Source organism: Pipistrellus kuhlii, unplaced genomic scaffold, assembly GCF_014108245.1.
Source record: "Pipistrellus kuhlii isolate mPipKuh1 unplaced genomic scaffold, mPipKuh1.p scaffold_m20_p_18, whole genome shotgun sequence".
Classification (NCBI taxonomy): domain Eukaryota; kingdom Metazoa; phylum Chordata; class Mammalia; order Chiroptera; family Vespertilionidae; genus Pipistrellus; species Pipistrellus kuhlii.
In genome coordinates, this window is record NW_023425493.1 from 5,572,325 (window position 1) to 5,694,220 (window position 121,896).

Consider the following 121,896-nt stretch of genomic DNA (forward strand, 5'->3'; position numbering starts at 1 on the left):
ATAAGAAGTCAAGAAAAAAATATATATATTTTTAAAAAGTCCAAGAATCTATTGACATCATTAGGTGAGGTCTAACTATCCTCTGGGCTCTGGAAATGAAGCGGAAATTAGAGCAGGCAAGGTCTTCCCTCACAGCCGACACACAGACTACAGGGGAGAGAGAAAAAGCACAAGAAAACAGAGGGAGTAAGTCCCAACTGCATGCTAAGTGCTGAAGGAAGCAGGGCCCGAGGAGGGTAAGAGGGGAGAGGATGATTGCGGGTGGGGAAGAGGACAGAGGAAGGGACACGTTTGCTGAGACCAGAGGGTGAAGAGGAGCCAGCTCTGGGAAGAGCAGGAGCGGGGGGGAGGAGGTGCTCCCCAGATAAACTGGTACTTACAGGGTCTGAAGCCTACTTTAAGGCACGTTTTCAGTATGGAAGATCTGATTGAGGCTGGGCAGAATCTGCGAGATAACAGTTTAGGATTGGAGGACATGGCGAGGGAAGGATCTCGAAAAATAAACAGTTGTTCGATAAGCTGGTGGTTTGCCGGGTTAAGCAAACTATTATCCCAGGGAGGGGGTTGTTGGGGCAGTCTATTGTTCAGATAAATGGATTTTCAGGAAATTTCGGAAGCAAATAATGAAGTTATTTACTGGTTTACAGTCTTATCTTCCCGGACGAGAAATCTCTGAGCCAAATATTGAAGTCACGTGGGCGGAAACAGCCTTCGCTCAATGATGCGCCTGCAGGTGGTCTCCGCTGAGAGGCAGGGAGGCTGTGGGAGTCCAGCTGAGAGGATGAAGGCCTGGGCCAGTGTGGGGGCAGCGAGGAAAGGGAAGGGGGATGGATTGGCACGTATTTTTGGAGATGGGTCAGCGGCACTGATTGGATTAGATGGAAAAGGAGGAATCCAGGATGAGTCTTAGGCCTCAGCCACTGGGGAGGTGGTGGACCTCTTCCTGAGATGGGCCAGATGGTGAAGGGTGTCAGCAGGCTTGGGAGTAGGGGATACAGGTTCACTTTTTTTTTTTTTTTTTAATATATTTTATTGATATTTCTCAGAGAGGAGGAAGGGAGAGAGAGAGAGAGCTAGGAACGTCGATGAGAGAAACATCGACCAGCTGCCTCTTACACACCTCCCACCAGGGATGTGCCCGCAACCAATGTACATGCCCTTGACTGGAATCGAACCTGGGACCTTTCAGTCCGCAGACCGACGCTCTACCACTGAGCCAAACCGGCTTCAGCTACAGGTTCACTTTTGAACATGTGATGTTTAGGGGGTATGTGTGAGATCCTTGGGTAGGAATGTCAAGTGTACAGTTGGATACATGCGTCTGAAGTACATGAAACAGATGTAATGATTTAAATAAAAAAAATGGAAAGGATAGCTGAAACCGGTTTGGCTCAGTGGATAGAGCATCGGCCTGCGGACTGAAAGGTCCTGGGTTTGATTCCAGTCAAGGACATTGTACCTTGGTTGTGGGCACATTCCCGGGGGGAGGGGGAGGGGCGTGAGCAAGAGGCAGCTGATCAATGATTCTCTGTCATTGATGTTTCTAACTCTCTATCCCTCACTCTTCCTCTCTGTGAAAAATCAATAAAATATATTTTTTAAAAATAGAAAGGATAATCAACATATAGTTGTCATTTAAACTATGGAAACTAATAAAATTTAACCTAGGGACAGAAGGTACAGAGAAAGGAAAAGGTGGCACAGGAAACACCCATTAGGAGACCAGGGTAGAGGAAGGGATATAGAAAAATGGGGGTTGGAGGGTGGGGGCTGAGGAAGGCAGCCAGGAGGCCAGAGGGAATTGAGGGGAGAGTGAAGTTGTGAAGTGAGTGTTTCAAGGAGGGAGTGGGCAGCTGGGTTAAATGGTGTAAATGTGATAGGTGTGCCTAGGAAATCCTATATAATAAAGAGGTGATATGCAAATTGACCACCACTCCAACACACAAAGATGGCCACCCTCATGTGGTCAAAGATGGCTGCCTCCATGTGGACACAAGATGGCCGCCACAAGATGGCCAGCAGGGAAGGGTAGTTGGGAGGGACCAGGCCTGTAAGGGAGGGCAGTTGGGGGCAATCAGGCCTGCAGAGGAGGACAGTTGGGAGTAAGCAGGCTTGCAGGGGAGGGCAGTTGCGAGTGACCAGGCCTTGCAGGGGAGAGCAGTTAGGGGCAAACAGGCTGGCAAGGGAGGACAGTAAGGGGTGACTGGGCCAGCAGGGGAGAGCATACTGTGCATGAAAGTAGCTCCACCCATAAAACATAGAAGGCAGGAACTAAAAATACCCCAAGTTAGTGGCAGCGCTAGGGAAGAGTGGACAACTATGAAGGGAAATACAATGGATGGGGGGGTTTTGGAGAGAGGACAGCTCACCTCCCATTTCCTACCTCCCTGCTCTTCCTCTCTCAGTTTGCAGTTGCTAAGGACAGCTACAGGTAGGAACCTATAACGAAGCTGCCCACTGAAGCTTGATCAGGAGCCAGAGAAAAACATCCGAGTATATGGCAAACACAGGCATGCTGGCTGGTGGCCCTGGCTAACTCCCCTGGTTTCCGAGATGGCTTCATCCACAGTCACCCAAAAGCCAGGCTGTGATGAGTGAATACCGATTCCTCTGACCTTCTTATCGTCACCTGTTCCCTTCTTTCTGTCTTCCCTACCCCCGCCTTAGCCCACGCCGGTCTCCGGTTATTGCCCTGGCCTCCGGCTAGGATGATCTCCGCAGAGGCCCTGCTTAGAATTCCTTACAGACTCCCCGTTCCCTTCAATCAACCAAATGATCAACAAGTACTTTTAAAAAATATATTCTTATTGATTTCAGAGAGGAAGGAGGGGGGAGGGGAGAAAGAGAGAGAGAAGCACGCATCAATGATGAATCATTGATTGGCTGCCTCCTGCATGCCTCCTACTGAGGATCGTGCCTGCAACCTGGGCATTGCCCTGAAATTGAACCATGACCTCCTAGTTCATAGGTGGATCATCAACCACTGAGCCATGCCGGCTGGGCAGCAAGTACTTTTCAAGGGCCTGCTCTTTGCCAACCCGAGGACACCCCCCCGCCCTAGTGGAGCTTACAGTCCAGTGTGGGGTGTGTGTGTGTGTGTGACAGACAAATGGACTGTTTTCACACTATCTGCGACTGGGGGCCTCTGGAGCCCTTATACAGACTGGGCGCCTGACCCGGATTGGCCTGTCAAGAGAGGCTCCAGGAGAGTTGATATCTACAGTGGGAAGGAAAAGTTGAATGGAAAGAGTCAGCAACGAAGGCGATGGGGGATGATGAAATCTCACGCCTTTAGTAGGTCTGTGTGGCCAGCTGACCATCAATTGCTGAGACCCTGGTCGCCTACACCGTGGGCACGTTGTTTGCAGATCCACCACTGCCACTCCTTTAACCTGCTCCACTCCCCCGGGTCCTTCCAAAGCTCACATGATACTTTCTTTCCCCAGGAATTTGCTGACCCCCCCTCCGGCCCAGGTGCTTAAGGGGGCGCCATGCCTCCTGAGCCCGCCTCGTCTCAGCACTCCTGCTCCACACTGTCATGATATGTTCCCTCATCTGTCTCCCTCACTAAGTGGGGATCCAGACAGGGCAAGGCACTCTCTCATTTATCCTGGCGTCCCCTGCACCCAGCTGGGCCAGGCGTATTCTAGTTTTTATTTTTTTATTTTTATTTATTTATTTATTTATTTTTTAAATACATTGAGCAGAGACCGGTTTGGTTCAGTGGATAGAGCGTCGGCCTGCGGACTGAAAGGTCCCAGGTTCGATTCCGGTCAAGGGCATGTACCTTGGTTGCAGGCACATCCCTAGTGGGGGGTGTGCAAGAGGCAGCTATCGATGATTCTCTCTCATCAATGTTTCTAACTCTCTGTCCCTCTCTCTTCCTCTCTGTAAAAAATCTACAAAATATATTTTTAAAAAATACATTGAATTAAACTCGCAGTGTTTCCCAAAGTGTGGTAGGGTACGGGAAGAGTTTGGTGGGGGTACACGTTGCACCAGAGTTTGGTGGGGATATGCACTGCACTGTGCTTAGCTGCGCCTAATTCTACGTTCTCATGAGTACGAGGGGTACTCAGCGTTACGAAAATTATAGAAGGGGTACATATGTCAAAAGTTTGGGAAACAGCCGAAACCGGTTTGGCTCAATGGATAGAGCGTCGGCTTGGGGACTGAAGGGACCCGGGTTCGATTCCGGTCAAAGGCATGTACCTTGGTTGCGAGCATATCCCCAGTGGGGGGTGTGCAAGAGGCAGCTGATCGATGACTCCCTCTCATCGATGTTTCTAACTTTCTATCTCTCTCCCTTCCTCTCTGTACAAACTCAATAAAATATATTAAAAAAAAAAAGTTTGGGAAACACTGAATTAAAGGAACCCACCCCTCCAGAACAGGTCAGGAAAAACTCACCAGGATGACAGGACTAGGGACTGGTTGGAAGCATCAGGGAGCTGTCTAGCTGCCGGAGGGATGAGGTTCCTAAGGGAGATTCTGAAATGGGGGTTTTAAAAACCCAACATCGAGTTTATTTGTCTGAAGGGGTTAGGACGCTGGGAGCTGGAGGAGGACAACTTCTTGGGGCTTGCCCTAAGGAGCTAAGAGTTTCTGTAGGACCCTCCTCCTTCCTGGGCCGTGGGAGAAGGCAGGATCCACGTCTCTTTAATATTCTCTCTGCCCCCACCCGCCCTCGCCTCTCGGGAGCCTCCGCTCTCCCCTTTGCACCCGAGGTCTGCGGCTCCCGACGCCAGGATGGACCTGGCTGCAGGGAGGAGGAGGGAACTCTCTGTCACTCCCTCCTCCTCCTTCATCTCCCCACCCTTCCTCCCTCCCTCCTCCTCCCCTTGCCCGCCGTGTCTCCCTCCCTCCCTCTTTCTCCTCGGAGGCTGTGGAGCCGCCGCGCCGCCGGCTCGCAGTCCCGCCGGGGAGCGAAGTGCGGGTGCGGGTGCCCCCACCACCCGGGGCGGCGGGCCGCGCGGAGGCTCGTCCGGGACGGAGCCCGGGCGCGGGGCCGGGGAGCCGGGGAGCCGGGCGGCGGGCCGGCGCCGCGTCCGGGCGAGTCCGGGGCAGGAAGGCGGCCGCAGCCGAGGGCAGAGGGCAGAGGGCGGAGAGCGGAGAGCGGAGAGCGGCCTGGCCGCCGGGAGCCCCGCCCGGGACGCCGCCGGCCGCTGGGCGCGCACCCGGGCGGCCCGGAGTCCGGAGCGAGGCGCTGGCCGCCGGCGGGGGGCGTGCCCCTCCCCGCCCCGCGCGGCCGCTGCGCCGGGCATGTGAGCGGGAAGCCGGCCGCGGCGCAGGACGGCGGCGGAGCAGCAGCGGCAGCAGCGGAGCCCGGAGCGCGGAGCCCGGCGGAGTAGTAAGTGCCCCCCTCGCGCCCCCTCCCGCCCTCGGAAGTTTGACACTCGCGCCCCCGCGGGTCTGGGCACACGGCGCCTCTCATCGCTGCGATTTCCATCCTTTGCAAAGTTTTCCCAGGAAGGATGGGTCCCCTCCCGGCCCCAGCAGCGCCGGTCGGCGGCAGGGTCGGCGCGGAGCGGGGTGGCCGCTGGCGAGGCCGCGGGCCGGTGCCGGTGCCCGTGCGCCCCGCGCGAAGCCCGCTCCCGGCGGCGCGGCGTCGGGTCTCGCACGGCGGCATCCCGTCCCCTCGCCCCGTTCAAGGACTTCCCGGCAGGAAGCCCCGGCGACCTGGGAGCGCCCCGAGCGGGTCTCCGAGGCCGGCGCCCAGACGGAGGTTCCCCCTCGCCCCGCCCTGTGTGTGGGGTGCGGGGCTCCCGCCAGAGCCACCCTGCCCGCCCTCCAGGCCGGTCCCCCCGCCGGCCAGCCGGGCGCTGCATCCTGTTTGTTTTCTGCGCCGCTGCTCCCGCCTCACCCCCTCCCGCCTCCACCTCCCACCTTCTCCCTGCGCCCCCCGCCTCCCGCCGGAGAATGCCGGAGGTGAGCCTTTCTTCCCGGTTTCACCGTCAGCGCACATCGCGCCCGGGGGTGGGAGGTGGGGGGGGCCAGTCCTGTTCCCAGCGGTTCGCCATTGTTTTCCCACCCGCGCGGCCGGTGCGTAAACACACACAGTCTCTCTCCTGCTCTCGATCTCTGACTGTCTCGGTGTCTCTGTGTCTCCCTCTGCTTCACACCCGCGTGCACACACTCTGCTCCGAGTCCCGAGACGCGCGGGGATGGCCGCGGGGTCTCCAGCTGCGGGACCAGCCGGCAGCTGCTGGGTGACTCCTCCGGAGCCGGGGCGGGGGGCGGGGGGCGGACCGGAGTGGCCGGGGCGGGGGGCCGGGGTGTCCGGAGAGCCCCGGGCTGTGCTCGGGCGGGAAGTGCATGTTGAACTTGAGCCCCGGACCTCTCCGGGGGGGACCCCAGCGCACAGCGGCGGCTCCGCCCGCGGGGTGGCCGGCAGCTGGGAGGACTCCAGTGGCGCTCTTGGCAGCCGCGGCCGGGCCCGGGCCCGGGCCCGGGCAGGGAGGAAGCCGGGGAGTCTTCCTGGGAAGTTTGCTGGGTTCTGTGGGAATTTCCGGGCGGGGCGCCCCGGCGCTGGGGAAGGGTCCGGCGAAAGCAGCCAGGGAAGATGCTGCTGCTCCCTCCGGGGGGCGTTTGCAGGGACCCTGGCTCCCGCGGGCTGCTCCCTGAGGAGGCGGCGTTCCAGATGCTGGGGTTCAGGACAGACACGGGGGACCGTTCTCCACCAACGTGTTCTTTTCTAGATTTCCCTCTTATGCAGAGTGGGCAAAGGTATGCACACATCTTTGGAATTGGCATCCAATAATTAGTTAAAGAATAGTGGTCTGAAAGAAAAATTAAACAAGAATAGTGGTTTGCAAGGCAGGAACTGCAGGAAGGCAGGGACCCCTCTCATTGTAGCTCTGAAAGTCAGCATAGCTTAGTGGTTGAGAGCCCAGGCTCTGGAGTAGATCCCCTCGGTATTGCCACTGGCAACAGGATCTTGAGCAGTTTGATCTGACTGCTCTGTGCCTCGCTTTGCTTGTCTGGGAAATGGGTTTAAATTCGAACAGTACCTTCTTCATAGGGTTGTCTTGAGGATCAAAAGGCTTATGAATAAAGCACACAGTGCCCAGCACAGAGTAAGTGCTGGGGAAATGTTAGCTGTTCTTGTCCTTATTGCTAACCTGACCTTGCCCAGAGCCCAGAGAACACTTCTGAACTGTGCTCACTTTATCAATTACAATAATAATTGTCCCCTTCTGAGAAGGGAGAAACCTCACACTTCCCACCCTTTCCTGTTTTCCGCTGGTTAAATCCTCCCTTACTCCTTTTTCTAGTTCCATCTTGTTAAGCCTTTTATCTTTTCTTTCGTGCCCCTTCCTTCCTCCCTCTCTTTCTTAACAATTTTTATGAAAGGTACTTCATTCCCTCCTTTAAAAAAAATCAATCTTGGCCCAACGGCAGTGTTCTCAGTGGAAATCAGGCCCCAGGAAGTGTCTCCACGGGGGGCCTGCCCCTGAGGACAGGGCACGGGCTGCTGGCTCTGGGATTGGATGTGCATTTGTGTCTCTGGGCTGGGTGAATTTCCAGAGAGCCGAGCCCAGGTGTCTGGGGCCCCGGGGAAGAGGCAGGTGGGCCGGGCCGGGCCTGGCGGGGCTGTTCCTGGGGAAGGCAGTGTCTGTTGCCTGCTGGCTGCGGCTCCCTTGGGAACCTGGAATATCCCAGCTGCCCTGGGTGGAATGGATATGGGATGTGGGGTACATGATGGGACCACAGTGTCCCCTCCCAACGCTCCACTTGTATACAGAGTATTTTCTAGGAATGTGGGTTTGTCCCAGCTCCTTGGATTCCGGACTCTGAGCGGGGGACAGGGGAAGAGCAGGCAGCTGCCGGCTACCCACGCTGCCTCTCTCTCACACAATGGGCTCTCTCTCCGTCCCCTGACCCTCTGACTCCCAGCCCACCAGGAGGGAGGATGGCCAGGTGATTGGGTCTTGGCGCTCGGAGGTCCTGCAGGTGGGCGTCCGGGGATGAGAACCAGCCAGTGCAGCCATCCCCAGCCATTCCTTTGACAGAAATTGGTTGAGCACCTACACGTGCCAGCAATGGGGTGACAGGATAGAGAACATACGTGTGGGGGGTGGGCAGGGGTGGCCCTCGTTTGGGAAGCCAGTGAGAGCCGCCCTGGGGAGGGGACAGCTCCGTGAGGCCTGAGGTAAGGAGCCAGTGGCACAAAAAGGAAGGAAGCAGATGAAAAATGGTCGAGGCCAGAACTGGAATTGCAACAGCCGTGTGGCCGGAGGGGGACCGGGGAGATCCGAGGGGTGCGGAGCCTGGGCACGGGGACCTGGTAGGACTGACTGGTTAGGAGCCTGGGTTTTACGGCCAGGGCGATGGAAGCCACTGGAGAGAGAGTGACGGGATCGGATCTGATTTACGGTTTTAAAAGGTTAGTTGGTACACAAGACGGGTAATCAGTTGCCCCAGGGGAGGGAGACGGCGGCTGAGGGATGGATGGAGAGATGGTGTTTTCACTGTAGAGACTCCTTTGTCCTTTCTGACTGCGGGACCATGTGCACGTATCAACCTTACCTCCTCTCGCCCAAGCCCAAACCCAAACCCAAACCCAAACCAAAAAGCATCTTTAGAAAAAGGTTAGTTTGTAAACTGGAAACTATATAATAAAGAGGGTAAAAATGGCATAACGCCATACTATAGTACCAACTTCACAAAGATAATTAGATGTCTGCACACGTGCAGGATGTACACAGAGAAAACTAGAAGGCTGATTTTTTACAGAGGTAAATTCTAGATCCTGGACATATGGTGGTTTTTACTTCCTTTTGTATCTTCTGTTGACTTTTCCAATCTGCTTTTATAAGGTGGAAAAACAATGTTAAAAAAAATTGCTTCAGCCGAAACCGGTTTGGCTCAGTGGATAGAGCATCGGCTTGGGGACTGAAGGGTCCCGGGTTCGATTCCGGTCAAGGGCATGTACCTTGGTTGCGGGCATATCCCCAGTAGGGGGTGTGCAAGAGGGAGCTGATCAATGACTCTCATCGATGTTTCTAACTCTCTATCTCTCTCCCTTCCTATCTGTACAAAATCAATAAAATAAATTTAAAAAATTTGCTTCAGCTGCTAGGAGGCTGACTCAGAGCTGGAGTGATGTCTTGGATGAGGGGGGCCGGCGGGACATGGTTCTGGAGGTCAAGCCAACAGGTCTCCCTAACACCCTTGACTGAAACAATGTTCTGTTGCCTGGAGATGTTGTAACCAGGAGTGTGGGGATCAGTGATGTGAGGGGCCATTTCCAGTGCTGCCCTGGCTTTGGAAATGACTCCGATTTCAGCCACATTCTTATCTCTGTTTTAACTCCTGGGGAGGGGAGGGGGGAGTGGGAGAGGACGACCTGGGGCCCCTCCTGAATATCTTGCTACTTTATTAGCAGATTCAGGGCAACGTGATGTGTAAAGGGCCGTGGGGTATGTGTAGTACATAACATCTCTGAGCCTCCGTTTTCCCGTCTGTGAAATGGGACGATAACAGTGAGACTCCCTATCTCTTAGAACATCTGATCAGGATCTGCAGTAGGAGGTCCGTGCATGGTGTGGGTCTGGAGCTTGCTGTTGCTGGACAAGTATTTGCTTGGGCTACCGTTGATTCTGCAAAGGTTTCGGCCTCTCTTGGGGTGCTTTGAGACTGTCCCTTTCTGGGAAGCTCCCTGAGTGAGTAGGTCACTAGGAAGCTGCAGCCGATGGGGATGCCTCTGGAAAAGGTGGAGTGAAATGCAGCTGTGCCCGCGCGCCCCTCCTCCAGCCACACTCAGGGGCAAAGCGGAGTGTTTGCAGAGGGCTCTGTGCTGGGAAGGCCTGGCCAGGCCCACAGCAGGTCGTGCTTTGACTGAGAATTATTTTTGTGCGTGGTGTTTGCGTAAGAGGGCTCCCTGCTGCCGGAACTTCTGCTGCTCCCCTCTCTGGAGCCGGATGTGCCAGCCAGGTCGGCTGTCCGTGCCTATGGCCAGGCGGGGAGCCTGGGCCCAGGAGGGTCACCGGAAGGGCCCTGACACCTTCCTGCTCCCACACAGGAAGGCGTGCCCGGGATGGGAGTCTGCCTGGGTGACCCCATTGTGAAAATTAAAAAAATTATTAATTGATTTTAGAGAGAGAGGAAGGGGGGGTTAGAGGAGGAGAGCAAGAGGAACACGGATTTGTTGTTCTGCTCACTTATGCATTCGTTGGTTGATTTTTTTTTTAAAATATATTTTTATTGATTTCAGAGAGGAAGGAAGAGGGAGAGAGAGAAACATCAGTGATGAGAGAGAATCGTTGATCTGCTGCCTCCTGCATGGCCCCCACTGGGGATCAAACCTGGGACCCTTCAGTCCGCAGGCAGACGCTCTATCCACTGCGCCAAACTGGCCAGGGTTCACTGATTCGTGTATGCGCCCTTACGGGAATTGAACCTGCAACCTTGGTGCATTTATCAGGACGATGCTCGAACCAACGGAGCTACCCTGTGAGGGCGAGGGCAGCCCCGTTTTGAGTGCCTCTTCTTTGGTCCTCCTTCCAGCTCCGGGGAAAGACGTGGTGGGGAGGTTTGTGACAGGCAGCTCAGCAGGGCCGCCTTCAGCCTCCTCTAGTTTCTGGGGTCACGCCCTGACAGGTAGCAGTTTCTTTAAAAAGTTTCTCTGAGCAGCGGGGGTGCGGTAGATCCCTCCTGAGGGTGGGGTGAAGTGGGGAGGAGTGCCTGCTGGTCGGCCTGAGTGCCACGGACCCCCCTTCCCCCCAGAAACCCACGGGACCATCTGTGCGCCAGCCTCCTGGTGCCGAGGCCCTTGGGCTCCCCCAGGAAAAGGTTTCGTCCACCTGTGGGGCCCATAGCTCGGACCCCCGCAGGGACCGGCGGCTCAGCTGCCCCTGACCACCCCCGGTGTGGTGACCTGCCGTAGTTGGGAGGGGCCGGGAGCCTGGGCCCCCTGGCTCTCGCCTGGGTGGCCCCAGAGAAGGGACAGCACCAGGGGTTAGACCCAGAGGCTGGGAGGTGAGTGGGAAGTGGCTGGGGCTTCCCCTGCCTCCTCCCAGGGTCACCTGTGGGCAAACGCAGGACGTGCCGTGTGCACATGGGGACCAGCTAGGGTAGGGGTGTCGAACTCAATCAGAGAAGGGGCCAAAATCTAAAATCCAGCCTAAATCGCGGGCCGAATGGTTTACTGAACAGTCATAAACTGTCATTGTGATGGAAACGCAGCGGAGTGCAGTGATGACAGCGCGGTGCGGGCCACATTGCAAGGCCTGGCGGGACGGATTTGGCCCGCGGGCCTTGTGTTTGACACATGTGAGCTAGGGGGATGGGGGCTGGGACTTGTACCCAGAGATTGAAGGTTCCAGCCAGAGATGTTTTATGGGGCTGGGGAGGGGGGCAGGGTGGGGGGAGAGGTGTGTATGGGATAGTACAGGAGAGGCAGGAAGATGGGGGGGCACAGTCTCTCTCCCCTTTTTCCTAAATAGCATCCCTGCCCAGGTGCTTTTGCCACGGGGAAGCCTGAGCAGGCCCTGAAATAGGAATTCGGTTCCCTCGTCCTTGATCCACCCCGGCATTCTGCTCCCCTCCCTGCAGAAGTGGCCTTAGCATTTAAATGGCCTTGGCAGAAAGCCCCATACACAGCCTGGGGGGTTGTGGCCCGGTTTGGGGGGCGGGGCTTAGAGTCCACACCCACCGTGTCCCTCCAATGTCTTCTGGGGAGATGTCCAAGGTTGGGTGCATGTCAGTAATTGAACTTGAGGAGCCTGGGAGGGGGCCACAGACTGAGCAGGAGCCCTCGGCCTCCTTCCCAGGTGGCTCAGCTCTGTGCTCCCTGCCAGGCCTGGAGCTCCCCAGGAGATCCGCCCCAGAGGAGGCCAGACCGGGCTCCGCCCCTGGCCCTGACTCCCCCATCCCCGCCCCTGCTTGACTCAGAATGGAATGTGCAGCCTGTGGAACTGGACGGAGTAAAAACTGGCTCCCCGAGGGCCTGACCCGGCCCCCTCCTGCCCTTCCGCCAGGGGGTGGGTGGGGGCCCCTGGGGCCAGGGCCAGGTCCTTAGCTGGGCTAGAGGTGCCCCTGGCTGCCCCAGACCCTGTGCGGAGCGGGGGCAGAGGTACATGCCACAGAGGCCCAGGGTCAGCCATTGGAAGGGGGTTAGTCCAAGAGGAGGGTGGGTGGCCACTTAGAGGCCAGGGTGAAACAGGCAAAACAGACCCCCTCCCCACCTCCGGTAGCTGGGGTGGCCTGCCCGGTCCCACAGCCTTTGGTGCCCCCCCCCCCTCTCTAAATATATTTTATTGATGTTTTTACAGAGAGGAAGGGAGAGGGAGAGAGAGTTAGAAACATCGATGAGAGAGAAATGTTGATCAGCCACCTCCTGCACACCTCCCCACTGGGAATGTGCCTGCAACCTGGGAGGGACCCTTCAGTCTGCAGGCTGGCGCTCTATCCGCTGAGTCAAACCGGTTAGAGAGGTGACTTTTCTTTTAAAAGCTGTGGCTCATACTTATTATTCCTATAGTTTCCAAAAGTAGTAAAACCATGTTATACTTTTGTCATCGGGATGGAAAGAATTTGAAATCTATCTATTGTAGAACTGACAGTGGGACAGAAAAAGCGGTCACCAGTGGACTCCCTGGAAGACCCAAAGGAGCCGGGGCTTGACCAGTGCTAGGATCTCCTGCAGAGAGAGGGCCCGGCGGAGAGGGGACGGGTAGGAGGAGAAGCCTGTAAGGCTGGCGGAGAGGGGACGGGGTAGGAGGAGAAGCCTGTAAGGCTGGCGGAGAGGGGACGGGTAGGAGGAGAAGCCTGTAAGGCTGGCGGAGAGGGGATGGGGTAGGAGGAGAAGCCTGTAAGGCCGGCGGAGAGGGGACGGGTAGGAGGAGAAGCCTGTAAGGCTGGCGGAGAGGGGACGGGTAGGAGGAGAAGCCTGTAAGGCCGGCGGAGAGGGGACAGGGGTAGGAGGAGAAGCCTGTAAGGCTGGCGGAGAGGGGACGGGTAGGAGGAGAAGCCTGTAAGGCTGGCGGAGAGGGGACGGGTAGGAGGAGAAGCCTGTAAGGCTGGCGGAGAGGGGATGGGGTAGGAGGAGAAGCCTGTAAGGCTGGCGGAGAGGGGACGGGTAGGAGGAGAAGCCTGTAAGGCTGGCGGAGAGGGGGACGGGTAGGGGGGAGAAGCCTGTAAGGCTGGCGGAGAGGGGATGGGTAGGAGGAGAAGCCTGTAGGCCGGCGGAGAGGGGATGGGGTAGGAGGAGAGCCTGTAGGCTGGTTGAGAGGGACAGGGGTAGGAGGAGAAGCCTGTAAGGCTGGCGGAGAGGGGATGGGGTAGGAGGAGAAGCCTGTAAGGCTGGCGGAGAGGGGACGGGGTAGAAGGAGAAGCCTGTAAGGAGGCGGAGAGGGACGGGTAGGAGGAGAAGCCTGTAAGGCCGGCGGAGAGGGACGGGGTAGGAGGAGAAGCCTGTAAGGCTGGCGGAGAGGGGACGGGTAGGAGGAGAAGCCTGTAAGGCTGGCGGAGAGGGGACAGGGGTAGGAGGAGAAGCCTGTAAGACCGGGCGGGTTCCTTCAGGTGACAGTTGAGTGGGCCCCAGAGTGGGCTCAGCTGGGGTGGGCGGCCCCGGTGCCCAGGCCCTGGAGACTCCTGCTTTGGCCCTGGCACCTGGGAGGAGTGAGGAAATGGAGAGAAGCCTGGGCTGAAGCTGACCTCATATGACTCCAAAGAATTAACTCTCGCCCGGGCCGGTCGGCTGAGTGTTGTCCTGGGCACCATAAGGTTGCCCTTTCGATTCCGGGTCAGGGTGCATGCCTGGGTTGGGGTGCGATCCCCAGTTGGGACACGTACAGAGGGCGCAATAGATGACTCTCACCTCTCTCTCTCTCTCTCTCTCTCTCTCTCTCTCTCTCTCTCTCTCTCTCAGCATGTCCTCCTGTGAGGATTAAATAAAAACAAACCCTTGCCTGCCACACGAGGCTGGCCCTGCGCCCTCCTTAGCGTGCAGAGCGAGGGAAGTTCTGTTTCGGGGTATGGGGTGGGGTGAAGCTCTCTGGAAACCTGGCCCCTCACCGCCCTGTAGAGCCTGAAGCCATCCATTCCCTCACCCTGGGAGGCCTCTGTCCTGGGCCTGTCCCTGAGGGTGCGGTGGGTGGGGAAGGAAGGGGAATAAAAGGTTAGTGGGAGGGGCTGGAAGGACACCCGGTGCAGGTACTACCAGGCCCTCCCTCCGAGGCAGGTGGGTGCGGGGAGTGGATAGGGAGTGAATAGAGCTGTTGAAAGCAGAAGGGAGTGGCCCCTCCAGCCGGCCCTGGCTTACCCAGGTCCCTGTTTCTCGGCTGGCGGAGAGGGTGTGCATGCGTGTGTGTGTGTGTGTGTGTGTGTGTGTGTGTGTGTGTGTGTGTGTAGGTAGCCGGTGGGGGCTCATTCAGCCCCCTCTGGTGCCTGGAGGTGGCCGTGGAGACCTTAGGCCAGGCAGCACAGGGGAGAGCGGACTGGGAGGAGAGCCAGGCAGTGGTGTGGGGCCTTGCTGAGGAGAGGCAGAGGGGGGACCCTCCTCTCCGAGTTCCAGTCCCCCGCAGCCTCTGGGCCCCACACAATTGGGGTTCCCGTCCCAGTCTATCTGGAGAGCAGCAGGCAGTGGGCAGCACCTCCTTCCCTCCCGTCTCTGAGCTCAGCCTCCTGCTGTCCTGGGAGTGTGGAACCACAGCCACCCTCACACCAGAGTGGGTGGGGCGGGAGTCTGGCCAGGTGAGGGGCCGGAGAAGGAGAGGGGTGGGAGGGAAAGGGTTAGTGGTGGGGGCTGTGGGCTCTGCTAGCTGGGGCTGGGGGCGGGGCAGAGAGGGAGGCCTCTCCCCTTGGTTCGGGAGATGGGCTCAGCTCAGCCTTCACTCACCCGGACCCTCGCCAGGAAACAGGTCAGAGGACAGAGGAAGAGGACTGTGCCCCAGCGGGCCTGGGCCAGAGTGTGTACGTAGCGGGAGAGCTCCCTCTTCGGAGGAAGTGAAGGGATGAACTTGACTGCTGTCTGCCAGAGCGTGACTGCAGCGAGGACATGAGTCCAGGTGCATGAGGCTCTGTGCCTTGTGCCAGGCCGTCTGCACAGCTGTTCCCGACGGCTCTGCTGGAACTGGCTCAGCATCGGGGGCCCATTGCTCTCATGCCACTGATGTTTGTTTCTTGTCGTTGATTTTTAATTTGTAAACATTACTTTTAATTATAGTTAGCACACAATAGTATATTAGATTCTGGTGTACGAGACAGGGAACCAACATCTGTATACCTTGCAGAGTGGTCCCCCACGGAGTGGAGTAACCATCCGTCGTCATACATGCTGATCAGGCTATTGATTCTGTGCCTTATGCGTTACATTGTAACTGGAAGTTTGTACTTCTTAATCCTCTTCCCCTTCCCTACCCAACCCCCCTCTCTCTGGCAACCAGGAGTTTGTTCTCTGTATCTGGGAGTTTCTGTTTCATTTGCTTATTCATTTATTTTGTTTTTTTAGAGTCTACATACGGGGTGGGCAAAAGTAGATTTACAGTTGTATGTGAAGCAGTTTATTTATTAATTGTATTATTTTCCATTTGAACAACTGTAACCCTACTTTTGCCCACTCCATATAAGTGAAAAGATAAGGTATTTGTCTTTTCTTTTTTTGTGTATGCAATTTTTATTTATTTGTTTTAAATGTGTGCATATGTATATTTTTAATTTCAGAGAGGAAGGGAGAGGGAGAGAGAAACATCAATGATCAGAGAATCATTGATTGGCTGCCTCCTGTATGACTGAAAAGATAAGGTATTTGTCTTTCATTGTTTTGTGTATGCAATTTTTATTTATTTATTTTAAATGTGTGTGTGTGTGTGTGTGTGTGTGTGTATATATATATATTTAATTTCAGAGAGGAAGGGAGAGGGAGAGAGAAACATCAATGACCAGAGAATCAATGATTGGCTGCCTCCTGTATGACCCCCTTTAGGGATTGAGCCTGCAACCCAGGTATGTGCCCTGACTGGGAATTGAACTGTGACCTCCTGGTTCGTAGGTCACGCTGAGCCAAACAGGCCGGGCAGGTATTTGTCTTTCTGTCTGACTTAGCTCACCTAGTAAAATGCCCTCTGGGTCCACTCATGCTGTAGCAAATGGAAAATTTCATGCTTTTTTATTGCTGAGTAATAGTCCATTGTTTGTATACCACATCTTTGTCCGTTCATCTATTGATGGACACACAGGTTGCTTCAGTAAAAAATGCTTGTAATAATGAACATTAGTGTGGGCATGTCCTTTTAAATGAGCACTTTTGCTTTTTTGGGGGGATAAATACCCAGAAGTGAAATTGCTGGCTCATACTGTAGTTCTGTTTTTAATTTTTTGAGGAACTTCCATATTGTTTTCCATAGTGGCTGCACTCATTTACATTCCCGCCGGCAGTGTGCGAGGGTTCTCTCTTCTCCGCGTCCTCGATAACACTCCTTATTTGTTGCCTTTTTTTGGTGAGAGCTGTCTGACCGGCGTGAGGTTGGGACCTATGGTTTTCATAATGTAAATCCCCTTCTCTCCCGCCACCCGGACTGAGAGCCACCCTCCCCCACAGGCCACCCCCAGTCCGGAGGTGGTTCTAGCCAGGTGTGGGCAACCTGCGGCTCCGGAGCCGCATGCGGCTCTTTTTGTTAAGTGAAAAAATCCTTTTTCTGCACGATCGGGTATATAGCGTTAAGGTAAGAAACAATATATGCAGTGTTATATTTGTTTTAAATGTCGCAAAGGTTTTGCGGCTCCCAGGTTTCTTTTTTCCTTCGAAAACAGGTCCAAGTGGCTCTTTATGTCTTAAAGGTTGCCGACCCCTGTTCTAGGCTATTGACGGACACAGCGTGGGGACCAGAATTGCGTGCAGGCGCGGGTGCGAGTGTGTTGGGCGGCTTAGAGAGGGTCTCGAGGTGGACTGTCTCCACCATCCGTGGCGTTGGGTAGGTGGCCACAGGTACAAAGGGCCCTGTGATTCCTAAGTTGAGGCGGCTGGGTTTAGGATAAGGTGACCAGACGTCCAGCTTTTGGCGGGACAGTCCCGATTTTAGGGACTGTCCTGCCAACAGCGGGACGTCTGGTCACCTTAGTTTAGGACGGGGTGGGAAAGACTGACGACAGGTCCTTTAGCCAGTCTCCAACCCAAGGGTCTCCGCTGCCTCCTTCCTTCTCCCTCTCCTGTCATCAAAGCTCACCCACCCCTTGCCCTTCAGGACCCTTGATCTCACCCATGGGGGTTTACCAACCTGAATTCACGTCCTGGTGACACATCAGCAGGTAACCCCTGAGCACCTGGGCCTCTTAAGCAGCCACGCGACTTCATAAGCCCAGAGCTGATTGACAGAGCGGGAAGGTGTGGGGCAGAGTGGATGTTGGGGTGTGCGTGGGCCTGCTCTGTTCACCCGAACACCCAGCATTCGGGCCCGCTCCCCCGGAGCTGTGAGAGCAGCCTCGCTGCTGCACAGTTTTGAGGAAGATAAAGAGGAGTCAATAATCAGCTGGGTCGAAACTGGTTTGGCTCAGTGGATAGAGCATTGGCCTGCGGACTGAAAGGACCCAGGTTCGATTCCGGTCAAGGGCATGTACCTTGGTTGCAGGCACATCCCCAGTGTGGGGTGTGCAGGAGGCAGCTGGTCGATGTTTCTCTCTCATTGATGTTTCTGGCTCTCTGTCTCTCTCTCTTCCTCTCTGTAAAAAAATCAATAAAATATATATTACAAAAAGAATAATTGGTTGGATCCTGACTGACAAAAGTGAAGGTAAGGAGGTGCGGGGGTTCAGGGCTTCCAGGAGCACCCAAGAGGGGGCACCACAACCAGATGTGGGCAGTCAGGGAAGGCTCCCTGTAAGAGGAAACCAGGACCTAGAGGAGGAGGAGGAGACAGCTTGGTGGGAACAAGTCACCCTGACTTTGGGGAGGGGGGTGAGTGTAGGGCGTTCAAAGACGGGGTGGCGAGCGGCCCCCGGCACCCAGAGGCTGTGCTCCGCTGTGAGCTGTGTGTGCCAGCCTGGGGGGAGCATAGGTTTTGTTTTGTTTTGTTTTTTATTTATTTAAAAAAATAGATTTTGTTGATTTTTTTTACAGAGAGGGATAGAGAGGGATAGAGAGCTAGAAACATCGGTGAGAGAGAAACATGCCCTTGACCGGAATCGAACCTAGGACCCTTCAGTCCGCAGACTGACACTCTTGTCCACTGAGGCAAACTGGTTTCGGCAGGGAGCATAGGGCTTTTTTTTTGGGTGGGGGGGGTGTTGGCTGCCTGTGGTTCAATGTGATGCTGCGGGTACAGTGGACTCGGGCGCAGTGTGGTGTGTGGCCGGAGTGGCCCGGGTATTGGTAGGAAAGGGTGCCGGGGTGGGAGGGTCGGTGGCAGGATTGCCAGGGCCAACTGCAAATGAGCCAGGCTGGCGTGAAATGCCTTCGCTGCTTCCCTCCTCCCCTCCCCTCTCCTCCCTGCCCGCCCCTCCCCTCCCCTCCCCAGAATCAACAACTGTGTCAACAGCAGGGTGATTGTGCTTGGCCAGCAGCCTCCGGGGCTGCCAGGACTGGGCAGGTGCTGGCAGGGGCTGGGCCTGGCTGCCAGGCTGCAGGATAAACACGGCCGCACACAGGCGGGCACACAGGCGGCCGGCGGGCTGCCGGGAGGCCGCAGGCAGCAGGGAGAACAGGTGTCTCAGGAGCGAGGCAGACACAAAGGGCCTCTTGTCTCCCCTCCCCTCGGCCCCGGGGAGCAGCCCCCTCCTCCAAGCCCACCACCCGGGGTCAGGTCAGCCAGGGGCTGCTGGGGGTGAGGGGGGGGCAGGTGCTGACCTCCAGACCCCCCCTGCCCCCTGCCCCTGGGTGCTTGTTTTTTCTTGCCCGAGATGAGGTGAAACCAGTGCTGACTGCGTGCAGGAAGGTGGAGGGGGAGGCGGCCCCACTAGCCACAGTGAGTCTGTCCCACCTGAAGGCCTACAGGACTCCTCAGCCCCTCGGGGTGCCCAAGGAGGGACAGGGTGGGGGGTGGGAAGGGCACTTGCTGCTCTGGAGAGGAAACATGAAGACCTGGAGATCGAGGAGGTAGTCAGGCAAGAACCATGGCGGTGGTGATGGAAGTGGGGCGAGAAGTAGGGCGGCTTGGGCCGAGGGGTTGCAGGTGGCTGGGCTGTGGCAACGCCCTCCTCCCTCTCCCTCCGTACCCCGTTAGGAGACAGACCTTCACTGAGCACCTGCCGTGTGTTCGGATTGGGGGAGGCAGGGACGCAGAACACAGGCCCAGCACAGACGGGCGGATTCCGGGGCCGGCTGCCTGTGTGGTCTTTTTTGGTAATAATTGCGACGCCTTGGTCTTCTCATCTGGAACGTGGGGGAGGGGACAGTCGCTGCCGGTGGGGCTGCTGAGGTGGTTCATTGTGGGAAGAGATGCCCGTTTCGCAGTGAGGACTGTGTAAGATAAGGCCGTTATTGTGCCTGACTCAGAGCAGCCTGAGCCTGGGAAGCAGACAGGTAAGAAATAATGGCATCGGGCCGAATACGAGAGACCAGGATGTCCGAGGGCCTCACTCTGCTGGGATGGTCAGAGAGGGGCTTGTGAAGGCGGGGAGCATTTGAACGGGGCGTGGAGGGATGGGTAGGAGTTTTCCAATCAGGAATGCAGGGTGGACCTTCTAGGCAGGGGCACCGGGTGAGCCAGCGCTCAGAGCGCATGGTCATGTCCACACGAGAGGCCCAGTGCACGAAATTCATGCGTGGGTAAGGGCGCTAGTGGCTGCCGGCCGCCGGCCTGGGCTTCCCTTCCCGAGGTTGGCTGGCCCTGCCCCCCGGCCGAACTCCCAGTGGAGGGGACAACTTGCATATTAGGCTTTTATTATATAGGATTATAGATTTGTGAGGACAACAGCTGGAAGGATGGGGGGGGGGGTGGGTGCGAGGCTGAGAAGGGGCTGCAGGGCAGGCAAAAAACGAGGCTCATCCCAGCTTCTGCAGGGTGAACTGCCAACTCGGTCGTCCCACAGAGTCTTTCCTCTGCCCCCCCACTCTGATCCATTCTGGAAAATTCCGTCTCGCTCGCTCTGGACGAGTCTTCAGTGTATAGAGAAGCAGGATTGTTTAGTGAAAACACCACTGAGCTTTAAGGTCAGAAAGTTCTGAATTTGGAAGCTTTTGAATTTTGAATCTCGATTTGGGGCCATTTACCTAATTTCTTGGAGCCGTGTAATCTGCTCTCCCCCGGGGCCGGGTGGCGGTGAGTGTGAGAGAGAAAGGTGTGCCACGTCTGCTGTGCACCGGGAGCTGTGAGGGCCCCTCCAGGTGGGCCTGCCCGCATCAGCACCCGGCTCTCTACTGGGGCCTCTGTCTCTCTGCTGGAGCCTCCGTCTCTCTGCTGGGGCCTCCGTCCCTCTATCGGGGCCTCGGTCTCTCTATCGGGGCCTCTCTCTATCTGTGATATGAAACAACTGTGCGTCTCCTTCCCTCCGGGATTCCGAACTGGCAGGGGACTATGGGCAATCAGTCAGCGGGAGGCCCAGTACCAGAGGGCCCGGCACTGGCCTCCCCGGGCAGCACTGGGCCTGAGGGACCGCGGTGGAGGGAGCTGGCCCCAGTGGCTGTGGCAGGGAGCCTGAGTGGGCAGTGGGCCCCCATCCTGCCTTTGCTCCGGGGTGAAGCTCTCCGGGGGCCTCGAACACCTTCCTGTGACTGCAGTGCTGGTGTCTGCGGCCTCCAGCTTGGGTGCCCTCAGGCCTGCCCCTTGGCCTCTTGGAACCCCGCTTTTCCCACCTGCCACTTGGGAAGGCCCAGCGGGACCCCACCCGGGCTGAGACGAGAATGCCGCCGCGCTGCTGAGGATGTGGATAGCCACCCTGGTCATTTCAAGCTCCAGATGTGTAGCCAGACCTTCGCGGCAGTCCCACATCTGCACTTGGCCCAGTGCCTCCGCTGGTGTGCCTCCCTCCCCGTGGCTGACCGCGGGCGCCTCCCAAAGCGGGTCAGGAAGGGCCGAGAGTATCTGCCCGTTTTGTGGATGAGGAGACTGAGGTTTGGAGACGAGGACTCGTCCAAGCGGTGGAGCTTCCTTGTCCCACGGGCTGTGGTGGCTGTGGGTGTGCAGGGCAGCTGTTCCGCGTGGTGTTTGACCCTGAGCAGAGCCGGTGGAACCACCCTGGGATTTGCCCCCCGGCCTCCTGCCATTGGTTTTGAGGACCCCGTGATGGGAAGGGCGAGGGGCCCTGGAGAATATCAGGAGCCCATTCCAGGGCGCCCGTCCCGACACCCGACCGGAGGTGTGTTTGCCTGGGCAGGGCCGCCGTTGTCTCCTCTCTCCTTTGCCGCTTTGGCTGTGCCCCGCACGGCGGCACCTCCGCTTTCTCCTCCTTCTCTGCACTCAGGTTTCTCCGGGGGCCATGAGGCAGGGTGCGGCCGAGAAGAGAACGGGGTGCAGAGGGGCTGCCGGGAGACGCGGAGGGGACAGTCCTCTGGGATGCCCCGGCAGCTGGGCAGACAGCTTCCTAGCTGCAGTGAGTGACCCTTGGATTTCCTTAAGGTCCATGGACACATTTACATGCAATTTGCATATAACCAGAACACCGAACCAACTTTATAGTCTATCTCCAGGCACATTCAGAGTTGCCTTTTATGCTCTTGTTCTTCGTGAAGGTGGCTGCTTCTGGCTGTGTGGTCTTGTTTTCGCCTTCTCCCTCCTGCCCCGTTTCTCCCCTGACCCTCACTCAGAGGGCAGGTGACTGGGGACAGAATCCGCTCAGGGTCACCCACCGAGGGCTGGGCCAGACACCGCTCCTCAGCAAGGACATCCAGGCCCACTGTCCCCCCGCCCAGAGGCAGCCCTCCTCCGTGCCTGGGGACCGGGGCACAGGGCTTGGCACTTGGCAGGTGTGCAGTGAATGTGAGGATGAGAAAACAGCGAAGCTGCTGCTTGGGGCCTGGTTTTGTGCCCAGGACTGGAGCGGCTGGTGGGGAGCAGGGAGCCCCTGGGGTGGTGGGGTCCATCTCCCTCTCCTTTCGACTGTGGCCAGAGGGGCATTGCTTTCTCTTCGGGCTTCGCAGGAAGTAGTGATGGGGGTCAGAGGAGCAGAAAGGAAGGGCCAGGCCCTCTGTGACTTTGTTTTCCAGACCGAGGATCTGTTATTAGCATAATTTATGGCATCCAGGTCTCCAGCCAAGCACATTCTGTTCCCCAGTGTCGGGGAGACACAGGGACCCAGGCGGGCGCGAGGCTGAGCAGGAAAGAAGACAAATCAACAATTCTGTGATGGACTGTGGTGTCTTGGCTTGGGCGTGGGGACCGTTTTAGTTTGGGGCCAGTTTGAGCCCAGTTTTTTTTTGTTTTTTGTTTTAATATACATTTTATCGATTTAAAAAAATATTTTTATTGATTTTTTACAGAGAGGAAGGGAGAGAGATAGAGAGCTAGAAACGTCGATGAGAGAAACCCCGACCAGCTGCCTCTTGCACACCCGCCACCGGGGATGTGCCCGCAACCAACGTACATGCCCCTGACCGGAATCGAACCTGGGACCCTTCAGTTCGCAAACCGATGCTCTACCCTGAGCCAAACCGGTTTCGGCCATTTTATTGATTTTTCACAGAGAGGGATAGAGAGTTAGAAACATCGATGAGAGAGAAACATCGATCAGCTGCCTCCTGCACACCCCGCACTGGGGATGTGCCTGCAACCAAGGTCCATGCCCTTGACCGGAATCAAACCCGGGACCTTTCAGTCCGCAGACTGACGCTCCACCACTGAGCCAAACCGGTCTCGGCTTGAGCCCAGTTCTGTGTGGGGGAGACACCCTTCGGGATGGCATGGCCTCCCCCGTGAACCCAGATGGCTCCTGTGAGCAGAGTGGCAGCTGTCCGCTCACACGCCTGGCCCCCCCCCCCCCCCCCCCCGGGCCCCGGGCCCCAGGTTTTTCTACGTGAAATGGAGTCAGGGCCCTGACATTCGGAACAGAGTCGCTGTAGAGTTTATTTCGGTGGCGGGGCCTGGGAAGACCCTACAGCTGTGCGTGAGAGCACCCCGGAAGGAGGGGGAGCGGGCCCGATGGACACCTCTGTGGAAAGAAGGGCGCACATGCCAAACGCCCCCTTGCCTGCAGAAGTGCTGAGCTGGTGGAACTCAGCCCCGCGGCCGCAGAGAGATGGGGGCAGCAGATAGAGCTGCGGTGCCCGGGCACTGTGTGTGTGTGTGTGTGTGTGTGTGTGTATGTGTGTGTGTGAGGCGGTATGTGGGGCTCCCGGAAGACGATGGAGGGCAGGAGCCGAACCCGCAGCGCCCCCTCCACCAGGCTGGCCTCCGCGCTTCCTCGGGGTTGTCACCAGTCCCCGTTCCTGGGATCAAGTCCCCTTTCCCCACCCGCCGCTCACGTAAGTTGGGTCTCGTTCTTTCCTCGTTTTCCCCTCCTTCTCTTCCGATGCAGCTACGTTAGCCTTTCTTTGGGGAAATGGGGGGATTTCTCAGGGTGAAGGCTGGTGGTGCCCGATCCCCTGGCTTCTGTCTCCAGGCGGGGAGGGTCCCCGGTTCCTGGGGAGGGTCCCCAGTCTCTAAGGAGCGTGCACCTCTTCCGCGGTCGAACCCTGCCATCCAGCGGGTTGCCTGGCTGGGAAGGGCAGGCTCGCTGGAGGAGATGAGGTGTCTTTGGGTCTGAGTTCCAGGGCAGAGGACGTTGCATGGGGTGGGAGGGTGGCTGGGGCAGTGAGTGGCCTGGCTGCCAGTGGCAGCCTGGGCGGGGACGTGCCCTCTGGCGTTGGCATCCTCCTCCCTGGCCGGCTCGAGGCTCTCGCCAGGGGTTATGGAAGAATGAACTTGGAGACGCAGTTCAGTAAAGCGTGTGTGTGGAGCACGCGTTCCGGGCCCAGCACCAGCCTCAGGGCTCGGGGCTCCCCTAGCACCCCCAGTCCTGGGGAGGCACACACTGGCTCCTCTGTAGCAGGTGCGGAGCGGGTCCCGCTGGGCACACCCAGGGCCGGGGCCTAGCTGCAGGGAGGCCGGGGCCGCCGGGAACGTGGGCCAGGAGGGACCCGAGAAAGTTTCAGAGCTCCCGGAACCGGGCCCCTTCCTTCGGACTGGACCTTCTCGCATTGCTCTAGGCCAGCGGTCGGCAAACTCATCAGTCCGCAGAGCCAAAGAGCAACAGTGCAACGATCGAGATTCCTTTGGAAAGCCACATTGTTTAAACTTAACCTCTTCTAACGCCACTTCTTCAACACAGACCCGCCCAGGCCGTGATGTTTTGTGGAAGAACCACACTCAAGGGGCCAAAGAGCCACGTGCGGCTCGAGAGCCGCAGTTTGCCGACCACGGTCCTAGGACATTCCCCATAGACCCTGCTCCCTTTCTTTCCGTTAAGACCTGTGTGCTGCCTTCAAATGGTGCCACACCAGCCGGGAGTGGGGATGGGTGTGGGCCGCGCGGGCACCCTGGGCAGTGGGATGGCTGTTCCTTCTCCCCCTGAGCCCTGCCGCCCGGGCTTCGGTCCTGGGCCCAGGTGAACGCGTGTGGCTGGCTCTCCTGGGGAATCGATGGGTGGGCAGATTTATGTGGTTCAGGATCGAGGAGTAGGAATTGATCTCTGGGTGTCTTTTTAAGAGGCGTTTTGGACCAATGAAATAAGGAATGGACAAGTCCTCATGTAAGTCCACTGGGTAAGGCCGGGCGAGGACCAGACCCTGTCCTCAGGGAAGCTGAAATCTGTCTGGGGAGGTGAAATCCTAGGAAACCGAGTTGCATTGTGGGAACAAAGCCTTTCACCCCACTTGGCCGGGGGCCCCGGGGCCGATGGTGGCAGCTCCGTCTCCGCAGCCTGGGGTGGAGGCTGGGGACGAGCCGGAGCCTCAGACCCAGGTTCGAGTTGCTGGTTATGCTTCTTCTAAGGTGCGTGCTTTCTGACAAACACCAGAACCTTCTGAGAGCCTAGTTTTCTCATTTACAGAGTGGGAAAAGGGTAATAATACCTGCCAAGGTTTTGCAGAGGATTCGGGAAGGTGCTGTGTATAGCACCTGTGTATTACAGGGCCTGGAGGAGGGGGGCCGCAGAGCGGGGAGCCGATACCAGAATCATGGCGGCTGGTGGCGGGTGCAGAGGGTGTGGCTCTCCTGGGGCTGCCTGGAATGGGGGGGAGGGGGCAGCCCTTCCCTGGGGTCAGGAGTATGGCCTCTGGATCTGGGAAAGGAGGAGGCGAAACCCTCCAGAGTGTGGTGGGGACAGACTGTCCGCCTCGCCCAGTATTCCTCCTCCACCCGCGGACGTGCTGTGTGGCCTTGGCCAAGTTACTCAGCCTCTCTGTGCTTCAGCTTCCTCAGCTGCGCCGTGCTGTGGACAGCCAGGCCTGCCTGTTGGGGAGGACTAAAGAGGATTCCGTGGGAGCTGGGAGCCTGGGTGGGGTGGGATTGGGGTGGGGGCAGCTGGAGGGGCCTTGCATGCTGGTGCTGGGGAGAAGCCCAGAAAAGGGAACACATTGCACTAGCTTCGGGCAGGGCGTGGCCAGGAGGAGCCCAAATGCCAGTGTGGCCCCTTCACCGACACCGGTCACGAAGGGGGGCCCCTCTACACCAGGCAGGATGGATTTTTGTAAAAAACCCCAAAGAAGTTCCCATGTCGTCGGGAATCGCTTTGAAGCCCGGAACGACCACAAGTCACAGCACCCAGCTGCCGGTGGGTTCTAATAATTCATCGTCGCCAGCAGCCTGTCTGATCTTTGGACTCTGGGCGCCCGGGAGCCGCCCGCGGGAGCCGGGCAGGAAGCGAAGGCCGCTGGTCGCACCCACATGCACAGCGCCAGGGCTCATGGGGCTCGATAAGGTGGCCAGACGTCCCGCTTTTTCACAATGTGTCCCGCGGCGTTTTAAAATCTTTTTTAAAATGCCGAGGGACGCGGGACACATTGTTAAAAATTGGGACATCTAGCCAAAACCTGTTTGGCTCAGTGGTAGAGCATCGGTCTGCAGACTCAAAGGTCCCGGGTTCGATTCCGGTCAAGGGCATGTGCCTTGGTTGGGGGCGCATCCCCGGTGGGGGGGTGTGCAGGAGGCAGCTGATGGATGATTCTCATCAATGGTTCTAACTCTTTATCCCTCTCTCTTCCTCTCTGTAAAAAAATCAATAAAATATATATATTAAAAAAAAAAAATCGGGACGTCTGGTCACCGTAGGCTTGGAGCGCCTGTGGGTAGCGGCCCCTTCCCCCAGGTCTGTGTGCTGTGTGTGGCTCCGAGCTCGGGGCCAGGCGGACCTGGAGTGGGACTCTGCCTCCTCTCCTGGCCTCGGTCACTGCGTCTATACAACGGGTTTTGTCGGTGCTGAAAGCGCCTGTGGTGATCATGGTGAGGCAGGGGCAGGTGCTGTCAGCATCCTTCTCCCGCTTGGCCGCATCCTGAGGTGCAGGCAGGGGCTCGGCAGCACCAGTATCCACTTCACAGCATCAGAGGCCGAGGCGCCTCCCCCGCGGACAGCCTTCTCCGGGGGAGAAGGAAGACCTCGTTCCACGTGCAGGTGCAGACACGGAAAGCTGGGAAGGCGGGGTGGTGGGGTGTCCCGGATCCATCCCCTCCTCGGGCATATGGGGTTTTGCAAACCAACCACCGAGGGCACCGAGTGCTCTGGTATTTAGAAAACCACTCAGCCAAGGCTCCCAGCAAGCTGGTGGTGGTCTGGCTCCCCATTTCCTGACGGGAGAGCCCAGGTTCAGAGAATTAAGACCGATGGCGATGGCGGCGGAGCCAGGGCGTATGCTCAGGCCCGCCTCCAGCTCCAGGGCTGATTTCCTTCCCCGTGCACGCAGAAGGAAGTCTCACCCCGCCGCCTAGATGCTCTGCACTTTCCCGCCCCCGTGCAGGTAGGCCTGTCGGGTGCATGGCCGTGAGCTGGCGGGAAGAGGGTTAAATTCCCCCGGAGCCACAGAGCTGGTTTCGAGCTGGCGCCTCCACTGACCCCATCACTGACCCCCATCCCCTGGGTCAGGCGGCAGGCTGTGGGGGGAAGGGCAGAGGGAGGGCCTGGGGAGGTAGGGGGGGAGGGGAAGGGACACTCATCCCTCTTCCTCTCTGGACAAAGATGCTGTGGCTGTTTGGTTTCCATAGGACCGTGGTCAGCAAACCGTGGCTCGCGAGCCACATGCGGCTCTTTGTCCCACGGCCTGGGCAAGTCTATTTTGAAGAAGTGGCGTTCGAAGAAGTTTAAAAAATTTGGCTCTCAGAAGAAATTTTAATCCTTGTACTGCTGGTTATTTGGCTCTGTGGACTAATGAGTTTGCTGACCTCTGCCTTAGGAAATCCCTAAGGGTCCCTGGTGGTGGCCTGCACTCATTCCCTTTTTTAATTTTTTCATTCACGTGTTCATAAGGAAGCATTACATCGAGTAGTGCCATGGAGCCCAGGCAGCTCTTAGCGACACGGGGAGTCCTACAATGGGTTCTGGGCGGGGAGGGGGATCACTCTTACCCATAAAGGCGCTAGACATAGAAAATGGAACTATCCGCCCTGACTGCTTTGGCTCAGCGGATAGACTAGAGCACATGTGTCAAACACAAGGCCCGCGGGCCAAATCCGTCCCGCCAGGCCTTGCAATGTGGCCCGCACCGCGCTGTCATCACTGCACTCCGCTGCGTTTCCATCACAATGACAGTTTATGACTGTTCAGTAAACCATTCGGCCCGCGATTTAGGCTGGATTTTAGATTTTGGCCCCTTCTCTGATTGAGTTTGACACCCCTAGACTAGAGCGTCGCCCAGTGGACTGAAAGGTTCCGGGTTCGATTCCGGTCAGGGGCATGTACCTTGGTTGCGGGCACATGCCCAGTAGGGAGTGTGCAGGAGGCAGCTGGTCGATGTTTCTCTCTCATCGATGTTTCTAACTCTCTGTCCCTCTCCCTTCCTCTCTGTAAGAAATGAATAAAATATATTTTTTTTATAAAAGAAAGAAAATGGAATGATCCAATGAACCTGGGCATAGGGAGACTTTGGCACCGGCTTGCCAGTCCCTGGAGGGGAGGGGGATTTGGTGGCCGACGGAAGCCAGCGGTAGTGAAACAGGGGGCTGTTTTCCTCCTTTTCTCCTCAGGCAGCTCCCACCCCGTCACCCCCTCTGTGAGCACAGACCTCTGGCCTAGCGCTTCCCTTTGGACCACTGTCACTGCGTCCTCTCCAGGCGGCGAGGACACCAGGAGTGACCCCCAGGGAGGAGGCCCGGGCAGGAGGGTACTGCACCCAGGTTGGCCTGCAAGTCAGGTGCACACCTGCCTGCTGTGGACCCAGGTGTCGGCCTTCAGCGCTGAGGAGGGCATTGGAAGACAGGGTATCCAGGAAAGCTGATTTTAAGGGAAGACCAAATCTTTCCCTCTGTCCCCATCTTACTGCCCCAGATCCCCTCCCCTCCCTACTGAAGACCCTAAGCACACCATCTCTCTCTGCGGGGCAGGTGGCAGCCTTCCGTGGTCCCTAGAGGGGAGGGAGGCTTCGGGGAAAGGCCTCACTGGTGGGGCAGGTCTGGCACTGTCTGGCTCTGGCCTTTTCTAGACGCTTCAATTAGCGCTGTTAATTACGGCTCTGAGAGCACGCCCCCCCTCTCCCCATGCCCAGTCTGACATTGTTCCCAGTCTGGAGGCCCTGTCTGGGCTCTCACCTCTGCCCATCTGCAAGATAAAAGGTGTGGGAAAGTGCAAGTGATTAGCAGTTCCCCGCTCCCCACCCTTTCCCTCTTTGTGGTAAATACGCATGACAAGATGTCTCTCGGTCACCATTCTTGAGTGAACCCAGCTCAGTGGCGTTAACACATCACCTGTCACCACAGGCCACGCCAGAGCTTAGCCTCATCCCAGACAGAAACTCGGTACCATTACACAGCAGCTCCCCTGTCCCTGCCCGCAGCCCCCGTGACCTCTGTTCTACAATACCTTCTGTCTCTGAAATGAGCCACCCCAAGTTCCTCTCAAAGTGGAATCCTGGATCGCCAGCCCTTTTGTGTCTGGCTTACTTCACTTAGCGCGGTGTTTTCAAGGCGCATCCAGGCTGTGGCATGTGTCACACTGCCTTCCTTTTTAAGGCTAACACCCCATCATACGCACGGGTCACGTCCGTGTCTCCGTTCATCCCTCCCTGGACGTGCTGGTTGTTGCTGCGTGTTGGCTGTTGTGCATGAGCGTCAGTGTGCAGGTCTCTCTTCAGGACTCCCGCTTTCCGTTCTTTGGGGTTCGCACCCAGAAGTGGAACCGCTGGGTCTTACGGTCCTTCTGTGTTTAACTTTTTGAGGGGCTGCCATATTGTCGTCCATGGTGACTGTACCACTTTACACGCCTCCTAGCAATTGTCCACATCTTTGCCAAGACTTCTTGGATTTAGTTTTGTCATGGTTGTGGGTGTCAAGCAGTACCTCCCTGTGGTTCTCCATCTTTTTAAGGTTAAGTCGAGGCCCCAAGACACGCTGAGACGGGCCCTCCCCGTTGCAGAGGCAGCTAGACCTGGACCCCGGCTTCCGGGCCCCCTCATGGCCTCCATACTCCACTCTGCGTACTCCCCACCCGTCCGCAGGAAGCAGGGCGGGGATGGGGGGGGGGTCCTTCTGCTGCCTCGCTCTCTCTGCTCACTCTCAGGCCCTTCCCTTCCCGTCTGTCACTGGGCAGAATGGCTGTGACGACGGGAGGTGGCGGCAGAGGAGGAGGAGGAGGAGGAGGAGGAGTCAGTAACACGGGCTTCATGAGTTGACCACTTCGACCGTGGGCACTGGTGAAGTCCAGTGCGCTGTAGCAGCCGTTACCCGTGGCTTTGCAAAGAGTGTTTTGTAATTTCCCATTTTTAGTGGCACGAAAACTCCCCTTCTATGTTCTGTTAAGTGTGTGTGTGGGGTGGGGTGGGGTGGGGGGAGGGATATAAAAACTCGCTTAAGCGCTCAGTGGGGAAAAAGAAAGCCACTTGTGGAAGAAAGGTCTGGAGACCAGCCACACTGTTATCAGCAGCCTCTTCCGGGCTGATGGGAAGTGGGTGGCTCGTTAATTTTTCTATTCTTTATGTTATAAATCTTGCAGGTTTTCTACAATGAGCACACGTTCCTTTTATATTTAGAAAAGTCTGGTAAGAAAACAAGAATGACGGCCGCCATTCATGAGGCCTGTGTGTCGCAGGGTCTGTGGAGGGCGTAGCTGCCCAGTGCCGTTGAGAGCCAGGCGTGAATGAGAAGCTGAGGGAGGGAGCTGCGGGGGTGGGGTGGGGACAGGTGGCACAGGGATGCCCAGGAAACACAGAAGTCATACATACCTGGGGGAGGTCAAGGGTGGGGCAGCCCTGTGACCTCCGGAGCCATGCGCCTGGGAGATGCCACGGCTGGGCCCTGGCTTCGAGTCCCTTTGTCTCTGCGTGGGGAGGGCAAGTGGTGCACTTTGGCCCCTCCCAGCTTTGAGCGTGTCTCCTGGTGTGGCTGGCAGGAGGGAGGCCTGCAGCCTGTGAGACCAGGGCTTTTGGGGCCCCAAGGTGGCCTTTGACTTTTCTCACATCAACTGAACTCGGGACCTGCCTGGGTCCCTTGAGCCCATGCAGAGGCCCGGCAGAGATCGGGGGTTGGGGGAGGCAATCCAGGCTCCAGAATGACTGTCCATGGCTCTTGAGACAGAGAAGCCAGACTAGTCCAGTGCTTAAAAGAAGGGAAGGGACTCACCCTAGCCAGTTTGGCTCGATGAGGACAGCGTCGGCCTGTGGACTGAAGGGTCCTGGGTTCGATTCCGGCCAAGAACACATGCCCGGTTTGTGGGCTCCATCCCCAGGGTAGGGCGTGCAGGAGGCAGTCAATCAACGATTCTCTCTCATCTCTGATGTTTCTATCTCTCCCTCTCCCTTCCTCTCTGAAATCAATAAAAATACTGTATATTAAAAAAAAAAAAAAAAAAAAAAAAGAAGAAGAAGAAGGGACTCAACAGCAGCCAGTCTCTTGGTTCAGGTCGCCACTCACTGGTTAAGACCTCGGGCGATTGCTAAGCCTCCTGAAGCCTCTGTGTCCTCATAGGCCAGTGGTCGTCAAACTCATTAGTCCACAGAGCCAAATATCAACAGTACGACGACTGACATTTCTTTGGAGAGCCACATTTTTTCAAACTCAAACTTCTAACACCACTTCTTCAAAATAGACTCGCCCAGGCCGTGGCCATTTTGTGGAAGAGCCACATTCAAGGAGCCAAAGAGCCGCATGTGGCTCGCGAGCTGCGGTTCGCCCACCACTGTCATAGGTAAACCGATGCTGATGGTGACTGCATCTCAGGGCTGCTGAAAGCATTAAGAGAACCAATTCCTCCAGGTGGCACTTAGCTTGGCGTGCGCACATTCCTGTGGGCTGGTTGAGCGCTAGACTCTGACACCAGGCTACTTGGGCTAGAGATTCCAATACCATCTACCTCAGCGATTATTGTAAAAATTAAACACATGAATGCTAGTCAGAGTGGTTCTAGCAGTGCTGGGTGCCAAGTAAATGCTTAGTAAACATTCGCTCTGACCCAGAGGGTGGGTCTTCAGCTGCTACACACCAGAGGGACCCGTTTGTTGGCAGCTGGCATCTGCCCACTCATCTGATCGTCCCAAGAGTCCCATCTACTGGATCAGCGTCCATTACTCACGTGTGAAATACGTTGAGGGTGCCGTTATTATCTTATTTTTATTATTAGCACCGTGGGCTCCGGAGGTTACAATCCCCTCCCCAGAATCCCCCTCACCCCACCCCTGGGCCAGCGCTGGCTCTTTTCTTGCTTAGGGTGCTCCAGCCTCAGTTTGGGGTGTTGGCGCTGGAAGGTCGGGCCCCAGGCAGACTGGGGTGCAGCTGGCTGCTTTGGGGGTTGTGTGCTGAGCGTTTGGATGGAATCGGCCCTGCTCTCCTCCCCTTGCGTCCCTGCCCTTTTGGAGAGGAGTCAAAGCCAAGAGAAAAAAAAACACACAAAAAACATAACCCATAAATAAAGGGGACCATGAAAATAACAAAAAGGAGAGATCTTGCTTTTGCGGCCGGCTTGGCTGTCGATGGGGCAGATAATGGGAGAGGAAACGCGGCATTTGCCGAGCAAAAGAACGGAACACTTTGTTCGCCTGAAGAATGAAGGCTGCTTGAGCCCCAGCAGCTGCGCCGGTTTCCGATGAGCGAGCTTGTCTGGGGGAGATGCTGGCGATTAGGCCTCCACAGGCGGGGGCGGCCACGCAGAACCCCTGCAGAGGGGAGGGGTGTGCGGGGGGAGCAGCAGACCTGAGTGGGGTGTCCGAAGGTGAGGCCAGCGAACCCAGGTCCAGCCCCGGGGGCTGCCGGTCACCTTGCTCCTCCATTGTCTGCTCAGGCTGTGGAGTTCAATGTTCAAGGATGTTGTTTATGGTCCGACCCTCTGGGAGCCCCAGGCCTTATCTGGAGGTCTAGCTTAGGTGGAGCCTTCCGGAAGCACACCCAGGGAGGAGGCTGGAGGTGTAGAGGGCTGAGGTGGATGTGCTGGTTATTTGCATGCTGACCTCAGGCTCAAGGCTGTGCTCTATCTACATTACTTGGTGGCCTAGCCTTTTCGGAGACCAGCGTTTACCTCTTTGTCTTGCACCACTCACCCGTCTTGATTGCGGGCCCATTTCCCCTGCCCTGCGGCGGGGGACTGAGGCAGGGAGAGGGAGAGGATCTAGGGGAGGAATCCGGTACCTTGGTGAGCTCCCAGGATGCAGTGGGGCGGTGCCCGCTTTGAGAGGGGCTGCGGGCTCACGGCTGTGTGGAGGCTGGCACTGGAAACGCCTTTAAGAAGGGTCTTGTGGACAGAAAGGGGCCACGTGCTGACCTGACAAGCTCAGGGGAGGCCTGCATGGCGGACTTGCAAACTCAGAGACCTAAAGTCACCTCAAAGGGCGGTCTGAAATGAAACTTTTTAGTTAAAAAGCAGTTTATGGTGGGTAGTCAGGTCTTAGGCCAGTGTCTTCCTTGACTAAGATCAACTTCGATCTTTACTGAGCCCATTGTCTCTTTGCATCTAAGATAACACACCTTTGGAATGTCAGCGTAAGTTGTAACTTCCCTTTCTCTGGTCCCCGAAGGCCACAACAAATGGGGGCCAGGAGCAGAACACAGATTGCCTCATTGTTATTGTTATCTGTTAATCGTTGTTGTTTTTAAAAACATTTTTATTGATTTCAGAAAGGGAGAGGGAGAGAGAGCTAGAAACATCAATGAATAGAGAGAATCATTGATTGGCTGCCTCCTGCATAGCGCCCAGTGGGGATTGAACCTGCAACCCAGGCATGTACCCTTGACCAGAATCAACCCAGAACCCTTCCGTCCACAGGCTGATGCTCTATCCACTGAGCCAGGGCTGTTAATTGTTGACTGTCAACTGTCCTGCACCCACTTAAGAAAAAATAAGTACGTGCCTATCATTTTACTTTTTATCCAATCCCAGAGGTTTCCCCACTTTGCTTTTTCCTGCCTCCCTAATCTATCACCAATGGAGTTCATGTAGCCCACTGATGGCTCCTTTGATTGTAATGTTTTATAAAACGAGGTGAAAAACTGCCATTCTCCGGAGCATTGTCTCAGTACACGTTGAGATTCTGCTTCCTGGCAGTTGTCGACAGTGTGGCTCAAATAAACTCACAAAGTCTGAACAGGTTTGAATGCTCTTACACTGACAGTCCCCACAGCATAACAGTGGCTTGGGACCAAATGCTCTGCTGACAGAGGTTCCTTAGAAGCACGATCATTCATTCATTCTTCGTTCACTCACTCATTCATTCATTTGACAGCAGCAGTACTCAGGGGCGGTCTCCTATGGGCCAGGCATTGTGCTAAGCATTATATTGCAAAAGGCTAATATGCTCAATGTCCGACCGTTCTTTGACCTTTTGACCAGTGGTTATGATATGCACTGACCATCACGGGGCAGACGCTTCGACCGATAGGTTAGCTTGCTGCCAGGGTCCGGCCGATCGATTGGGGCTGGGTGAGAGACTGCCTGGACATGCCTGGAGCCCTCCTGTGGTCCCTCCCTGGGACCCCTGGGGGAATGTCGGAGAGCCCATTACAGCCCCATCCCTGCAGGCCAGGCTGAGGGACCCCACCACCGGATCTCTAGTTTTATAGACGACACTTACTCTGAGAATCCGTGGCATAAAGAGGCTAGGTCTCCAGGGCTCCCTGGCTCCTGCTTAGAGCAGCATGGAACGGGGGACCCTCACTTCTCCCGCCTCCTCGGTCACGTTGGCAGCATCCATCACAGATGCTGCACGTGGCCGTGTGCCGGGCGCTGCCTTTGCCTGCACGGTGCTGCTTCTCCTTCACAGCCACACTGTTGGGCATATCTTACCGGTCCCGCCTGGAGGCAGCGTGGTGGGCTGAGAGAGGAAGTGGGTTGTCTGTGCTGCTAGGGAGAGGGTCTGGGGTTTAGACAACTGGAATGTCTCAGAGCCTCAGGGTCACTCTCTCCTTGAGACTTGAGCCAGCCTGGTTCCCCCTGGAGCCTTCCCCTCTGCGGACCTTCCTCTGGCTCCACAGGGGACCCTGCAGGGGCTGGCTGGGGGCTCCGGAGGCGATGCGGGGGGCTGATTGGCTCAGAGGTTCTGCAAAGCTTTTGGGCGTCCGCTGGGAAGGGCAGGCACGTGGGCTCGGCGGGATGAGCCAGGGCACTGGTATGCGGGGTTCCCTGGCCAGTGCTGGCCCTCTCAGCCAGCCTGCTGCACGTGGGGCCTGGACCCCTGACCCTGGCGTAGGCACCTGCCGGGGAGATCCGAGGATGATTGGGAACGGTGACGGGGTTGAGAGGGTAACGGAGGAGACCTACAGGGGGTGGTGGAGAAGGACGAGGGCGACAGGCCCTCGCTGGGGCGGGGGAGCCTTCCCCAGAGCGTGGTGGGGAGGCACCAGGGAGCCTGCTTTGCTTTTGCTTTCGGCAAACATCACGTTCGATGCTCCTAACACTCCCGCTAAATTTTCAAGATGGTCATCGTTTAGCTGGTTTTGGAGTTGGAGAAGTGGACACTTCGTCCTGTTTACACAGGGAGCCTGCGGTGAGCCCGGCTTCAGTCAGGTCTGCTGACAACAAAGCCCATTGTCTGTTAGCCTCGCGGGACGCCTCCCACCCAGCCAGCCGCGCGGAGGGTCACACCTGCCCGCCTCCGGCTCCGGAGAGCCAGGGCGCCTGCCTGCTGCCGGGAGCTCTGGGCAGCGAGACAAACGGCCTTCTCTGCTTTACGTCTGTCTCCCTCTTTCCTTCCCTGAACACATCTTCTGCACCAGATTCTTGAATTGTGTGTTACCAGCTAATCGTTCACAGGGAGAAGCGAGGTTTTGAGAGGCGAGGCTTCTCCGTAAGTTCCCACAGCGGCCCTGGGTTCTCTGGACTAATTCTTCCTTGGCTGCGACCAAGAACAACTGGATCCTGTACCCAGCGACAGTGGCAGATCTGCCTGCTGGACCGGATCCTGCTCCCTGGGCCGGGGGAGAAGGGGGGCTGGGGCCTGGGCGGGACGGGGAGTGAGTGGCGAGCCCCCCACTCAGTAGTGAGTCCGAGGGAGTGGCACACTTTTATTTACTTATTTTTATTTTTTTAAGAACATGTGTTTTTATGGATTTCAGAGAGAAAAGGAGTGGGGGGGAGAGATAGAAACATCAATGGGACAGAGAATCACACGAGGCATTGAGCTGCAGCCTGGCTTGTGCCCTGACCTGGGAATCGAACCTTGACCTCCCTGTTCATAGGCTGATGCTCAACCACCGCGCCACGCCGGCCAGGCTGTTTGTTTGTTTGCCTCCCTTCCTTCGTTCGGTATTCAGAGCTCTCCCAGAGCCAGTCAGCCCCAGCAGCGGTGTTTCTGTGGTGCGGGCCCCTGGTTGGCCGCTGCTCACGCCGAAGACCAGACACACTCCCCTGTCCAGGCTGCAGGCGTGGCCGGCCCCTGGGAGACGGGAACAGGCCCCCCGGCTGCCTGCTGGGGGCGTGGGAAGGGCTGGAGACAGCATCAGGCCCCGAGGGCAGAGAGGACACTGTTGGGCGTCCCCTCTGTCCCTTTTCTCTCCCTGGGCTCTCCCTCTGGGCTGGGAGCAGGCCCGGGTGCCTCAGGGGCCTGACCACCAGATGGGGCTGTGGATGGGAACCTCACAGCTCCTGCCTCTCCCACCTCCTCCAATCCTACATGCCCTTGCCGGGTGGATGGGGTGGGGGGTGGGGGTGTGAAGGTCAGGTACAAAGAAGCTCTGTCTGGAGCTGGTTCTGCACCAGAGGGAGGGTGGTGGGGGGACGCTGCCTCCTCTTGCAGGCGCGGGCATTCAGGGAGCCTCCGTTGGCTGGTGTTGGCGACTCTGCCACCTTGGCCAGCCCAGAGCAGCCCGGGGACTGGGAGTGTTGGCTGTGGCCCCCTCCTGAGCTGGGCTAACCAGATGGGCACACGCCATGGGCCCACAGAGGCTGGGCAAGGTGAGGGGCCTCTCGGAAAAGCTTTGTCTCAAGTCTGCAGCCCGCCCAGCCCCCAGCTCCCAGTAAACATCGGAGATAGGATCGGGCGGGGCCAGGAAGGGTGGCAGGGTGCGGCCTGGGAGAAGAATGGCAGGATGTGGCACCGGGGCACCGTTCTGGGCACCCACGCCTCGGGCTATTGTTCGGGGCTGCCTGAGGCGCTCCGCTCTCTGGAGCTTTGAGAGGAAGTGCCCTTCCCCTGGGACTCAGGCCCTGCCCCACCCCTGCGGCCTGGCCCTCTCCCTGGCAATGCCGGGGGCACCACCCACGCACTCAGGGCCAGCCTGGGGCTGGGAGCCTGCGGCTGGGAGCCGGCCTGGGGGGACTCGGTGTGTGCCCAGGGGTAGGAGGAGGGTCTGCGGGTCTGTCTGTCCAGGCGGTCTTCTTCCTGTTCCCGGGGGCCTGAGTCACCCGTCATGCTTCTGTGACTGGAATTTATCTCTGTCTTTATCTGCATCTAGATTTGCGGGGGGCGGGGGGGGGGGTGTCGGGGCCCTCCCTGAGGAGGGAGGAAGGGCTGAGTGAACGCACACTCCTTTGATTCCAGGCCAGCCGGGCTGCTCGTTGGCTGCTGGGGAGAGGAAGTGGCTGGTGATTTGTTTGGGGTGGAAGGGGCTCCGTGTGTGCGTGCCTGTGGGTGGGTGGGCCGGGCGTGGGGAGGAGGAAAGGGAGTCGGCACCTGTAGTGCTCGGAGCCACTGGCCCCCCCATGCCGGGCAGGCGCCTCTGTGCCTCGTCCTGGGCGCTGGATTGGGGCCCCAGGGCCCCTCGGGCACCAGCGGAGACTCCAGGTTCTGCAGCATCCAGGGCCAGGATCGCCGGAGCCCCCTCCCCTTAGGGGCCTTTACCTGCGATGCTCAGGTGAGAGGAGGCCGAGGAGGAGGCTGCAGTGGAGGAGGCAGTGAGGGCCTGGGGTGGGTGGGTGCCTGTGGAGGGAAGGAGGGAAGGAGGGGAGAGCTGGGATGCTGTTCGGTCCCCGCTGGTTCTGCTTCTCCCACTCTTGAGTTCTGAAGCAGCACTGCCCCAGGAGTGCCCCCAGAGCCATGTGGATTTGACCTCCCCGGCCTCAGTTTCTCATTTGTGAAATACAGAGTACGTCTGGGCTAGAGGGAGGGCAGGTCCACAGGAGTGCTTCCTCCAGAATGGGCGGCCACTGGAGTGATCTTGTGGCCACTGACCCGGGCCCGGCGGGACCTGGGGGAGCCCCATAATGCACATCTCCTGTGGGCTGAGCCCCTTGGCTCCTGGGTGGCTGGGGAGACGGGTGTGTGGCTGCTGAGCTTACAACCTCCTGTGGAACCACGTGGATGGGTGAAGCGGGGCGCACGCTTGGTAAGAAAGCGGTGAAGGGCCCTAACTGGTTTGGCTCAGTGGATAGAGCGTCGGCCTGCGGACTGAAGGGTCCCGGGTTCGATTCCGGTCAAGGGCGTGTACCTTGGTTGCAGGCACATCCCCAGTAGGGAGTGTGCGGGAGGCAGCTGATGGATGTTTCTCTCTCATCGATGTTTCTAACTCTCTATCCCTGTCCCTTCCTCTCTGTTAAAAAAATAATAATAATTAATTAAAAAATATATTTTTTAAAAGAAAGGGGTGAAGGAATTTGAGGGGGTTTTTAGCCTCTGTAGGAAAGACTCCCACCGGGTTTTTAAATCTGAAAGTTACGAGAGTTGTTCTCACCTGTCCCAAGGTAAAAACAATAGGAACAGGACTCGCTCTGCGGCTGGGGGATTCAGGTCACTCGCAGGAAGATCTCAGATGCAAGGCAAAGGCAGCTGAGGATAACGGTGTGGGCGGTGGGGCCGTGGGAGGGAAGCCGCCCGGAGCGGCATCTGCCTGGTAATGAGGGTAATTGTGGCTGTCACTTGTGAGGCATCCAGGTCTGCCTCGCTATGCTGCTGAGCTGTAGGATACGTTCCGATGGCTGCGCGCATACTTACTGAGCACCTCCTCTCTGCTCCAGGCACCGTGCTAGATCCCGGGGCCCCAGGGATGAGCAGAAGCAGGCCCCTGAGTGGGGGTGAGTGGGTGAGGCAGAAATAAATTAGGCATGGAAGTACGTTGAACACCAAATTCAGGGTGCCGTGAGAGTGTAAAAAACAGGCATATATTACAGGGACTGGAGTCTTAGTGGAAGGCTCATCTCTTCATAGTGGGTTTTTAAATTTCCATTTTACTGAGGAGGAAACCGGCTCAGAGAAGTTAAGGCACTGGCTCAACGTTGCATAGCAATTCATCGGGCAGAAATGGGTTTCATATGCTCTCAGGTCTGTGTGACCCACAGGCTTTTCTGCATCCTGGGGCTGTAAGACAATGGATGCTCACCCTGTATCATTCCATCTTCATGGGCTCCTGTGCTGTTGGGCTCTTTTGTTTTATTTTTAATCCTCACCGAGGATATTTTTCTATTGATATTTATAGAGAGTGGAAGAGAGAGGGAGAGACAGAGAAACATCGATGTGAGAGAAACAACATCGATTTTGGTTGCTTCCACGCGCCCCTGTCCAGGGCCAGGCTGGGAGGAGCCTGCCACCGAGATACGTGGCCTTGACCAGAATCAAACCCTGGGACCCTCAGTCACTCTGTCCACTGGGCCAAACCGGCCGGGGCCAATCTGCGTCCTTATACCCAGTCTATGGTCCAGGAGGCAGGGGTTCAGAGGTGACTTAACGTGCCCAAGGTCACACACGTCAGCTGGCAGTAGAGCAGGAATTTGAACCCAAAGCCTGTGCGTTTTCCACTCTATCCCACCCCCACCCCGGGTTTCCTGTTTTCAGAGACTGCAGAGGTAACGCAGCCTGGGCAGGGTGTCCCTTGTCTAGTTCATCACACATGACTTGGGCTCCGTATTCCCAAAGAGCTGGGGAGGTCAGGCCTGTGCTCGGGGGGCAGAGGAAGGAAAAGACGGGCCCAGTTACCTTCTTCCCCAAAGCTGGGACTGGGAGGTGCCTCCTGGGAGGACCCGTCGGCCCCTGGGCGCAGGGAGCACCGGCCGAGAACCAGGGCCCGGTGTCGGGTGTGAGGCCAGGGGGTGAAGGGCGGCAGTCTCTGGCAGGGTTACTAGTGGGCACCCCGGCCTGGCCAACAGACGGACGCCTTCCAGCCAGCTTGGCCGGGCACCAGGAGCCATTTTCTTTGTTACCAGATGCTGGGCTGGAGGCCGGGCCGAGCCGGGGGGAGCTCCAGGAGACGGGCTCCCACAGAGACAGGCGATCACAGGGCCCACGGAGGATTCGGGGGCGAGATGTGGGCGGAAAAGGCCAGAGAGGAAGGAGGGACGTGTCCGAGGGCGGCACTGCCCACGGAGATGGAGTGTGAGCCACGCGGGTCCGTGCATCCTCTAGTGGCAGGCGTCTTCAAACTACGGCCCTCGGGCCACATGCGGCCCGCAGAGGAGTCTGATCCGGCCCGCCAGGTTTTTTGGGCAGTGAGCGCAGCCGAGGTGTTACAGTAGGAATTAGTAGTTCATATAGTCCGGCCCTCCAGCTCTCTGAGGGACCGTGATCTGGCCCCCACTTTAAAAAGTTTGAGGACCCCTGCGTCTAGTGGCCCGATGGAGAAGCAGGTGGGTGAACCCCCCAGGTGTTTAATTTAACGTGCCAGCTCACCAGGGCCAACGCCCGAAAACCCAGGTGTATTTCACATGGAGCCGCTGGGACTGGGCAGGTGTACGTTCTCAGTAGCCCGGTGGGTTAATTCAGACTGAGAATCCTCTCCCCTGCTTCCACTTCAGCTGGGGACAGGCGGACGGCCAGCATCTGGCTCTGGGGACAGACGGATGGATGGTCAGCATCTGGATCTGGGGATAAATGGATGGTCAGCATCTGGCTCTGGGGAGGTGGCACCCAGTCCCACCCAGGCCTTGAGGCCTCGGACCCGCTCTGCTAACCACGCGTTGCTGCGTGGGTCTTGGCTGCCGTGGCAAGAAAGGCTTGGCGGAGGGAGCCGGAAGGCCACGAGGTTGGGACCGAATGGAGGAGAAAGGCTCTTAGGACCCACGTCCGGAGAAGGAGGCGACCCCGTGGCCTGTCTGCCCTGCCCGGGCCGAGACCGGCAGAGTGTGGGTGTGGACCGAGGTGGCAGGCTGGGCCAGGCGGGCGGGATCGGGGCCCACAGGCCCCATTGTTCGCCTGTCACACTTCCTTTGGCTTTATTGCCTTTGTCCAACACCCTATTGTCTGGCTTCCTTTTGTCCCCCTTTCAGCGCCGCTGCCTTTTATTTCCCAGCCTGCCTGGTTGTTTTCATTTCTTTTGTCTGAAGTTCCTGAGAGGAAGGTTTTATTTTCAGCGGTTTGATTAATTCACAGCTTGAGCCGGGGTTTGTTTGTTATGTAATTGCTGCCCTCGGCTTCAGGATAATACCCCCTTCTCCCCCCCTCCCCCACCCACCCGCCCGCCTGCTTGGACCTGGCTCCGCGCCCCTCCCTGTGCCCGGATGGGCCGAGCCGCCCACTTCCTGGATGCTCTCCAGGTCCCGGCTGGTGGGAGGGCACCTGGAGCTGGACCCCGGAGCCCTGGTGAGCTGGTAGTGGCCTCGGCTCCTGGGCCGGCGTGCCCAGGGTCAAGCCTGCCCCTCCTCGCCCTGCAGCGCCCTGTCCTGGGTCCCCCCTGCCCCGGCCCCAGGGCGCCTGCCCTCTGAAAGCGGCAGCAGGGTCGGGGCTGGCCTGGGATGGCACCAAATCACATACATCTTACGCAGCTGTAAGGCCTTTCCGCTCCCTTAGTGTGTTTACGCGGCACATTCCGTCACGTGTTCCAGATCATGAGAAACACGGAGTTGCATGGAGTTGATGCGACATGCAAATACAGTGCACCTGCAGCTTAATTAAGGGATGTTTTACTACATCCGATTTCTGCCTGGCGCTCCCCTCCTTAAAAAAATGAATGCCCACATAAAAACAATTTTACTTAACAGTGCTTCTCAAGCCAGTATGTTCCAGAACCACCTGGAGGGCCTGTTAAAACAGGTCCCCGCCCCACCCACAGCGCCCCACACCCAGCCCCACCCACAGAGCCCCACCCACAGAGCCTCTGGTGTGAGAGGGACTTTACCTCTCCAGCCTCCTGGCATCTGCCCAGGTGGTTCTTGTGCTGCTTCCCAGCTGGCCATGGTGTAATGGACCACATCGGCGCCTACTGCTGCCCAGTAGTGTCCAGACACTGCACAGGTAACAGTTCGCAGCCCATTTTACAGACGAGGAAACTGAGGTGTGGAGAGGCTAAGTAACACCCTCAAGGTCACTCAGCAGCTCGCTGAGTGTCCGAGGCAGGACCCAGGCATTCCTTGGTGGGACCTGTGGTGGGGCCCCGCTGGCCTCATTCGGTGACTGTGGAGGGCGAGCAGGGGAGCCGTGGGCACCTGCCTGCCTCTCTGGCCTTGAGCCTGGCATGACCCCCAGAAACTGCCCCCCTGGACCCTGGGACTGCCCTGCTCCTCTGGAGGGGACGTGGGGGGAAGGGGGAGGCGGCAGTGGGCTCGGAGTGCTTAACCAGGGATTGCAGGTTCCTGCTGGGCCGGCTCTCACTGAGACTCGCTACCGAAAAGGACATGTTTTCTTTTCTTTAATATATTTTATTGAGTTTTTTTTAAAATAGTAAATGTTCATTTTTCATAATTTAAAAAAATATATATTTTATTGAGTTTTTACAGAGAGGAAGGGAGAGGGATAGAGAGCTAGAAACATCGATCAGCTGCCTCTTGCACACCCTCTACTGATGATGTATCCGCAACCAAGGTACATGCCCTTGACCGGAATCGAACCTGGGACCTTTCAGTCCACAGGCCGACGCTCTATCCACTGAGCCACACTGGTTTCGGCAGGACATGTTTTCTTACAGCCCTTTATCCACTCTCAGCCTGTTATCTTCCCACTTTCGGTAGATACGTGGATATGTGAAACAGTTCTGTCTTGTCATCTCTACTCTAAGGAAAGCAAAGGATAACTATTATATAGGGTAGCCGATACCTGGTTTCCCTTTTGGGGGGTGGTAAGGAGTGGTGGGGAGGAAGGCAGACTGGCCTGTCCATGGGGGTACCTCATTTCCAGCCACAGAAGTTCAAATCCAGATTTCTTTTTTAATATATATTTTATTGATTTTTTTATAGATAGGAAGGGAGAGAGAGTTAGAAACATCAATCAGCTGCCTCCTGCACACCCCGCACTGGGGATGTGCCCGCAACCAAAGTACATGCCCTTGACTGGAATCGAACCTGGGACCTTTCAGTCCGCAGGCTGATGCTCTATCCACTGAGCCAAACTGGTTTCAGCCAAATCCAGATTTTTATGTGATAACTTGCTGGTTTTTGAATTTTGGTAACATCACAAATGCATATACACTGGGGGAGCTTCGTCTGGTGTGGGTGCCTGTGTGGGGCTGGGGGCGGGGGAGGAGGCGCTGCCCTGGGTCTCGGGACGCGCCTCGCTCATGCTGCCCTCCTCCCTCAGGATGTCCATGAGGAGCCCCGGCTCTGCCCAGCTGGCCCCGGACGGCGGTGGCGCCATGGTGAACTGCGCCCTCAAGTCCGAGGGGAAGGAGCCCTGCCCCGAGGCCCCCCCGGGCCCGGCCGCCACGGCTGACCCCCAGCCCGGAGGCCTGGCCCGAGCCGCCCAGGATGCTGCTGACTCCCGAGCTCCAGCCCAGGTGCCCAGCGCTTTCCCAGGGGCTCCTGGGTCAGTGTCCCCACCGCATCCACGCACCCCACCCCTCCCCGCCCCCGGCCCCCCAGCTGGATGGAGGGGCAGGCAGACATTGTCAGCTCTGGGGCGAGACTTAGGTGAGTGGGGAGGAGTGGCCACGTTCATTGGGGCCACCTGTCCGCGCGGACGTGGACTCACACCTGCGCTTGCTCGCCTGGTACTGACGCTCACCTGTGTGAGCAGGCCTTCCCCCAAGGACTAGTTGGGAGGAAAGGATACTTTTTTAAAAAAAAAATATATTTTATTGATTTTTTAACAGAGAGAAAGGGAGAGAGAGAGAGAGCTAGAAACATTGATGAGAGAGAAACATCGACCAACTGCCTCTTGCTCACCCCCTACCGGGGATGTGCCTGCAACCAAGGTACATGCCCTTGACCGGAATCGAACCTGGGACCTTTTAGTCCGCAGACCGATGCTCTATCCACTGAGCCAAACCGGCTTCGGCAGGAAAGGATTATACTCAAAAAGTTTAGCTTTTTTTGGGGAACATATAGGTAAATTTTTGAGAACATATAGGTAAAATTGTATACTTAACTAGTGCTCTAAGCTTAGGGAATTTTGGGGAACTAGTGATCTAAACTAGAATTTTTGGGAACATTTAGGTAAAATTGTATTAAGTAAACAATTTTACCTATATGTTCCCAAAAATTCTAGTTTAGCACTTCTTAGTTGGGATTCAGGAATCTGTAGTTTAACAACTCCACCAGGTGATTCTCATCATGAGAGAAGTTTGGGAAACACTGGCTTAGAGGCAGTCCCACCAGCTTTCTCATCTGATTTAAGAAAGTCAGTCTTATTACCACAGCCAGGGTTAAGTTGCCATTAGGACAATCCAATGCCTCTCCTTAAAATGAAGGCGCTGAGCTACAGGAGCAGTAAGGATTCTCGCAGCACTCAGAAATGCTGTGATTCCATGTAAGAGACGTAAAAAGGGAATAAATATACAATTAAAAGCCGGGTGAGGAGGAAATAGGAGGGCTGCAGAGTGCTGAGCAGGGTCCAGCCTGGAGGCGTGTGTGGGAGCAGGTTAGGGGGCTGGATGGTGATCAGGGAAGTCTTCCTGGAGGAGGAGGCCTGAAGCTGGATCTCAGAGGAGAGGAGTCAGAGGACAAGAGGGGTCAGTATCCTAACATATTGCGGACCAGTAGCTGTATTGCTAGCTTTACCCAGTGGCCTGATAGGTTTCTGTCGAACGAGGTACCCAAAACTTTCTACATAAATGTTAGAGGGCACTTTACAATTAAATACCCATTGCCTTCTGAGGTTATTTATTACATGTTCTTACAAGCTAATCCCGTTTAAAAGAAGTCTCGTGATAGACCGCAAGCCCCAGAACTGAAAACATGAGAATTCTCCTGATCCGTCTGCAGTGGGTTGGCGAGGTGGGGTGGGGGGCCCTCGGGGTAACCCACCTGGGTGGAGCGGTGGGTATGTACGTGCAAGGGAGGAGCACGCTGGCTGTTGGCCACGGGCATCGCTCCCTTTATCCCAGCACAGTCCCGTGACGGGCGTGTTTCCGTTCTCAGAGGCCGGGGCAGGTTCAGAGAAGTTCAGGGACTCCTGTGAGATCCAGGCAGGACCTGAGTCACAGCCTGGACCCAGCCTGGTGGCTTGTCTTTAAGCCTCTTATTCTCTTTAGGAAATCAGGCAAATCAGAGCAGAGGTAGGGAAGGTGGGGGAGGGAGGGCCTACTGTGGACATCTCCGGGGTGCTCAGCCCAGGCTGCAGCCGGCCCCCCTCTCCTGGAGGTGACAGGGGCATCCGGGGTGCCCTACAGGATTGCAGCTCGCCAGAGAGCAATGTGTCCCCCGATCCCAAGAGACCGGGCAACGCGGAGGCTGCTTCTGGGAGCCAGGAGAAGCTGGACTTCAACCGGAATTTAAAGGAGGGTAAGCATCTGTCTTGTTAGAGATGGGGCCTGGGGCAGGGCGGTGTGGGGCCAGCGTGGTCCTCACGCCTTCACTGTCTTCCAGTTGTGCCGGCCATCGAGAAGCTGCTGTCCAGTGACTGGAAGGAGAGGTTTCTGGGAAGAAGCTCCGTGGAAACAAAGGATGTCAAAGGTGAAGGCCCCGGGGGCGGGCCGGGGAGGGATGGCTGACCCCTGCCCCTCCTCCCAGCCTGGCCGCGCAGCCTGGGCTGACAGGGCGGTTCTCGGAGCGCGCTGTGTCTCAGAGCTGGGCTGTGCCACCCGCTCCTGCCTGCCTCCGGCCAGCACACACCGGGGCCCCAGCATGAGGTCTGCTCACTCCCAGGCAGGACAGGCCTGGTGGGAAGTGAGCCTCATGGGTACGGGTTCGGGCTCTCAGCAGGGACCCTTGCCACTTCCCAGGTCTGACGATAAACTGACCCGAACATTCCTTTTCTTTCTTCTTCTTCTTTTTTTAAAATATATTTTATTGATTTTTAATTTAAAAAAAAAGTATTTTATTGATTTTTACAGAGGAGAAGAAAAAAAGCGTTAGAACATTGAGAGAGACATCAATGAGTTGCCCTTCCACCAACTGGGGATGTGCCTGCAACAAGGTAATGCCCTGAGCGGATGAACAGGACGTTCGTCCGGGTTGATACTCGAGGGGGTCAAAACTCATCAAAAGGGGCCAAATCGAAACCCACCTAAATCGGGGACGAGTGGTTTCTGAACGTAAAACTGTCAGTATGGAAACGCAGCAAGTGCAGTGATGACACGCGGTTCGGCAATGAAGGCTGCGGGACCTTTGCCCGGCCTTGTGTTGATTGCTCTGTCCACTGAGCCAAACTGGTTTCGGCAATTTTATTGGTTTTTATAGACGAGTAATTCCAAGGCTCAGGGCCTTGGCCTGACACTTCTGCATCTGCGTGGCAATAATCGGAGGGCAGGGAAGCACTAGCAGGTGTTGGTTGCCAGATCCTGGGCTAAACCTTTTGCCTTCCTTATCCTTCAACCCTGTGTGCTCACTTGTAGATTAAAAAACTCAAGCGCCGAGAAGTTGGTATCTTGCCCGCAGCTCCTGGGCACAATGGCTGCCAGGGGGGGATTTGACTCCTGGTCTGTCTTGCTTCAGAGTCTGAGCATGTCCGCTGAGCCGCGCTTGGGGGATGGTTGTGCACTCTGACCCTGTGGCCCTGGGCACTGGAGGATGTCCAAGGGGTGGGCAGGGCCCAGATGCCCTACCGTCAGCATCTCCAGGGGCAGCTGGTTGTCCGACAGCACGATGTGGAGCCCCCTCGGGGGCAGGGCTCCTGTGTCCGCCACCTCCGTCACCCCTCTCGGGCCTGAGGCTGCATAATTGTTTCCTGCGTATCAGGCGATGGGTGTAGACAGGTGACCGACAGCACCGCTTCCCTCGGAACAGGGACCCAGGAGAGCCTGGCGGAGAAGGAGCTCCAGCTGCTGGTCATGATCCATCAGCTGTCCACCCTGCGGGACCAGCTCCTGACCGCCCACTCGGAGCAGAAGAACATGGCGGCCATGCTGTTCGAGAAGCAGCAGCAGCAGATGGAGCTGGCCCGCCAGCAGCAGGAGCAGGTAGGCCGGCTCGGTGTGGCTCTCTTCCCAGGGGGCGGGACTCTCAGGGCCTGGAGGGGAGCACTTTGGGGGGCAGGCTTTGCCGGTGTGGCCCCCAAGGGGTAGGCAGGAGGGGGCGTCGGGGGCAGGGGATGCTGAAGGGTCCTGCCCGACCTCCATCGCTGGCCTCTGAGGGAAGGTAGAGCTCCCAGCCAAAGGAGAATCAATGCTGTGGGTAGGCTGTTCTGCTTCTTGCTGGCTCAGCTCTCCTCCTTGTCTGGCTCCTGGGAAGCTGGGTGTGGTGGGGCCTAGAAGGATCTGGGAGGTGGGACCTGGGACCCGGGGCCCGAGCCCACGCCCCCTTTGCCTCCTCTCCCCTCTGCCAGATCGCTAAGCAGCAGCAACAGCTAATCCAGCAGCAGCACAAAATCAACGTCCTTCAGCAGCAGATCCAGGTGATGGGAGGGGCGGGCTGGGCGGTGGGGGCGCTGGAGCTGAGGGGCTGGCACCTGCTGGGAGGAGGTCTGGGACCCAGGGGCAGGCGGGATCATTCAGATGTGCCCCTGAGGAGGGGGCTCAGTCCTGCTCCCCTCCCCTCCCCCGGCTTCCTCCTCCCAGCTGGGACCTGAGGGCAGGCGGACAGCCCACAGAGGTGGTGCGGGGTCAGGTAGAGCCTCCGGAAGATGGTCCCTGCCCCAGGCCCTGCGCCTCTCATCCCCAAGCCTGCCGTCTGTCTGGGGCCCTCACACAGGCTTTCTTTGCTCTCAGCAGGTCAATATGCCTTACGTCATGATCCCAGCCTTCCCTCCGAGCCACCAACCCCTCCCTGTCACCCCGGACTCCCAGCTGGCTTTGCCCATCCAGCCAATCCCCTGCAAACCAGGTGAGTGTGGAGGGCAGTGCCTGAGGGGAGGGGGGGGCTGGACCACACTCCCCCACGAACTAGTGGTGTGGGCTTTCTGGGCCTCGCCCAGGGAAGGAGAGCCCTTGTTTGTGAGTCACTGGGAGAAGGCACACTAGCACAGTGCCTTCCACACTGAGCACATCTTGGCCTGGTCTCCCCAGCTCTGTTCCAGTTACGGTACCAGAATGTTAGTATTTCCAACGTTCACTCGGGGCCCTCCCTCCACATTCGTGTCCTGGCCTCAGCACACGCGCGCCCTGCCCTGTCCCTGAGACGCCCCCCGGCCGCGTCACACGCCGCGTAGCTGTGGGGTGGCCACGGGGAATCCAGGAGTTCAGTTTGGGGAGGGAGGGAGGGAGAGAGGGAGGGAGAAGTTTGCCGGGAACCAGGGGCTCTGGGACGGTGTCTGGAGGAGCTGGCTCTTGCCTGGGTCCTGGGAGAGTGACTTGTAAGGGTGGAGCGGGGCTGAGGGTGGAGGGCACGGGAGAGGCGGGGGGACTGAGGGGCGTGTGCCTGGGTGGTGGGACGTGCTGGGAGGGCAGTGGGGACAGTGCGGAGCTGGGCTCTGTTCTGCAGGCTGTGGGGTGTGCTTGAACCTTTAGAGTAGGGGTGTTGAACTCAATCAGAGAAGGGGCCAAAATCTAAAATCCAGCCTAAATCGCGGGCTGAATGGTTTACTGAACAGTAATAAACTGTCATTGTGATGGAAACGCAGTGGAGTGCACTGATGACAGCGCGGTGCGGGCCACATTGCAAGGCCTGGCGGGACGGATTTGGCCCGCGGGCCTTGTGTTTGACACATGTGGTTTAGAGGATGTGTTGTCGTGCTGGCTGAGGGGGACAGGGCATGGAGGGGACCGCCTGAAGGTAGAACACCACCTGGTAGGCGGCAGCTGAGGGGACTCCAGCACTAGCAGGTGACAGCCTGAAGGAGGGCTGTGACAGTGGGACAGAGGCAGAGACAGAAGCGTTAGGCCACGACCTGGATTCCTTGGGGGGTGGTCGCGGTCAGGGCAGAAGCGCTGCCTGTAATGGCCCCGGGAAGGGGAGTAGCTTTTACGGCGCCTCCTCCGGCCACCCTCCCTGTTCCGGGGAGTCGGACAGGTTCCCACCACACCTCTGGCCACGGCACAGCTCCCTGTCAGCCCCCTGACCCCGCCGTGAGGGGAGATTCCGTGGGCTGTGGGGAGGGTGGAAGGGGAGAGGGGGAGGGGAGGGCAGCAGCACAAACCAAGGCTCTATGTTCCAGGTGAACATAGAGCCGCAGGGGTGAGGAGGGCAGGGGCCTGCTCAGGGGAGGGGCCACATACTTTGTGGACAAGGGAGGCGTGAAATAAGCTGAGGGAGACCTGGATGGCCAGGCGGCCACCTGCCTCGTTTGCTCCAGAATTGTAGTAAGCAGGGGGCCTGCAGGCCGACACATACCCCTTCCTAAGCCCCATCCCCTATACCCTGGGGTCCAAGCTCCAGAGCTAAGCCTTCCCAAGCTCACCTTGCCCACCCTGTGCCCGTCTCACCGCCCACATCCTGGTCTCATATACCACCACTTCGGCTACCCTGTGCACCTGCCAGGGTCAGCTCACGTCTCAGTGCCCCCAAGCACTGCTCCACCCCTCCATCTGGAACCAAGTTCTCTTGAATGCTCGCTACTCGGCCCATATGACCATGTATGGGCCGCGTGGTCGGTGATTTGTCTGCATGGCTCTCTCCATCTGAACTGTCCACTCCTTGCTTCTGGGCCTGGCTAAGGAGACTGAGGTAGACGGGGAAGAAGAGAGTGCTGTGCAGAGGGGAGAGGACAGGCTGGGGACCCGGGTTCACACGTCGGTGCTCCTGTCGATTATGTGGGCAGCCCATGTAACTCCTCCAGGTCTCAGTGTCCTTCTCTGTAACATGGGACGATGCATTGAGCACCGATTACAGACTCAGTAAGGATTACTGTGAAATAAGGCACGGGTGACAGGCTACACGACAGGCAGCTGCTTTTGTACCCTGCACACAGTAGGTCCAACATACAAGAGCCTGTAGAGTGAGTAGGTGGTGCCCCGCTCTCATTTCACCGTAGGCTGGGAACCCTGGCCCTGTGGCTGGGAAGGGCAGGATGGTGGCGATGCCTGTGGGCGAGCAGGCGGTGGTGGGAGGGCCCAGGTGGTCCCCCTTCGCAGCACCTCGGGGCTGGGGGCGCAGTGGTTGGAAGCAAGCAGGGCCGGCTCCGAGCCTCGTGCACGTGGTGCTGCTGGGACCTCGCCATGCTGTCCTGTGCTCACCCGGGACCTCTCTCCTTGCCGCCTTTCCACAGTGGAGTACCCGCTCCAGCTGCTGCACAGCCCCCAGGCCCCGGCTGTGAAGAGGCCGGGGGCCATGGCCGCCCACCACCCGCTGCAGGTACTGGGGTGCCCACGCCCTCGCTGGGCGGGTGGGCTGGCGGGCTGGCCGCCGCCGTGGCTGTCCTGGTCATGCTCCCTGGGTGTCTCTCACCCTCTGCCTCTGGGTCTCTCGTAGGAACCCTCCCAGCCCCTGAACCTCACGGCCAAGCCCAAGGTCCTCGAGCTCCCCAACGCCTCGAGCTCCCCCAGCTTGAAGATGAGCAACTGTGGACCCCGCCCCCCCAGCCACGGGGCTCCCACGCGGGACCTGCAGTCCAGCCCCCCCAGCCTGCCTCTGGGTAAGCTTCCTACCTCTGGTACTTTCCCTCAGCCCCCGTCTAGGGGCGAGCAGGGAGTGTGATAGGACCTTGGGAATGACCTTTGCCCTCTAGGTTAGACTTGCTCTGGTTGGCCCCCTTTTAGTTCCTTCCTCCCCACCCTCACCATATCTGCCTGGCTCCCTGGCCTCAGGGGGTTCAGGCCCCTGGGTTGCACCGTTTTCAGGGCGAACTATCCTTAGTTCCAGTCTGCTGACACGACAGCCGGTAAATGGCACCCCCTTGAGGATGTGCAGTGCAACAGCCCTGGGAAGGGGCCCGAGGGAGCACGGGGTGGGGCGTGGCATGGGGGCGAGCCCTTAACTCCTTTCTCTTGTCCCTTCCTTCCTGCCCCGCAGGCTTCCTCGGCGAAGGGGACGCGGTCACCAAGGCCATCCAGGATGCTCGGCAGCTGCTGCACAGCCAGAGCGGGGCCTTGGACAGCTCCCCCAACCCGCCCTTCCGGAAGGTAGGGCCCACTCCCCGGTGCCTGGGAGCAGGGAACCGATGGGGGGGGGGGGGGGCGGGGGAAGACAGGGGTGGAGGCCACTAAAGGGAGAGGTGGGGGGGCGGAGGTGGGAAGCGGGGTGACAGAGAGAGGCTGATGTACAGGTTGTCCGTCAACCCCAGGACCTCATCAGCCTGGACATGTCCCCAGTGAAGGAGCGACTGGAGGAGAGCTGCGTGCACCCTCTGGAGGAAGCCATGCTGGGCTGCGACGTGGACGGTGAGGGCCCCGGGCCCCGAGCTGGTGGGCAGGAGAGTCCGCCCCTGCTGCCCCCAGGGCCAGAGTGGGCAGGTCCTGTCTGTGGAGTCCTGTATGTATCTGTCCGTCCTTGGGCCCCTGGCCCCTGGCCCAGCCTCTGCCGGCATCTTGCTGCTGGCCACCCCTGGGTGCTGTGGGGGTCCCTGGCGCGCCCTAGTGGTTAACCCTGGGGCGTTCTTTCTGCTGGCCCGACAGACAGCCCTCCCCTATTCCTGCCGCCCTGCTGACCCCGCCCCTGTCCCCCAGGCTCCCGCCACTTCCCCGAGTCCCGCAACAGCAGCCACATCAAGCGGCCCATGAACGCCTTCATGGTGTGGGCCAAGGACGAGCGCAGGAAGATCCTGCAGGCCTTCCCGGACATGCACAACTCCAGTATCAGCAAGATCCTCGGTAAGGGCGGGAGGTCGGGGTCCCAGAGCCACAGTCCAGCGGGATTTGGTTGCAGCGGCCTCTGGGCTTGCTTGGTGACAATCCACACCGTGTTGAACTCTGGAGGAGTCTGATGGGGTGTGGGAGTCGGGCGGGATGTAGGAGAGCTGGGCCCTGGGGTCTTATACCATTTTTTAAGTTTTTTTTGTTTTGTTATTGATTTCAGAGAGAGGACGGGAGAGGGAGATAGAAACATCCGTGATGAGAAAGAACCATGGATTGGCTGCCTCCTGCACACCCCCTCCTGGGGATCGAGCCCATAGCCCGGGCATGTGCCCTGGCTGGGAATCGAGCCGTGATCTCCTGGTTCATAGGTTGATGCTTAACCACTGAGCCACACCGGCTGGGCAGTAGAAAGCTTTAAGTGGGGTTTCCTGATTGGAGGCCACCGTGGGGTGTAGGGTGGGGCGGGTGAGGCGAGAAGAGGGCAGTGGGTTTTTAAGACCGAGGCTCCTTCCGTGTCAGTGCCTGTCTGTGAGCACAGACACCGGACACTGTCCTGAGCGGGAAGCCCGTTTTATTGGGGGCCTGCGGTAGCTGCTCTTTTGTTTGTGCAAATCGTGCAGACAAGAGGCCTCCAAGAAGTTGCTGGGTGGGTAGTTAGGAATGTGTGTGGGTGCTGCATCGTAACACGGACAGTATATACGTGCCAACTTCATTCATTCATTTGCCTGACATCCAAGGGGCCCAGCTAAGTGCTTTTGCATCTCTCTGGGAGTGAAAACCTTCTCGGTGCCTCCAGGGAGGGGGCTGGGGGTGGCGGGCAGAGCCAGCGCTGACTGCCTGCCTGTCCCGGGGCGGGGCCAGGCTCCCGCTGGAAGTCCATGACCAACCAGGAGAAGCAGCCCTACTACGAGGAGCAGGCGCGGCTGAGCCGGCAGCACCTGGAGAAGTACCCGGACTACAAGTACAAGCCGCGGCCCAAGCGCACCTGCATCGTGGAGGGCAAGCGGCTGCGGGTGGGCGAGTACAAGGCCCTGATGCGGACCCGGCGCCAGGACGCCCGCCAGAGCTACCTGCCGCCGTGAGCAGCCCTCTCCCCCTGCCCCCCGCCCCCGGTGGCTGAGACGTGTGTGTGTGTGTGTGTGTGTGTGTGTGTGTGGGCGTGGGCGTTGATATGTGACTTGCCTTTGTGACTGCATGTGCCTGTCTATTGGCTGTGTGTATATATGTGCGCATAGGTGTGTGTGAGCATCATGCGTGTGTGGCTGGGGCTCCGCGTGTGGCTGCAGGGGCAGCTATGTGTGGTGGGTACCTAGTGGCCCAGGGTATACATTGGTGAGTGGGTGGGGGGCTGGCATGCACCTGGAGAAACATGCCTGTGGACCCCATTTCCGACAAACTCAGTAAAACGTCAGGGATACCATTCCTGACTTGACCAAAGCAAGCATTTAAACACACAGTTTCCGCAAGTGGGATTCAGGCACAGTCCTCCGGGAACATCTCTTGGACAAATCTGTGACCCTGAGACCACCTGTGCGTGCGGGGCTGTCGCTGACAGTGCCTGTGGCATCAGACAGGGGAGGGTGGCGGGGGTGGGGGGGTGTGTGTGAGAGAGGGAGGGCCCGGCCGGAGGAGGCCCGGAGGGGAGCGGGGGCGGGAGGGGAAGGTGCTGAGTAACCCCCTCTTGTCCGCCCTGAAGCCCGCAGGCAGACCAGATGCAGATGAGCGCCCCGGAAGTGCTGTACCCGCGGGTGGCACCGCCCCCGGTGGAGCACTACGTGCCCCGAGGCCTGGACCCCAGCATGCCCGTCATCGTGAACACCTGCAGCCTCCGGGAGGAGGCCGAGGCCCCGGAGGACCGGCACTCGGTGGCAGATGGGGAGATGTACCGGTACAGCGAGGACGAGGACTCGGAGGGCGAGGAGAAGAGCGACGGGGAGCTGGTGGTGCTCACAGACTGACCCGGGGGGGACGGCCTCAGCAGGGGGCGCAGCCGGCTCGTCTGGACTCCGTTGGTACTTGGACTTGAGAGGCTGGGAGAGGGCACAGCTGTGTCCCTGGAGACGCAGGCCCCCTCCCCACCACGCCCGCAGGCATGGCTACATGGCAGGGCCTGCGTGGTGGTGATGGCTGAGCTGGGTCTTGGGGGCTCATGGCCAGGGGACACTGTATGACCCTCCCCTCCTGCAGGTCTCCCCTGCTGGGGGATTGGCAGCTTCAGACCCATCTCCCGGGAGCCACACGCTTTGTTCCCATTCTTGTCCTGGCGGGCCCAGCCACCATGGGACAGACCCCCCCGACCCCCCTCCACACGCGCGCACGGCTCCTCTCTCACCGGGATCGCTTTGTACTCGGTGCAGGAAGGCCTGGCTGTCCCTCTGTCTTAGCGCCGCCAAGCCCTGTGTGCCTCTGGCTGCTGTGTGCGTGCACGTGTGTGCGCACGCGTGTTCACCCGTCGTTCACTGCCTATTTATTGAGTGCCCACTGTGTGCCAGGCACTGTTGCTGAGTTCCTGTGTGTCCCCAGATGCTGTCTGGCTTCTCTGGGGGCCTCTTTCTGAGCTCTCTCTGTCCCCACATGGCTACCTCTGTCAGTCTGGGTGTCTCAGGTTCTGTGCCACCTCGTGTGCGTTTCTGTCCTCGTCTCTGCAGGGCCCTGTCTCCCTCTCTCCCCTCCTGGTGTCTGACTGCTGCTCTCCCTGGTCACTCTGGGTCTCTGAAGGACCCTGGGCCCCCCTGGCCTCCCCGCCCGCCCGTTCACCCCCTCCCTGATTGCTGGTGGGTCCCCACAGCCTCTGTCAGCTCCCAGAAGCCTGGGAGTGTGCTCGGCCTCCAAGGAGCTCTGGCCCCTGGCCCAGACCCTAGCCCCACCCAAGTGCCAGCAGTGGGAGCAGGAGGGCGGGTGGCGCCCCCTTCCCGTCAGTGACGGAAGGCCTGGAGAGCGGGCTCCTGTGCACAGGGCTGAATGAGGGAAACCCGGCCCTCGCCTCCAGGGGGAGAGCCCTCCTGCCCTCCCACACAGCTCTGCCCGCTCCCCGCCTGCCCCTCACTCTGCACCGGGGGCCTGACACTGCTCCCGATCACTTCATAGGTTATTTCCTTAAGGAAGTTAAGTCTCATCGGCATGACTCCAAAGACCCAGGTGGGCCAGAGGAGGAAGGGGACCCCAAGTCCCACAGGGGCAGGTGTGGAGTCTGTGCCTACCCCCATCTTCTCCCCAGAGCCCGCCTCTCCAGGCTGTTTCTTTTTTTATGACTGTAAACATAGTGCTTTATTTTGTTAATAATAAGATGATGAGTAACTTAACCAGCACATTCTCCTGTTTACACTTGGAAGTTTTTTGTTTTCTGTGGGTGTAATAAAGGCAGGCCGTCTCAGAGTCACGGGCCCTTGCACGAGGGAGGGGGAAGGCAGGCTCGAGTCAGGGGACCCTAAGTGTGCCACCAGCTCGGGCACAGTGCCCTCGTGGCCGCTCGAGGGACCTCCAGGCGGAGGCTCAACTCCACCCCCTCCCATCCCGTTCCCGCCTGCCGCTCCCTGACCCTGTCCCCAGCCCACAGCGCGCACTGAATGGGGGAGAGCCAAAGCCAGACCTCACTCCAAAGGGTCCTCCCAGGCCCAGGACAGAAGGTGAAACAAAACGCTGTAACGAGCCAGGAAGCTTGGGTTCTCCCACAACTAGCCACATGGCCACATGCGCGCGTGTGTGTGTGTGTGTGTGTGTGTGTGTGTGTGTGTGGCGCGGGTGGGGGTGGTGGTGGTGGTAGTGGGGCGGGGGGGGGGGGAGGTGGTGTCAGGATTCCCCTTTGGGCCTCATTGTCCTCATCCAAAAACAAGCAGGCTAAGCCTTATCCCTGGTTCTTACCCCTTTAAGAGGCGCCTTTGAGAACCCAGTGAAAGCCCGGGGCCTCTAAAGATGGGTTTCAGGGCCACATGATAGATTAAAACTCCCAGCATGGACATTAACAGGGACCCATAAAAAGACTCGTTAAAAACCAATCCTGCTAATACGGAACGGGAGCAGCAGAGCCGAATGGCAGAGCTGTGAGAGAGTCAGATCTGGGTTGGAGTAACAGAGGCACGTGCTCACAAAAAGGGAGGAGATGAGCCAGTGTGCACCCCGCCGGCCAGGCCCCGGGTGCATCATGGCGGTCCTAGGCCCTCACTAGGAAAGGCTGCGGTCACACTGAAGGGGCCGGAGGCGGGCCCTCGGACAGAGGGACCCTCAGGGACCCTGGCTAACAGATGAGGGAAGGGTAAGACTACCTCAACGTCAGATGCCAACAACCTGCCGCTCCTCTGGATGCTTCTCCAGGGCCAGTATTTTGGCTTAAGAGTAAAATAGAACTTTGTGACAAAGATGTTCAGAGTGGTGGTGAACCTCCCACCACAGGAAATGTTCCAGCAGAGGCTCCTGGAGAGGGTGCTGGAGAGAGAAGTTGGGTGTGGCTGATTCCAGGGCCACAACTTGGAAGACCCCCAACAAGGAGGGTCCAGAGAGGAAAGGAGGGGGAGATGGAAGCATCAGTGATGAGAATTGATCGGCTGTCTCCTGCACGGCCCCCCACTGAGGACTGAGCTCACAATCCGGGCATGTGCCCTGACGGGGTTCCAGAATTGGACGGGGACCTGCTGATTCATAGTTCAACACTCGGCCACTGCGCCCTTTGGATCTAGGGGTCATCCTGGCTGCTGACCTGGGGTGGTTTATCCCACCCTGGTTTACCCATTAGGCCTCACCTCGGCCCTCCCCACCCTGTGTCTCCACAGCAGAGCCCAGCTTCCCTGGCTGCTGAGGAGATGCAGGTGGTCCTGGGGCAGAGAAGCCTGACTGGCTGCTGCGCCTGCCCTCTAGTGGTCACCTGGGAGAGTTGCTCATTTCAACTTCTGTCCATCTATACCCGACCCTCCAGTCTCCACTACCACCCTGTGCGCTCCCAACCTAACGCAGGGGGCCTGGGCAGGACATCCCCAGCTGTGCTCATCCTCACCCTCACCCCCTGCCACCCCAAGTTACTCCTGCACCCCTACTCCCAGGTCCTCTTGGCCTCGGAAACTGAGGCCAGTACTGCTCCCTCCCACACCAGGAGTCCTTGTCCTAACCCAGTGGTCGGCAAACTCCTTAGTCCATAGAGCCACATATCAACAGTACAACGATTGACATTTCTTTTGAGAGCCAAATTTTTAAAACTTAAACTTCTTCTAAAGCCACTTCTTCAAATAGACTCTCCCAGGCTGCGGTATTTTGTGGAAGAGCCACACTCACGGGGCCAAAGAGCCGCATGTGGCTCACGACCGCAGTTTGCAGACCACAGTCCTAACCTCATCGGAGCTACAGAGACAGCCATGTGCTGGCATGGTTGTGGGGCCGGAGAAGCCCTGCCTCCCTCCCTGGGAGCCTGTGTTGGTGCCCCGGAGCCCCGCCCCCTGCCAGGAGAGGAGGATGGGGGCAGGTGGATTGGTTACAAAATCAAGAACAGTGTGTCCTGAATCATTACCTGGGTTACAAGGTCATTCTCTGCCTCCGCCTCCCCCCTGCCCAGGCCAAGGATCCGAGCCCAGCAGGTGAATCCTGCCCAGGCAAGCTTTGTTCGCAGTGCCTGCTGGGTCTAAAAAAGTCCAGTGCTGCCAGTCTGCAGTGACGGTGAGACTCCAAGGCTCATGGAGGATGTGCCTAAACTCTCACCCACTCTGCTCCACCTGCCCTCGTCCCTGGAGAACTGAGGAATAAGGATGCTTTCCCAAAGAAGAAGTAGGAGGTGCGTGCAGGTTAACACCCTTTTGAATGTGGTGACCAAGCCCATAGGGGCCAGAACGGTACCTGGGGGTCCCTGGACCAGCCATGCCCTGCTCACCACTGCAACACCAGCCGACACTATGGCATCAAGGCCCGGGAGGAGGGTCGTTCCTGCCCTCAGCTCCGGAGGTGGATCTGAGAGGAACAAAGAGCGGGCACTGCCCTTCAGTCCACAGGAAGGCTGCCCCATGACCTGGCCCCCACGGAGAGCCCGCAGGCCTGCTCTGCCCAGTCCCGGCACCACCCGTGCACCATTGGCACCCCTAGGCTCGGTCCTGTGCCCACTGGGGCCCACCCACAGTGGGTCACCGGGACCTTGGAGGCAGTTCCAGCTGCAGGCCAGGCTTGGCTCAGTAGTTGCCATGGAACCCTGGTATTTTTACAGGCAAAAGCCAAACAGCCAGAGTCCACCTGGCCGGGCCGATACTGCCCCTAAGGGCATGGGGCACCTTGGGGGAGGGGTGCCTGGAGGCCCTGCTGCCCAGTCTAGGGAGGGCAGCCCTAGCAATCTGAGAGGGGCACCCCAGCTCACCTGGAGCTCCTGCTCCCTTCCCTCGAGCCTTCTGAGAGGGACAGATGGGTTCCGGGCGGGCAGAGCCAGAGGACTTCCCCTCAGTGTCCCACTGGTTCCTCTGGATAAAGCCACCCAGTCCAGGAGTCCACAGCCTATCCCCTCCAAGCAGCATCCTCCTGGGGCCAAATGACTCTAGCAAGAGGGTCAAAGGCAGCAGCCACCAGATCTACCCCAAACCAGGGGCCAGGCAAGCCAAGTGCATCCAGTGCATGGGGCCCCTGGCTCACCCGAGGGGACCCCAGCGGGGCTGGAACCCCCGCCGCCCCCCACCACAGGCATATTAACCACACTCTCCAGTCAAAGCCTCCTCAGCTGCACTCGGACACAGAGTGATCCAGAAATGGCCATTTTTAATGCAGAAAAATCAAGATAATTTACAAATGAATCACTTGATGGGCCCAGGCTGAGGGCCCGGGGGGCTGTGAGGGCAGAAAGGAGGTGGAGACTGGCGAGTCAATGCTGTCAGCACCTTCAGACAGATCCGACCCAGGCTCCAGCTTGCCCGAGAGCCCTGGGCCCGCCTGCTCCTTGGCTCCCACTGGTCAACCCCAAGTGGGCGGCCATGGAGAGACAGATGCCTGGAAGGCAGAGGCAGGAACAAGGCTGCGGGCCCCTCCGGCCGAGCCATGGCATGAAGTAGAGCCAGGCTATGGTGGCGTTCCCTGGCCTTCCTCCCAGCAGGCTGCAGGGGGCGGCACAGAGCAGAGAGCACAGGACAAGGCCCTGGGCTAAGGTTTGGGAAGGGCTATTTGATTGGATCTGGCTCCGAGAATGATCGCGGATGAGGCAGTTGCTAGGAAGGTCTCAAACCCTTCGAGAGCCCCCTTCCCCCTTTAAGTACATCCACCTGTCAAGAGTTGGCATGGCGCTGGTTTGGGCTCCACACCTCCCACCTGGGGCCTGTGGGCGATGGCTGCAGGCTCAGGGCACTGGAGGTAGAAAGGACCTTCCCACCTTTCCCCTCCCCAAGCCGGGGGGGGGGGGGGGCGGGTCAAAGACATCTCTAAGGCAGCCCAGACTCCGGCCTGGCCCGGGGCTGAGCACGCTGGCCTCTCGGGGGTGGCTGTGGTCAGTTATGGCTGCTGCTGCAGGCACGCCCCCCCCCCTCCAGGTCTGGCCAGGTAAAGAGGACCCCCAGAGCTAGGTCCATCAGCCCCTCCAAACAATAGAATGTGGTCCCAGCAGCGCCCACGAGGGGCTGGCAGTGTCCTCCCCAGATACCCACCTGTCCCCTCTTCCCACCTCGTCCCAGGGTACAGACCGACCCAGAACAGCGCGAGTCCCAGAGAACCAGCCTGCCAGGCGGAGGGGAGGAGGGGGAGGGGGGCGCCGTCACTTTGGCATCTCCAAGGCAGACACCTGAGGCTTCACTTTGAAGTACTGGTTGAATCGGATCACTGCGTACCTGAGGAGACAGGGCAGGGAGCCGGGTGAGGAGGGGAGCGTGCTGGGGGCTCACACAGCTGCTCACCACGAAGCCCACCCGGGTCTGTGCAGGTCCACCCCAGCCCAGGCTGATTTATCTATTTTTTACTCCAACTATAATTTTACTTCTCAGCACAGACTAAGCCTACCCTCCTCCAACAAGGTCATTTTTGTCGTTTTACCGTTCAGCCATGTCACGTACATTCATGCTGCTGAGCAACAGATCTCTAGGACTTCATTTTACAGAACGGACACTCCAAACCCCTTAAGCGGCGACTCCCCGGTCCCCTCCCCAGCCCCTCGCACCACTGCTCTTCCTGTTTCTGTGAAGCGGAGTTTCATTATTTCAGACGCGGAAATCATACAGCTTCTGTTTTTGTAACTGGCTTATTTCACTTAGCACAATGCCCTGGGCCCATTCATATGGTAACACGTGGTGTGAGCTTGCTCTTTAGGGCTGCGTGCATTCCTCTGTATGAATTCACCACATTTTGTGAACCCATTCATCCATCGGTGGGCATGGGTGGCTTCTACCTCTTGGCCATTGTGAAACTTGGGCGTCAAGGTACCCCGTGGAGACCCTGATGTCACTCCTTCTACCCAGCAGTGAGCCTGCTGGGCCTTCCAGGCACTCTAAGGTGTGAGGAAGTTCAGTAATGTTCCCCGCAAGTTTCTCTACGTCCTCGCCAACACTTCCATGTTCTGTTCATCTGCTAGTGGCCATCCTGACAGTGATGGGCTCATTGTGCCTCTGACTGCCTACCTCTGATGGCAGTGAACACCGAAACCAGGGCAGTGATGCCCTTTAGGCTGAGGGCGGATGGGGAGGAGCTGGACCAGAATGAAGAACAAAGTGATTCCTGGCCCTTAGGGACCTATGCACCCACATGATGTAATCCCCCACCCACCCATGGGGTCTGTGTCCGAGTACGGTGTCGGTACAGCTTGCAGTGCGTCACTGGGGGCCGCTGAAGGAGGAGTGGGGTCTGACACCCCCCACGGTAAGCATGAAACCACCGAGGGGCCTCAGCAAGTCACTTCTGCTCTGGACCGCTGACCCTGCTGCTATGGAGTAACGGCTGGGCTCACGACCTCTCAGACTGGTTTGTCACCGTCCCATCCCCACCAGGCCCCGTGGCTAGGGCCCTGGAGTTGCAGGAGGAGTCAGGGAAAGTGTCATCGCCCGCCAGGCAGGCAGGGCAGGTGCATAAACTCCAGGCTCCTCCGAGCTGCTCCGGCTCCTGACCTCCCCTGGAGCACTGACCCCCGGGCCCTGGCCGGCTGGTGGGGACACGTTAGCAGGTGAGTGGACTCTGGACGTTCCATTTGGGCTGTCCTTTGCCCCCACACCCTCAGCTTCCTTCCCCCCTCCGCCTGCTCCCCGCCCCGAGTCAACCGGTACTCACCTGAGGAAATCGAAGTCGATGGTGGAGAACTGGTTCTGGATGAGGGCCCAGAGCGCCCAGAAAAAGTGAGAAGCCTGCAAACGGAGCAGAGGGTGGCACGGTGTCCTGCCAAGCCTGGCCCTGGCCCCGTGTGCGCGAGGGATGCAGTCTCTCCGGCAAACACAGAACCAGGACTCTGGCGGGGACACGGAGGGGTCTCCCCAGCACAGGCGGTGAGGTCACCGGGTAGCATCTGGGGGCTCCACTCCCTCTAACAGAGTCGGTTCTCCCCGAATCCCACACCCCCCAGGGGTGTCAGCGAGATGGTGCTCCCGGCCCACACCGCTTCCCCCTGGCTTCTGCCCCTGGGCAGCTCCTCCTCAAGTCTCCAAGGCCAGCAGATCCAGGCGAGATGAGCCTCTGAGCGAACCCAGGGCACTGGCCAGTGGAAGGGGGGTAGGTAGTGCCCCTCAGCAGTGCTCTGGCCACATGGCCATCAAGGCCTGGCCTGCTAGATGGCCCCTTAAAGCGACTTCCCCCTACCTTTTGTCAGGAGGTGGTCGGGTTGGGAAATGAGCGTAGATGTGGGAATAAGAAGCCAGAATCCGGGCACTACGCTTTCAGCTGTTTCCCCCAGAGCCAGAGGCGCCCAGGGGCCCAGGTCACCCCAGGTTCAAGAAGCCAGAGAGCCAAGCATCCAGCTGCCCCCCAACAAACAGGGGTGACACACGTATTTTCCCTGCTGGGGTCCTGCACCCCGGCCCAAGTCCTGCTTGCTCTGGGGTTGACTACCTGGTACCTCCCGCCCCTTTCTGCCTTTTTCAGGACTTAAAGGGGACGTGTAGGCCCATTAGCACGTATGAAAGATTACTAAAAACTTTAGCGAGAGAAAGAAGTGGAGTGAAACGAGTCAGGAGGAAGAGCCCGAGGGAGAACCAGCTTTGTGCGGGCGAGGACGGAAAGGGCAGCTGAACTCCCAGGTAAGCAACGATTTGACTTCAGCTCCTGGGCGGATTGTGAAACTCGGGGCAGCTGACTTACTCTTGTTTACGCATGGCTGACATGAGTAAGGCTCGTTAGCATGCTCCTGGGCACACACCAGTGGAGACCTGGCACGAACCACAGACGCTGAGTAAGGAAGGGGCACACGGGATCAAGAACGGACAGCACGGTAACCGGAGCAGAAAGAGCCCGATGGGAAAGGCTGACCGAGTTCTGAGTCAGCAGAGGACCCTAACCAGGACTATTAGAGCGAGCATTCTCCGTCTCCTCCGAAGGCTCTGATAAAGAAGGGGCGTGCTTAGCATGAAAGACCAAGGTTAGACACTAGGAAGAACGACTGGTCCCAGTGAGAACTGCTAACAGAGGAAGCGGAGCTCTTTCCTGGAAGTAGTTTCCCAGGAAAGGGGGAACCTAGACTTGAGGGGGAGGGGGAAACAGGGAGCAGGGCACCTTCGTATGATGGGGGTGCCCAAGATGGCTCTCCCTAGGTCTCACCTCTAGGGTGGGGTTCCCGGGCTCTGTCTGCTTCCTCCTCCACCATAGGATGCCAGAGGCAGGAGCTGGGGGTGGGTCCCTCGTCCCACCTCCTGGCTCTGCCCTGCCCTGCTCCTGCCGGCCACGAAGCCACACGCACTCACCAGGGCAAACTTGTTGACCTGCACGTAGAGCCGCTGCACCTCGCTGGCGGTCACGGCCATCCCCTTCTGGGCCTGCAGGTAGTAGCGCAGCCACTGCAGCTGGGTCTCCCTCGCAGGGTAGAGGCAGTAATCGACTTCATTCACACCTGGTGGGAGGCGGCACCTCAGATTTGTCTGCGAGATGGCCCATTGGGGCCTCCTCCAGCCCAGGTGCCCCTGCTTCGCGGGGCGGGGCCTAGCAAGGCAGCCTGCTGTCAGCTGCAATGTGTAGAATAGGGGTGTCGAACTCAATCAGAGAAGGGGCCAAAATCTAAAATCCAGCCTAAATCGCGGGCCGAATGGTTTACTGAACAGTCATAAACTGTCATTGTGATGGAAACGCAGCGGAGTGCAGTGATGACAGCGCGGTGCGGGCCACACTGCAAGGCCTGGCGGGACGGATTTGGCCCGCGGGCCTTGTGTTTGACACATGTGGTGTAGAAGGTCGAGTCCTACCCCAGCTGGGGTGCTGAGAGGAGCAGATTGGCTGAGGAGCAAGGGCTAGTCCTGGGAGTGATGGGGACCCCTTGAGCACCGCTGTCTCCCCCATTCCCTACATAACATGATGCCATATAGAGATATGGGGCACAGCACTGAGTCAGGGCTCGGTTGTCCTAGGTGCGATGCTGACCTCCAGTTAACCTCGGACCAGCCCTTTCCTCTCATGGGCCCAAATCTCTCCATTGCAAACGAAGGCTCCGGGTGACGCAGACGCTGCTTCCTGAGGGCTGGCTGCTTAGACATCACCTGGAGTGATCACAGCAGCCTCCAAGGCCCCTGCCCCCACCCACTTCTCCAGACTGGGGAACAGCCAGGACTCAGTGGCCTCCATCCCTCTGGTCCGCGGAGTCCTCAAGCTGCCAGCCCAGCACCTGGGCACATCCTGGGCCCAGTGGCAGAGGCCTGGGTTTTAGACAGAACTAGGCCTGTAACACCTTCCCCAGCCTCGTCCTCCCTCTCCTCTCCTTTCCAAGCTTCCCTGAGGTTTCTGGAGAAACACACTCAGTCGCCCAGGGCCCCAAGAGTAGGGCTAGAAAGAACCTCCTTGTGCAGATGTAGAAACTGAGGCCCAGAGAGAAGACCCTTTGCTCAAGGTCAGGCAGCCGGTTAGAGGTGGTTCAGGATGGGAACTCGGATTTTCAGCTCCCAGAACAGACAGACCCCTTGTTCCCACGAAGCCTGGAGGGCCCTCTCCCCAGCTCCCAATCTCATCCCTGACCCTCCTCCCTCCCCCCTGCTCAGTCCTCCTCCTTCATGCTTAGGAGCAGGATGCAATCTGCCCCTTTGGAGAAATTCCAGCTGGACTTCGCTCTGTGTGTTGGGTGAGAAGGGCTTAACACGCTTTAGAATGATCCCTTCTGGAAAGGTCAGTGGCCTGGCAGCTGAGCATGCAGAGGCCCCGTGCCCTGCGGATGCCAGCCTCAGCTAGTGCCAACCCCCACAGTTCAGCTGCTCGGCCCAGCTGAGCCTCTGGTTCCCGAGAGTCTTACCCTCAGGTATAATTAGTACTTGTCAGACCTGTGGTAGGCAAACTCATTAGTCCACAGAGCCAAATATCCACAGTACAACGATTGAAATTTCTTTGGAGAGCCACATTTTTTCAACTTAAACTTCTTCTAACGCCACTTCTGCAAAATAGACTCGCCCAGGCCGTGGTATTTTGTGGAAAAGCCACACTCAAGGGGCCAAAGAGCTGCATGTGGCTCAAGAGCCACAGTTTGCCGACCACGGTGATAGACCAACAGACCTGGTCGGCTGGGGTTCCAGAGGGTCATGATTGGCCTCGATTGGGCTGCAGAGTGGCTGAGGCTGGGCCAGGTGAGGCTATCCTAAGCCTCAGGGGCTGCTGAGCGCCTCACCCTGCCATCCTGGGGTGCCCCTCCAGCCCCAGTGCCAGTGGCTAGCTTTTCGCCCCACAGAATTATTTTTAACAGGCTCTCAAGCTGGGAACAACCGCCCTGCTCCCTTATACACTGATTCTATGTACAGGCTGCCTGCTCCTAGGATAAGGTGACCAGACGTCCCGATTTTTAACAATTTGTCCCGCGGCGTTTTAAAAAAGTCCCGATTCTTAGAAAGTGTTTTAAAAATGCCTTGAGATGCAGGACAAATTGTTAAAAATTGAAACTGTCCCGCCAAAAGCGGGACGTCTGGTCACCTTATCCTAGGAACCATTTCCGGATCCACCATCCAGCCCTGCTCCAGTCTCCGGGCTGCAGAAGGCTTCCCGCCCTGTATCAGCAGACAGGGCTAGTACCTGCTTAGTATGTGTCGAGCTTGTGTGTCTCATGTCGATACTACGACGCCGTTTCTAGTATTTTATCTCCGGTTTACAGAGGCACAGAGGAGGCCAGGGTCAGGCAGCAAGCACCAGAGCCAGGATTCCAAGTGGAGGAGCCACGCTGCCGAGCACAGACTTTAACCGGCTGCAAGGAGGGTCTTCCCATCATGCTCCCAGGCAAGCAGCTGCTCCCAGCTGGCTCTGCTCCCCACCTGCCTGCTGGGCCCTCATCCACAACCTCACCTGCAGGTTGCACTGGGCAGAAAGGAGCGTGGGCAGGGGGTGAGGAGAGGCTGAGGTTGTCCTGTGCCGGCCCCGCTGGCAAAAGATCATGTACCCAGAGGGAGGGGTCTTTTTTGAAGTCACATGCCAAGTCAGGGATCCTCAGGGATCCTTTGCAGTACTGACATGAGACACACACGTGGGCATGTCTTCCTACTTTGTACCAAGCTGCCAGACTGGCCAGCAGGTGCGCTCTGGGCAGGGGGGCCCTGCCTCCCCCAGGAGACTGGGAGCTCTCCAAGCCAGCCTGTGTCTCCCCATCCACTTCCCGGCCCCGAGCTGGGATATTTCGGGGAACGGGAGCTGTCTAGGCTCCACCCCCCAAGTACGGGACCCCTCTCACCTCTCCCTGACCTGGCCATCCATCAATCAGAGGGAATGCTGGACAAAGGCCAGAGAGCAACGCCCTTCTCACCTGCAAACTCGTTGAAATGGTTGCCAATGTCAAAAGCTTGGTAGTTGTAGCCGGCGTATTCGTAGTCGATGAACCGTACGTGACCTGCGAGGCAGAGAAGCACTGAGGTTGGCCCTGGAGACCCGGACAGGCCCGGTCAGGCTGCCGCAGACGTGCGGAGTTCACTAACTCCCGTGCGGGCCTGGCAGCCAGATGGCCTCGCCCAACCTCTTCAGCAGCATTCTTCAGCTGCTTCCTTCTGCCTGTCCCTCTGTCCACCTGTCCCCTCCTCCCACTCCAGCTGGCCCTCACAGAGCAAGCCCCTGGGGCTCTCCCCAGGTAAAGACATCTGTCCTCAGCACGGTCAAGGGCCTGACTTATAAATCAAGGGGTTCCCGCCCTCGCCGGTTTGGCTCAGTGGTTAGAGCGTTGGCCTGCAGACTGAGGGTCCCAGGTTCGATTCTGGTCAAGGGCACATGCCTGGTTTGCTGGCTCGGTCTCCAGTGGGGGGCATGCAGGAGGCAGCCGATTAATGATTCTCTCTCATCATTGCTGTTTCTACCTCTCTCGCCCTGTCCCTTTCTCTGAAATAAAAAAATATATTAAAAAATAATAAAGCAGCCATGGCCGGTTTGGCTCAATGGATAGAGTGGCGGCCTGCGGACTGAAGGGTCCTGGGTTCGATCCTGGGCAAGGTCTTGTGCCCCAGTAGGGGTGTGCAGGAGGCAGTTGATTGATGTTTCTAACTCTCTATGTCTCTCCCTTCCTCTCTGTAAAAAATCAATAAAATATATATCTAAAATACCGTATTTTTCGGACCATAAGACGCACTTTTTCCCCCCCAGAAGTGGGGGGGAAAAGTCCCTGCGTCTTATGGTCCAAATATAGCCTACACATATACTTTAAAAAAAAGTTTTTTTACTTGCCCGGCTCTGTGTGGTCTCTGTGTGCTTGCCCGGCTCTAAAATGGTTCTAAATGCTGCTGTTTACTTTACAGGGTTGATTACATGTGTTTATGACTGTGATGTTGGGTTTTAATGCACATAAAATATTTTAGGACACTATTTGTTTCAGAATCTTTTTTTCTTCATTTCCCTTCTCTAAAAGCTGGTGCGTCTTATGGTCCGGAGCGTCTTATGGTCCGAAAAATGTGGTAATAATAATAATAATAATAATAATAATAAATAAAGCAAAGGGTTTCTGGGGGAAGCTCAGGACAGGCCACAGGAAGGCTTGAAACAGCCGAGAAGGCATAGGAAGCCCAAAGCATTGTGGGGGGGATCGCTCGGGCGCCCTAACATTAAAGACCCCCACAAGCCCTGCCGGTGAGCCCTTTCGGGGCGCAGACTTTTCTAAGTGGGAGTTTGTTTCCTTTTCCATTTCTCTCCGACAAACGGACTGACGATCTCAGTGGAAAGGTCTCCTTGTGCTTGCCCCTGGACCAGCCTCGGGAGCAGAGCCCCGCAGGCTGCCCGGCCCACAAAGCCGTACCTTTGGTGCTGTCGTAGATGATGTTCTTGCAGAGCAGGTCGTTGTGACAAAACACCACAGGGGAGCCCAGCTGGGACAGGTGCTCCTTCAGCCAGGCCAGCTCCCGCTCCAGCACCTCCAGCGTGGGGACGTCTGCGGAGAGGCTGGGCGGGCGAGAGAGGTGGGCCAGCTGAGGGCAGGAACAAAGCCCCCTCTGCCCCTCTGCCCCCCCCCCCCAGCCCCCAGCACACACAGGCCCTGCTGCTGAGGAGTGAATGAATGGGGTCCTGCAGAGGCCTGGGAAGCTGACGAGGAGCCACTGTGCACAGAAGCTCTGAACCGTGGTCCCCGGACGCGCAGGTTCCGTGCACCCTAACAAGCCAAGGAGTCAGCACGGCCCTGAGACCCCCAGAACCACGGATGGGAGAGGCGGGGGGACAGGCGTCTTGCTTCCACACATCTATCTCCTGTTTGCTCTCTCCTCCAGGGCAGGAAGAGGATGGGCAGGGGCGGGAGAAGGAGAGAGGTCCCCCTGGTGCTCCCCCGGGTGCCCCCACCCCCAGCCCCAGCCCAGAAACTGGAATGTGCGGAAGAGTTCTCAGCCCCTAAGGCGTCCCCATGTCCCCCCGGGAATGGGTGAGTGGCAGACTGCCTCACCCTTTGAGAAGGTCAAAGCTAAAGAGGATCCTCGGTCTCCAGACCAACCCAGTGTGGAAACTGAGGCTCAAGGAAGGGCAGTCTTCCTTCCAGCCTCAGGTGTCTCCTGTACAGCTAGACCCTCTACATCAGTGGTTCTCCACCTTCCTCAAGCCTCGACCCTTTAATACAGTTTCCTCATGTTGTGGTGACCCCAACTATAACATTATTTTTGTTGCTACTTCATAACTGTCATTTTGCTACTGTTATGAATTGTAAATATCTGTGTTTTCTGATGGTGTTAGGTGACCCCGCGAGCGGTTCTTAACCAGTTGAGAACCACTGCTGTACATCCTCCCTAAGGAGCTCGGCCCTCAGCCTGTCTAAGGATGGGAGTGAGGTCAGGCCCACTAACCACGAGGGCCCGGTGCCCCGAGGCTCTGTGCAGGCCCTCGGAGCGCAGGCACCTGTGAGGGGCTGCCAGAGAGGCCCCCTCCCTCGCACACTCACTGGAATTTGGCTGCAGAGCCTGCATTTCCCTCTTGGCTCTCCCTAAGAAGCTACCTTTTTTTTTTTTTTTTTAAGATTCTCCTTTTTCTTAGACAGAGACCATCCAAAGATAAAACTTAGGAGGCCTCCTTCAGTTTGCCGAGGTCTCGGCTTGAAAAACATGGCTTTGACATCCAAGATGCCTGCTGCCTAGGCCCTGACCTCTGTCTGACCCCCACGCTACCCACCCCAAGGCCACTGAGATGGTTACCGTGGGAACGATCCTGGCCTCCTTCCCTCCCCCGAACACCTGGACTCAAGCCAGTGCAGCTTCCCTCAGGCCTGACACCACCTTCCTCCCCGGGGCTGAGGGCTTGAGTCTCATCTCGGAGACTTTCACATCCCTCTCTGAACCTGTCCCTCCGAGGACGCAGGCGCAGGTGACAGGGCCTGGGGTTCTTCCTGAGGAAGGGACTGATGCCTGGCCAGTATCCACTCAGCTCTCAGGATCGGAGCAGGGAAGGCCGGACTTTCCAAGGGCTCGGCTTGCATTATCTTTGCCCTCACACCACTCGGCCTACCTGAGTCTCCTTGTGTAGCCCCAAAGCTGTTATCAACCCCGCATCCTCCTGGCCACCCTGGACACGGCCGTGCCGACCCAGATGCCTAGGCAACCCTATTTCCACGGGGTCTCTGCCTCGGCTCACTCCACCCCTGAGGCTGCGGGGGGCAGTGCTCCCCCAAAGTGGACCCTGCTCCCCTGCCTCAGCATCACCAGGAGCCTCATGTGAGACCTCCCACCACTATCTGGGGTCAGAACCTGCACGGAGCAAGCACCCAAGGGAATCACATGCTCAACCCTGGGAACCCCAGGGTTAGACAGGAGGAGAGCATGGACGATGGGCCAGGCACAGAAACGCACCAGGGCTGAAAGCCCCAGAGGCCCAGCAAGGGGGAGAGCTGGGGAAACAAGAACCTAGCGCCCAGGGTAATCTATCCTCCCCCGGCATATCACTGGTCGTGACCTTTTCCTCCCTGGAGATAACATCCAGGCCTCCATTGCATTTCAGCTCCAGGCCCAGAAAAGCAGCAAAACCAGACAAGTGCCACGTAGCTGCCTCAGGACCAGCTGCACTGACTAATGACCCTGCCCTGGCTCCAGCCAATCGGTGGAGACCATGACCTAAAAAAGCACACCCAGAAAGCGGGTGAATGTTCTATCAGACTCTCCCTGAGACCTCCCCTACTATTTCCACCTGAGGGAAAGAGAGAGAGACTCTCAGGATGAGAGAGAAATACTCTCAGGACGAGGGACCCAGTGTGCGCTCTCCCTCCAAGGAGCACACCCTGCCATTCCCTCCCCCCTCTTCCCTATAAGGACTCAACCAGGGGAGCAACAGGCAGCGGCAGCTCGTCCCAGGCTAACCCCCTGAACCTGTCTCCAAGGCAGGTTCCTGGGCCAGCAGCCCAGCCTAGGCTCTCCTGCTGCTGCTTCTAGGCCCTTCCTTGTTTCCCTGTCCTAAGTGTATTTCTGCTGTCACCTATGGACCCAATACTTTTTGGCTCAGTGCTGGATAGCCCCTCCCTTTGGATAGCCCCATCTCCATCCCCTTTTCCTTAAATAAATTAAAATTTTCTTTATTCACCGTCTGAGATGGCTATTTAGCCTGCCCTCCCATCAGCGACTTTCACCTTTCACCTAATTCTAAAGGCTGCCCATTTAACTCTCCTCCAGCTGGTCTCCCTACCCTGCATCCCTGCTTCCCTGACTCCCACCTGCACCACTGACCCGAGTCCCCAGCTCAAACACCTTCACAATTACTTCCCACCCCAGCCAAATGGAATCTTCCTTCCTCAACTTGACCTTGAAGGCCCCCTCACACTTTGGCTCCAGCTCAAAGGACCCTTACAGCGCGCGCGCTCCCTCCCTCCCTCTCTCCCTCCCTCCCTCTCTCTCTCTCTCTCATTCCTCTCTCTCTCTCTCTCTCTCTCTCTCTCTATCTCTCTCTCTCTCTCTATCTCTATCTCTATCTCTATCTCTATCTCTATCTCTATCTCTATCTCTCATTCTCCAGACTCCTCCCAACCCTTCCTGAAGATCTGCTCCGGCCAACTGGTCTACCCCACCTCCACCAGCAAGCTGCGCTCAGGCCACCTCCTCCAACCAGAGTGCCTCCCTTCCCATCTCTGCCGAGAAGATCTTCCCTGGTTCTCCCCCGCCTGGCACACACTGCACACCCTGCCTCCTCCTATGGCTCTGCAGGGGCAGGTCCTCTTGACCCAGAGGGCTCCTAAGCTTCTGTAGGCAGCGCCAATGCCACCTTGGTATTTTTTGTTTGCTTTAAATCCCAATCAATCTGTGCTTGTAAAATGAAGGATGGACTACATCAGATTTATCAGGAAAATTATTAGAGAGGGTTATTACAGCCAAGACCGGTTTGGTTCAGTGGATAGAGAGTCTGCCTGCGGACTGAAGGGTCCCGGGTTCGATTCCGGTCAGGGGCAAGTACATGGTTGCGGGCACATCCCCGGTGGAGGGTGTGCAGGAGGCAGCTGGTCGATGATTCTCCCTCATCGACATTTCTAGCTCTCTATCTCTCTCCCTTCCTCTTTGTAAAAACTCAATAAAATATATTTTAAATACATATATATATATATATATATATATATATATATATAGAGAGAGAGAGAGAGAGAGAGAGAGAGAGAGAGAGAGAGAGAGGGTTATTACAGAACTCAGGTGCTTCATCTTGTCTGAGTGGCTGCTCATCACAGCCTGCTCTGGGGTATTGTGGGCAAGACAGGGCAGGCATCACCCCCTAACGAGGCTCGAGAAATTTAAGCCAGCTGATTTGCCCAAGGTCAAAACTGTGGCAAGAACAAAGGGAGTTGGTCGGCTCTTCTCCAGAGAAGACTCTCCTCCCGACAAGGTCACACCCCTCCCCCAAAGGATACACAGTGGCCGCAGATTCAAAGGAAGCTGCAGTAGCCAGGGTTATGCCTGAGCATCGGCCTGGACGCCAGTCCTTGAGTTGCCACTGATAAGTAATGACCTTGGGCGAGTTCTATCCTCATCCAGGGTCTCAGTTTCTTAATCTGTCAGGTGGACGTGGTGGGCTGGGAGCTCTCCGGTCCTGTCGGCTGAGATGGCAGGGGTCCCACTTCTCTGCGTGCTGTTCTAGTCCTAGGAGGCAAGGCAGTTCTGGCCCCGGAGATAACACTTAACACAGAAGGTCTGAGCATGCGCCATGCTGGACAAATAGTCCCAGCGCAGTGTTTGATCCTCCCTGAGTGGGAGGATCCAGATAAAGCCTCCTGTGTGTGAGTGGGACAGAGATACGCGATCGGGAGAGATTCCATTGTCTCATCATCTTCAAGGAGGGGAGGGGGTACCCTGCGCTCAGACCTGGGTCCCCCATCTCATGAACACCTGGAAAAAAGGGCGTTCAAGCTTTTTTTGGGGAAGGGGCAGGATGACACCCCTCTTTCTCCCTTGCCCCCATTGTTGACTCAGGTAAGTGGGTGAGTCAGGTATCTGAGGCTAGAAGGACTCTCAGGTGGCTGATCTGGGAGTCCTGTCTTATCTGGGGAAAGATGCTGTTACAGTGATGAAAAGAGCAGAGAGGAAACAGCAAGCTGTCAGTCGGAATAAGGTGGAAAGTGAGGTTGCCAGGCAGGGGTGGGGCTGGGGCACCGAGGGGATGAGAGGCATCCGGACAAGCAGCAGGAGTCTTGATGTCCCAAGACCTTCTCAGCTGATGAGCTCACTTCTGACTGGCTGGAGGGGCTGACTTCTGACTGGCTGGAGGGGCCGGCTTCTGACTGGCTGGAGGGGCCGGCTTCTGACTGGCTGGAGGGGCTGGCTTCTGACTGGCTGCAACAGCCTCACCGCTCTCCCTGAGGCTGGCTTCCCTCCTGGGCTATCTATAATAGAAGGCAGCTCAAGTAGCCCTGACACTGGGCAAAACTGAGCTCTGAGCCTAAAGGCCCTTTAAGTAAAATGGAAGACACTGTCTCTGACCCCAGGCCCTGCCACACCCAGCAGGCTCCAGAAGGAATAAGCAGCCCTGGCCGGTGTTGCTCAGTGCTTACAGGACTATCTCGTGCATTGAAGGGTCTTAGGTTCGACCCTTGGTCAGGCTGCATGCAGGAGGCAGCCGATAGATGTTTCTCTCTCCCCCATACCTCCTCTCTCTGTAGAATCAATGAAAGAAACAACACATCCTCGGGTGAGGATCAAAAAAAGAAGAAAGAAGCACAAGCATGGTCTAAAACTGTGGATTGAAGGTCCTCAGGTTTCTCAATTGGCCCCACTCTCCTTGGCAACAGAGGCTCAGCGATCGGGACTGAAACCACGAACCCTCCTGCGGGGTGGGGTGGAGCAAAGGAACGGGGAGCAGGATCACATGAAGGCGGAGGAGACGGTGGCAGCCTCGAACCCTCCCCGATCTCTGTACCTGGGGTTGACCTCGTTCTTCACAAGGGTGAAATAGGTGTGCATCTTGTGCCAGAGGGTGGGCTTGGGCAGGCTGCCGTTGGTGTGGATGGTGTGGATCTTTGCCATTTCCAAGGCGATTAGCCTACAGCAGAAAACAAAAAACACACAGGAAGGGTAGACTATCAGCCCCTCCTGACCGGAAAGAGGCCCTACAGTGTCCAGGAGGGGGCTGGCCAGAGGGCAGAGTCTGCTGGGGCTATTACATATCTTTCCAGAGCTCTCTCTACACCTCAGCGGAGGCATGGAAAGGAGATTGGCCTTTGGCCTAGCAGGTCCTTTTCCAGAACTAGAGCTGGCCTAGCAGAAGGGCAAAGCAGTGGGCTGTTGGCTACTTGGCCAGTGACCCTGCCCCACCCCAAGGTCACGTACCCACAGCAGGCCCTGAGGGCAGAAGGGTCCCTGGGGATGGGGGCAGTGTCCCCCCCCCCCCCCCCCGGACTCTGACCCTCAGGGGGAAGTGAACGCAGGGCACCAAGGGATTGGGGGGGAGGGCGGTCATGCCAGGCGGGGAGGAAGGCCCGCCTCTTATCAGCCTGGCCAAGGTGGGGAGGGACGCAGGCGGGCCCCGGGCAGCCCCTCTCTGGGGCAGGGAGTTGATGCTGGCGGCTGGGTGCCAAGGACGCAAAACAAACCAGCGTTCTATTTTCAAGTTCTCCCGTGGACATTATCCAAGGTCCCCGGAGGGAAGGAGGGGCGGTGGGGAGCGGAGAAGGCAGCTCCGGGGAAGGCGGCTGCCCCAGGGCGGAGGTGGGTGGAGGGCTGACGGTCAGAGGGGGGTGGGGGGGCTTGATAAGGACCCATCAGCGCCTGAGACCTGGGTCCCGGCTGGGCTCCCCTAGGCCTGGGCCAGCTCCCCCTCTGCAGCCCCACCCCCCGCCCGCTGTCAAGCCTCCAACATCCGAGCTTCCTCTACCTCTGCCTGTTGCTCCAACAATAATCTGGGAAAGACAACAAAGGCACTGACTGTTGGAAACCTTGTTGCTGAGCTGTCCAGGGACACCCACGCCCGCCCCTTTAAGGGTCCTGGGAAGGGGCAGGGCCATTTCCCAGCAGGACAACGGGCCACTCTGGGGCTCTGGAAGCCCCCAAGGCTCCCACCTCCTACAGGGCGGGGGCGTGGCAGCAGCTGAGTGGGTGAGAGACGAAGGCTGGAGGCCTGGGAAGAGGAGGGAGCCCAGGGCATGGCCTGGGCGAGGCGAGAAACAGACCTGAGACCCAGGCCTCCCCCCCAGAGGAGGATTCCGAATGGAACATGAGCTGAGCGTTTCCTTGAATATCAATAGGGATGCTGCCTGGAATAGCAATGGGAGTGAACCTCAGCGCGCAGCATCTTGATGCTGCAAAGCCTCAGCAGGCCCAGGCTGGGAGGTGGGACTCAAGGCCACGAGGTGAAGTGGCCCCCAACGTTCTCCCCCTCCCCACCCCCGCCTTCCCTCCTGGACCCGCCTTTATCCCAGGGAGAGAATGATCTGTCCTGGGAAAAGGATTCAGGAAGGGCTACCTCCCACACTTCGCTCAATTTTTGGCTTTTCCCCCCTAATGAATGTCAAGTTCTTATTATTGGACCCTAATCCACCCTCCTCTTCCTGACAATGGTAATCATTTCCATGAGAGGGGGAGTGACGGTGTCAGACGCACAGGGGCGGTGAGACCCGGAGTGGCAAGGACCTGCCAGTATTGGAGCTGGGAGGAGCGGGTGGGATAGCAGGACAGGGCTCCACACCCTCTGCCCTGCCCAGACCTCCCTCTCCGGCCTGGGTGCATGTACCGCTGCTCAGCGGGGAGCCTGAGATGTCCCTTAAGTGGGCTGGCACATCCCCCAAACCCAGACACAAACACACAGCGGCAAATCACAACTCCGGGGGATCTGCTGGGGCCTCAGCAGCCAGGAGCCCTGGAGTGGAGGGTGAGGCTCTTAGATTCCCTCCTTCCAAGTCCTTCAAAGGCCTGACAGGGGTTCCCTGCAAACAGGGCCAGGGACACTACCTTGGGGTTAACTGCAGCAGGCGAGGGAGCAAAGGAGCTGTTTGGCCTACTCCCCAGGGGGGCTTTGCTGTTGCCCCTCGGAATCCGGAACAGGGTGGGACAGGACAGAGCCCATGGGTCCTGGGCAGGCCCCTGTGCCACTCTCCCCAGCGTCACCTGGGCACTCACTCTGGTCTGAGTGCCCTGCACATGGCCGCAGCACTGGAGGGAGGACGGTGGATCCTGCCCCGCACAGAGGAGACTGCACCAGGCCCCACAGCCCTAGGGCCCGAGGGTCCTCTAGATGTAGGCATTTCCCAGGACTGGCTCCCTGGGGCCTGTGGGGTTCTGTGAGGCTCTGGAAGCTCAGCAGCTCCCCGAACCCGGGTTCCCACTTTGTCAGGACATCTGAAAGGAGCTCACAGTGTGGGAGGGATGGCGTCTCTCTGGGCTACGAACCCCTGCTCCCCCCAATACTGAGCTCATGGCAGGAGGGGAGGGGCTCAACTCCCTGAGGGGCTGGGATTTGGCTCGGATTTCATTTCCAAGGCTGAGACACGTCCATGGACCAGGACGAGGATCCCAGGCGCTTGGTTTGGTCCCACGTTCACCCACGTTCTCCAGCGCCTCCCCTGAGAACTCCTAGCAGACCCCACTGCAAACCTACACAAAGCGATCGCCCCTCTTTGCACAGCAATGCACACACACACACACACACACACCCCTTTTCCATGCAATTTCAGGGAGTTCTCAGATCTTATGCCTTGTTCACGGATGCCACGCTACCCGTGGAAGCTGGCCAGGGCTTCCAAAGCCCGAGGCCTGAGAGAGCATGGAGATGGCCAGGACCCCGAGCGCCCGCCCTCCTCACCTGAAGAGCCGGGGCTCCCGGATGTGCTCAGGCCCCAGGGCCACGCCCCGCATGTACTCATAGCACAGCCCATTCTGGAAGGTGCAGTAGAGTTTGGGGGCGCAGCCGTGGGCTCGCAGCAGCTGGAAGTTCCTGACCTCGCTCTCCCGGTCCACCAGCAGCTCCGTCCGCTCCCCGTACACCCGGACCAGCACGCAGTCCCGCATGTCCTCCTCCACGTAGCAGGCCACCAGCTTGTTGGTGATGCCGTCGGTGAAGCGCTGGCACGGGGAGAGGGCAGCACGGGGTGCCTGGGGCAGGGCGTCTCCTCTTGCCCCACGGCCGCCCAGCGTGCCCGACCACACAGAACCCCGTCCTTCAAACTCCTTTACCACAGAGCTCAGCACCCCCCAACGCCTGGGATGGGTTAGAGCAGTGGCAAATCACAACTCTGGGGGATCTGCTGGGGCCTCAGCAGCCAGGAGCCCTGGAGTGGAGGGTGAGGCTCTTAGATTCCCTCCTTCCAAGTCCTTCAAAGGCCTGACAGGGGTTCCCTGCAAACAGGGCCAGACACTACCTTGGGGTTAACTGCAGCAGGCGAGGGAGCAAAGGAGCTGTTTGGCCTACTCCCCAGGGGGGCTTTGCTGTTGCCCCTCGGAATCCGGAACAGGATTCCCGATGCCGCGGCCCTTTAATACGTTTCCTCCTGCGGCGGTGACCCCCAACCATACATTTATTCTCATTGCGACTTCATAACTGTCATGTTGCTACAGTTAATGAATCGTAATGGAAACATCTGTGTTTTCCGATGGTCTTAGGCTCTACAGCAGCGGTTCTCAACCTGTGGGTCGCAGCCATTGGAAAACACAGATATTTACCCAAAAAGTGGCAGCTCTGGCTCAGGCCAGGCACCCCGCGTCTACCTCCAGGGCTGGGTTTGTTTGTGTGGGGAGTCTGCACACCCCTTGAGGGTTAGAAGCCCCCTCCTCTCCTTCCTCCTCCGCCCTGGCCCCGAGGGAAGCCCCCACTGACCAGCATGCGGCAGAGGAGACACGGGGGACTCACTCTGGTCTGAGCGCCCAGGACAAGTCCATCCCCACTGGGTCAACTCTCCCTGCCCGTAGGCACAGGGCGTTTTGCTGTCCCTCCTGCCCATCCAGGGTCTTGAGGGTGGCACCCACCCCAGGGCTTGGGTGCTCAGAGCTCCTTAGGGCCTCTGCGTTCCACACCAGAAGAAACCATCGACCCCGAGGGGGAGACCAGGCTCCCCAAGGGGCTGACAAGGAGGAAGGAACCATGGAGTTTACAGGGCACAGTGGCAGTGCTGAGAGGGGCCTTGTAGAGGACCTCTGAACCAATTCTGGGCGGGGAAACTGAGGTCCTAAGAGGGAGGGACTGGCAGGTAGCATGCTAGGCCGGTAGTGGCAGTAACTGGGGCCTGCCTGATGCTTTGGCCCTCATCCTCCAAAGGAGATCTTTTGTTTTGAAAATGCCACCTCCCCACCCGTCTCCTAGGAGGGGTCTGTGAGCTTCCACACTCGGTCCAGGACCTCCCAGAGGAGGAGCCGCTCCAGCACAAGCTGCAGGTGCCTCCAGCCTGCCCAGGGCCACCCCCCAAGCATCTCCCAGAGGGATGGGAGGGTGGGCAGGCGACACATTTTTTTTTTTCAGAGGACACAGGTCAGCTGGGGTATCAGCCAGAGACTCCCTGCGCATGTGTTCATTTGGGTGTGGGAGGCGCTGTGTGTGTGTGTGTGTGTGTGTGTGTGTGTGTGTGGTGGGTGGCTGAGCCTGGGCCAGGGGAGATGGGGAGGACTCCCACACAGCGCAGTGGCCAGCTGAATCCCAGACCCGCAGAGCCTGGAGGCTTTGCTACCACCACATGGTGCAGAGGGGCAGTATGGTGTGTGAGTGTGGGGTTCCTGAAAAGTCCCTGCCCGCAGGCTTCACAACCCGCTTGGTACACGCTCGGGCAGCCAGGGGCATCGGTGGGCAGCCAGGGGCAGCGGTGGGCAGCCGGGGGCAGCGGTGGGCAGCCAGGGGCAGAGGTGGGCAGCCGGGGGCAGCCCGGGGCAGCACTGCGACAGGGGGTGGGGCCCGTGCTGCACACTGACAGTGGACAGGTGGACCTCCGGGGTGCACGCCCTCCAGCCCGAGTGGAGAGGGGAGTGGAGGGCGCAAGAGGCAGACGGATCAGGAAACATACATGCAAACATACATGCAACACCACCCTCCTGCTCAGCGCCGCGCCCCCTGGGCCCCACGCCCATAGGGATGCCCGGATCGACGCCCGCACCCCCGCTCGCTCGGGTACCTTGGTCCGAACTTGCTCGGGCTTCCACTGCGGCCGCAGCTCGCGGATGAGGCGCAGGGCGCCGGGCAGGATGTCGTCCGGGTGCACGGAGACCGCGAAGCAGGGGACGGCCGCCCGCGGGGGGCCCGGGGGCTCCCGGCAGCGCGCGCCGGCCGTCGCGCCCTCCTCCATGCCCCATGGGCACTGCGGGCCGGGCGCCGGCCCCCGCAGGTAAAAGGGCGCGCGCGGCACTGGCGCCGGAGGGGGCGCAGCCATTCCCGGGGCCGCCCCCTCGGAGCCGCCGCGCGCACGCGGGCCAGGCCGGGCCGGGCGGAGGGGGGCCGGCGGGGGCGGCGCAGGCGGGGAGGGGCCGGGGTCAGGCCATGCCCCGGGAGCCCCTGCCCGCCGCCGCGTCCGCCTCCGCGCAGCCCGCCGCCCCGAGCCGCCCCGGGGACGCCGCCGGGGCCGGCCGCGGCGGTGACATCACGGGCGGGCGCGGGGCGGGGGGCGGGGGCCGCGGGCACGCCCCCTCCTTCCGCCCCTTCGCCCCCTCCCTTCGCCTTCTCCCTCCGCCCCCTCCGCCCCCTCCGCCCCGTCCGTCCCCTCCTCCTCCGCTCCCTCCGCCTCCTCCTCCGCCCCGCGCGGCCCGGACCCGGAGGCGCTACCAGCAGCCCTGGGCCGCCACTACCTGGAGCGCGGGGCGGGGCTGCAGCATTGACGCAGGGACGGGGGCGGGGCCGTGGCCGTGGCCTTGACTGGGGGGCGGGGCGCCTGGAGGGCCTGCGGCTGGGGCCCATCTCCCCCGCACCCTGGGGCACCCCCGCCTCCACCCAGGGCTTGGTCCTTTGCTTTCGAGGCGGTAGGGTGGCTTCCTAATTCGGCTGGAGCCGCCTCTCTCTCTCTCTCTGGGGCAGGCCCGGGGGAGGGGGGCTCTTCCTGCGCCCCCACCCCATTCTGTGGGGGTGGTGCTGGGGGAATCCGGCCCTCTGCCCCTGCCCAGCCCTCTGCCTCCAGGCCCTGGACTCGTGGGGAAAGGTTCTGCAGCCCATGCCGAATTTCATTGGTGGTTCCTTGCAGGGAAGCCCCCAGGGAAATATCTGCCTACACACACACACTCACACACACACACACACACACACACTCACACACACTCACATACACACACACACACACACACTCACACACACTCACACACACTCACATACACACACACTCACACACACACACACACACACACACACACACGGAGAAGGGACATTGGGGATGATGCATGTTGGGGGTCGGGGTGCTAATGGGTATCTCACTAGTTACCAGCCTGGTGGGAGAGCTCTTACCGTCCCCCCAGAAAATCCCTAAGGAGAAGGGGCCCTTTTCTGTTTCTCCAGGTTGCCTCGCTGACCTGTTGGGGAACCTGTCGCCCACAAGGGCCCATCGTGAATGCTGTGCGGAGCCCGGCTCTGCCCGGAGGACCGTCTGTGACGACGGGAATGTCCTGTATGGTCTTGTCCAGTGCAGCAGCCACGAGCCCCACGTGACTCTCCTGCACTTGAAATAGGACCAGCGTGGCAGTGAGTGTTAGTGTGGATAGCCGCATGTGGTTATCATATTGGACAGCGCAGGAGATGGTGGGGGGCTGCACACGTAAGGTCAGGGTGCCCCAGCATGTGGAGCCGGAGTGGGCGCTGCGGCTGACCCGGCCTTTTTGCAGTCAGGAAATAAAGCAGGGCAGGCAACCTCCGAGAAACATGCTCTTGGCTCTGCAGGACTCTGCCCAGGCAGGGATGGTGCCCTGGAGGAGACGGGGGTCCCTCATGATCCTGAGTGGCAGCTTTCTAGAAGGTGTGAGGTTTGCCGGGACCTGATCAGGCTACTCAGTCAGTGCCTCCTCCTTTTTGGTCTTACCAGGAAGAGGGACAGCGCCTGTGGCTTTAGGGGGATACCGGCCCTCATTCCCTGAGCCGGACATCCCTGCCGACGGCCCAGGGGTAGGAGGAGGAGGAGACTCGGCCTGTCTCCAGTTCAGGAGGTGGAGAGAGCGTGTACGTCTGTGCTCAGGGTGTGTGTGGGGGGATGGTTGGGGGAAGGTAGTAGGGGGGTGTCTCCCTGTCAAGTTTGCCTGCATGTAGATAAGGAGGAAAGCCCCTAAGACACAAGTCTCAGAGGCTGGGTTCCGGTCTTGAGTGCTCACACTTCGCTGAGTGATCTCGGCCAAATGCCTTCCACTCTCTGAGCCTCAGTTTCCCCACACGTAAAAAGGGAGTACTGCTCAGATCGCTGGCGTTCCCCCTTTTCAGGTGACGGTGCCTTGGCCTGCACTGTACATGGCTCCATTGGATCGGGGGTGGGGACAGGGTCTCGGGGTGGCTCGGTGCTGGAGAGGCGGGCCTGGCTAGCTCATCAGGGCAGAGCCTGAGCCGGGGTCGGCTTCCGCGGCTGTGAGGGTCTTGTTGATCCACAGCCTACGGTTGGTAACAGCCTTGGCCTCGGTCCTGGAGAGGCCGGAGGGGGGAAGGGGCTGGCGTTCTGCAAACCTCCCACCCAAGGTTGTGTAAACAAGTCCGCCGGAGCCCTGCAGACGTCAGGTGAGTGTGTTTGTTATTCCGGGCCGCATTCCTGTCTGGACACGATCACGCGGCCGTCCCTCCCTCCGTTTCCAGCCCTATGGACCCAGGTGCAAGAGGGCTGTGAGCATGGAGTTTTTATTCTGTTTGTGTCCTCCAAGCGGGGAGGAGCGGGGCTGGGGCAGGGCTGCATCCACCAGGCGCTCTGTGTCCTGACCCTCCCGTGAGGACACAGGCGTGGTCGGAGGCGGACCAGCGAGGGCTCCCGCCCAGGCTGGGGTCCCCCTGGCGGCCGCAGGGCCCGCGGAGGGCCTCAGTGGGCCAGAGCGAAGCCGATGCGATTGTTCCGCCGATCGAATTCCGTGTAGAACTTGCGGATGAAGCTGGCGCCCAGGATCCAGACCGGCCCGGTGGGCGGCGGGATGTCCATACCGTGGAGGGCCAGGGTGCACAGGTTATCGTTACTGTAGGGGTCCTGGCGGGAAGCACGGGGTTTCCTCACTGCCCAGCACGTGACCATGCTGCCCTCATCCTGCCTGACGCCAGGGGCCTTCCTCAGTCACGTCCCTCCTCTTCTCCCCCTCCTCCTATACTGCGCCTCCATTGCATCCTGCCCTTTCCATGCCTCATGGACCGCACCCCTCTGCACACAGGCACTGTGCTAGACACCGGGCACACGAGGCAGTAGGCACAGCCCAACCCCCACCAGCTGACCGGTAGAGCTGCTGATCCCGGCAAGTTCTCTAATTCTCTAAGTCTATTGGGTAGAAAGGGGGATTTGAATGCAGGAGCCTTGCATTATGGAAGCATTTGATGAGAAAAGGGAGAGAAGGAGCTGAGCACTGCGATCCCTAAACTCGGCTGCACATTGGAATCACCTGGGAGTTGTGACAACACGGACGTCCAGGCTCTGACTCAATAGGTGGGGGACGTGGCTTGCTCCTGGGACTTTTAGAAGCTCCCGGAGTCTCCAACAGCCGGGTTTGAGAACTGCTGGGCTAGTAGGTAAACGGCCACAATGACTTGTCCCTTACAGAGGGTTCCTGCCCGCCCCGCCTCCCCCCCCACCCCCACCCACCTGCAACTCACCTGTAACACGTAGTCTGCACTGGTGAGGGTGTAGGCTCTGCCTCCGAGGTGGAAGGAGATGTCAGGGAGGGTGGGCACCTGCTGACAGCTCACGACATACTGGGGAGAGAGTCAGGGAGGCCCTTGGAGAGGGGAGGCCTCCCAGCAGACCCAGCCCCGTGCTTGTGGCCTGTCCTCCGCTCGGGCGGGGACCCCGCCACATGTGAAGAGTGTGAGAGGTGAGGAGGGGAAGGCCTGGAATGATCTACCTCCTGTGGGACCCAGTGCTGCCTGAGTGACTTGGGGGTCTGAACCAGTAGCACCTCCCACCCGGCACCGCCTCTCCAGCGACTCACCTCGTCGGTGCTCAGCTCCCGGGCCCCCACCGTCTCCATGAGCAGCCTCAGCGAGCTGGTGGGCCCCGAGATGTAGGAGGCGCCGGTGTCCACCACCGCCATGCAGCCCTCCTTACAGAGCAAGGTGGACGACCTCACAGACACCCTGGGGGAGGCCAGAGTCAGACGGGCAGACAGACAGGCAGACAGACAGGCTCAGGGGGCACCAGCCGGCTGCGGTGAAGGCTGACTGAGGCGGGAGCTGGAGGAGGAAAGGGGCTGCCTGCTCTGGGCATGTGCTTAGTGACCCCCACCTCCTCTCAGTAGCCCCCTCCCTCCTGCCCCTCACATTTCACCGGTCCGCGTTCCCTGACAGAGCAGGCAGAGAGCAAAGGCTGGCTGTGCCTTAGGAGGTAGCTGCATTGGAGCGAGGGCAGGATGGCAGCCTCGCCCCTTCCCCACCCCACTCTTAGCAGCAGCAGCAGCATTTGGGGGGAACAGGCAGGGTTGAGTATATCTGACCCTTTCATCATGATCTGCCAGGAGCCGGGCTTGCTGATGCTCACGTAGTGGAAACTCCCTTGGTAATACTGAGGGTCACTGCCTCCCAGCACAATCTCTCCCCCCTGCAAGTGGGAATTCCTAAAGGAAAGATCAGAAGTTCTTGGAGACCGGTGACCCCAGCGACAAGGGGTAGGGGTGCGGGGGGCGATGGGGCCCTGGAAGGCAGGGGGCCAGGCTGGGAAACTGCAGCGCGTGTCTCTTCTCCACCTTCCCTGCCTCCCCCCGCTCCCCCCCCCCCCCCCCCCGCCCAACCTCGGTGCCCGGAGGATGGTCCCACTGCACCAATAAAGCATCCCCTTCGTGGTCCCAAAAAAGAACGGGCACCAGGACTGACAAGAATGCAAACAAGACACACCTGGCCCCACCCGCACTTGGGTTTGGGCTGCTGTGGGCTGAAGAGGTGCACGGGAGGGACCTGGGGAGCTGTAGGGTGTGGGTGGGGGGCAGGGGCAGGAGGAGAGCAGGAAGCAGGGAGAGTACATCAGTGTCCAGCAGAGCCTGGGCCTGTGAGGTGAGTTTTGGGCAGGTGGAAGGTCAGGGTCAGGTGGGGGCGGGGTGTGTGTGTGTGTGTGTGTGTGTGTGTGTGTGTTTCCTCTCCTTACTTGGAATTCCTGCAGAGAAAGAGACAACAGAAGGAAGTCTTTGTTTCAGAGCCCCTCACTAGCCGATGCTGGCAGGCTGGGTCTTTTGCACTTTTCTCAGGAAAGGGTGGCACCAAGAGGTGAAGCTACTTGCCTGAGGGCATCCAGGCACCAGAGGGCGGGGGGGGGGGGAAGGGGGGGTGGCGACTGGGGGACTGGAGTCAGAGCTGCTGGGGCCCAGTCTGAAGCTGACCCCCTCCCCTTCCTCTCCTTCACACTGCACACTGCCTCCCACGGAGCCCGCCTTAGGGCCGGTTTCTGGTGTGTGTGTGTGTGTGTGTGTGTGTGTGAGAGAGAGAGAAAGAGAGAGAGAGAGGGAAATGGGGCTTCCAGCATTCCTAACAGGAGGCATGTGTACATGCTCATGTGTACCCAGTTATGTAGCTCTGCACATCCTGTCTGCACAAGTGTAATTCATTGCATTTTTACAATTCTAGTCAGCATGCCTGTGGGCTGGCGCACGTTCCCTCAGCCCCTCTCCTGACACTTCAAGATTCTCCGATGTGCTGGGTCCCCCTCCCTTCCATGGTCTCCTGTGCCCTCCACTATCATCCCTGCCCCACATGTTCAGTCCCTTGCTGTCCATGGCCTTCCCTCCACCTGCAGGCTTGCTTAGACACGCTCTTGCGTTTAAAAACACTCACCCTTCTTTTCTCTGCTCCCTTCACCGCTGCCTGCACCCGCACCTGACAGTCCTTCCCTGTGGATTTCTCGGGGCCGACACCTGCCCTTCGCTTCCTCACACCCGTGTTCGCCTGCTAACTCCCTGCCACCTGGCCTTGCTCACCTCTGGACCAGCCCCTCCCAAGGCGCCTCTGGCTGCACAGCCAACCTGCGGCCTCTCCGCAGTGTTTCCCTAGCACCCAACCGGACGCTCCTCTTCCTTTTACCCGAGGCTTCTCTGGAGTCTGACCCTCCCCTCCATGCTCCCTGGCCCCCGTGTTCCTGCCCTTAGGATCCTGTCTCTCACTCAGGCCATTTCTCTGAACCCAACAGCTTGGAGCAGATCACGAACGTGCTCAACAGCGGACAGTGGCCCTCCCAGGGCCCACAGACATGCACAGGGCTCAGGCCAGAGCGGAAAGGCCCTCCGGTGCCAGCCCCGGGCTGCCTGCTGGCCCGTTCCGTGTCCTCCTGCCAGACTGCCGGCTCCGTGAGGGCAGGACTCTGTCTGGCACACTGTTCCTGCCTGCAGCCTCAGCACCTCACACAGGGCTTGGTGCAGAAGGGCCCAGTATTTATTGAATCATTGAATATATAAATGAATGAATGAATGATTGATGTCCACTCTCTCTGTGTGGGAGGAACATGGGCCCTTGCAGGGAAGGCCCCAGGCCACAGCAATGCTTACCTCCCATCACCCCACGTTCTCTTGTCCCCCAGCAGTGCTGACAGAACTCTCTGCGATGAGGGAATGCTCTGGGTTTGTACTATCCAATACGGTAGCTAGCAGCCACTGTGGCTGCTGAGCGCTCGTGATGTGGCTAGTTCCACTGCGGAACTGAGTGCCTAATTTTATTTAATTTTAATTTATGTAAATTTGAGAGGCGGCTTCCCTGTTGGATTGAATGGTTGGATACCACCTGATCCCCAACATCAAAGTCCTGGGCCACCTCTCCTCTTACCCTCCAGCCCCCGCCCCCGCCCAGGCCAGGCCCACCTGCTGTAGTAGACGGAGAAGACCTCCTCCTTCAGCACCCGCTGCGAGAGGATGTGGTCGAAGATGGGGGTGACCCCAGCCACGGCCTGTGCGGGGAAGCCCATGCCCAGGACCCCGTCAAACTTGGCCAGCATGAAGGGGATGGCGGGCAGCTCCGTGACCTCTCCGAACGTCTGCATCACCGTGATTCCGCCCACCTGTGGGAGGAAGGACCAGAGGAGACCACGCCACTGCCCACCCGCCAGGGTCTAGTCTGGCTTCCACATGGGGGGGTGGGGGAGGTGGGGGTGGAGGGGGGGGGACGGAGAGGGGCTCGGGGCTGCACAGGTTCTGGGGTGAGACCTTTCGACACCCTCCCCCCTCAACTACAATGTCCTCTCTTCTAATGCATCCAGGCCAGTGGTTCTCAACCTGTGGGTTACAACCCCTTTGGGGGCCCAACGACCCTTTCACAGGGGTGGTCGTCGCCTAAGACCTCCTGCCTATCAGATATTTACATTACGATTCATAACAGCAGCAAAATGACAGTTACGAAGGAGCAAGGAAAATTGTTTATAGTTGGGGTCACCACAACATGAGGAACTGTATGAAAGGTTGAGAACCACTGCTCCAGGCTGTTGGGTCTACAGAGACCTGGGGTTGCCAGTGAGGGGAAGGGCAGAGGCTGAGAAGATGGTCCTGCCCAGCAGTAGTAGGAAAGCTGCCAGGAGCTCCCACACCCCCTCCCCAGTGCTCACTTTCCTTTTGGCAGGACTAGCTCAGTGCCCACCCCCATCGTGGGTGGAGCGCTTCTTCAGCACAGCCAGGCCTGCCTCCGCTCCTCCCCCCGCCCTCACAGACAAGGGCAGGGGGAGGTCCCACAAGTAGCCCTTCCACCAACCCTGACCCAGCAGGGGCTGGGCAAGCCCTGGGATGGGGAAGGGGTGGGACACAGGCCAAATGGAAAGGCAAATCAGGCTCTGACCCTAATCCTAAACGCTAACTTTAACTATGGCCCTCCCGGGCCCCCAAACCAACCCTGCCCGCAACGTCCACTGCACGGTGGCCCCTGACGCTGACCTCGGTCTAGGGCCGTAGTCGGCAAACTCATTAGTCCACAGAGCCAAATATCAACAGTATAACGATGGAAATGTCTTTGGAGAACCAACATTTTTATACTTAAACTTCTTCTGACGCCACTTCTTCAAAACAGACTCACCCAGGCCGTGGTATTTTGTGGAAGAGCCACACTCAAGGGGCCAAAGAGCCGCCTGTGGCTCGAGAGCCGCAGTTTGCCGACCACGCATCTAGAGTCTGGGGAGGGGCTCAGTCAGGGCGCGACCCCCTGGGGCAGGTCACTGGACTGCAGGCTGTGGGGCTCAGACCAGCCCTGGTGTGAGTCAGACGCACAGCCTGCAAGAATCGCCCGCGCTGAGGGCAGCGGGGCTTGCTCTGTCCAGCGGCAGAGCTGTTCTCAGACCGCAGGGGGAGCTGGGTGGCACCTCTCCCGAGAACGGGCCCTAGAGTGGCAGGAACGGGCCCCAGAGTGGCAGGAACGTCTGGGGACAAGACGGGCAGGAGGTCGGCTGACCCGGGCGGGTTCTGCTTACGGTCACCATATCCTGGCTCAGGAAGCCGTTGACTTTCCCGGACCCGTAGCGGATGGTGAACTCTGTCCCGTTCTCCAAGTAGGTGGAGGACTCCAGGGAGTTGTAGACGCTGTGAATCTCTGGAAGAGGGACATGGGCTCAGTGTGTCCCCGAGAGGGCGGTCCTGGCGGGGGGCCGGGAGGCAGGTGCCCAGGGACGTGGCCTGTGTGCTTGAGGACGTAGGGGCAGGGATGGGGTGGTCCTGAGGTCGGCCAGAGGTTTGGAAAGATGTGTTTCATCAACCGAGGACTGTGTTCCTTGGGGCCCGTTAGGTGCCCAGGCCTCTGAGAATTTTGTCTCAGACGAAGCACGATAAAGTGAGCGCTAACCCTGGGATGAGGAGAAGATTCTGGTTCCAGGCAGCACTCCACATGAAGTTGTTGGCTAAGGCAGTGTGCCGGAAACCAATCATTGTCTCACTAATAGAAAGAGGCTGGTCAGCCTTGAAGCTCTGAAAGGTCAGAGCCAACCACACCCTATCTAATTGAGACAATGGTAACTGAGGCAACTTCCCCATCTTATAATCATGTAAATCCTTACTGGTATGATAATCCGCTTATTACCTGCCTAAGGGCTATGGGTGTTTCCCAAAGCTGCTTAAGGGTACTGGGTGTTCCCCAAAGCTGCTTAAGGGTAATGGGTGTACCCCATAACAGCCTCAATAAAAGGGATAGCAAAGCCAGAGCCTAGAGTAGGGGTGTCGAACTCAATCAGAGAAGGGGCCAAAATCTAAAATCCAGCCTAAATCGCGGGCCGAATGGTTTACTGAACAGTCATAAACTGTCATTGTGATGGAAACGCAGCGGAGTGCAGTGATGACAGCGCGGTGCGGGCCACATTGCAAGGCCTGGCGGGACGGATTTGGCCCGAGGGCCTTGTGTTTGACACATGTGGCCTAGAGAGTCTTCCCACTAGAGGTTGACTCCCGCCTGGCCCCCCATTTGTCCCAAATTAACTCTTTTCTAGTCTCTCTCTTCATTTTAGTGTGTGGCCTCCTCCAGAAACCGGACCCTGAGTGGGCCCTAATCACACAGGTCGTGTTAAGGGCTCCCACAGCAGTGGTCGGCAAACTGTGGCTCAAGAGGCATGCCGACCACTGGATAGGGGCTTAATCACAAGGAACAACAACAGCCTGTAATTATTGGAATTGAGAGTCTAGGTCAGCGGTCGGCAAACTCATTAATCAACAGAGCGGCAAACCGCAGCCCGAGAGCCGCAGTTTGCCGACCACTGGGCTAAGGAGAGCGATGGAAGAGCCCCAAAGCCTGCGGGTCTGAGCATCCAGTCCGCTGTCAGTGTCCGGAAGGGTGGGAGGCTGGGAGTGGGGGTGGGGTGGGGATGTCTCCCAAAGCTTGCCCTTTTACCGTGATGGCCCCCTCAGGAAAATGGGGGACATTTCCCTCTCCTTTCAGGGGCAGTGGGAGCAGAGGGAGAAAAGGAATAGCGCCAATGAGAGCAGGAGGGGTTGAGCTGGGCACGAGGCAGGACCGCCCAGGCATGCAGGGGGAGGGGGGCTGGTGCTCACGACAGGCTGTGTAGAGGGGGCTGCACTTGGTGGAGGGCACCCAGAGGTTGGCCGATCCCGTGTCAAAGATGACTTTGAAGGTCTGGGGAGGGGTGCCAATGCCGATCTCGCCATAGTACTGGGTCTGTAGGGGTGAAAGGAGGAGGTAGCTGGAGGGACTTGGGGAGCCTTGGACCTTGGGATTTCCCTTGGTTTCCCCTCCTTGGCACTTGGGGTGAGAGTAGGCAGATCACACAGCCTCTGTGGGCTTCCATTTTCCAGCAGGGCTTGGACTAGGAGGCTCAGTCCTCAGGCTCATAGGACTTCCCAGGAAGTGAGGCAAGAGGCAAAATTCAAATACTGAAAAGGAAGTCGGAAGGCCCCCCTTGAGGAACCACGGGAAGCAGTGGTTTGTGCTGAGCCTGATCGCAAGCACCTGCATCCGAGGTCACACACACCTGCCCCCAGCGCGTCTGGGCCTGAGGCCCCGAATTCCGAGTCCCAAACCCACCCTGCTGCCGGGCTCTCCCCTGCCTCCGTGCCTCGGGCTTCCCGGCTGTGAAATGGGGATGTGGTGGGATGCTGAGTGTTTGCTCCTCAGCAACTCGGTGGAAGCCTCGGGCCCAGGAGCGGAAGGAGGGGGGAGGCGCTGGCGGGCACTCACGTCCAGGTAGTTGGTGAGAATCACGGAGGCGGTGCTGTTGGTGAGGAGCCACCTCCCGGAGGGCTGGCTCCCTGCCGCCCGGAGCCTGGACACTTCCACGCCGCGCTCCTTCAGGCTTTCCCGGACGGAGGGCATTTTCTTCAGGAAGATCCTGGCCCAGAGCGAAGACCGGAGAAGAGGAGAGCTCTGTGTCTCCTCCACAACTACAGGGTGTCCCTGGCGCACCTAGGACCCTCACCCCGAGCCTTGGCCCAGGCAACTAAGAACCACTCTTGTGCCCGTGGGCCTCTGGCGGAGGATTTAGCAACCTCAGTGAACTCCTGCACTAGTGTTAAATGACCCTCAACTACCTTCCCCTGCTGTCTAACTTTGATCCATTCGTTCGTTCGTTCATTCATTCATTCCATAATCACATGCTTAAACCTCCTCTGGAGGAGATTAAAGATCTCTCTTTAATAATAAAAGCATAATATGCTGCCGGGACCAGTTTGGCTCAATGGATAGAGCATCGGCTTGGGGACTGAAGGGTCCCGGGTTCGATTCCGGTCAAGGGCATGTACCTTGGTTGAGGGCATATCCCCGGTAGGGGGTGTGCAAGAGGCAGCTGATCGATGACTCTCTCATGGATGTTTCTAACTATCTCTCTCCCTTCCTCTCTGTATAAAATTAATAAAATATATATTAAAAAAAAGCATAATATGCTAATTAGACAGGACAGCAGAACAACCTTCCCAATGACCTTCTGGATGAAGCTGGGGCTGCGAGGGCTGAGCCCTTGCACGAATTTCATGCACCGGGCCTCTAGTATGAAGATGAAGGCCATTGCTGCCTTTGAGGAGCTCCGACAGGGGAGACAGAGGAAACACAATGGCATCCCTTCAAACTAGAGGAAGGCTGGGAGTGCCCCGCCAGCTGGGCAGGAAGAGGCAGTTCCTCGTGCCGCCTGTAGGTGGCAGCAGACACCCACAGCCCCCTGAGGGCTCCAGGTGCCTGGGACTGGAGTGTGGAGGAAACCCACTGAGGGGGACCTGTGCACGCTGTCCTTGGAAAGTGTGCCTTCCTGAGCCTCATCCCAACCCCGTGGCTTCTTGCCCTGAGGCCCTCCTTCCACCTGTGGGAGGCAGCATCCGAGACCCGAAGAACTCCCAGCAGAGCGAGCTGCCACGCCCTGTGTAACCGGCAGGCCAACGCCACGCTAGGGCTGTCCTCCCTTTATGAGGAGGGCACGGAGGCTCACAGGGATGAGGTGAGGCAGCGTGTCTGGCCCTAATTCCTATATACCCCCCACCTCCACCCCCCCAGACTTTGACATGAAGGCTGTGGGCAGAAGCCTGAAGGCAGATGTCCCTGGCTGTTGGTGGGGAAGGTGGGGGTCCCAGGATTGCAGCCCAGTTTATGGAGAAGCCCTCTTCCAGCTGCCAGCCCTCCTGTACGTGCAGTCTCCCCCCACTGTCCGCACCCCAGCATGCTCACGAGTATGGATGCCACTTTCATATTCCACGTGGAAGTCAGTGACTTGTCAGCCATCACAGCTTATGATTCGAAAAGTATTTGTGCCATTAGGATCTTATTCGATTCTCAGTCATCCCACAAGGTGGTAATTTTATTATTCCCATTTTACAGATGGGGAAATGGAGGGGCAGGGAAGGCTTGACCCCAAAGAGGGAGCATTTTCCCACTATTTATTCTGAACAGCCTCTGCTCTGGCCCTTCCCTTTCACCGTTCTTCTTTCAGAAAATCCCTTTCTCCACCTCCCACCCTTCTTTCTTTCATTCTTCCAAGCTTAGCATTTACCGCCTCTGCCAGGACACTTGCCCGTGAACTTCCCACTGGCCTTGCCTCGGCTTAGGCTCCTTCTCTGTGCTCCCCGATGCCCACAGCCACCACCACACAGCCAGGCGCTCACAGGTGCTGCTGGCTGGTGAGGGCACGGTGGTGGTGGTGGCGGCGACAGGCTTGACCCCCTCACTCCCTGTGTAATTCTGAGCAACTTACCTAGCCTCTCTGGGCCTGTCTGAGCCCCCAAGAACTCCTCTCTAAAAATGGACTTAACGCTAATTCAAAAGAATATATGCGCCCCCATGTTCATTGCAGTGTTATTTACAACAGCCAAGATTTAGAAACAGCCCAGTGTCCATCCGTGGGTGGGTGGATAAAATAGCTGTGGCACGTGTATCCCATGGAATGCTACTCGGCCATGAAAAGGAAGAAAATGTTACCCGTTTGCGATAGCATGGAGGGACCTGGAGAGCATGACGCTAAGTGAAATAAGCCAGTCAGAGGAAGACAAGTACCGTATGCTTTCACTCATAAGTGGGATTTAATGGACAATCTGAACGACTAAGCAAAATAGAGACAGACTCATAGATAGAGATAGGTAGATAGCTCAGTGGGGGAGGGGGAAGGAGGAGGCGGCGAGTTGAGCAAAAAAGAAAAAGAGAGAGAGAGAGAGAGAGACAGAGAGAGAGAGAGAGAGAGAGAGAGAGAGAGAGAGAGAGAGAGAGAGAGAGAGAGAACTCATGGACAAGGATAACAGCGTGGTGACTCCAGGAGCGTGGGAGGTGGAAGACAGCATAGAGGGTATAAATGGTAAATGGGTGGGTGGGGGAGAAAGCAAGCCTTAGATAAAATTTTACCTCACACAGCCAAAACCAGTTTGGCTCAGTGGATAGAGCGTCAGCCTGCGGACTGAAAGGTCCCAGGTTTGATTCCGGTCAAGGGCATGTACCTTGGTTGTGGGCACATCCCCAGTAAGGGAGTGTGCAGGAGGCAGCTGAGAGATGATTCTCTCTCATTGATGTTTCTAACTCTTTATTTCTCTCCCTTCCTCTCTGTAAAAAAATCAATAAAATATATATTTTTAAAAAAATTTTTACCCCACACAGAAAAAAAAAAAAAGGTTACTGAATGGTAATACCTACCTCAGAGAGTCACTGCACAAACTGCATGACCCGCACACTGCTCAGTGAAGGTCAGTGTGTATGCAAAGGGCTTCAAGGCACCGTGAGCATGGATCCTAAGTTCATGCGGGCCCCTCCCGGCAGCACAACCCGTACAGCTGTGTTCCCAGCTCCTCTCCACTGCTGGCCCGTCCCTCTTCTCTTCTCTTTTTGAAGAGAAGAAGGGAGGATGTTTTTACTTCTCTCTGCCTGCACCCTGGGGCGGAGGCTGCACCCCGGCACAAGCTGCTGGGACACCCCCAGCTTCTCATCCCCCAGCTTCCCGGCCGCTGCGGCTGTGTGACCATGGACCAGGCCCCTGGCCTTTCTGTGCCTCCATGCCCAGCTGGCAGTGAGGGCTGGATGGCATCACGTATCTGAAAGCCGGGCGTGTTAGGAAGGAGAGAGCCCCTCGCCCTTGCCACCCTCTCCCGCCCGGGTTACCGTCGGAAGGAGCCCGTGTCCACGGCGAGGCTGGAGGTGCAGGAGCCGCAGAGCAGCAGCAGGAGGGCCCAGTGCAGCGTGTGGCATTCGCCCATGTTCCCTGCGTCCGGCTCGCTCCAGGGTCCACTGAACCAGTGGCTCCCCGGACCTCCTCCTTTTAAACTCTCCGCACAGGAGGGTGGCAGGCCTGCCCGGCCTGGATTGATTGCCCCGGGGGCAGATGGCAGGGCAGCCGGAATAACCTGCCCCCTCACTCCCCAGGGGACTGAGCGATGTGAGGAAAGGGTAGCCAGGTGGGGACCCAATGCCCCACCAGTGACGCCAGCGGCCGGGCCTCAGCCTGGCCTGTGACCCCGAGGGGACAGAGGCTGATGGGAACCAGCCCTGCTCAGGAGCGAGGTCAGGGCTGGGACAGGCATGGGCCCTGAGTTTCCAACCCCCACCATGGCTCCACCCCCTGCCCTCGAAGCTGCGTCGTCTCCATTGGCCTTGGCTATGGCGCCGCCTGGCTTCTGCCAGACTGCACCTCAGTGTTTCCATCCGGAGTATGGGTGACTCCTCCCTGCTGGTTCCCTGACAGAGCCAGACCCAGGCCCCTCCCTGACCTCCCGGGCCGGTCTTCAGGGCTGTTTACAGGAAGTGCACCTGGCGTCGCCCTATGAGAGCCGGGGCTGGAGCCAGGGACCATGTCCATCGGCACGTAGGGTTGGGGGCAGCCTCAGAGGCTCCGGAGGCTTCTGCCCAAGAGTGAGGTGGGGCAGCTGCTCGTCCAACCACTGATCCTCTTTCCCCGTGGCCCCACCCCTCTTTCCCTCCGGGTGCTGTCCCTCACCTTCCCTGGATCTTGTTGTTTCCAAGCGGCCTGGGACAGCTCACAAACCGGGCCCTGAATCCCAGCATGGGGGCTGCTCATCCGGATACCCTCTCCCCTCCCCTTCCTGCTGGTTCCTCAGGGCCCACTTCAGTGACCGCCGCTTCCTCCAGGAAGCAGGCCCTGATTTAGCCCAGAGTTGGCTGCTTTCTGATGGGGGCTCCACAGTGGGGTAGGAGCCCCTTAGGAGAGGGCGGGGCTCAGCTGTCCTGTATCTGTTTCCTCTGCACGTGAGCCTCCTCCTCTTGTGCTAAATCCTCACCGACTGAGCCAGCTCGTGGGCTGCGCTGGGCTCCTTGTCAGGGACCTGGGCTCTATCCCCAAGCTGCTGTGTGACGTTGGGCCCCTCCCTTCCTTCTCTGGGCCTCCGTTCCTAACTCTGTGCAAGGAAACAGGTGCTCGGAGGCCCCCGGAGTGCCTGCCTGCTCAGTCTAGTGTCTCTTCTGTGCCTTCAGGGGACAGAGTGCTGCACCAGCTGTGGGCAGCAAAGATTTAATCAGAAGAGCTCTTCTTTATGATCAGTACACTGCGGTCTTCCATGTCTAGGCCCCCTATGGACCCAGGCTCCCTTCCCTCCCCACCTCCCTGCCTCCCGCCTCCTGCCAGTGTGTGCAGCACAGCACGGGCTGGCCCTGGAGCGGCAGGGGCACATGTGACTAAGTGCAAAGCACCTCGCCCGCCCGGAGAGACACAGAACAGGAGGAGGCCGTAGGCACATTATACCCAGGGGTCGCAGGGGCCAGAAGAGAGGCAAGGAAATCAGTGAGGGTAACAGGGCTGGAAAGAACAGTCTCTCTTGCCCGTCGGCGTGACTCAGTGGTAGTTGAACCAGGAGGTCACGGTTCGATTCCCGGTCAGGGACTAGGTTGCACATGCCCGGGCTGTGGGCTCTAATGGGGGAGTGGGAACGCACAGTGGGCCCAGGCACCCTTGTCACGGGCTGTTCAGGAAAGTGGTTGTATCCGCAGAACATAGTTCCCAGGAATGGACCCTCCCTCCCCTCTTTCATATATATATATATATATATATATATATATATATATATATATATATGGTAATATATATATGGTAATATATATATGGTAATATATATATATATATATATATATATATATATATATATATGGTATAATATATGTTTTATTGATTTTAGAGAGAGAGGGGAAGGGAGAGGGAGAGAGAGAGAGAAACATCAATGATGAGAAACATCATCAATCAGTGTGGGGCTTGCAGGAGGCAGCCAATCAATGATTCACTCTCATCACTGATGTTTCTCTCTCTCTCCCCCCATCTCTCTTTCTCTCTCTCTCTCTCTCTCTCCCTCCCTCCCTCCCTCCCTCCCTTTCTCTCTGAAATCAATAAAAGATCATTATAGAAAAGAAGGAAGAGAAGAACAGTCTCTCTTGTTTTCCTGACACTCCGCTCAGAGGCTGGGCAAGGGCAGGCTTTGGGGCTCCTCTGAGGCCGCCTCTCCCTTCAGCCCCGGGGCCCTGAAGCCCTGACGGACTTCCCAGGGAAGCAGAGCCAGGCCCGCCTCCTCTGCAGCCTGAGCCCGAGGCCAGGCGGGGAGAAAGGGCTGGTTCCTTCCGGCCTCAGGAAGCCGTGCCTCCCAGCAGCACTGCCACAGGAGGAGCGCCCGAGAGGCCGGGCACTCAGCTGTGTGCTCTGACCCGCTCCTCCGCCATTGCCAAAGCTGGGGGGTGCGGGTCGGGGGGAGCCCTGAGGAGGAGGGGGAGCCACCGTGAGAACCCCTGCTCTCTGAACTTGGCCTTCCAATCCCCCGGGCTGCGGGCCGGAGGGTCGTGGGTGGAGGACCCTTATCAGGCCATCTGCCAAGCCCCGTCAGCCAGGGGCCCCGCTGTTCTCACAAAAGCCCCCAGAACCCACATCTGGGCCTCTGGCTGCGTCACCACGGGGTCAGGGCCGGCGGAGCGGGCGGAAGCAGAGGGAAGGGTTGCGTGGTACCTGCCCTTTCCCACGGGGTGGCCCCGCGATGTCAGGAGATGCATAAATCCAGCTGGAGCCGGGCCCATGGTCTCGCTCCAGGGCCCCCGGCCGGGCGTACAGGGTGGGGGCAGAGCCTGGGGGAGGGGTGTCTCTAGACACGGGGTGCTCAGGGGGCTTCTCTAAGAATGGCCCCAACTCCCAGTTTGCCCTACGGTGACCCCAAGGAGCTTCTGCGTTCAGACCGAGTCTGGGCGTGGTCAGCAGAGGTCACGGCGGAGGGCGAGGACATTGCCTGACTTTTGCTGTGGGACGGGCATGGGTGTGTGCCTGGCATTGGGGCGGGCATGGTTTTGTTTCGGGAATACTTCCCAGGGCCCCTGCCCCAGGGCAGGCGGGAGAGAGGTAGAAGTGGGACTGGCTGAGACTCAGAGAGGGGAGTGGGGCAGCTCTGGGCCAGCCCTGCCTCTGCAGGAAGAGCCAACGGGGAAGAGGAGGAAAGGTGAAAATGGACATGTCTCCGTCCCACCCGCCTCCTCCCCAACCACGCTCAGGCCCAGCTGGCTCCTCGGAGGAGTTTGTCGATCAGAGGGGGCCGCAGAGCTCCGCAGAGATGAGCAGATGGGGCCCTGAGGGCAGGAGGAAGACTGGAGGGGGGGAATGAGAAGCTGAGGCGCCTGTGTGGGCGGGAGGACCCAGTGTCCTTCTCTGGGGATTCCTGAGGAACAGGAAGCCAGCCACAGGGCTGGGGTTGGGGTGATCCTGACCTGAGCTTGCTCAGGGGGAATTGAAGGCAGGTCTCACAGGCCTTGGAGAGGAGGGGCCCGGGGAGGAGGGCCCGGCGAGGGTCTAGGGTAGGGGTGTCGAACTCAATCAGAGAAGGGGCCAAAATCTAAAATCCAGCCTAAATCGCGGGCCGAATGGTTTACTGAACAGTCATAAACTGTCATTGTGATGGAAACGCAGCGGAGTGCAGTGATGACAGCGCGGTGCGGGCCACATTGCAAGGCCTGGCGGGACGGATTTGGCCCGCGGGCCTTGTGTTTGACACATGTGGTCTAGGGAGAGCCTGGTCCCAGGTGCTCCTGCAATGAGATGCACCCAGTGCAGTGGGGCCAGACACCATATCCTGAGCAGGACAGCCAGACCCCTCATAGACTGTCTTCCCCACAGGGCACCGGAGGGCTGTCTTTTTAAATTTATTTTTATTTTATTGATTTTTCACAGAGAGGAAGAGAGAGGGACAGAGAGAAACATCGATGAGAGAGAAACATCAATCAGCTGCCTCCTGCACACCCCCTACTGGGGATGTGCCCACAACCAAGGTACATGCCCTTGACCAGAATTGAACCTGGGACCCTTCAGTCCCCAAGCTGACGCTCTATCCACTGAGCCAAACCGGTTTCGGCTCTCTCTAGGTTTTGTGGCTCTGGTGCCCCAGCCCTTTGAGCCTACCCAGGAAGTCCCTGGTGCCAGCAATGTCTATAGCCCCTCCCCTCCCAGCCCCCAGCCTGCCCTGCACCCCTTCCAATCAGGGCCGCAGGTTCAGAGCCAGGCTGGGGGCCTCATTAAATCCAAGATCTCTTCCCAAGACTTGGGGCCAAGAGCTGCAAGTCCCCGAGCCCTCGGCAGAGGTCCGGGAGGAGGAGCAGGACCTGCAGACCCGCTCTCCCGCCACTGGCTGAGTCAGGGGAGTGGACATCCTGGGGCCCGCGAGGCGCAGTGGGAGCTGAGGTCCCACATGTAGTTCGAAGGGCCCACCTCATTCCCCGGGCCACCCAGACACACGTCTGTGAACGTGCGCACATACTTACTCTCTCACACACTCAGTGTGCTTTTTACACCAGAGAACATGCTTCCTTCTCCTGGCCCCAAAGCTACGTCCCATCCCCTGACTTCTATCTGCTTAAACCCGGGCTCTGAGGAAGGCTTTGAAGCCTACTATAAGATGAGGCTGTCTCAGTAGATTTCAGAGGCGGCCAGTCTCTTCCCACCACACAGTCTTCATCGGGGAGAGAGTGGTCCAGGGAGCAGGAGAGTAATGCCCTCAACAAATTGGGGGGCGGGGGGACGGGACGGGTGTGTTTCTGATTCCTCTCCCTGAGGTAGAGACACCCTGGGCTGTTTGAGGGGGTGTCATGCTCTCCCAAACAAAAGCAGCGCCCCATCATGCCATGCTGTGGCATGAGCTCACAGAAATCCCAACTCCCCAGCTGTGGGGGCCCCCCAAAATGTGCCCACAGGCAGACTGACCTTTCCTGATGTCCACTCGGGCTGAGAGGGAGACTGCCACCTCGGAGAGGCCTCACTGGGCAGTGGGGAAGCCAGCTCTGGGGTCAGGGGCCTGGTTAGGCGGGTCTCTCATTGGCTGCGTGCATCGAGGGAGTTGTTTATCGTCCGGATACCTTATCTTTCTCACCTGTGAGAAGGGGGAAGCCACGCACAGCTGCCTGGTGGCAATGAGGATGGGGGTGAGTGATGTGCGTAATGTACTTGATCCATCCAGGGCTCTGTGGGGAGAGGGGGGTGGACGGCCCAGCTCCCTGTTGGCACCCCCTGTACACAGCGGGGTTCAGTGCCTCGGGGCTGCACACCCAGCACAGGGCTCACTGTGGGGCTGGGCTGAGAAGTAAGCCTCAGGGGACAGGGCAGTGGTTGGCATCATCGTCCAGATCAAGCTGTCTGACGTCCTGAGAGCTCCCCCGGAAAGGGGAAGGCCCGTAAGCCGCCTGCTTCCCCCTGGCCTAGCCCAGTGCTCGGCAAACTCACCAGTCAGCAGAGCCAAATATCCACAGCACAACGATGGACATTTCTTTGGAGAGCCAAATTTTTTAAACTTAAACTTCTTCTAATGCCACCTCTTCAAAATAGATTGGCTCAGGCCGTGGTATTTGGTGGAAGAGCCACACTCCAGGGGCCAAAGAGCCACATGTGGCTCTCGAGCAGTGGTTTGCGTGTGGGCTGAGGCCGGGGCCCCGCTGCAAAATGTTTGTTACCCTTTCACAGGGAGGGAAGTCTAAGAATGAAGAGGACACCGTCCAGGAATTTATTTTTTTTTAATATATTTTTTAATTGATTTTTTACAGAGAAGAAGGGAGAGAGAGATAGAGCTAGAAACATTGATGAGAGAGAAACATTGACCAGCTGCATCTTGCACACCCCCTACTGGGTTTGTGCCCACAACCAATGTACATGCCCCTGAGCGGAATCGAACCTGGGACTTTTCAGTCCCCAGACCGAAGCTCTACCACTGAGCCAAACCGGCTTCGGCCGTCCAGGAATTTTTATAGGAATTTTGTTTTGGGGGAGGGGGGGTCACTGTTCAAATCATCTCTGTTTATTTGGTTGTTTAACCCCTCTTCCTTCCCTTCCACCCACTCAGAGAATATAAGCTCCAAGACAGCTGCGGTGTGTCCCTGGCATTTTGCAGACCCTGGCGAAGAGGCAGCAGGCTCTGGGACCTGCAGCTCTAGACACCGGGGCCTGGCGTGCAGCCCCCTCCTCCCCTGGCCAGGCTCTTGGTTAACCTGCCTGCCCACAGGCTCAGGAGGAGAAAGCTGAGCGCGCCCACTGTTGTTCCCCAGGCCGAACCCCTTGCAGGCAGCGTGCTCAAGGGGCTCTCCCTGGCTGCAAGTGCCTCCTGGTAGCAGAGTGGGCTGCCCGGGGAGGACGCTGGGCCCACAGTCCCCCTGCAGCGGGGTGGCAGGGTGCCCTGGCCTGGGTCAGGCAGCCCCCACCCAGGGAGGTCTTGTGAGTCAAATGGGGCTGGCTGTCCCAATAGAATAAGGTGACCAAACATCCTGCTTTTGGCGGGACAGTCCTGATTTTTAACAATTTGTCCCACGATCTCTTGGCAAGACTGTAACTAGTAATATTTGTACAACCAAAGACTCTATTTTGTGGTTTAAGGAAAATAAAATTGACTATGTTTAAAAAACAAAACAAAAAACAATTTGTCCTGCGTCCCACGGCGTTTTAAAAAAGTCCTGATTTTTTTAAAACACCGCAGGATGTGGGACAAATTGTTAAAAAGCGGGCCGTCTGGTCACCTTACAATAGAACAGGATGTGGGCCTTCACTGGGAGGGTGGCAGGTCCCAGGGTGCTGCCAGGGAGAGCTGTTTCCCACCAGTACAGCCGATAAACGAGCGATGGGGATGGCCCTATGATGGTCGCCCAGCTGCCCGCCTGCAATGGCGTCCAGATCTGTCTCCAGGCCCACAGCGTGGGGGCTGGCTCTCTGGCACCTTCTGATGAAGCCATTGCTGCCGCCACCACCACCACCGCACCTGGTCCAGCTGGTGGGCAGGAGGAGCGGTTCTCGCAGCCTCTCCCGGGATGTAGCTCCCAATCCAAGGACCAGACCTCTACACCCACAGGGTGCGTGTCTGCCCCGGGCTCTCCAGGGGAGCCGCAGGAACTGGCCTGGGGCAGCCAGGGGGTCGCTCTGAGCCACGGGATTATGCCAACAAGGGTGCTGTTGGGGGAGGTGGGCCTTCCACCGAACAGACACCATTTCTTCCGACTTCAGCTGCTTCCTGACTGGGACAAGCCTCCATTTCCCGAACCCCAGTCGTGATCTGGCCGGGTCACCAGTTTTGCGTTACGTTCTTCCTACCCAAGAAGGTGTGGGATGCCGGACCTGTCCTTTGTCTGGGGGACCTAAACCACAAACATTTTTTTCTCGTGGTTCTGGCAAGGTCAAGGTCAAGGTCAAGGTGTCCGCAGATGTGGTTTGTGGTGAAGGCCTGCTTCCTGGTTCATAGACGGCTCTTCTGGGCCAGAAATTTGATTTTGCTAAGTATCCAAGCAGCATCTGACTTGGACTTCTCTGCAATTATTTTATAAATCTTCACTCTAGCCAAAACCGGTTTGGCTCAGTGGATAGAGCGTTGGCCTGTGGACTGAAAGGTCCCAGGTTCGATTCTGGTCAAGGGCATGTACCTTGGTTGCGGGCACATCCCTAGTAGGGGGTGTGCAAGAGGCAGCTAATTGATGTTTTTCTATCATTGATGTTTCTAACTCTCTATCCTCCTTTCCTCTCTGTAAAAAAATCAATAAAATATATAACAAAATAAAAATCTTCACTCTTTTACTGGAGGAGGGGTAGCGGGGGCGGGGGAGGGGAGTGTGTGCGTGCACGCTAGAAGCATTGGTCTGGGTGTGTGTGTGTGGGGGGGCGTTAGAAGCATTGGTCTGGGTGTGTGTGTGTGGGGGGGGGCGTTAGAAGCATTGGTCTGGGTGTGTGTGTGTGGGGGGGGGCGTTAGAAGCATTGGTCTGGGTGTGTGTGTGTGTGGGGGGCGTTAGAAGCATTGGTCTGGGTGTGTGTGTGTGTGTGGGGGGGCGTTAGAACATTGGTCTGGGTGTGTGTGTGTGGGGGGGCGTTAGAAGCATTGGTCTGGGTGTGTGTGTGTGGGGGCGTTAGAAGCATTGGTCTGGGTGTGTGTGTGTGGGGGGGCGTTAGAACATTGGTCTGGGTGTGTGTGTGGGGGGGGCGTTAGAAGCATTGGTCTGGGTGTGTGTGTGTGGGGGGGGCGTTAGAAGCATTGGTCTGTGTGTGTGTGTGTGTGGGGGGCGTTAGAAGCATTGGTCTGGGTGTGTGTGTGGGGGGGCGTTAGAAGCATTGGTCTGGGTGTGTGTGTGTGTGTGTGGGGGGCGTTAGAAGCATTGGTCTGGGTGTGTGTGTGGGGGGGCGTTAGAAGCATTGGTCTGGGTGTGTGTGTGTGGGGGGGGCGTTAGAAGCATTGGTCTGGGTGTGTGTGTGTGGGGGGGGGCGTTAGAAGCATTGGTCTGGGTGTGTGTGTGGGGGGGGCCGTTAGAAGCATTGGTCTGGGTGTGTGTGGGGGGGCGTTAGAAGCATTGGTCTGGGTGTGTGTGTGGGGGGGGGCGTTAGAAGCATTGGTCTGGGTGTGTGTGTGGGGGGGGGGGCGTTAGAAGCATTGGTCTGGGTGTGTGTGGGGGTAGCACTTGGCCCCTCCCCACCTCTGCCCTTGCCGTCCTAGAGCCAGCTGAAGAGCCCGTTGAGGAGAGAAGGGGAACAGCCTTGCAAAAATTAGCCCCGAATCAATCACACCCGGATGAGTTGGCAGCGTTTCCTTTATTGGTTCAGGACGGGAGCTCCAGGCGCCCTCCTACTGCCCGGCCCAGCGTGCCCGGAGCGCGGGTCAGTCCGCGGTCAGACGTCCCTGGCCCCCGCGCGCCTTCTGGGGCCCGGCTCGCCCGCCTGCCGCCGGCCATAGCGCAGGCCGAAGGAGTTCCAGTTGAAGGCAGACAGGCCCTTCTCCCGCCGCACCAGCGCCTCGCCCGGCGCCGGAGGGACCCGGCGGCGGGGGCTGCTCGGCTGGTACAGGGCTGGCCCGGACCCCTCCAAGCTCTCAGAGACCGCACACCGCCGGCTCTGCTCCAGGGGGCCGAGCTGCTGGCCTAGGACAGAGCCACAGGGAGAGACTGCGTGAGGCCGGGCCAACCTCTCCAACACCCCCCAGCAGCCCGTCCCAGGCTTTCCCTTTGTTCTTTGGCCTCCAGGAAGCTCAGAGCTCAAGGGCAGCTGGGAGCACCAGCATCTGAGCTGGTGGGTAGGCCATTGGCTCCGCCCCCTTTCAACACAGCTTTGATTTAGAATGTTGTCCAGAGTTATCTGCAATAATTTTCCTGTGAAATTACTTCCTGTTAGGAACCAAACGGGGCAGGACCTGGAAGGAAAGAACACGAAGGGGGTCGCTAGGGGTTCAGCTTGGCTCACGGCCTGGTCCTCTGTCGGGGTGCTGCATCAGGCTCCCCATTTGGCCTGAGAGTCCTGCTCACGCATCTCGCCTCTCAGAGTGCTTGGCACAGGGCCTGGCACATAATAGCGCCCCAGTAAGTGCGTGTTAACGATAGAAAAGCGAATGAAAAGCTTGTAGCTGCAGACATCAAGAAAGGGGAGCTAAGACCAGGTGCCCCCGCAGCTCCCAGTAACCGTAGCTCCCTGCAGAAGCGATGCCAGAGCTCCGTGAAAAGCAGAAATTGTCGAAACCGGTTTGGCTCAGTGGTAGAGCGTCGGCCTGTGGACTGAAAGGTCCCAAGTTCGATTCCGGTCAAGGGCATCGTACCTTGGTTGCGGGCACATCCCCAATAGGTGGTGTGCAGGAGGCAGCTGATCGATGATTCTCTCTCATCGATGTTTCTAGCTCTCTGTCCCTCTCTCCTCCTCTCTGAAAAAAAAAAAAAAAAATCAATAAAAAACAAAACAAAAACAAAACAGAAACTTCTCTGGGTCACCTCCCCAGGTGGGAGTGATCTCCACTCTTCATCCTGAGGGTGAACAAGGCTAACTTGGAAGGCCCTTCACGTGAACCAGCTCCGAATACCCAGTGGCCCCAGCCCATCGTGGTGAGAGACGAGTGGGCAGGAGGCGTGGTGTGTGAGTGGGCGGCGCTGCTTGGCTCTGAGGCCCACTCCTCACGGCCCCCGCAGACCTTGGAGGGGTGGGGGCGTGTCCAGAATTCGTGATCACCTTCCTAGCCCAGTGGTCGGCAAACTCATTCGTCCACAGAGCCAAACAGCAACAGCACAACGATGGACATTTCTGTGGAGAGCCACATTTTTTAAACGTAAACTCCTTTTAACTCCACTTCTTCAAAACAGACTTGCCCAGGCCGTGGTATTTTGTGGAAGAGCCACACTCAAGGGGCCCAAGAGCCGCCCTTGGCTCGAGAGCTGCAGTTTGCCAACCACGGTCCTAGGAGGTGCCCGGGGCCGGGCCCCGGTGGGAAGGGACGGAGGCTTCCCTCCCGGCCACGCCTGCTATCCCGGCAGCAGAGTCACTTCTCAGGCGGCCTTTGGTGCCTCCCCGAAAGCCTTTCCCCCAAACAGCCCACACCCTCGTTGTTCACCCAGAAAGGACATCTGGACCCGGGAGAGAACACACTCCTGGCAAAGGACACGGGGCTGCGTCCTCCCGGGCTGGGCGAGTTCAGGGCGCAGTGAGAGCGCCTCTGTAGTCCGCTCCCTGCTCGGAGTCCCGCAGCCAGAGGCACTGCGGTCCCGAGAGGCTGGGCCGCGGCTCCTGCTGGTCCAGAGAGCTGACCAAGCAGCCTTAGGCCACGAATCCCGACCGCAGGGAGCTCCGCACCTGCTGGCCTCCTGCAGTGTGTGTGGGGCGTCTTTACCTCTTTGGGCCTCAGTTTCTCCAGCTCATCGGTACCATAGTAACCCATAAGGTGGGCAGGATTTGTGCTTTTGTGTAGGGTCTTCTCCCGCCCCGCCCCCCAAAGTCCAAATCAAGGGACTGGGGTCTCTGATGAGCGAAGCCTGCATAGCCGACTCCTTCCCCGCAGATCTCCCCGGAATCGGAAAAGGGCGATCCATCTCTCTGTGAAACCCCTCGCTGGCTCCCTCCCGGCCTCTCCCCCGGACGAGGCGTACCTGTGGCTCCCGGGTTCTCGGCGGGCGCCGCCGCCTCTTCTAAGGAGTCCCTGAAGGAGGTGGCCCAGAGGAAAAGCACCAGCTGCCAAGAAGCCAGCAGGTTCATCCTGGTGAGACGTGCAGGTCCTGGCAGTGCCCTGAGGCCCAGGCAGAGGGAGGGAGGAGGGAGAGGTCAGGCACAGGTCAGGGCTGGGAGCTGGAGCAGAGCCCACGGGGAAGGTCTGCCCTTGGAGACCCCACTGGAGGGATGTGTCCCGACAGACGGGCCATGGAGATGGGACCGGCACCACTTGCACAGTAGAGTCAAAGTGGGACTCGTTCTTGGGGAGGGTCATCAGGGAGGGCTTCCTGGAGGAAGGATCTCTCTGGGTGGGAGGGGCAGGATGGCTCCGGGTGGAAAGTGTTATCTGCAATAATTTTCCTGTGAAATTACTTCCTGTTAGGAACCAAACGGGGCAGGACCTGGAAGGAAAGAACACGTAGGGGATTGCTAGGGGTTCAGCTTGGCTCCCGGCCTGGTCCTCTGTCGGGGTGCTGCATCAGGCTCCCCATTTGGCCTGAGAGTCCTGCTCACAGTGCTTGGCACAGGGCCTGGCACATAATAGCGCCAAACAAATATCAGGTTTGCTTGAGAGGAATGTTGGGGAGATGAGGAGGGAGAGTGGTGAGCAGGAGTGAGCAGGGAGGGGTGAAGTGAAGAGGGCACAGGAGCGCCACCTCACGGAGGACCGAGGTCGACATTCTCCCCGCAGCCTGGCACTTCCCTCCGTGCTGAGCTCTGCAGACACCCAGACCCGGTGCTCCTCTCCCCCCGTTGGCACACGCTGCTCAAGCCTGGCCCGTTTCCTCCCTGCTGCCATAGAAACGGATTCTTTCCCCTTTGCACGAGCAGGGAGGAATGGCAGTCATCTTGTTCTCTCGTGGACTTGGACAGCCCGAGGTGTCATACTGCCTCGGATCCAGGGAAGAGAAAAGCCTTCTCCCGACCTGTCAGGTCACGTGTCTCCTCTTTGTATTTCTGGCCGGCTCAAAGAGGGTCGGCATGGAATCGACCTCAGAATGTGGGCTGTAGGGGTCGGAGCTGTGTGCTCACTCTGACCCTCCCTCCAACCTCTTTCCCTTTACCCTCTGCTGCCCCCTCCCATCTCGTCCAGCTCCCAAGTCTAATTTCTCTTTGAAAAAGTCATCAGCCGAAACCGGTTTGGCTCAGTGGATAGAGCATCAGCCTGCAGACTGAAAGGTCCCAGGTTCGATTCCGGTCAAGGGCATGTACCTTGGTTGCGGGCACATCCCCAGAAGGGGGTGTGCAGGAGGCAGCTGATCCATGTTTCTTTCTCTCTCATTGATGTTTCTAATTCTCTATCTCTCTCCCTTCCTCTCTGTAAATAAATAAATAAATAAATAAATAAAATATATTAAAAAAGAAAAGAAAAAGTCATCAGATAGCTGGAGGTGATCCAGCAAACACGATTAAAAACAAACTAATGAAAAGGCAGGAGAGCTACAGGTGGAGCCAAAAAGGGTGTGGCTGCCAGATCGGAGGCCCCGAGACACTGTGGGGTGGAGTGAGGGGCCCCTGTGTGCCCACCAGCCCCATCAATCCCCTTGTTCACCCCCCACCCCCCATTCCCTCCCGCTCCCTCCAGGACTCCGGCATGGCCTGGAGGGGAAGGATCCAGAAATGGGGTCAGAAGTCCTTGGATCTGGCCCCAGCGATGCCCGCCCTCCCCATGAGACAGGAGCCAGTCACCCCCATCTCCGGCCTTAGTGCCCCGCCTGTAAAATAGGACCATTTGGGTCCGCCTGGCCACCGAGTGTCCCCACAGACGGCCACTTGTCCTTGCAGACTCTGACTCTGTGGAACCCATACCGCAGCCTCCTGCACCTGCCTTAAAGGGCGGGGAGCAGAGGCAGGACCCACCCATTAGAGAGACAAGGGTAAAACCATTTTTGTGTGGCTGCAGACTGTGGGTGCACAGAGTCCAGGTGACTTTGGAAATCATTTCTTGAGTACCGACTGGGTGCTGTGTTAGGTGCTAAGACACAGGGGCTAGGGGCTAGGGAGCACAGGTGCTCAGACACAGACCTGCTGCAAGCCCTCTTCCCCATCTCAAGAAACTGGCATCCTCAGGCAAGACACTGAGTCCTGAGCAGCCCATTGGAAGAGAACACTGTGAGCGACAGGCCGAAGGTGTGTCAGTCAGTGTAAAGGGGTCTGGAGGGTCCAGGCTGGTGTCTGCAGGGGGTGGCACCTGTGCTGAGTGTCTGAGAGGCAGGCAGGTGACTGTCAGGAGGGGGCTCTGCTAGAGGGATAGCATGGAGTGTAAAGAAGGGCCACCAGGGGCCTCACCCCGGAGGGGAGGGTCCCAGGCAGAGGAATGTGTGGAGCATGTCAGAGGGAGCCTCTGGCTGCTCTGCAGAAGCAGGTGGGGAGGGAGGGAGGGGGAGCGGGCAGGCTGTGTGTGCCCCTGGCCTCTCCCCTTCGCCTCCTCCCAGCACGTACCATGGTGCCACGCGAGAGTTCTGCGTTTCCTGATGCTCATTCACACACACACACACACAGCTGCTCATTCACACACACAGCTGCTCATTCACACACACAGCTGCTCATTCACACACACACACACACACACACACACACACACACATACACACACACACTGCTGCTCATTCACACACACACACATGTTCTCCCAACTCTTCACACGTGAAATGAATTGCTTAGAAAAAAGCCATCAGCTTCCAAGGGCCCCGGTGGCCGTCCTCTGTGGCCCCACCCGCTGTTGAGCCTTGTGAGGGCAGAAATCCCAGGTGTTTGGGAAGCCTTTGAAGTGGGGTGGCTCCCTTCCTGGGGCTGCCTTCCTAGCAGCGCCAGAGGCTCTTTGGCTGGGCTCGTATCTGCCATCCGCAAGTTGAAGAAGGAGCTCAGAGGAGCCCTGCTGAGCCCATGGCCCTAACGGGTCCCCCAGCTTTCCCCTTGAAGGCTCCCGTGGCCCCTGATCCCAGCCACAGAGTTCAGGCAGTAATCACAAGGAACTGCAGCCATTCCTGCCCGAGAGGAGTCCTTGAGAGGGTCTGGGCCTCACAAATAACGTGCAGATGGAGGCACTCGCCAGTAACCTGGCCGGCCTTGTCGCCAGGCCCCACCAGCCCCACTCCCCTGCCTGGGGCACCTCCGTCAGTGCTGGAACTGGGCTCCTGCTCCATCCGAGGAGCCTCCTGAGCCTGGGCAGACCCTCCCCCAGCGTGATGCCCAGCGCACCTACCTGGCTCTGTCCTGGTCCCGGCAGGTGGGAGCTCGCAGGGTGTCTGGTGGGTGAACGCCAGCAGGGCAGGGCGTTGGGCTCGCTCTTGCCAGTGCCCCGATCACATCCCTGCGCCTTTTATAAAGCCCAGGTGACGTCTCCCGGCCCCGGCCCCGGGTCTCCCTCTCCCTCCTCCGCAGACCCCCCTGGAGAGCGGGCTGCTGTCTCCCGCCCCCTGGCTGTCACGACTGGAGTAAGCCTCCCCCACCCTCTCCAGAGCTTCCAAGGCCGGCTCTCTGATTCCCTCTCCCCTCCTCCTCCCACTCCTCCCAGACCCGCTCACCGGGAGGCCCCCTGTGCGTCATCACCGTGGAAGTGGCCTGTGTGAGGAGGCATGTGGTGGGGGGTCAGCAGGAAAAGGTCCCCCTCCAGACAGGAGCCACGCGCACGCCCAGGGTGGCACGCCCAGAGTGGAGTGGGCAGCGTGAAAGGCAGGAGGGCGGGGAGATGGGCACAGTGGCACCAGGGGTTCCAGTTCCCCCAGTGCTCCCAGGCCTGCCGGCTGGTCTTGGGGCTCAGACCAGGAGGGGGCTCCTCGGCTATAATCTGCAACTGGGGGGGGGGTCTTCATTTCCCCCTCCCTCCTCCCTCTTCACTCCCTCCTCACTCCGTCCTTTCCTTTCTTCTTTCCCCAAACAGCAACTGAGCACTGCGCAGCTCAGGGCTCTGGGACGGATTTAACAGTCAGATGGGTAACACCTGTGGGCAGCTAAGCGCCCAGAACACAGGGTCGCTCAGAGACGCTGGGCCTGGGTGGGAGAGCCTTTCCCTGGGAAGTGCGGTGGGGAGGTAAGAAGTGACTCTCAGGCTCTCAGGACCCGCTTTCGGGGGCGTGGCACCGCCACGGCACTTGGAACTGCTGCGCTCCCACTGGAAGGCAGAGACAGGCCTCCCTCCCTCTGCACCCTCAGCGCCCACGTTTCTGCTCGCACAGACACAGAGGCCTCCCAGACATTTCCTAGGTGCAGGTGTCCCTGCAGACGGGCACACGCCCTGTGAGGAGCTCCAAGGGCAGGCAGTGTTGGTTAAAACTCATCCATTTGCATCCGACGGCTTTCAGCCGTCAGAGCGTGTGCGTTCTGGGGGACGCCCTCTGTACACATCGCGGGGAACTCTGGTCTCGTTCTTGGGCCCGCGATCGTGACCTTTACCCTTGGACCTGGGCTCCTGGGACAGAGCCTCTTCCTCCTGTCAGCCCAGGCCAGTGGTCGGCAAACTCATCAGTCCACAGAGCCGAATAGCAACAGGACAAGGATTGACATTTCTTTGGAGAGCCAGATTGTTTAAAACTTAAGCTTCTTCTGACGCCACTTCTTCAACACAGACTCGCCCAGGCCGTGGTATTTTGTGGAAGAGCCACACTCAAGGGGCCAAACGGCCACATGTGGCTCGAGAGCCGCAGTTTGCCGACCAGGGGCCCAGGGCTCTGAGGCGGAGGCTGACTCTACCCTCAGGCAGGAAGCTCTCCCAGCACAGGCTCTGTGTGGGGGGATGTCTCGAGCGGACATCCACCTGCGGACGGAGCAGCACTTCCTGCCGGGACAGGATCTCCCCCGTCACGCGTCCAGTGCCTCCTGCTCCCGGGGCTGGCACACACCTTGTCACTCTCAGGAAGAAAACGAGCCTCTGAGAGCGGCCTGCCCTGTGCCGTGTAGAGTGAGACGCCCCGAGTCAGGCGAAGACTTCACAGGCCCGAGGCACTGACCGGAGTCTCTCTCGCACACGCACAGCTTGGGCTTTAATCTTTGCTTTCCCTCCCGTACAGAGCGGGGTGTGGTCCCGGCCCCTGGCCCAGCTCTGGGGGGCCCTGCAGCTCTGCTCCCAACAAGGGAACCTGAGGTCAGTCACCTGGCGCCATCCTTCCTGCTGGACGCGGAGAGGCCCGGGGGCGCGGGGAGGTGCGTCAGCGCAGGAGGGGGGGCCTGAGAGGGTGGCCCCATTTCCTTTCCAGGCCCCTCGGCCAGTGATCCAAGTTCAAGGAGCTCATCTCTGCGGCTCAGACCATCGAGCTGGAGCCCTGGAACCTCCGGAACAGCTGTGGGAGCCGAGAGTCATTACTCCAGACAAAGAGTGGAGAGCAGACTCAATGTCAGGGTGATTAGGAGCTGGCCTTGAGCGGGGAGCTGTGCCACGGGCAGACACGGAGAGGGGCTTGCGGGGATGTGCCCAGCTGGCGGGCGAGCCGGGTGATGGCTGAAGGGCCTCGCTGGGCGTCTCAGAGAGCCCAGGTTCTGTCAGATGGTTCCGAGAAAGAGCGTGGGGGGAGGCGGCGGGGGATAGGGGAGGGAGAGACACGGGGGACCACTGCCCACGCCTGCCCCAAGGAGAGGACATGCTGCTACAGCATTCCCTGCTGTCATTAGCTGTCACACATCCTCTCCACATCCGGGGCCCAGACCAGCCAGCTCCCCCCAAAATCTGTCACTTTCTGGCTGGGTCCCCTAGACTCTCTCAGTATCTGTTACTTTGGCTATAATAAAGAGCTATTAAAAGCCGCCATTTTCCATCCCCATCCTTCCTCCATCCCCATCCCTCCTCCATCCCCATCCCTCCTCCATCCCCATCCCTCCTCCATCCCCACCCCTCCTCCATCCCCATCCCTCCTCCATCCCATCCCTCCTCCATCCCCACCCCTCCTCCATCCCCACCCCTCCTCCATCCCCACCCCTCCTCCATCCCCATCCCTCCTCCATCCCCACCCCTCCTCCATCCCCACCCCTCCTCCATCCCCACCCCTCCTCCATCCCCACCCCTCCTCCATCCCCATCCCTTCTCCATCCCCATCCTTCCTCCATCCCATCCCTCCTCCATCCCCATCCCTCCTCCAGCCCCATCCCTCCTCCATCCCCATCCCTCCTCCATCCCCACCCCTCCTCCATCCCCATCCCTCCTCCATCCCCACCCCTCCTCCATCCCCATCCCTTCTCCATCCCCATCCTTCCTCCATCCCATCCCTCCTCCATCCCTATCCCTCCTCCATCCCCATCCTTCCTCCATCCCATCCCTCCTCCATCCCCACCCCTCCTCCATCCCCATCCCTCCTCCATCCCCACCCCTCCTCTGTCCCTATTCCTTAGGCACAGCTGCTCGGGCCCTCTCGCCTCACTGCCTTGTCCGATGGAGGAGAGCAGGGCGGGGGAGAGGAGCGGAGGCAGGCCAGCCTGGGGAAGGGAGTGCCCGGGGAGCTGGGGCGGGTCCACTGGACCTGGGGCAGCAGTTTTCCCAACTCCGTGTGCTCCCGCCACCCCCGGGGCCCACCACTGAGCCGCAGGCACACGCACTCACCTCACTCAGGAAGGGGATGTTGAAGGCATTGCCCAGGAAGCCAAAGGCCACAGGGAAGAAGCCCCTAGAACAGAGGGGTGGGGGGAGGGGTCAGTGATGGCCTGGGGTGGGGGGGGGGCAGGGAGATAGAGGGTAGCAAGGCTGAGGTCCACAGACAGGCGTTGGCTCCCAAGAGAGTGGGCCCCTGGGCACTGGGGGCAGGCTCCCCCCGCCCCCCCTGTGTTTTAGAGGCGGCCAAGTGGAATAGTTCAGAACGAAGTCCCAGCACAGCCAGCGTGGCTCAGTGGTTGAGCGCTGACCTATGACCAGGAGGTCATGGTTCCATTCCCAGTCAGGGCTCAGGCCTGGGTGAGATCCTCCGCCCCCTGCCTGTGAGGCCGGGCAGGGACAGCCTCTTGAGTGCTGGCTTCCCCCTCTGCAGAGAACAGCCCAGGATGGCGGTGGAGATGGCAAAGTGAGGTGATGATGGTACACGTTGGGGGCCTAGTAAACGTCAGCTCACTGCCCCCCCCCCCCCATCATTCCACTTGGGGGTGAGCCCTGCGTGTCCTCCTGCTGACAGGCACGGAGGGGGCACACCGCAGTGCTCCATGTGTGCTGCTCCCTTCACTTCACCCCTCACCCTACTGTTGGAGGGGTCTTTCCAATGTCCGATGCCCCTCCCCGTTTTTATTTTAATTTTTAAAATATGTCTTCATTGATTTCAGAGAGGAAGGGAGAGAGAGAGAGAGAGAAACTTCAAGATGAGAGAGAACCCCCACACCCCCTACTGGGGGTGGAGCCTGCAACCCCGACATGTGCCCTTGACTGGAATCGAACCCGGGACCCTTCACGCCGCTGGTGACACGCTATCCACTGAGCCACACCAGCTAGGGCCTCCTCCCCGTTTCCAATCCGCCCACGGTTCTCATCTCTTGCGGGGCAGGTCCAGCTTCCGCACACCCGCTGGCCTAGCCACTCAGAGGCCAGGCCCCGGGGGCCGGGGCTGCTCTCACCGGAAGAGGCTGAAGAAGCCGTAGGTCTCCAGGAACATGCCCAGGAGGGGCCAGCGCAGGAGCACCACGACCACCCCCCCCAGGAAGAAGCTGGTGCCCTTGAGCTTGTGCCGCTGGAAGAAGAAGAAGAGCGTCTTCCTCAGGCCGATGATGAGGGACAGGCCGGTCAGGAACAGCAGCTGCGGGGGAGGGAGAGGAGCGTGAATTCAAGCAGACTCCCCCCTCGGAGCCAGGGGCCAGCCTCCCCCCCTCCCCCAGTCAGGGGCCAGCCCCCCTCACCCCTCCCAGAGCCAGAGGCCAGCCCCCTCACCCCCCCCCCCAGCCAGGGGCCAGCCTCCCACACCCGCCTTGGGGGCCAGGGGTCAGGCCTGGAGCCACCCGCAGGCACGGGGCAGGACTTGCTAGCTCTTCACGGAGGGCGGATTGCAGGGGGGGTGACCCCGCCTTGAGTGCTGAGCTGACTGGAAACAAAGCTGCCCAGCGGCAGGGGCTGCACCAGGAGAACTTGGCCTTCTCTCTCTTCTCACCCAATGCCACCAAGTGCTTGGATCCCAACCAGTGCTTCGATTCTGCCTGCACGTCTCCCCACACCTCCAGGGAAGGCGGGTGGACGGAGACTCTCTCTCCGTGGTCCGAAGGGGAGCACCAGGCCGGCACAGGTGAGGCAGCCGCACCCAAAGCCGTGTGGGGCGGGCAGGAGGGCACTCCCCCCTCCGGCATCTGGCCCTTCAGTGTGGCTCCTGATGAGCCCTGAAGAGAGCCCAGGCTCCTGTCCACTCCCTTCCAGCATGTTCCGTGCACCTGAGCGCGCTTTCTCCAGTCCCGCGCACGCTTTCCTCTCCCCGGCTGCTTTTTCCCCGCCGCCCGTTCAGATGGGATGGGCTTGTCTCACGGTGACTTTGCCGCTCCTCTGCCTCCATCCCCAGGCCTGTGTGTTCCTGGGACACCCCCATCCCTAGCTGGGGGGAGCCCCGTGGAGGGACAGGGTCTCACCCCTCCCGGCTCTCCGGAGCCTCGCCCAGAGCCGGCGTGAGAATCCAGGCCCTCGGATCCTCTGCCCGGCAGGGCCTGCTGTCCGGCCCCAGCCGCCCTGCCGGCCCAGGCTGCTGGCACCGACCCCCCGATGGCCACGGGGGAAGGCACGTAGGGCTGGCCCCAGCAAGGGAGGCCTCGGGAGGCTGGGACGGTCGGTCCGCAGGGCAGGGGCACTCACGTTCCCAAAGGCCAGGAGCACGGAGTCGAAGTACAGGAGCACTCCCAGGAGGATGAAGAAGGCGCCGAAGCCGGTGATGCCCACGCCAATCTCTGCAACAGGCAAGGGGGCCGTGGTGGGAGGGGCTCTGGGGAGAGGCGGGGGCCTGGGATTTCCCGGGGTTACCCCTGGGCAGGTGCCCTCTGGGGAGCTCTGTGCTGGGGGAATGATGGGACGGGAAGGGAAGGATGAGCACCAAAGAACGTTGAGCTCCTGAGAGTAGTCCTGTGCTTCCGGCCTTCTGTCCTCAGAGCAGCCCTCTGCGTGGCTGCTGGGAGCTGCCGAGGCCCAAGCCACCCTTCGCAGAAGGGACCGCTGGCTACGCATGGCCACCAGCCCAAAAGGATCCAGAAACCACCCAGCTGTCCTGATTGTTTCTCAAGAGGCTGGCCCTCCCGTCTGGTTCCTCCCCTAATTGCCCCTGCCCTGCCTTTCCGGTGAAGACTCTGGTTTGGAAGAACAGAAGTCATCCATCAGTTGTGTGCTCGTCTGTCCTTCTGGAGTCCACAGCCCAGCCAGAACGTCCTCCCTCTCCTCCCACTCTCCTGCAGCCGTGCCTCTGGAACCCACCACTCACCCCGAGCCACAGTGGCCCTGAGTCCTGGTGCGCAAGGCTGGGCTGTGCGGCGCCCCCTGGTGGCAGTGCGCCTCAGGGCGTTGCTCTTTGCAGCTGCAGAGTTTGTTCAGAGCCAGGGAGGCCCGCACCCAAGGGCAGGACATTCAGGCCCTGGTTGGGTCAAGGGCTACGTGTTGGACACTTGGGTACATGTTTGAGACTGCTCCCCTCAGGAAGAGTTGTAACAACAACAGGATATGAAGCTTCTCTTTTTCTTAAACCCTCTCCGTAACACAGAATTGTTCATTTTACTTATCTTTGCCATTCCGAGAGTCGGCAAATGATGATTCATTGTATTGCTTCATTTTTAAGATTTTTTAAAATTGATTTCAGAGAGGAAGGAAGAGGGAGGGAGAGAGATAGAAATATCATTGATGAGAGAGAGAATCATGGATCTGCTGCCTCCTGAACGCCCCCTAGTGGGGAATGAGCCTATGATCCAGGCATGCGCCCTTGACTAAAATCTAACCCCGGACCCTTTTGGTCAGCAGGCCAACTCTCTATCCATTGTGCAAACCCAGCCAGGGCTGTATTGCTTCATTTTTAAATGGAACTAACTTGAAGTTTTATTTTATGTTGTGACAAAATACATGTGCCATCTTGACAATTTGTAAGTGTTCCACTCAGTGGTATTCAGTACCTCCACACTGTTGTGTTACCACCACCCCATCCATCTCCCAAACTCTCTTCATCTGACAAAACTGAAACTCTGTACCCACGGAGCCCGAACTGCTCACTCCTCCCGCCCTCCCGCGGCCGCTGGCCCCTCCTCACCACCTTCTGCCTCTATGGATCTGACTGCTCCAGGGCTGTTTTGTGACTGGCTTATCTCACGTACCACGATGTCCCCAAGGGTCATCCATGTTGTAGCGTGTGTCAGTCAGAATTCCCTTATTTTGAAGGAATAGTCCACTGGATGCATACACTGCATTTTGTTTATCTGTTCATCTGCGGATGGATTGCTTCTACCTTCTTACTTCTATGAACATGGGGAACAAATGTCCCTTCGAGACTCTGCTGTCAATGCTTTTGCTTTGCACCCACAGGTGGGATTGCTGGAGTCAACGGTAGCTCTATTTTCAATTTTCTGAGGAACTACCATACTGCGTTTCATAGCAGGTGCTCCATTTTATCTTCCCAGCTGCAGGGCACAAAGGTTTCCGTGCCTTCCCATCCTCACTGACACCTGCTATTTCTGTTTTGTAATCTCTTATCATTATTTATTATTTTTTAAACCCTCACCCGAGGTTACGTTTATTGCTTTTATTTTATAAAAATATATTTTATTGACTTTTCACAGAGAGGAAGGGAGAGAAATAGAGAGTTAGAAACATTGACGAGAGAGAAAACATCGATCAGCTGCATCTGGCATGCTCCCACTGGGAATGTGGCCACAACCAAGGTACATGCCCTTGACTGGAATCGAACCCGGGACCCTTGAGTCCGCAGGCTGACGCTCTATCCATTGAGCCAAACTGGTTTCAGCTGTTTATTGCTTTTAGAGGTATTGCTTACGTGCCCTGACAGGGGGTCGAACCCACAACCTTTTTGGTGTACAGGTCGGAGCTCCAAGTAGGGAGAGATCAACCAAAGGACTTATGTGCACACATAGGAGCCTAACCCAATGGTCAAGGACAATAGGGGGGTGGGGGCATGAGTGTGTGTGGGGGATTGAAATGGGGGGGTTGAGGACAAATATGTGATACCTTAATCAATAAAGAAATAATAATAAAAAAAAGATATTCTTTCAAAGATGGAGATGAGCTTTATCGTTCCCATTACAAACCGCACTCAGTTTGTCATCCGGAGAAGCGCCGGTCCTGTTTCCCTTTCGGCAGAGCCGGATTCCGTGAGGGCCCGGCGCCACATCGGATCTGTCGGCGGAGTGGCCACCTGCCAGCATCCGGCCAAACCGATGGCCGATTCCGCCTGCTTCTGACCACCCCGGGCTTGTTTCCTGCCCCCCCGCCCCCCTCGGCAGGGCCTGTCTGAACCTCGTCTCTGAGGGCCCGGGGCCCTGGGCCGTTGCGAAGACTGTGCTCTGTCCTCCACTGCTGTGTCACTTCTCTGTGCTCAGGAGGGCCTGGGTGTGCGTCTCCTTGGCCACGATGATTTTACATGGGAAGACCACAGCCCTGTTCTTCTGTCTGGATGGCCAAGGTGTTCCCGTTTCTTTTATCTTTTATTTTTAAAAAATTTTATTTTATTGATTTTTTTTTACAGAGAGGAAGAGAGAGGGACAGAGAGAAACATCGATGAGAGAGAATCATCCATCAGCTGCCTCTTGCAAATCCCCTACCGGGATGTGCCCGCAACCAAGGTACATGCCCTTGACCGGAATCCAACCTGGAACCTTTCAATTCGTAGGCTGATGCCCTATCCACTGAGCCAAACCGGTTTCGGCCAAGGTGTTCCGGTTTCTATGCCGGTTATAAAAGTATCTGGTCTCAGCTCACACAGCCACAAAAATACACCATGGATCCCAGGTCTGACGACCATCCTTCTCTTCTCTCTCCCCCCGGTGTGTGTGTGTGTGTGTGTGTGTGTGTTTGTGGGGCGGGGGGTGTTTTGTGTGGAAACACAGTGTACACATTTTACTAGGTTTCCCTTTTGTTTTGTTAAAACATCCACGTGCTCATCCTGTAAACACGTAGGAACAGCCTCTTCTTTATTTCGTGGAACCCGCCCAAGCTTCTCAGCTCCACACTCCGCCTTTTCTCCCGCCTCACACTTGCTTCCAAACAGCGATGTGCTGGCTGGCATCGCCGCTGCTCTCCTCACTGGTCCCGCACGGCTCCTCAAGGACTGGTGCCCCTGTGACGGGCAGCCTTCCCCACGGGCCACGCGGTGCCCCCGGCCTTCAGGGACACAAACATCACGGAAAAGGGTCGGAAGCTGTTCCTCTCACTCAGGCCTCAGACCTTCCTCCGCCTCTCCGGGCCTCGCTTAGCAATTTCAGTTCAGTTACCCATCTGGAGCCGCTCCTGAAGGTCATGGCTGAGGGAGGGGCTGTGGGGGGCATGTCACCAGGAGGGACAGAAGTGTCCGAAGTCCTACAGGATCCAGACAGAGGGGCAGGGCGCCCCCTGCTGGAGCAAAGGACGAGGGGAGGCTCCCGTAACTCTAGGGTAGGGGTGTCGAACTCAATCAGAGAAGGGGCCAAAATCTAAAATCCAGCCTAAATCGCGGGCCGAATGGTTTACTGAACAGTCATAAACTGTCATTGTGATGGAAACGCAGGGGAGTGCAGTGATGACAGCGCGGTGCGGGCCACATTGCAAGGCCTGGCGGGACGGATTTGGCCCGCGGGCCTTGTGTTTGACACATGTGCCCTAATGAGAAGCGGGGACCACCCGGACCCCAGAGATTGACCAGCTCCAGGTGTCCCTGTCATGGCAGGCCGATGCCTGCCTTAATCCTCACCTGTGGATATTTCTCCATGGATTTTTAGAGAGAGTGGAAGGGAGGGGGAGAGACGGAGAGTGAGAGAAGCATCGATGTGAGAGAGACATAGCAATTGGTTGCCTCCCACACACGCCCCTACCACGGCCGGGGATCGAGCCTGCAACTGAAGTACTTGCCCTTGGACTGGAATTGAACCCAGGACCCCTTGGTCCACAGGCTGATGCTCTAGCCACTGAGCCAAACCGGCTAGGGCCTGGCTGCCCTCTTCAGCAACCACCCCATCCTGCAGCTCCAGAGCGGCTGCCACGAGGAGCCCACAGCCTGCAAGGCTGCAGATGAGCTGGGCTGCCCCACCCCCACCCTGTGGCTCGCACTAACGGAAGCCAAGGGCCAGGTCCCTCCTGCTCCTGGAAGGGAAGTGCAGGTGCAAGGGTCCTGGCCCGAGGCTGTGCTGGGAGCCAGGGAACACCACTCACTTCTCATTCCTCCCTCTCCCTCTCTCAACATTCACAAAGGCGCTGAGAAGTTGCAAGTCCAACACAACAACATGTTTCCCCTGAAGCATCTGAGAGCAGCTGTCACGGGCTCTCTCACCCCTCTGAATGCTTCCGTGTGGTTTTCCTTTGCCAGGACATCAAAACCGAGAAATTAGCGTGGACACCTTGCTTCCGCCTAAAGCCAGACTGCTTTCCCGCTCACCAGCCGTCCGCATTTCTCACGAAAGGATCTGGTTCGGAGCCACGGGTGGCATTTGGGGTCACGTCTGTCATGTCTGGAATCGCACCTGTCTTTCCTTGGGTCAGTTATCGTGTATCTGCCCCTCTATTTGGGCTTGTCCCATGCTTGCTCGTGACTAGATATTGGTTCCGCAGAGAGAGCAACAAGATGGGATGCTGTGTTCTTCTCAATTGGGCCAATTACTGATGATGTTCTTTTTCTTTTTTTAAACATGTTTTTATTGATTTTTTTTGGACAGAGAGGAAGGGAGAGGGAGCAAAACATCCATGTGAGAAGAAACACTCATCCATTGCCTCCTGTATGCAACAACCTGGGCACGTGCCCTGGCCGCCGGAATCAAACCGGCAACCTTTTGGTGCCTAGGACAATGCTCAACCAACTGAGCCACCCTGGCCAGGGCAGATGATGTTTCTTTAAGCCCTTGATTAAGGTGGCGCCTGCCAGGTCCTCCACTCTTCAGTTCCTCTCCACCCTCTGCCTGACGCTGCTGGATACCCTCCGTGCCCTGCCGTGGCACCAGGCCAACCTCAGGTGAGCCTCCTTCCACCTGGCGAGGGCTCGGGCACCTGCTCTGGACACCACCTCCCTTCCTACCGAACGGCCTTAGGACTGAAATGTTCAGGAAGAGGAAGGAGGAACATGGGGAGAGAAAGAGCCTTCCTTCGCTATTCAAAGTGACCAATAGTGATTCATAGTAACAGCCGCCAACACTAACCAGCACACGGTGCCAGGCACGGCCTAAGCCAGTGGTCGGCAAACTCATCAGTCCACAGAGCCAAATGTCAACAGCACAACGGCTGAGATTTCTTTGGAGAGCCAATTTTTTTAACCTTAAACTTCTTCTAACGCCACAACTTCCAAATAGACTCGCCCAGGCCGTGGTATTTTGTGGAAGAGCCACACTCAAGGGGCCAATGAGCTGCATGTGGCTCGAGAGCTGTAGTTTGCCGACCACGGGGCTAAGCACTTTAAGTCTCATGAACTCACCAAATTTTCAAAGCTGGCTGTGTGGGAGGGGCGCTGTCAGCCACACTTCACACTCAGAACGGAGACACTCAGAGATGATGTCACTGGCCCAGGGCGCCCAGCAGCTGGGCAGCTGGCAGACTAGGGTCTGATCCCAGGAGTCTGGCGTTTGGCCTTTTTTTATTTTATTAATTTAATTTTTATTTTTATTGATTTTTAAAAAACATATTTTATTGATATTTTACAGAGAGGAGGAAGGGAGAGAGATAGAGAGCTAGAAATGTCGATGAGAGAGAAACATCGACCAGCTGCCTCTTGCACAGCCCCTACCTGGGATGTGCCCACAACCAATGTACATGCCCTTGACTGGAATTGAACCCGGGACCTTTCAGTCCAAAGACCAATGCTCTACCACTGAGCCAAACCGGTTTCGGCTATTTTTATTGATTTTTTTACAGAGAGGAAGGAAGAGAGATAGAGAGCTAGAAACGTCGATGAGAAAGAAACATTGACCAGCTGCCTCTTGCACACCCCCTACTGGGGATGTGCCCGCAACCAACGTACATGCCCCTGACCGGAATCAAACCTGGGACCTTTCAGTCCGCAGACCGACGCTGTACCACTGAGCCAAACCGGCTTCATCAACCCAGTCCATCCGCCTCCTCCCCTGTCCACCCTCAGGTCTCCTCCAAAGAAGCCGTTCTTGCCTTGGCCATCTGTGGTGTCCACGTTCCCAACCCCAAGGCTCAGGTGTCGGTTCTCACCTCAGCAGTTGGCTACTCCTCCCTCCTGGAAGTGGCCTTTCTGCTGACCCAGCGGGAGCCTGCTGTGGGTTTCCGTCCTGCTGTCTGACCCCGCCTCTTCGGGCTCCTGGGCCAGCTCCTCCCACTCCTCTCTCTTGGTTCAGGGATTCTAATGGCTCAGGGCTTCGGCTCAAGTTCAAGTCTCATTTTCTTTTCTCACACAGTCCCAATGTCTGTAAATATCACTGGTGTGCTGACAATGTTGGTATTGGCCTTTAATGTATTACATTTAGTATTATTTATTTAGCCCAAATAAGTAAGTAAATAAATAAAGAGTTTGAGCTTCCAAACTCATGTTTAACTGCCTATGAAGCAAATCTGCATGGTTTTCTCTCTTCAAGGCATGTTGGACTCAATAGGTCCAAACTAAGCTGCTGATCTTTCCTTAAATTTGCACCTGTTTCGGGTTTCCCCAAATGAATACAAATGTCACCACCACCCAATGGACAGCTTGCAGCCATCACTGAGTCTCCTCACTACTCCCTCAGTCACTGCTCCCTTTTTAAAAAAGTTTTATTGAGAGGGAGAGAGGGGGGGGGGGGGAGAGAGAGAGAGAGAGAGAGAGAGAGAGAGAGAGAGAGAGAGAGAGAGAGAGATGAAAGGAGAGGGATAGAGAGATAGAAACATTAATGATAGAGAAACATCATCGATTGGTTGCCTGCTGCACACCCCCTACTGGGGATGGAGCCCCAAACCCGGGCATGTGCCCTGACCCGAATTTGAACTAGTGACCTGATGTTTGGTGCACAGAATGATGCCTGACCAACCAAGCCACACCAGCCAGGCTGTTTCTCTCCACTCTTACTACCAAATTCCAAGCCACCCTCATGTCCGTTCTGGACCCACCAGCATCCTCCTGCTAGTCTCTGCTTCACTCCTGCCTCCCTCACCTCCCTCCTCCATACGGCGGCCAGGGGTCTCAGAGAACATACATCCAATCCTATTCCCCACTTCCCCCTGGGCTGAGCCAAACACCCATTTCCCGGGCCCACAGCCTGCATGGCATGGCCCGGGACTGCCAGACCAGCTTCACCTCCTGCCCCGCCCCTCGCCCGCCATTAGCCGACCCCACCTGGCTCCCAGGACGAGCCTCCTGCCTTGGGGCCTGCGCCCACGCAGTGTCCTCCCATCGATGCTCATCCTCAGGTCTCCACGCAAATGCCAGCCCCGCAGAGAGACCTGCTCCATTCTGTTCCGACCTCAATCTGATCCCTCATTTCCTTCTTTCATAAAATTCTGCATGTTCTTCATACAACTTAGCACGTTTTAATAAAACGTTGGCTTAACACTGGGCTCAGGCCTCTCCTCTCCATAGTTTTTGAAATATTAAGACCAGTGGTTCTCAACCGGGAGGGATGGCTTTGTTTCTCAGAGGACATTTGGGAATGTCTGGAGACATTTTTTTTTAAATCCACACCTGAGGTTATGTTTCCATTGATAAGAGAGAGAAAGAGATAGATAGATAGATAGATGAGAGAGAGAGAGAGAGAGAGAGAGAGAGAGAGAGAGAGAGAGAGAGAGAGAGAGGCATTGATCAGTTGCCTTCCATACATGCCCCAACTGCTCGAACCTGCAACCTGGATACGTGCCCTGTCTGGGAATTGAACCCCCAACAGGACGATGCCCAGCTACCGGAGCACCCGGCCACCGGAGCCACCCGGCCAGGCTGGGGACATCTCTGACGGTCACAGCTGGGAATGTGAGTGTAATCCTGGGCAGAGGCCAGAGATGCTGCTAGAATCCGATAAGGCCAGGACAGAGCCCACAACTAAGAATTACCCTGCTCCTCACATGTCCGTGGTGGGGAGGCTGGGAAAGTGTGCCCAGATGATCTCACAGATGATCTCACTCACAGAGCCCTGTGCCTTTAAGAATTCCATTCTTTTTTTAAAAAAAATATATTTTATTGATTTTTTACAGAGAGAAAGGGAGAGGGATAGAGAGCTAGAAACATCAATGAGAGAGAAACATCGACCAGCTGCCTCTTACACACCTCCTACCGGGGATGTGCCCGCAACCAAGGTACATGCCCTTGACCGGAATCAAACCCAGGACCTTTCAGTCCGCAGGCCAATGCTCTATCCACTGAGCCAAACCGGTTTAGGCAGAGTCCTGTGCCTTTAAATGTCCTCTATAGGTGGGCTACTCCAAAATTCCTCTCTCGGTCCCAGACTCTCGTACCTGACAACCCCCTTGACCTCCCACCGGGGTGCCCAATGCCAGCCCATCAAACTCAACGGGCCTGCTTCCCCCTACTCACGCCTTCCGGCTGCTCAGGTTAAACACACGCCTGACGTTTCTGTTTCACACTCCGTACCCAACCCGTGGGGGAATCCTCTCTGCAGTTCCCTCCAAACAGACCCAGCATCGGTCCCTTCCCACCAGGTCGCTGCTCGGCCTCCTCCACCAGCTCCTGTAACCCCACTCTAGCCGGTAAGTGGGGGTTCTATGTCCATTTGCCGCTGTATACTCCACGTCCGGCACACATTTGCTCAGCGGGGAATGAGTGTTACCGCCAGATCACCGAGGAGGCTCTGGGGCTCCGAGGCGCCAAGGAACTCCCCCAAATGGAACTCACAGATGATAGATCCTCCCTCCCTCCAGTGCAGGCGTCTTCAAACTACGGCCCGAGGGCCACATGCGGCCCGCAGAGGAGTCTGATCCGGCCCGCCAGGGTTTTTGGGCAGTGAGCGCAGCCGAGGTGTTACAGTAGGAATTAGTAGTTCATATAGTCCGGTCCTCCAGCTCTCTGAGGGACCGTGATCTGGCCCCCACTTTAAAAAGTTTGAGGACGCCTGCTCCAGTGGATGGACAGATGTAAACCCCACCTACAGCCAGACATACCTGAGCACTGAACCACCAATCAGCACCTGCCAAATACCCTAAGCCCCCATTCCTAAGTCCCTAGTCCCTAATCACCAATCAGCGTGTGCTGAGTCCCCTATCCTTAAAGGTGCTTGTACCCCGGCCCTCGCTCTCTTCTGCCCCTCTCCATGGAAGCAGCCAGCAGGGGTACTCTTCCCTCTAATAAAGCCTGTGTCTTGCCATTCTGGTCTCTGGTCCTTCCCTATTTCATCTATCAACGGAGCCATCCCTCCCCCCGCCCCCCACCCTCACCCCCCACCCCCAACCTGCAGACTAGTTCACTGCCTGCTCCAAAGCGAGGGGAGAGGGTTTAGGAGCGAGAGAGGATATGGTGATATGGGAACAGCATTGAGTTTATTTCCTGGGAGGAAGGGACCCGGGGCCATAGGCGACCCTAGGAGAGTTTTAGGGGAAAGATGTCTGAATGGGCAACGGCCTCCTGGGCGCACCTTTGGCAGCACCCCGGGTTTAAGGGCCCCGAGTGGAACCTGCCAGTTCCCCCAACACCAGCCTCTGGCTTCCTGGAGGCCTCGAGCCAGCCCGCAGTCCTGGCAGGCCGAGGAGCCACACCTGCTGCGAGGATGCCAACACGGCAGCTCCGGGCCATGGCTCCAGAGGTCACCTCGGCACAGACTTCCCACAGAGAGATCCCCGCTGGGAGGGGCAGCGCGGCCCCCACCTCACCTCGACACCCCGCTCCAGCCCTGCCCCCCACCACAGGGCCCTGCACACTCACTCTGCCATTCGGTGATGGAGATCATGCTGCAGGCTGCCTGGGGGGCCTCCCAGGTTCACGCCAGCCGGGGCGAGGAGAACAGAGATCCGAGCTGGTACATGCTCGAGGGAAGCTGACCCTTGGTAAGTTGTGAAAGGAGCCTCCGGTAAATCATTAACTTCCTTCGCACTCACACTCACACACACACACACACACACACACACTCACACACACAAATGACTGTTGAAAGTCACAGGCTCCCTTCCTCTGCCTCCTCCCAGGTGGCACTGACCCTCCAGGTGCTGGCCCCCTGGAGCATTTCATATCCCACCTGCCTTCTATGGTCCCCTCTCCTCCGCCCTCCCTGCCTTCAGGTCAAGTTCAGTGCTTTCCGCT

The 121,896-nt window shown here is 58.2% G+C and overlaps 5 protein-coding genes and 1 long non-coding RNA gene across 12 annotated transcripts; 2 read left to right on the forward strand and 4 right to left on the reverse strand.

The window, feature by feature from the left end:
• The first annotated feature begins 4,851 nt into the window (after positions 1–4,851).
• LOC123652533 lies at positions 4,852–30,506 on the forward strand. Its single transcript, XR_006741912.1, has 4 exons — positions 4,852–5,347; positions 16,844–16,849; positions 30,118–30,125; positions 30,496–30,506. It is a non-coding gene; the product is annotated as an uncharacterized LOC123652533 (long non-coding RNA).
• Positions 30,507–42,847: 12,341 nt separating this feature from the next.
• Positions 42,848–69,469, forward strand: SOX13 (SRY-box transcription factor 13). Of its 5 annotated transcripts, none has more exons than XM_036442159.2 (15): positions 42,848–43,043; positions 44,877–44,988; positions 45,073–45,159; positions 46,432–46,604; positions 46,970–47,038; positions 47,352–47,466; positions 49,787–49,872; positions 49,990–50,152; positions 50,530–50,639; positions 50,801–50,897; positions 51,183–51,326; positions 52,173–52,389; positions 53,008–54,258; positions 56,940–56,945; positions 69,455–69,469. In XM_036442159.2, the coding sequence occupies exons 1-13, from the start codon at positions 42,849–42,851 to the stop codon at positions 53,267–53,269; spliced, it is 1,830 nt and encodes a 609-aa protein (XP_036298052.1). In that variant the 5' UTR covers position 42,848; the 3' UTR covers positions 53,270–54,258; positions 56,940–56,945; positions 69,455–69,469. The 5 variants fall into 5 exon arrangements, with proteins under 5 accessions (XP_036298052.1, XP_045438958.1, XP_036298054.1 ...); XM_045583002.1 differs by having other exon boundaries at positions 47,355–47,466; XM_036442161.2 differs by lacking the exons at positions 56,940–56,945; positions 69,455–69,469 and adding exons at positions 55,384–55,389; positions 62,990–63,005.
• Positions 58,009–77,755, reverse strand: ETNK2 (ethanolamine kinase 2). Its single transcript, XM_036442164.2, has 8 exons — positions 77,347–77,755; positions 75,054–75,313; positions 72,177–72,299; positions 66,616–66,758; positions 65,146–65,229; positions 62,129–62,274; positions 60,510–60,583; positions 58,009–59,083 (listed from the first exon to the last, which is right to left on the reverse strand). The coding sequence occupies exons 1-8, from the start codon at positions 77,599–77,601 to the stop codon at positions 59,011–59,013; spliced, it is 1,158 nt and encodes a 385-aa protein (XP_036298057.1). The 5' UTR covers positions 77,602–77,755; the 3' UTR covers positions 58,009–59,010.
• A 2,048-nt stretch (positions 77,756–79,803) lies between these two features.
• REN (renin) lies at positions 79,804–91,446 on the reverse strand. Its single transcript, XM_045583022.1, has 9 exons — positions 91,335–91,446; positions 87,951–88,101; positions 87,308–87,431; positions 85,744–85,862; positions 84,155–84,351; positions 81,812–81,931; positions 81,311–81,455; positions 80,976–81,074; positions 79,804–80,361 (listed from the first exon to the last, which is right to left on the reverse strand). The coding sequence occupies exons 1-9, from the start codon at positions 91,427–91,429 to the stop codon at positions 80,200–80,202; spliced, it is 1,212 nt and encodes a 403-aa protein (XP_045438978.1). The 5' UTR covers positions 91,430–91,446; the 3' UTR covers positions 79,804–80,199.
• An 8,847-nt stretch (positions 91,447–100,293) lies between these two features.
• Positions 100,294–105,992, reverse strand: KISS1 (KiSS-1 metastasis suppressor). 2 transcript variants are annotated; one of them, XM_045583023.1, is made up of 3 exons: positions 105,822–105,992; positions 102,556–102,692; positions 100,294–100,572 (listed from the first exon to the last, which is right to left on the reverse strand). In XM_045583023.1, the coding sequence occupies exons 2-3, from the start codon at positions 102,659–102,661 to the stop codon at positions 100,325–100,327; spliced, it is 354 nt and encodes a 117-aa protein (XP_045438979.1). In that variant the 5' UTR covers positions 102,662–102,692; positions 105,822–105,992; the 3' UTR covers positions 100,294–100,324. The 2 variants fall into 2 exon arrangements, with proteins under 2 accessions (XP_045438979.1, XP_036298380.2); XM_036442487.2 differs by lacking the exon at positions 105,822–105,992 and having other exon boundaries at positions 102,556–102,905.
• A 1,575-nt stretch (positions 105,993–107,567) lies between these two features.
• Positions 107,568–121,670, reverse strand: GOLT1A (golgi transport 1A). Of its 2 annotated transcripts, none has more exons than XM_036442485.2 (5): positions 121,522–121,670; positions 111,354–111,445; positions 110,141–110,319; positions 109,146–109,209; positions 107,568–107,895 (listed from the first exon to the last, which is right to left on the reverse strand). In XM_036442485.2, exons 1-5 carry the CDS (start codon positions 121,544–121,546, stop codon positions 107,857–107,859), a joined length of 399 nt encoding a protein of 132 aa, XP_036298378.1. In that variant the 5' UTR covers positions 121,547–121,670; the 3' UTR covers positions 107,568–107,856. The 2 variants fall into 2 exon arrangements, with proteins under 2 accessions (XP_036298378.1, XP_036298379.1); XM_036442486.2 differs by having other exon boundaries at positions 107,568–107,917.
• Positions 121,671–121,896: the final 226 nt, after the last annotated feature.

What these genes read in the sequence shown, in the direction of transcription:
- GOLT1A (XM_036442485.2), bottom strand. Translation starts at nt 121,546, where the DNA reads ATGATCTCCATCACCGAATGGCAGA. An exon ending in TGCTCCTGGCCTTTGGGAAC is followed by an intron (nt 110,320 to 111,353) that starts GTGAGTGCCCCT and finishes CCTCCCCCGCAG; the next exon opens with CTGCTGTTCCTGACCGGCCT. An exon ending in ACATCCCCTTCCTGAGTGAG is followed by an intron (nt 107,896 to 109,145) that starts GTGAGTGCGTGT and finishes CGGCTCCCACAG; the next exon opens with CTGTTCCGGAGGTTCCAGGG.
- REN (XM_045583022.1), bottom strand. Translation starts at nt 91,429, where the DNA reads ATGGGCGAATGCCACACGCTGCACTGGGCCCTCCTGCTGCTGCTCTGC. An exon ending in TTCTCACCAACTACCTGGAC is followed by an intron (nt 87,432 to 87,950) that starts GTGAGTGCCCGC and finishes TCACCCCTACAG; the next exon opens with ACCCAGTACTATGGCGAGAT. An exon ending in CCCCCTCTACACAGCCTGTC is followed by an intron (nt 85,863 to 87,307) that starts GTGAGCACCAGC and finishes TCCCTCTTCCAG; the next exon opens with AGATTCACAGCGTCTACAAC.
- ETNK2 (XM_036442164.2), bottom strand. Translation starts at nt 77,601, where the DNA reads ATGGCTGCGCCCCCTCCGGCGCCAGTGCCGCGCGCGCCCTTTTACCTG. An exon ending in AGGTCAACAAGTTTGCCCTG is followed by an intron (nt 60,584 to 62,128) that starts GTGAGTGCGTGT and finishes CTCCGTTTGCAG; the next exon opens with GCTTCTCACTTTTTCTGGGC. An exon ending in ATCGACTTCGATTTCCTCAG is followed by an intron (nt 59,084 to 60,509) that starts GTGAGTACCGGT and finishes CTGTCTCCTCAG; the next exon opens with GTACGCAGTGATCCGATTCA.
- KISS1 (XM_045583023.1), bottom strand. Translation starts at nt 102,661, where the DNA reads ATGAACCTGCTGGCTTCTTGGCAGCTGGTGCTTTTCCTCTGGGCCACC. An exon ending in CGAGAACCCGGGAGCCACAG is followed by an intron (nt 100,573 to 102,555) that starts GTACGCCTCGTC and finishes GCTCTGTCCTAG; the next exon opens with GCCAGCAGCTCGGCCCCCTG.
- SOX13 (XM_036442159.2), top strand. Translation starts at nt 42,849, where the DNA reads ATGTCCATGAGGAGCCCCGGCTCTGCCCAGCTGGCCCCGGACGGCGGT. An exon ending in TCCTTCAGCAGCAGATCCAG is followed by an intron (nt 47,039 to 47,351) that starts GTGATGGGAGGG and finishes CTTTGCTCTCAG; the next exon opens with CAGGTCAATATGCCTTACGT. An exon ending in GCCAATCCCCTGCAAACCAG is followed by an intron (nt 47,467 to 49,786) that starts GTGAGTGTGGAG and finishes GCCTTTCCACAG; the next exon opens with TGGAGTACCCGCTCCAGCTG.